Source organism: Plecotus auritus, assembly GCF_963455305.1.
Source record: "Plecotus auritus genome assembly, chromosome: 6".
In the NCBI taxonomy this organism is placed as follows: domain Eukaryota; kingdom Metazoa; phylum Chordata; class Mammalia; order Chiroptera; family Vespertilionidae; genus Plecotus; species Plecotus auritus.
In genome coordinates, this window is record NC_137773.1 from 177,667,380 (window position 1) to 177,798,374 (window position 130,995).

General features: G+C 60.1%; 12 protein-coding genes across 37 annotated transcripts in view; 8 read left to right on the top strand and 4 right to left on the bottom strand.

Moving 5' to 3' along the window:
* Positions 1-562, top strand: part of CCDC71 (coiled-coil domain containing 71) — a 3,429-nt gene extending 2,867 nt beyond the window's left edge. The window contains exon 2 of one of the 2 annotated variants that reach the window (XM_080673547.1): positions 1-562. This exon is cut by the window's left edge and continues 1,103 nt beyond it. In XM_080673547.1, the coding sequence (XP_080529673.1) occupies positions 1-317 (317 nt within the window). In that variant the 3' untranslated portion in view covers positions 318-562. The other variant, XM_080673548.1, reaches the window with a different exon arrangement.
* A 1,097-nt stretch (positions 563-1,659) lies between these two features.
* Positions 1,660-16,437, top strand: LOC308251891 (laminin subunit beta-2-like; the record flags this gene model as incomplete). Its single annotated transcript, XM_080675550.1, is given in 37 exon segments — positions 1,660-1,813; positions 2,272-2,358; positions 2,432-2,505; positions 2,605-2,754; positions 2,856-2,919; positions 4,362-4,424; positions 4,427-4,560; positions 4,646-4,766; positions 4,847-5,035; positions 5,123-5,302; positions 5,402-5,508; positions 6,996-7,075; positions 7,160-7,197; positions 7,200-7,315; positions 7,550-7,682; positions 7,718-8,004; positions 8,086-8,207; positions 8,472-8,586; positions 9,087-9,141; positions 9,144-9,167; positions 9,170-9,205; positions 9,208-9,280; positions 9,355-9,735; positions 9,807-10,160; positions 10,263-10,647; positions 11,351-11,447; positions 12,113-12,476; positions 12,660-12,715; positions 12,718-12,822; positions 12,947-13,006; positions 13,009-13,201; positions 13,307-13,751; positions 14,646-14,895; positions 14,927-15,096; positions 15,289-15,462; positions 15,465-15,807; positions 16,037-16,437. Coding segments are annotated over 37 exon segments (5,913 nt in total). The 3' UTR covers positions 16,171-16,437.
* Positions 16,438-17,368: 931 nt separating this feature from the next.
* On the top strand, positions 17,369-28,936 carry LOC308250797 (laminin subunit beta-2). Of its 2 annotated transcripts, none has more exons than XM_080673504.1 (33): positions 17,369-17,444; positions 17,521-17,606; positions 17,723-17,895; positions 17,978-18,113; positions 18,194-18,267; positions 18,648-18,836; positions 18,919-18,982; positions 19,209-19,411; positions 19,563-19,683; positions 19,946-20,134; positions 20,319-20,498; positions 20,618-20,730; positions 20,956-21,035; positions 21,115-21,247; positions 21,398-21,556; positions 21,627-21,754; positions 23,781-23,901; positions 24,082-24,274; positions 24,352-24,495; positions 24,653-24,884; positions 24,976-25,139; positions 25,215-25,439; positions 25,523-25,740; positions 25,835-25,931; positions 26,020-26,392; positions 26,486-26,670; positions 26,741-26,982; positions 27,060-27,408; positions 27,730-27,937; positions 28,015-28,156; positions 28,237-28,413; positions 28,506-28,665; positions 28,746-28,936. In XM_080673504.1, the coding sequence occupies exons 2-33, from the start codon at positions 17,522-17,524 to the stop codon at positions 28,880-28,882; spliced, it is 5,394 nt and encodes a 1,797-aa protein (XP_080529630.1). In that variant the 5' UTR covers positions 17,369-17,444; position 17,521; the 3' UTR covers positions 28,883-28,936. The 2 variants fall into 2 exon arrangements, with proteins under 2 accessions (XP_080529630.1, XP_080529631.1); XM_080673505.1 differs by having other exon boundaries at positions 21,401-21,556.
* Positions 28,937-29,126: 190 nt separating this feature from the next.
* On the top strand, positions 29,127-40,494 carry USP19 (ubiquitin specific peptidase 19). Of its 16 annotated transcripts, none has more exons than XM_080673517.1 (27): positions 29,127-29,283; positions 30,566-30,828; positions 31,116-31,154; positions 31,485-31,613; positions 32,011-32,144; positions 32,220-32,522; positions 32,643-32,865; positions 32,990-33,146; positions 33,226-33,297; positions 33,410-33,525; positions 33,630-33,844; positions 33,923-34,118; positions 34,190-34,323; positions 34,431-34,589; positions 34,665-34,775; positions 35,187-35,297; positions 35,374-35,475; positions 36,249-36,389; positions 36,506-36,624; positions 36,718-36,855; positions 36,939-37,255; positions 37,338-37,448; positions 37,522-37,738; positions 37,824-37,976; positions 38,073-38,233; positions 38,309-38,487; positions 39,390-40,494. In XM_080673517.1, the coding sequence occupies exons 2-27, from the start codon at positions 30,702-30,704 to the stop codon at positions 39,615-39,617; spliced, it is 4,092 nt and encodes a 1,363-aa protein (XP_080529643.1). In that variant the 5' UTR covers positions 29,127-29,283; positions 30,566-30,701; the 3' UTR covers positions 39,618-40,494. The 16 variants fall into 16 exon arrangements, with proteins under 16 accessions (XP_080529643.1, XP_080529645.1, XP_080529646.1 ...); XM_080673519.1 differs by having other exon boundaries at positions 32,643-32,859; XM_080673520.1 differs by having other exon boundaries at positions 32,223-32,522; positions 32,643-32,859.
* A 2,952-nt stretch (positions 40,495-43,446) lies between these two features.
* Positions 43,447-50,198, top strand: QARS1 (glutaminyl-tRNA synthetase 1). Its single transcript, XM_080673527.1, has 24 exons — positions 43,447-43,582; positions 43,703-43,850; positions 44,156-44,265; positions 44,398-44,473; positions 44,905-44,969; positions 45,497-45,550; positions 45,682-45,742; positions 46,056-46,127; positions 46,232-46,317; positions 46,491-46,577; positions 46,941-47,040; positions 47,155-47,233; positions 47,307-47,415; positions 47,507-47,637; positions 47,775-47,867; positions 47,967-48,104; positions 48,187-48,274; positions 48,366-48,509; positions 48,721-48,825; positions 48,987-49,079; positions 49,189-49,316; positions 49,406-49,472; positions 49,558-49,683; positions 50,066-50,198. Exons 1-24 carry the CDS (start codon positions 43,466-43,468, stop codon positions 50,114-50,116), a joined length of 2,328 nt encoding a protein of 775 aa, XP_080529653.1. The 5' UTR covers positions 43,447-43,465; the 3' UTR covers positions 50,117-50,198.
* A 1,081-nt stretch (positions 50,199-51,279) lies between these two features.
* On the top strand, positions 51,280-87,848 carry QRICH1 (glutamine rich 1). 2 transcript variants are annotated; one of them, XM_080673525.1, is made up of 10 exons: positions 51,280-51,447; positions 63,302-63,631; positions 66,860-67,894; positions 74,801-74,978; positions 75,540-75,694; positions 77,589-77,703; positions 84,600-84,708; positions 85,026-85,177; positions 85,364-85,454; positions 86,991-87,848. In XM_080673525.1, the coding sequence occupies exons 2-10, from the start codon at positions 63,323-63,325 to the stop codon at positions 87,181-87,183; spliced, it is 2,337 nt and encodes a 778-aa protein (XP_080529651.1). In that variant the 5' UTR covers positions 51,280-51,447; positions 63,302-63,322; the 3' UTR covers positions 87,184-87,848. The 2 variants fall into 2 exon arrangements, with proteins under 2 accessions (XP_080529651.1, XP_080529652.1); XM_080673526.1 differs by lacking the exon at positions 51,280-51,447 and adding an exon at positions 51,764-52,894.
* A 265-nt stretch (positions 87,849-88,113) lies between these two features.
* On the top strand, positions 88,114-93,225 carry IMPDH2 (inosine monophosphate dehydrogenase 2). 2 transcript variants are annotated; one of them, XM_080673540.1, is made up of 15 exons: positions 88,114-88,316; positions 88,735-88,783; positions 88,990-89,091; positions 89,203-89,277; positions 89,596-89,802; positions 90,532-90,619; positions 90,692-90,891; positions 90,970-91,060; positions 91,148-91,243; positions 91,473-91,544; positions 92,178-92,321; positions 92,401-92,545; positions 92,630-92,773; positions 92,848-92,931; positions 93,015-93,225. In XM_080673540.1, the coding sequence occupies exons 1-15, from the start codon at positions 88,219-88,221 to the stop codon at positions 93,034-93,036; spliced, it is 1,617 nt and encodes a 538-aa protein (XP_080529666.1). In that variant the 5' UTR covers positions 88,114-88,218; the 3' UTR covers positions 93,037-93,225. The 2 variants fall into 2 exon arrangements, with proteins under 2 accessions (XP_080529666.1, XP_080529667.1); XM_080673541.1 differs by lacking the exon at positions 91,473-91,544.
* Positions 93,226-93,555: 330 nt separating this feature from the next.
* On the bottom strand, positions 93,556-97,194 carry NDUFAF3 (NADH:ubiquinone oxidoreductase complex assembly factor 3). Of its 3 annotated transcripts, XM_080673560.1 has the most exons (6): positions 96,144-97,194; positions 94,603-95,320; positions 94,318-94,510; positions 94,097-94,163; positions 93,898-94,020; positions 93,556-93,815 (listed from the first exon to the last, which is right to left on the bottom strand). In XM_080673560.1, the coding sequence occupies exons 2-6, from the start codon at positions 94,677-94,679 to the stop codon at positions 93,682-93,684; spliced, it is 594 nt and encodes a 197-aa protein (XP_080529686.1). In that variant the 5' UTR covers positions 94,680-95,320; positions 96,144-97,194; the 3' UTR covers positions 93,556-93,681. The 3 variants fall into 3 exon arrangements, with proteins under 3 accessions (XP_080529686.1, XP_080529685.1, XP_080529687.1); XM_080673559.1 differs by lacking the exon at positions 96,144-97,194 and having other exon boundaries at positions 94,603-95,894; XM_080673561.1 differs by lacking the exon at positions 96,144-97,194 and having other exon boundaries at positions 93,898-93,998; positions 94,603-95,892.
* DALRD3 (DALR anticodon binding domain containing 3) lies at positions 97,126-100,234 on the top strand (the record flags this gene model as incomplete). 5 transcript variants are annotated; one of them, XM_080673537.1, is made up of 12 exons in its annotated part: positions 97,126-97,533; positions 97,611-97,906; positions 98,030-98,286; positions 98,363-98,442; positions 98,520-98,648; positions 98,953-99,023; positions 99,106-99,167; positions 99,257-99,339; positions 99,417-99,596; positions 99,669-99,788; positions 99,873-99,941; positions 100,013-100,233. In XM_080673537.1, the coding sequence occupies exons 1-12, from the start codon at positions 97,369-97,371 to the stop codon at positions 100,130-100,132; spliced, it is 1,632 nt and encodes a 543-aa protein (XP_080529663.1). In that variant the 5' UTR covers positions 97,126-97,368. The 5 variants fall into 5 exon arrangements, with proteins under 5 accessions (XP_080529663.1, XP_080529659.1, XP_080529660.1 ...); XM_080673536.1 differs by having other exon boundaries at positions 97,274-97,533; positions 99,873-99,926; positions 100,013-100,234; XM_080673534.1 differs by having other exon boundaries at positions 97,272-97,533; positions 99,417-99,788; positions 100,013-100,152.
* Positions 99,799-106,659, bottom strand: WDR6 (WD repeat domain 6). Its single transcript, XM_080673522.1, has 6 exons — positions 106,412-106,659; positions 101,559-104,035; positions 101,403-101,486; positions 101,201-101,317; positions 100,986-101,104; positions 99,799-100,889 (listed from the first exon to the last, which is right to left on the bottom strand). Exons 1-6 carry the CDS (start codon positions 106,514-106,516, stop codon positions 100,429-100,431), a joined length of 3,363 nt encoding a protein of 1,120 aa, XP_080529648.1. The 5' UTR covers positions 106,517-106,659; the 3' UTR covers positions 99,799-100,428.
* Positions 106,660-106,811: 152 nt separating this feature from the next.
* P4HTM (prolyl 4-hydroxylase, transmembrane) lies at positions 106,812-118,958 on the bottom strand. The gene is made up of 9 exons (XM_080673543.1): positions 118,240-118,958; positions 118,051-118,132; positions 111,785-111,975; positions 111,051-111,147; positions 109,507-109,669; positions 108,386-108,571; positions 107,847-107,937; positions 107,548-107,671; positions 106,812-107,234 (listed from the first exon to the last, which is right to left on the bottom strand). The coding sequence occupies exons 1-9, from the start codon at positions 118,564-118,566 to the stop codon at positions 107,014-107,016; spliced, it is 1,482 nt and encodes a 493-aa protein (XP_080529669.1). The 5' UTR covers positions 118,567-118,958; the 3' UTR covers positions 106,812-107,013.
* A 3,983-nt stretch (positions 118,959-122,941) lies between these two features.
* The window catches only part of ARIH2 (ariadne RBR E3 ubiquitin protein ligase 2), a 50,368-nt gene continuing 42,314 nt past the window's right edge, over positions 122,942-130,995 (bottom strand). The window contains 8 exon segments of the mRNA XM_080673542.1: positions 122,942-123,425; positions 123,618-123,701; positions 125,463-125,531; positions 126,120-126,263; positions 126,838-126,989; positions 128,653-128,674; positions 128,761-128,811; positions 129,758-129,875. Coding sequence (XP_080529668.1) covers positions 123,354-123,425; positions 123,618-123,701; positions 125,463-125,531; positions 126,120-126,263; positions 126,838-126,989; positions 128,653-128,674; positions 128,761-128,811; positions 129,758-129,875 — 712 coding nt within the window. The 3' untranslated portion in view covers positions 122,942-123,353.

Below are 130,995 nucleotides of genomic sequence, written 5' to 3' on the forward strand. Positions count from 1 at the left end.
GGGGCCGGCTGAAAGGCTCCGTTCAGGCCAGGGCTGCAAGGAAAGGCCGGAAGAGCAGCCCTGGGCCTAGGGGGCAGAAGCGGAAAAGGACTGAGGAGGCAAAAGACCTCCTTCCCCAGAAGAGGACGCGGCTGGGGGCCCGGTGCCCTAAGGCACGCCTGCGTCTTGGGACATCCAAGCTACTGAAGTTCCAGGCCATCAAGGTGGACCGGCGGTCCTCGGACGACGAAGTGCGGCAGCAGGCCCAGCGCGCCCTCTGTGTGAACCTGTCCCCTGTGATCCGGCTCCAGCCCTTGCTGCCATACCCGGTGCCCTGACCCTCACCCAGCAGTGTTCGGGGGACTGAGTCCAGCTGTCCGTGTGGTCAGGGGCACAGTGTGCAATGCCTGTGGACGCCACAACCTTGAGGACTCGGGGTGCCTCTCCAGGGCCCTGGCAGCCACCAGCCTTCCAGCCAGGAGGGTGGGGGGCCAGGGGGGGGGCAGTGCACTGTGACTTGCTGCTCTTCAGGTTGTATGTCCACGTTCCATCTATCACGTTTTATACCTTTCCACCTCCCGGTCTCCCCGCCTGCCGTCCATGTCTGCGTGTGGCTGCGGGAGGCAGCTTGAGCTCCCAGGGAAAGAAGCCAGGAGGGTCCTGGGAGCCGAGGGCGGGTCGTCTCTGTGAGGGATGGGCCACCGGGGGAAGGTAGCGCCCAGGGCCTGCCCTCTGGTGCGGGGCAGCTCCTCAGGGCAGGGGCAGGGGCAGGGGCAGAGCCACTCAGGTGGTTGGTTACCCAGATTGGACCCCGTGCAGGAGGGAAACGGGGAGCTGGGGGAACCAGGCACCTTGCCAGTGTTCAGGCCGGGGAAGGGGCTTTGTGGTCCTGCCCCCAGGGTGGTGCGGGCCGCCTGGCTTTGGCTTCCGGCCTGCTTTGGCCGAAACGTCGGGCTTTGCCTGGGTTCTTTGGCCCCAAATGGCTGGCGTGCCTCTGCCTCTCCTGCCCTTGCTCCTTCAGAAGAGCGGCTAGCCTTCATTTCCCGGGTTAGCAAGGACTTGGGGTTGAGTTAGAGGTCCGAGCTCCGGTTGTAGGGCCACAGGCCGCCCTCCCTGATCAAGCCGTTTTCGCCTCGAGTCTGTGGTGCATCCCCATCTGCCCCATGAGCAGTGCTTTCTGCGTTCCCACGCTCTGTCCGTTCCCGAGTCCAGCCTCAGGCCTCCACCGGCTGGACGTTCAGATATTATCAGCCCTTTCTGCTTTGGAGTGGGGGCTGGGCTTTGCCCTGAACAAAACTAGCTCCCTGCCCATCTGCCAGTCTTGCTGGCTGCCCAGCCTGAAGGCAGTGGCTGGGGCAGGCAGGGGGAGGGGCAGGCAGGGGGAGGCATTCCCCAGAGGCTCCGGAGACAGCCTTTCAGGGCTGGGGCTGGGAGCCTCATTTGAATGAGAATCGGGCCCTTTCTGTCTGGGTTAGCCTGAGCCCTGGCTGCGTGCTGGACCTGCCGCAGCTCTGCGTGCTCCCGTGCCCCTCCCCACCTTGCATCCTTCCCCTGAGCACCGACTTCCCTCGTTTCCCTGGCTCTGGGGACCCCTTGCTCCCCGCTGCATGGTGGCCCCACAGCCCTGCGCGCCGCTTGCCTTTGGTGGCCCTGCTTTCACCCACCATGTGAGTATGGGGAATGGCCCAGGGCCCACCCAGCTCCTCAAGGGGGGCCAGCGTGGGGCCCACTCTCATCCTCCCTCTCAGGCCTCATTCCAGCGCCCACCGCCCAGGCCCCCGAGCTGGGCTAGGCCCCCTCCTTTCAGTGCTGCTGCTGCTGCTGCCACCCCTGGGTGAGAAGTCTTCAGGCCGCCCGGTGGGGTGGGGTTGGAGGGGGTGCCCCTAGGATCCCCATTCAGACCCTACCCCCTGCCAGTCCAGGCTCCCAGAACAATTGCCCAGGACGTGCCAGACGCACTTACCCCACCTGGCAGCCCGAGCGGCAGCTGCTGCCCGCCCACTGGCGGCCTGATAGTGGGTGGCGGCCAGGGCCTTGGCAGCTCATCCACCTGTGGACGCCGTGGCCCCGAGCGCTACTGCCTTGTCAGTCTCCCCCGGCGGGGGGCGGGGAGGCCTCTGCACCAGGTACCTCAGTCTTCCTGGGAGGCTCGGCCTGGGGGAGTCAGGTCACCGGGCTGGAGGGAGAGGGGGAGCTGTGAAGCTTTGGAGTGGGGGCACTGCCATGCACCTCTTCCCTCCCTCCTTCGACACCCCCAGGACTCTGAACATTGCTTCTTTTGCGACTCCTGAGACCGGGACCGGGGTGGCCATGGCATTGAGAATGTGATATCCCGGAGTGGTCGCCATGGCAACCAGACCTGGTGGCAAGCTGAGAGTGGTGAGGGTGCTGGTGTGCCTGGGTGGGGCTCTGGGGTCAAGGTCTGGTCACTCTGACCAGCCTGTGGTTGCAGGTGTTGAGAATGTCACCATCCAGCTAGACCTAGAGAGCGCATTCTACTTCACCCACCTCATCATGACCTTCAAGGTGACCCTGCCCCGGCCTGAAGGCTGGCCGTGTGCCTCCTGTCCTGACGGCCACCCGTGGTGCTTGCCCCTGGTAACCTAGGACCCCTCCTGTCCCCAGACATTCCGCCCAGCAGCGCTGACCCTCGAGCGTTCGGTGGACCATGGCCGCTCCTGGCGTGTGTACCGGTACTTTGCCCACAACTGCTCAGGCCTCTTCCCTGACGTCGCTCGGGCCCGGCCACAGTGCCAGCGATCTGTGTGTGACCAGGTTACTCAGAACATTGAGCCCTCCACCGAGGGCAGGGCCAGGCCCAGAGGCGGGCGGGGGGGGATTGTGGAGCCAGCGGCTCAGGCTTGCTTCTTCCTCAGGTAATTTCCAAAGTTCTGGACCCAGCTCTTCCGGTGGAGAGCCCACACAAGGCCGAGAGGCAGGGTAATTCTCAGCCAGTCCTGAGGCAGGCAGGAAGTGGGGGTGTGGACAGGGGGAGGGGAGGTCCCGCCTGGGGGCGAGGCAGGTTGGTGGCGGGCCAGCTCAGTACCCCAGCATCATGCTCCAGCTGCCCCTTCACCGTCCTCTGTCGTGGTCCCTGTTGTGGCCTCCATTCCTGCCCTCACTGCTCGCCACGTGCCCACTGCATAGGGGCCAGCATGGGTGGCTGTTTCATCTCTGCCCCATCACTGGACTTGTGGGGCCCATGTGGTCCCTGTTACTGCTCTCCCCACCAGCCCCCATGGCTCTGCTCCTGTCACTACCTCCCAACTCCCCTGTGAACCCCATCCCTGCTCCGAGCATGGCCCCGGTCACTGCCTGCCCCTCTGAGCCATCATTCTGGCCTTGGTAGGTGCCCTACATCGCGCAGCTGCCTCTGGGTGCCTCCGGGCTTCTCTGGGGGGGACCTTGTAAAGCAGGAGGCCTGTTAAAGAGCAAGAGAGCCTGGCCGGCGTGGCTCAGTGGTTGGGGGTCAACCTAGGAACCAGGAGATCATGGTTCGATTACCGGTCAGAGCACAGGCCCGGGTTGCGGACTCGATCCCCAGTGTGGGGCTACAAGAGGCAGCCGATCAATGATTCTCTCTCATCATTGATGTTTCTCTCTCTCCCTCTCCCTTCCTCTCTGAAATCAGTAAAAATATATTTAAAAAAACAAACGAGAGACACATAATTCAACAGGGTGGCCCAGAGCCAGGCCAGGCAGTAACACAGCAGGAGGATAAACCCCAAATTAGCTTTTTCTCCACACTCGCACCCACCTTGACGGTGATGGCCAGCTACTCCCCTGAACCCCCACACTGGGTCCCGGAGCAGCCGGTGCCCGCTCTTTGATCAGGAGGAAAGGGAAACCTGGCGAAGGAGAGACAGGAGGTGGCCTTGGCCAGGTAACTGACTTCAGCTATGGAGCAGGAGGGACCTCGGACCACGCCTGTGCATTTAACAAGGGCCCTGCTGCGTGGCGGGCGGCTTCTGGGCAGTGATGGGGCAGAGACACAAACCTACCCATGCCAGCCCCTATGCAGTGGGCACAGCGTGGGGAACAGTCATGGGACAGGATGGGGCCGTAAGTGGGGAGCAGAATAAAAGAGCGACAGCTGGTAAGCAGACTAATGCCTTGCAGGGTTTGGGTGACTGGTGGGGAAGCAGGTTCCAATGTCCAGGACTCTGAACATCTAGAGATGTGGGACGGGGTGTCGGGGAAGTGGGGATGTAGAGGGCTCCGGAGACGGGACTGCCACATGAGGTCACCCTGACATGTACCCAGAGGAGCAGGGGTGCTGGAGGAGGTGGCTGCGAGGACGGAGAGGGGAGACACCCCGTCCCCCTCCCTCCCAGCCGGGGAGGAAGGACCAGCGCGCCTGAGGCCTCCATCTGTGTCTCCAGAGCTCTTGCACGTGACTAACCTCCGTGTGAACTTCTCCAAACGGCACACCCTGGGTGACAGGCCCCCGGGGGCCTCAGGGGACACCCCTTCTACTACTATGCCCTGTATGAGCTCGTGGCCGGAGGCAGCTGCCTGTGCCACGGCCATGCCTCTGAGTGCAGGCCTGCACCTGGGGCCCCCGCCCGCGCGGAAGACAGGGTGAGCACGAGGGCGGGGCATCCTGTGGCTGGGGGTGGGCAAGCGGGGACACGGGGCCGACTCAGCTTGCCCTCCTTCCTGCCAGGTGCATGGCCTTTGTGTCAGCCGCCATCACACAGCTGGTACCCACTGTGAGCGCTGCCAGGACCTGTTCCAGGCCCTCCCATGGCATGTTGCAGAGCCTGGCCACCCCCACGCCTGCCGGGGTAGGTGCCATACCCGACTGCCTGGCCTTCCTGGCCACGGGGCAGCCCACTCCATACCCACCTTTCTCGTTCTCCCCCAGAATGCGAGTGCCATGGGCATGCCCGCAGCTGCCACTTTGACATGGCCCTGTACCTGGCATCTGGCAATGTGAGTGGCGGCGTGTGTGACGCGTGTCAACACAACACAGCTGGTACCCACTTCGCGCTCTGCCAGCCCTTCTTCCACCGAGACCCCCGGGCAGACCCCCGCTCCCTTCACTCCTGCAAACGTGAGCCCTCGGCCCAGCCCGACCCCAGCAACCCTTCTACTCCAGGGGGTCTGCCCCCCTAACTGTCCTCACTGACTCCTGACCCAGCCTGCGACTGTGACCCTGTGGGTGCCCTGGAAGGCGGCTTGTGTGACGCCCACACCGATGAGACCCGTGGCCTTCTCTCTGGGCAGTGTCACTGCAAAGCCAACGTCTGGGGCCGGTGCTATGACTCCTGCCGGCCCAGGCACTATGGCCTGAACCTTCCCCTGTCAGAGGGCTGCCAGCGTGAGTGACCCTAAGCATGGCTCCACCCCCACATCCCCCTGGCTCTGCCCCATCACTGCCCTAATCACACATGCACCACCTCCCCTGCCTGTGCCTCAGCCTGCAGGTGCGACCCCAGGGGCCCTGGAGCGCAGGCCTGCGATCCCTCCAGCTGGGGCTGCCGCTGCAAGCGCTTTGTCTCGGGGCGGGACTGCAGCCGTTGGCTGGTGAGTCTCGGCCAATCTGATTTGCTCTTGGGCACTGAGCTTCTAGAAGCTGGCAAGCACGAGGCTATCCTCAGGGTGACTGCCCTGAGCCTTGCACATGGCGGTGCCCTCCCGACCTGGTCACAGGGTCAGCGCCGCCTTGGCGAGCTGAGACCGCGGAGCCCCCGGGCAGGGGCCGGGAAACAGGAGGAAACACGATGGAGTGAGTTACAAGTCGTGTCCCTGGGGCGAAAGGTGTTTCACAGCTAACATGTCTGAAGGAAGAGAGTCCCGTCCCCTCCGGGCCTTCCCTCGAATTGGCAAATGCTTTAACTTTTAACCCTGGCTGTGTCCTCGTCGTTCTTTCTTTTTAAAAAATATATTTTTTATTGATTTCAGAGAGGAAGGGAGGGAGAGAGAGAGAAAGAGAAACATCAACTATGAGAGAATCATTGATCGGCTCCCTCCTGTACACCCCACACTGGTGATCGAGCCCACAACCCGGGCATGTGCCCTGACTGGGAATCGAACCGTGACCTCCTGGTTCATAGGTCGACGTTCAACCACTGAGCCACGCCAGCTAGGCTCTCATCTTTGTTCTTACCCCGCTCCAACAAGCCATGCCGGAGCCCACCGGCATCACTGCTTCCCCTCTCAGCCATGGGCAGGACTCAGCCTCCTTTCTCTGGCAACAGGCAGTTCTGTTCATGACCTTCCTAAACCTAAGGCTAACCCTAACCCTAACCCTAATGCTAACCCTAACCCTAATGCTAACCCTAACCCTAACCCTAAGGCCAACCCTAACCCTAAGGCTAACCCTAACCCTAACCCTAATGCTAACCCTAACCCTAACACTAACCCTAAGGCCAACCCTAACCCTAATGCTAACCCTAACCCTAAGGCTAACCCTAACCCTAAGGCTAACCCTAACACTAAGGCTAACCCTAACCCTAACCCTAATGCTAACCCTAACCCTAACACTAACCCTAAGGCCAACCCTAACCCTAATGCTAACCCTAACCCTAATGCTAACGCTAACCCTAAGGCTAACCCTAACCCTCACCCTAACCCTAACCCTAACCCTAACCCTCACCCTAACCCTAACCCTCACCCTAATCCTAACCCTAAGGCTAACCCTAACCCTAACCCTAAGGCTAACCCTAACCCTAACCCTAAGGCCAACCCTAACCCTAACCCTAATGCTTACCCTAACACTAACCCTAACCCTAAAGCTAACCCTAACCCTAACCCTCACCCTAACCCTAACCCTAAGGCTAACCCTAACCCTAACCCTAACGCTAACCCTAACCCTAATGCTAATGCTAACCTTAAGGCTAACCCTAACCCTAACCCTAATGCTAACCCTAACACTAACCCTAATGCTAACCCTAACCCTAACCCTAACGCTAATGCTAACTCAGGCTAACCCTAAGGCTCACCTTTACGCTAACCCTAACCCTATCCAGCTCTTCCTGTCTTTCGTCCACCACCCCCCCTCTCTCTTACAGCCCAAGTTGTGGGGTCTGAGCAGTGACTCTCTAGGCTGCAGGCCCTGTGACTATGACTTTGGGGGTACCTACAGCAACAGGTACAAGGCCGAGCCTAGGAGTGGGGGTCAGGTGGCAAGAACTGGGTGTGGATTCTGTCCCCTCCCCGCCCCGCACACACTCAGGTGTTCTGCCCGGGAGGGCCTCTGCCTGTGCCGTCCCCACTCCGCGGCCACCGCTGCCAGGAACCCCAGTCTGGGTACTTCTGCGCTGCCCTCGACCAGGCCATCGCCGAAGCTGAGCTTGGCCAGGGCCTCCAGCCAGCTGACCCTCGGCTGCCTGTGAGTGTCCAGGGGGCGGGACAGGAGGGGGTCCAGGCTCAGACCTTGGGGTTCGGGGTGGGGGGTACCCAGAGAGAGCTGGTTGGAGGAAGAGGCGGGCAAGGCTGGGAAGGTGAGGAAGTAGGGGTGTCAGCATGTCGGAGGCTTGGAGTCTTTGGAGCCCATATTCCCAGGACAGGGTGGCAGAGGACAGGGCCGGAATGCTGGAGGATCTGGTCCCCCACTTGCCCCCAGGGATCCCCCAGGCCTGCTCTTCCCCACTGTGCACCAGCCTCTGGGGCCTCCCCGGGTTGGCTTCCGTCCCAACTGCGGAGACAGCGTGACCCGCGGTGCGCCCTGCAGCCTGCCGGGCGAGCCCGCTCCAGCCGCCAGCTGCCCAGAGGGAGGAGTCTGCGGAGCGGGGTAAAGCCCCCAGGCCTCGGGGTCTCCTGGGGAAGGGGCCCGAGCCCGGGTTTGGGTCTCTGGGGTCTTGGGGGAAGGAAACCCAAGTCCTGAGGGTTCTAGGTCCTGGGGGGCCTGGGCCTGGGAGTCTGTGTGTCCTCCCCAGGCCCTCGCACCTGGGAGCTGGCCCTCCACTGTGGCCCGGCTCAGGCTTCACACGCGTGGTCGACGGGGCCGGCCCCTCTCTGCGGGCTCCCGCCGTGCCTCGTGCCCTGGACTATGCCATTGTCCTGCGCCATGAGGTCCAGGTCGGTGGCAGGGTGGTGGGTGGTGCTGCGTGGTGGGTAGGGGCAGTTCTGTGACTGCTGACCGCTGACCCCTGACCCTAGGCACCTGAAGACTGGCAGGCGTTAGTCAGGGTCCGCGCCCAATCTCTGCCCAGCAGCACTCGCTGTGCCCACCCGCTGCGCCCAGAGCAGCTGTTCCAGGCCGCCTTGACCCGTGCACACAGGTAGGCGGGACCGGGGACTCCCCACAACAACCCCTATTGTGCTGCCAACACATTTGAAATAAGCACCCAGACAAAGTGGAAAATTCCAGTGTCATGCCCATGTCATCACATCCTAGAGCCATAGAAACAGGGACTGATTGAGGTTAAAACAGAGCGGCAGGTAGGAAGCTGGTCTTTCCCTTGGTCCCAGGATGCAATGTGGGCTACAATCACTGCACAGTGGAAATGGGGTGCCCACCCTTACTCTCTCCCCTGCCCGCAGAGCTGTGGTTCTAGACCTTTCTGCTTTGAGCCGGGCACACGCTACTCCGTGACCCTGCGGCTGTGGCGGACCAAAGGGGCGCGAAGGCCTGAGGGGGGCTTCATCCTTCTGGATTCGGTGAGATCCTGGGGGCCCCACCCACATCTGGGGAAAAACCCAAGCTGTGCAGACAATGAGGGACAGGAGGCGCGGAGGCCTGGGGTTGTGCCTGACTGAGCCAGGTGGAGGGTGGAGGAGGGGGCCGGCCGGAAAGCCACATTCTGAGGATCGAAGGTGAGAACAGGCCAAGGCTGACCTTGCGGGACCGTGTTGCCAGGAGAGGGAGGGGCTTAACCTTTCTCCCGAGAGAGTGGGGGCCGTGGAAGGGACTCAGCCGAGAAGAGCTGGGGAGAAGGGCTGGTGGGGGAGGCTGCTGCCATGATTCTGAGTGAGAGGCGGTGTTGCTCGGACTAGGCTGGGCCATCGGGAGGGAGACATGGACCCAGAGAGAAACGGGAAGGGGCGGGAGGGCCGTGAGGGCCAGTGCGGGCGGGGGAGTGGGTAGTAGACATTAGTGACGGCTGGGCTCCTGGTCCCCTGCCTGCCACCTCCTCCCCCACCCTCCACCCTCCTCCCAGATTGTGCTCCTGCCCCGGGTGAGGGAGCCGCCTGGGCTGCGACTGGTGGACCCGGGGCCGCAGGGCGCCTGCAGGAGCTCCACACACCGGCTGCCTGGAGGCCGCGAGGACGGCCGCTCCAGCTCCACGCCTGCCGCCTGCGCCCGCCTCGCGTGCAGCATCTCGGCCCTGCTCCGCGGGGGCGGCCTCCGTGAGTGTGCCCCAGAGGGGCTGCGGGCAGGGTGTCAGGCACCCTGAGCGTCACCTGACCTGCCCTTTCTCCTGCCAGCATGTGCGTGCCACCCCCAGGGCTCGCTGAGTGCCGTGTGTGCCTGGAACGGACGGCGTGGGCCCCGGCGGCTGCAGAGGGGAGCCTCAGGGCGGGCGCAGGCTGGGCACGGCGCCTCCTGCACGGCTCGATGGCCCTGTCATTCCCAGAGTGCGGCTGCCACTCCGAGGGCGCCGCCAGCGCCGCCTGTGACCCGATGGGCGGGCAGTGCCCCTGCCGGGCCGGCCTGGCTGGTCGCCGCTGTGACCGCTGCCTCCAGGGCCGCTGGGGCTTCCCACGCTGCCAGCCCTGTGCCTGCGATGGGCACGCTGAGGCGTGCCACCCGCTTACTGGTGCCTGCCAGGCCTGCCTCGGAGCCACGGCAGGCTGGCACTGCGAGAGGTGAGTGCTGCCCGGGAAGCGTGGGGGGGGGGGTGAGTGGAGCAGCCGGCCATCCATGTGCTGCTGCCCCGGTGCTTGGACGGCTGCTACGGAGACCCCACCCTGGGCTCAGGCCAGCGGTGCCAGCCCTGCCTCTGTCCCGGCGCCCCGGCTCTGGTTCTATCACGGACGTCCTGCCACGTGGCCAGCACGAGCGGGCGTGTCCTGGGCCTCTGCCGGCCTGGCTGTGCAGGTGAGGCGCGGGCGGTGGCAAACCCGGGCCTGCTCACTTGTTCAGCATCCCCTGAGGCCCCGCGGCTGACCCTGAATGCCACCTGCAGGCTAAGCTGCAGGCCGGGCCCTCTCCCGGGGCTCCCGCAGGGCCGGGCGGGCCCATGGGAGGAATTACAGGCACGGAACTTGGAAGCCAGGAGATGGGCCTGGATGTAGCCACTGTGTCTTCTGTGCTCCCGCTACTCCTTGGGCTTTCTGGGAATGAGGGACCCGAAGTGCCCAAGGGACAGGAAGACACCCGAGTGACCCACCCGCCCCGCCCTCTCCAGGGCCCGCTGTGCCCGCTGCCGGCCTGGCTTCCACGGCAGTGCCCTGCGCCCCGGGGGCCGGCGTGAGTGTGCGGTGGGGTGGGCGAGGCGGCCCAAGGCGGGTGGGTGGGTTCTTTCCTCCGTCCCTGTCAAGCCCGCCCTCTCCCCAGGCTGCAGCTGTGACCCCCGGGGCACCGTCCCCGCGAGGTGCCCCTCTGGGGCCGAGGCCTGCTTCTGCGACCAGGTCAGCGGGCAGTGCCCCTGCCGCCCCCACACGCTGGGGCGGGACTGTAGCCGCTGTGCCCCCCTCTTCTGGAACCTGGGGGGGCCTCGGGGCTGCGAGCCCTGCAGCTGCCATGCCTGGCACACGCTGCAGCCGGTGTGCCACCCGGTGAGTGAGCCTGCGCGCAGCCTGTGGCCGTGCCGGCGTGTGTGTGTGTGTGCGTGTGTGTGTGTGTGTGTGTGCCCGGCGTGTTCCCGTGGCCCCCAGCCCGGTAGTGCTGCCAGCCGCTGTGTGCGTCTGTGACAGTCACCACGAGCGGGTGGCCGGGCGGGAGAGCCGCCGTGAGCTCCTGTGCCCGACCCCGTGGGCAGCCGTGCGTTGGCGAGTCACCGTGCGGGTCCTGGCCCGCGGAATGAGCAGGGCGGGAGCAGGGGCGGGCTGGGGAGGAGGCCAGGGCCCAGGATTGAGGCTGCGGCGGAGCAGGTGGGGGAGTGCCTTTCCGGAGGAGTGTCCGCCGCTGATGAGGCCTCAGGTGTGTCCTGAGTCCTCGGGAAGGCGGTGGGGGACAGTGTGGACAGCGGGGTGTTCGACTCAGGACACGGACAGCAAGGGGCACAGGCCTGGAGTCGAGAACTCCGAGGGTCCGTGGGAGGCGAGGCTGGCCGTGTGGGAGGGAGGGCTGGCCAAGGGCTCAGGCCCGAGGAAGCAGGAAGGGAGGTGCCCTGGGTCAAGGCGGGGGGGCTGCCTACACAGGAGCAGGGCTGGTGGGGGAGATGGAGCCGGGAGAGTGGACACCAGACAGCGCCTCCGAGCGCCCTGTCCCCCCTCCCAGGAGGCCCTGCTTCCTGTTGACCAGCCACTCTCCCCTCAGGTCACGGGTCAGTGCCCCTGCCGGCCAGGATTTGGGGGCCGCAAGTGCTTCCGGTGTGAGGATGGGTCCTGGGGTGACCCCGAGCGGGAGTGCAGAGGTGAGGGACGAGGCTGCCCTGCAGGAGCCACTCGGTGTGGAGTAGCAGGGCACGGGGGTTTTCCTGGGGAGACCACGTATGCTCAGTGCTGGTCCCCAAAACTTCAGGAAGTACTTGTGAAGGCAGCTAGGGAAAGTGTTGGCAAGACCTTGTGGGGTGCCCGGCCGGCGTGGCTGGGGGCTGAGCGTTGACCTAGGAACCAGGAGGTCACGGCTCGATTCCCGGTCAGGGCACAGGCCTGGGTTGCGGCTCCATCCCCAGTGCGGGGCGTGCCGGAGGCAGCCGGTCCAGGATTCTCTCTCCTCAGGGATGTTTCTCTCTCCCTCTCCTTCCTCTCTGTAATCAATACAAATCTATTTTAAAAAACTAGGCGGGTTCACCTACAGGAAGGACACATTGGGGGGCTCTTTCCTGACCTGCCTGCCAGTTCTTGACCCCAGGTGACCCCTGCCTGGCTGCAGAGTGCCCGCCTCCCTGTCCTGTTTTCCTGCCCAAAGGCTGCCACGCAGCGGCTCCGGCCGGGCAGCGGGCAGGGCCGTGGAGTCTGCGCAGTGGCTCGCGAGCACCTCACCTCCTCCCAGGGCTGCGCTCTCCCGCGGCTGCTCCTGGAGCTGGGGCCAGTGGAGTGCTGCCCGCTCCCTGCCTGACCCTGTCTCCCCCCACAGCCTGTGCCTGCGCCCCACAGGGCTCCCTCTCGCCCAGCTGCGACCCCCACACAGGTGCCTGCCACTGCAGAGAGGGCATCGCCGGGCCGAGCTGCCAGGCACGTGCCCGTGGCTCCCGAGGTGCCTCCCCACACTGCTCGCCCTGCCCTCCCTGTTTCACCTCCTGGGACCAGCGCCTGGCTCTGCTCCGCCTGCGGCTGGAGGCTGTGGCCCGGGAGGCGGCTGCCCTACGCCAGGGGACGCCTGGCTGGGGTGCTAGGGGCCCGGGCGGACCCCAGCAGGCCCTGGAGGGGATACTCCATCAGGCACAGATGCTCCTGGAATCCCCTTTACCCACGGCAGGGGCCCTGCGGCAGCTGACAGAGTGCAGCTGGACTCAGGCAAGGGGTCGGGGTCAGCAGGGGAGAGGTCTCCGGCGAGGTTCCCGGGGTCAGGTTCTGAGGGCCACAGGCTGGCCTGTGGGAGCCCTGGGTGGGAGTGGGGGGGTTCCCGAGTGAGGGTCATGGGGAGGACCTCGTCAGCTATGCTGATGCTCTGTCCCCCGCAGGACAGAAATGACTGCACTGGCCCAGACACTGTGGGCCCCGGGACAGGCTGTGGCCAGAGTGAGCCACGGCTGAGGAGGCAGTGTGAGCGGCTGGAAGAATTGTCCCGGGAGCTAGACCGTGTCAAGGGCTTGGCCCGGCCTAAGAGGGCCCCAGGAGTCCAAGGTGAGGCCAGCTGGGCAGGCGTGTGGGCAGCAGGTGGGCAGGGGCGGGGCTGGGGCAGGAGGGACCAGATGCCCTTGCCTATGTAGCACTAAGCCGCCCTCTGTCCCCCTCCCATCTTCTGCAGAGGCTGAGGCCCAGGCCCCCTCAGCTGCCCTGCTTTCCCAGGAGGCCGTGCGTGGGGCCCAGTCGTGGCCTCCCTTGGAGGACCAGGCAGCCTCCTGGGACAGGCCCGAGCGGCCCGGCGGTGGACAGAGCGGCTTCTGCGGGGGACAGGCCGGCCTGGAGGCACAGCTGTGTGGGAGCTGAAACTGAAGGGGCTGGTCGACAAGGTCCAGCGGCTGCGCCCACAGCTTCTGAGACTCCTGGTCATAGCTGAGTGGTGGGTGGAGACGGGGCCACTGGGGTTTTGCCAAGGCCAGGCCCCTGGGAGAGGGCCAGCGGGGGGTCTGAGATGAGCATTCTGGATCTCCTGTCTCATTGGCAGGAATGCAGGGGCCCGGGCCCCGGGCTGGCCTGTGCCCTGTGCCCTGTGCCCTGCGACGCGCCCCCGTGCCCTGGGACTCTGCCCGCTGCCGGCTGGGCTCTGGTCATCCCCGCAACACCGCCTCCAGCCTGCACCGAGCAGTCTCAGCCTTGGAGCAGCTACAGGGGCCCTGGAGGGGGCGGGGGCACAGCCTGGCCATCGAGTTACAGGAGACACATTTCACCTCCGACCCACCCCTCCCAGCTGCAGCACATCCAGGCCACAGCAGGCTCCACGGAGTCGAGGCCCGGGAGACGAGGCGTCGAGCAAGGGGTGCCAGGGCTGGGGCCACCCTGGCCCCTGTGCGAGCGACTGTGCATGCGATCCCGCGTTTCCTCCTGGGCACCTGTCTGCTTGTGCGGCTTCCCAGCTGAGGGCGAGGCAGGGGGCATTCAGGTCACTGCTGTGATACTCCTTCCAGAACGAGGACTACCCAGGAGGGCTGAGGCTGACGGGTCGGGTGGAGCAGGGGTGTGAGGGGGGCAGGGTTGTGAGGGGCAGGGGTGAGGGGGGCAGGGGTGTGAGGGAGGCAGGGGTGTGAGGGGCAGGGGTGAGGGGGACAGGGGTGTGAGGGGGGCAGGGGTGTGAGGGGCAGGGGTGAGGGGGGCAGGGGTGTGAGGGAGGCAGGGGTGTGAGGGAGGCAGGGGTGAGGGGGCAGGGGTGAGGGGGGCAAGGGTGTGAGGGAGGCAGGGATGAGGGGGCAGGGTTGTGAGGGGGCAGGAGTGTGAGGGGGGCAGGGATGTGAGGGGGCAGGGGTGAGGTGGGCAGGGGTGAGGGGTCAGGGATGTGAGGTGGGCAGGGGTGAGGTGGACAGGGGTGAGGGGTCAGGGGTGTGAGGGGCAGGGGTGAGGTGGGCAGGGGTGAGTGGGCAGGGGGTGCTGATGGCTGGCTGTGGGTCTGGGGAGCTGATGGAGTGCTTGTCCGTGTCCATGGTGTGAGTGACCCCACCACCGCGGATGGCAGTCTACCTACCATTTATTTATTATTTTAATTTTTTATTTTTATTTTTTATTGATTTCAGAGAGAAAGGGAGAGGAGGAGAGAGATGGCAACATCAATGATGAGAGAGAATTGTTGATTGGCTGCCCCCGGACGCCCCGCACTGGGGATGGAGCCCCGAACCCAGGCATGTGCCCTGACCTCCTGATTCATAGGTCGACGCTCAGCCCCTGAGCCACGCCGCTGGGCTACCTGCCATTTAACAACTGATTCACCAAATTCCTGCCAACGTCACACTTGCCTGTTGCAAGCCTCCAGCATACCGTGCAGTCATGTCAGAGGCAGAGTCCATGGATGTTAGGGTGAGGGTCCGTGGGGTCAGGGATCAGAGTCCACAACCAACATCCCCACACCGACCCCCACAGACGAAGGTGCGGATGCTGCGAGCGTGGAGCCGGCGGCACGGCGAGGGCTGGCGGTGCCCCGCCCCCAGGATGGGGCAGCGGGCATCGCCTTCCTGCTGGCTCAGGTCCAGAGGGCCCTCCCTGCACCGGGCGCCGGAGGCCAGGAGCTGCCCAAGGCTGACCGGCTCCTCCACCAGGCACAGCAGACCAGCTGAAGGGCCAGGAGCTGGAGGTGGAGGCCAGAGGGGGGCAGGGCTGTCCCTGATCACCTGCCCCTTTCAGGGGAGGTACAGCCAGGGCCCAGGCCGAGTGCTGCACGGTCAGGGGGTGCTGGCCGAGGCGGGAGCTCACACCAGGGCTGCAGAGCGAGGGCTGCGGGTGGCCAGACAGACGCTTGGAGGCCTGGAGGCCAGTGCACAGGGGTGATACCCCACCGTACCCCGCTGCACCTCTTGTTCAGGGGCCACTGGTCCCACTGTCCCCCTGAGGTCCTTAACCCGCATGATACCATAAAGCTCCCAAACACCCTGACCGTGGGAACACCCCACTGAGTTGCTGCCCTGCTGTGACCTCCCTGTGATCCCCTGACCTTTGCCCCAGGTGGCAGGGCGCCTGGCCCCGATGACACTGGCAGCGGATGTGACCCCGGCCCTGGGGCTTCTGTCCAGTGCAGCTGTGGCTCTCAGGACCCGAGTGGCCCTGTGCCAGCGGCAGGCCCAGGAGGCAGAAGAGCGGGCAGCGCATGCCCTGGGCTTGGCTGGGGGCCTGGGCAAGGTGAGAGGGGAGCAGTGGACATTGGGGTGTCAGGGCCCCCCCGGCACAGTGTGAAGTGGGTTTGGGCTGGGACTGGGCTATGCTGGGCTGAGGTAGGGTCTCCACTCTACAACTCCCCGCGCCCTGGGGATGGGGCGCCTGCGTTTGGGTCCAGGTGGGGTGGGGTTTCCGGTCCGGTCCTGCTCCAGGAGCTGCAGGTGGCCCGGGCAGGTGTGGTGGAGTTGCAGGAGGGCACGCACAGCCTGATGGCCACAGTGCGGGACGCAGGGGAGAGGGTGCAGCGGACACGAGCTGAGGCCCAAGAGCTGCTGAAGTGGGTGCAGGACCGCTGGAGCCGCCTGGAGGGTGCGTGTCTGGGCCATGGCGGGTGGGGCCAGGGCCGAGTCAGGGTTAGATGGTGTCCAGGTCGGATTCATCTAGTGATGAGGGCTGGGTCAAAGTTCAGAACAGGAGGTCAAATGTAGATTAGGGTTAGAACTTATTAGGGATGGGGCCAGGAGCCAGGGTCATGGCAGAGATGGGCAGAGTTGGAGATTAGGGCCAGAGGTCACTGGCTCAGAGGACTCGTCCCCAGGGCTGGAGCGCCGCCTGGTGCAGAATGAGCAGACCCTGGGTAGGAAGGTGGCCACGCTGTGGGCCCTGGAGCAGCGGGCAGCAGCGCTGCTGGAGCACCTGCAGCTGCGGGCCACCGCCTACGCCACCTGCTGACTGGCCTCTGTGGGCGCCAAGAAGAGGGGCTCTGGGCCTGCCTGGGTGACTCAGGACCCAGGCCTCTCCTGACCTTAAGGGACTGCAGGCACCACTGGGTGACCCTCATGTGATCCCCTGATGTCCTCCAGCGGCCCTCTGCCCGGGAGAAAGCTGAGAGATCATGTGAAATCCCCGAGGCCATCGAGGTCCCTGACCCTGACAGATCCGCGTTCCCGAGGGATGGAAAATTCGCAGTCACCTTAGTATCCCAGCTCCCAGGTTGACTCGGGGGCCTGCAGGGAGATAGGAGACCCCTGCTCCAGACTGACTGGCCTCCTTGGAAAGCCTGGGGGTCCCCCCGGAGCACCCCAGCTTTCTTTCCTGGGTCCCCAGCTCTGGGTGTTCTCCCCGGCCCCCGCACCCTCCCCCCATCTGGCCCCTCAGAGCCACCCAGTGAGCTGAGGTCCCAGCCCTGGTCCCTGGAGCCTGGGTGGGGCAGCTCGCAGCGCATTCCAGCCGGAATTCAGCGCTCCCGGCAAGCTGGAAGGTCCGGAGCGGATACACGGCCGTAAGATCTGGATCCGCTCACTGCTTCTCCGGTTGGTCTGTTGTGGCCACCCAGCACCCATTCCCATGCCCGAACGGAGACTGTGCTTCCCGTGCCGACCTGCTTTAGTGACTGGGGGAGCCGGAGGCCCTGGCACCGTGCCTCGGGCAGCAGGCGGCCTCTGTCCCCATCCCCGTCCCTCCGGCCAGTGTCCTGAAGCTGCCCACCTTCCTGAATAGGGGGCTGGACGCCCCCGCACGTGCCCTCCCGCTCTCTACTGATGCTGGAGCCCTGGATCTGAAGGCCTAGGTGCTGTTGACGTCCACCTAGGTGACCATGACCCTGAGGACAAAGACCAGGTTCCAGGGGCCGTCTGAAGTCTCACAGACCAGACTCCTAGCCTTGGCTCACACCGTGGCCCTCATTCAGTGCACCCCCCGACCACGGTGGCCTGAAGCCCCCAGCCCCCCACTTCCCCCTTGCTCTGCCGAGGTTTGGGTATCAGGACTCAATAAAAATTTGCAGCTGAGCTGACCCTGGTCTGGTTTCTAGAATGAGGGTCTTTTTCAGAGGGGGGTGGGCAGGAACCTCTGCATGGGGTTGTGATCCTGCCCGAGATCCACTCCATGCTTTCCTTCCTGCCACGGTTCCCAACTTTGCTCAAAGTCGCCAGACTCCCAGCCAAGTGGAGGGACCTCCGGACCTGACCGAGTGGAGACTCAGCCTCGGACCCTCACGGACAGGGGTCAGCACGGGACCTCGGGGGAGGGTGCGGGCAGGCACGGCCCCAGACCTCTCATACCTACTCCCCTGCCCTCCAGGATGGAGTGGGCCGCAGGGAACCGGGGGAGGGACCCGCGGGGACAGCCGGGGCCCTGGGAGCTCGGCGTGGGCCTGCTGCTGAGCGGTGAGAAGGCCCGGTGAAGGCTGGGGGTTTGGGGATGGGATGGCGGGGCTGGGGGGAGCCAGCCCTGGGGCCACCGCCTGGGCAGCACCGTGCAACAGGCTGACCCCTGTTCCCAGTGCTGGCCACCTCCCTGGCCCAGGCCCCCGTTCCAGACATGCCAGGCTGCTCTCGGGGTAGCTGCTACCCTGCCACGGGGGACCTGCTGGTGGGCCGAGAGGACAGGCTGACGGCCTCCTCCACCTGCGGCTTGCAGGGCCCCCAACCCTACTGCATCGTCAGTCACCTGCAGGTGCTGCTGGGCGCGGGCTGGGGGCCGAGTCCCACGGGGCTGGCACCGGTGCGACCCTGACCCTGACCCTGACCCAACGCAGGATGAGAAGAAGTGCTTCCTGTGTGACTCGCGGCACCCCTACTCCGCTAGGGAGAACCCAAGCAGCCACCGCATCCAGAACGTGGTGACCAGCTTTGCACCACAGCGCCGGGCCGCCTGGTGGCAGTCAGAGAATGGTGAGGCCACGGCCGGGGCACGGGGTGAGCAGGGCCGCCCACCAGTGGCCCTGGCCCCTGACCTCCGCCTCCGGCCCCAGGTGTCCCTGCGGTCACCATCCAGCTGGACTTGGAGGCTGAGTTCCATTTCACGCACCTCATCATGACCTTCAAGGTGCCGGCATGCCTGGGAGCCTGCTTGAACCCCTGCTTGGCTCGCCGTCGCCCCTGAGCAGAGCCCCCGCCCTCAGCCCCCCTGAGCTCAGATGCTGAGCTCCGGCTGCGTGGGTGGCTCCTTCCCCCCACACCTCCCACTGCCTTCTGCCTCCACGCTGCCCCGACCCCAGGCTGGGCCCGGCGCTGCATCCCTGGGCCCCACGACCCCTGGGCCGACCCCCGAAAGGTGGTTACCCGCCCTGGTCATGGCTTGGCTCCCTCTGGTCTTCCCCCCCTGTCTGTGGGCCGCTTGAGGGCAGGGCCCAGTCGGGCAGAGCTCTAGATGGGCCTGGGCTGGACCCGGGTCCTGGGGCCCGCTGATCAGCCATACCCCCCCAGACGTTCCGCCCGGCCGCCATGCTGGTGGAGCGCTCAGCAGACTTCGGACGCACCTGGCACGTGTACCGGTATTTCTCCTATGACTGTGCGGCCGACTTCCCGGGAGTCCCGCTGGCCCCCCCACGGCGCTGGGATGACGTCGTCTGTGAGTCACGCTACTCAGAGATCGAGCCGTCCACCGAAGGCGAGGTGCGGCCGGATCCGGGCTGGGGCTGGAGGGGGGCGGGCCTGAGGGCAGGTCAGCCTCCCTGATGACTCCGCGCCCCTCCAGGTCATCTACAGAGTGCTGGACCCTGCCATCCCCGTCCCAGACCCTTACAGCCCGTGGATCCAGAGTGAGTGCTCCACCCGGAGGCTGGCACAGCCCGCTCTGGCTGGGGACGGTGTGGGGCCTCGGTGGCTATTTTGGGTGCTTCCTAGGGCAGGTGCCAAGTCAGATTTAGCTCAGAGAACAGCCCACGGGAGGTCTCCCCAGGTGACCTTGTCTGCCGCCGCTGCCCCGGGGGATCTGGGGCAGGGAAAGCCTGCCTGGCCAGCTGGCCCCGCGCTTCCCCCACTCAGACCTGCTGAAGATCACCAACCTGCGGGTGAACCTGACCCGGCTGCACACGCTGGGCGACAACCTGCTGGATCCCCGGCGCGAGATCCGGGAGAAGTACTACTACGCCCTCTACGAGCTGGTTGTGCGCGGCAACTGCTTCTGCTACGGACACGCCTCGCAGTGCGCGCCCGCCCCAGGGGCACAGGCCCACACGGAGGGCATGGTGAGGAGCGGGGGCATGGTGAGGAACGGGGGGCATGGTGAGGAGCGGGGGCATGGTGAGGAGCGGGGGCATGGTGAGGAGCATGCTGGCGGGGGGCGGGGCAGGGGCAGCGCGGCTGGACGGTGCTGACCGCGGCCCGGCCCCCTCCTAGGTCCATGGCGCCTGCACCTGCAAACACAATACGCGCGGCCTCAACTGTGAGCAGTGTCAGGACTTCCATCATGACCTGCCCTGGCGCCCGGCCGAGGACGGCCACAGCCACGCCTGCAAGAGTGAGTGGGGGCCTGGCTGCGTGCCTGTCGGCTCTAACCCAGAGCTCATGGGCCCGAGGGTACCCAGCCTTGAGGCCCCGAGGACTCCCTCGCCCTCCTGACTGTCTGCTCTGGGCGGGGACCCCCGTGTGGGGCTGAGGCCTTTGAGCCCCTCAGCCCCCTGGCCTTGGGAGGGACCCGAGGTGGCACTAGGGCCTCTTATACCCCTCACACGTGGGACACGGTCCCTCAAGAGGCCTGCCCTCTCCTCCCCTCCCCCAAGAGTGTGAGTGCCATGGGCACACCCACAGCTGCCACTTTGACATGGCCGTGTACCTGGCATCTGGCAACGTGAGTGGAGGCGTGTGCGACGGATGTCAGCATAACACCGCTGGGCACCACTGTGAGCTCTGCCGACCCTTCTTCTACCGAGACCCCGCCAAGGACCTGCGGGACCCGGCCGCGTGTCGCCGTGAGGCGGGGCCTGTGCGGGGGAGGCCGCTGTGCGGGGGGGAGCTGGGGAGCTGGACTGCTGTCAGGTGGCAGGGATGGGGGCACAGGTGAAGCCAGACTGGGGATCGGGGGCGGGGGAGGTGCAAGGTGAAGGGTGCTGGGCCCGTGTGGAGAGGCTGACCTTGCCCCCCTCTTGCCCTCAGCCTGTGATTGTGACCCCATGGGCTCCCGAGACGGTGGGCGCTGTGATCCCCACGACGACCCCACACTAGGGCTGGTCTCGGGCCAGTGTCGCTGCAAAGACCACGTGGTGGGCCCCCGCTGCCAGCAGTGCCGTGACGGCTACTTCGGGCTCAGTGCCAGCGACCCCATGGGCTGCCAGCGTACGTGCTTCCTGCCCTACTCACGCTGACCTCAACCCTTGACCTCTTACTCTGGACCCCCCTGAACACAAAGTGCTCCCCAGCTCCCCAGAGTGCTGACGGGCCTCCTTCCCCTGCAGGGTGTCAGTGTGATGCCCGGGGCACAGTGCCTGGGAGCACCCCATGTGACCCCAAGAGTGGAACCTGTTTCTGCAAGCGTCTCGTGACTGGACACGGCTGCACCCGCTGCCTGGTGCGACTGGAGGAGGCTGGGGGCCGGGGCTCAGCACTTAGCCTCAGAGCAGGGGCGAAGGGGTGGTGTCCGTGCCCACTGGGGGGTGCTGAGCGCTTACGGTCCCGTCCTGGCTAAGAGGCAGGTCTGGGAGGCGAGGGTCAGGGCTGAGAGCCATCATTGGAATCTGGGGGGGGGGGGGGCGAGGGTGTCTGTTTGTGGCCCCAGCAACCTCCTCTCCCGCAGCCTGGCCACTGGGGCCTGAGCCACGACACGCTCGGCTGCCGGCCCTGTGACTGCGACGTGGGCGGCGCCTCGGACCCTCAGTGAGTGCTGGTTACGGGGCTCCGGGGAGGGGCGGGGGGGGGGGCGGGAGGGAGGGCCTCTCATGGCGGTGCTCCGCAGGTGCAACGAGGCCACGGGTCAGTGCCACTGCCGCCCCCACATGGTGGGGCGCCGTTGTGACCAGGTGCAACCTGGCTACTTCCGGCCCTTCCTGGACCACATGACGTGGGAGGCTGAGGACACGCGAGGCCAGGTAGGGGCAGTGGTGGGGGCAGGACACGAGAGGCAGGGGACGCTGGTCCTTGAGTGGGCTGGGTGTCGGGCCTCGGGCAGGGCCTCGGCTCGAGACGGGGGCTTGGCGCCGGGCTGTGCAGAAGCGGCGAGCCCACAGCCGCGTCTCCAGCAGGTGGCTGTGGTGGAGCGCCTGGCCGGCCCCGGGGGAGCCCCCTCCTGGACGGGCCTGGGCTTCGCGAGGCTGCGGGCGGGCCAGGCGCTGGACTTCCTCGTGACCTCGGTGCCCAGAGCCATGGACTACGACCTGCTGCTGCGCATGGAGCCCCAGGTGAGACCCCTGGCACCGCCCGGAGCTGCCCCCGGGGTGGGAGCGCCTCCTTCACTGTCCTGTCCCCCAGGTCCCCGAGCAGTGGGCGGAGCTAGAGGTGACCGTGCAGCGCCCGGGGCCCGTGTCTGCCCGCAGCCCCTGTGGGCATGTGTTACCCAAGGACGACCGCATCTCAGGGACGCTGCAGCCGGACGCCAGGTGAGGGCCGGATGGCAGGCCCCGCGGATGGCAGCCCCTGGGGGCTGGAGGCCGGCCCACGCCCCCTGCAGGGCCCCCCCTCACTGCCCTTCACTTGCCCCTCGTCCGCGTGCTGCTCCAGGGCGCTGTGTGCTGGGCGCTGCCGGGCACGGCCCTGGCCAGAGGAAGGAAGTGGGCAGAACAAAGGCAGCTCTCCCGGGGCAGGCTCCCAGGTCCAGAGGCGGACAGGACCGCAGGGAAGCCGTGCACCCTGGGCGACGCCCCGGAAGGAGGCCACTGAGCACCAGCGGCTGCGCCTGAGCTGGTTGCCGTCTCGTTACAATTTGTTGGTTTTTTGTTTGTCTGTTTGTTTTTTATGTTTTTTATTGATTTCAGAGAGGAGGAGAGGGAGAGAGAGAGAGAAACATCCGTGATGAGAGAGAGTCATCAACCAGCTGCCTCCTGCACGCCCCCTACTGGGGATCGAGCCCACAACCCGGGCACGTGCCCTGGACCGGAATCGAACCCGGGACCCTTCGGTCTGCAGGCTGACACTAGGGCTGTCTGATTACATTTTGGATAGTGTTTGTTTCACATCTACTCTTCCTCACTTCTTTTTAGACATTTATCACGTACATATTCAAACAGACACCGAAGCAGAGAGAATGGCATAATGAACCTGGCTGAGCCCCCTGTAGGCATGTGGCCAGCCGTGACTGGTGCTGCACAAAGACCCCCTGGGCTGAGTGGAGAAGAGACGTGGGGGCCACGGTGAACGCTGGAGGCCGCTGGGCGGTGGGGTTGGCTGAGTGGCAGGGGTTGGGCAGAGGCCAGAAGAGCAAGCTCCGGAGGGTCCGAGCAGCAGAGCAGAGGGTTACCGTGTGGGGGCGGGTTGGACGGGGAGGTGACTGCGCTTTGGGCGTGGGGATGGGGGGATGGTTGTTTACTGAGGCGCAGACCTGGGAGGAGAGTTCTGAGATCTCCGGCCCCGGCAGCAGCCAGGAGTGGTTGGGGCTCGGTTTCTGGAGGGACAGGAAGGGCTGAGGTAGGAGATGTACATTTGGGACATGTCACTAAAGAGATGGGTTCAGAGCCACCAGCGTGGCTCACTGATTGAGCATCGACCTAGGAACCAGGAGGTCAGGGTTCGATTCCCAGTCAGGGCACAGGCCCAGGTTGCGGGCTCCATCCCCAGTGTGGGGCGTGCAGGAGGCAGCCCGCTGATGATTCTCTCTCATCATGGATGTTTTTCTCTCCCTCTCCCTTCCTCTCTGAAATCAATAAAAAAAATTTTTTTTAAGAGAAAAAAAAAAAAAAAAGAGATGGGATGAACCTACCAGAGGAAGGCAGGAAGCCCGGAGCCAGGCTCTGGGGGACCCTCGTGTGAGGCAGCAGCAAGGAGCCGGGGAGGAGGGGGAGCAGGAGGGAGGCAGGTGCCGGAGCAGAGGCGAGGAGGGCATCTCGGGGAGGAAGGTGCGCTGACCTCATTGCTGCTGAACCAGAGCAGATAAGACGCAGCAGCGGCTGCGGGCTTGGCTACGCGGAGGTCGTTGGTGGCCTTGCCACAGGCCTGGGGAAGGCCTGTTGGGACAGAAACGCCACTGGAGTGGGCGGCTAGAGCGTGGAGGCAGGACCGCGGTAAATTTCAGGAATGTGTGGGCAGGGGAGCAAAGACAAGCTCAGCTGGGGACACTGGGGTGCGGGGGCGCTGCAGGGGCATGGCGGGCCCGGGCCGTTTGCAGCTGGATGGGCTGACCCAGGAGAGAGGCGCGAGGGGAAGTGATGCCGTCTTGGTGAAGAAGAGCAGAGGTTGGTGGCGGAGGTCAAGGTCAGAGCCAGAGGGTTGCGAGGGTGCGTGGAGGGCTTCTAGCGAGACGGCTCTGCGCAGGCGTGTGACCCCAGCGAGGGAGATACGCAGGGTCCTCCGTGGGCCTGCCCAGCTGTGTGCTGGCCTGGCAGTGGTTGGCTGCTCTGTATGTGGGGGGCGGCCCAGGAGAGTGGGTGCGGGACGCTGGGTGACTCCCATGCGTGACCTCCGCGCCCCCAGGTCCACCGTGCTGCCCAGGCCTGTCTGCCTGGAGCCCGGCGTCTCCTACAAGCTGCAGCTGAAGCTGCTGAGGACAGGGGGGCGTGCCCCGCCCGAGGCCCCCAGCCTGCTCATCGACTCGGTGAGCAGTCCCCTCCCCACCAACCAAGACGGCCAGGCCCCTGGGAGGGACCCAGAGTGGTGGCTGGATGGGAGGAGCCGGGCAGAAGAGGCGGCCAGTGCCGTGCCACCTCAGTGATCGGCAGGGGGTACCCTTACGGCCCTGGGTCCCAACCTCGCCCGGCCCTGCCCGCCTCCGCAGCTGGTGCTGCTGCCTCGGGTCCTGGTGCTGGAGATGTTCAGTGGGGGTGACGCGGCGGCCCTGGAGCGCCGGGCCACCTTCGAGCGCTACCGCTGCCACGAGGAGGGCCTGGTGCCCAGCAAGACCCCCCCCTCTGAGGCCTGCGCCCCGCTCCTCCTCAGCCTGTCTGCCCTGCTCTACAACGGCGCCCTGCGTGAGTGTCTGTGTGTGGGGGGGGGCGCAGCACAGGTGGGGGCCCCTCTGACTCGGCCCTGCACCCCCTCCCCACAGCCTGCCAGTGCGACCCCCAGGGCTCGCTGAGTTCTGAGTGCGACCCTCACGGGGGCCAGTGCCGGTGCAAGCCGGCCGTGGTGGGCCGCCGCTGCGACCGCTGTGCCCCTGGCTACTACGGCTTCGGCCCCGCCGGCTGTCAAGGTACCTCCCTGCCCCTTCCCACGACCCTCAGCTCAGCCCCGTCGCTGGCTCTCCCGCTTCCCTCCTCCCACTCTGCACGGCCCCCAGCTCTCAGCCCTGGGCCGCCCCAAGTCCTCCGCATCCCCTGACGGTCCCGCCCGCCCCGCCTTGCCCGCAGCCTGCCAGTGCAGCCCCGAGGGGTCGCTCAGCGGCCTGTGCGAAGGCGCCAGCGGGCAGTGCCCCTGCCGAGCCGGGGCCTTCGGGCTTCGCTGCGACCGCTGCCAGCACGGCCAGTGGGGCTTCCCTAGCTGCCGGCCGTGCGTGTGCAACGGGCACGCAGACGAGTGCGACACCCACACGGGCGCGTGCCTGGGCTGCCGGGACCACACGGGGGGCGAGCACTGCGAAAGGTGAGCGGGCGGAGCGGTTCCGGGCGGGCGGCAGGCTGCGCAGGGGCAGGGACGATGCAGCTCCTCCTGCCCCTCCTGCCCCTCCACGCAGGTGCCTCGCGGGCTTCCACGGGGACCCTCGGCTGCCACCCGGGGGCCAGTGCCGGCCCTGCCCCTGCCCTGACGCCCCCGGGAGCCAGCGGCACTTCGCGACTTCGTGCCATCGGGATGGGCACTCCCAGCAGATCGTGTGCCACTGCAGGGCGGGCTACACGGGTGAGTGGGTGCGGAGCGGGCACGGGCTGGTGAGGCCGCTGGGCAGGGCACTCACGCCTCCCCTCATGTGGGCAGGGCTGCGGTGCGACGCTTGTGCCCCCGGGCACTTTGGGGACCCATCCAGGCCAGGCGGCAGGTGCCAGCCTTGTGAGTGCAGCGGGAACATTGACCCCACGGACCCCGATGCCTGTGACCCCCACACGGGGCAATGCCTGCGCTGCCTACACCACACGGAGGGCCCACGCTGTGCCCACTGCAAGCCCGGCTTCCATGGGCAGGCCGCCCAGCAGAGCTGTCGCCGTGAGTGGGGGATGGGCGGGCATGGCCGGGGTGGGGCCCGCGGCTCCGGCTCCCCTGACGACTGTCCATCTTGGCTGGCACAGGCTGCATCTGCAACCCGCTGGGCACAGACCCCCAGCAGTGCCCGTCCACGGACCGGTGCAGCTGTGACCCAAGCAGTGGGCAGTGCCCTTGCCTCCCCAATGTCCAGGGCGCGAGCTGTGACCGCTGTGCCCCCAACTTCTGGAATCTTACCAGTGGCCGTGGCTGCCAACCCTGCGCCTGCCACCCCAGTCGAGCCACAGGCCCCACCTGCAATGAGGTACGGGGCCTCCTGGGGACCCCGGAGGGTGGGACCAATGTCCGCCTCAGGTCCCAGGGCTCAGGCTCCGACCTCTGCCCTGCCCCCACTCTAGTTCACAGGCCAGTGCCACTGCCGAGCCGGCTTCGGTGGGCGAACCTGTTCTGAGTGCCAGGAGCTTCACTGGGGAGACCCTGGGTTGCAGTGCCGCGGTGAGGGGGCCAGCGGGTCCGGGTGGGTGGGGGCCGCCCGGGAAGCCCGCCGGCACCCGGTAACCCTGTGGTCCGGCCTCTCCTGCAGCCTGCGATTGCGACCCTCGTGGGATAGACACGCCTCAGTGCCATCGCTCCACAGGCCACTGCAGCTGCCGCCCAGGGGTCTCTGGCGTGCGCTGTGACCAGTGCGCCCGGGGCTTCTCGGGGGTCTTTCCTGCCTGCCACCCCTGCCATGCATGCTTTGGGGACTGGGACCGCGTGGTGCAGGACCTGGCTGCCCGTACCCGGCGCCTGGAGCAGAGGGCGAAGGAGCTGCAGCAGACGGGGGTGCTGGGCGCCTTTGAGAGCAGCTTCCGGCACATCCAGGAGAAGCTGGGCGCCGTGCGGGGCATCGTGCTCGCCCGCAACACCTCGGCCGCCTCCACTGCGCGGCTCCTGGAGGCCACGGAGGAGCTGCGGTGCGGATGGGCCCAGATACGTGGGGGGAGGGGCAGCGGCCCAGGGGACCGGGGCCGAAGCCTCTACCGACCCCTCCTTCGCCTCTGGCACAGGCGTCAAATCGGGGAGGCCACCGAGCACCTGACCCAGCTGGAGACACAGCTGACAGACGTGCAGGACGAGAACTTCAACGCCAACCACGCGCTAAGCAGTCTGGAGCGAGACGGTCTGGCACTTAACCTCACGCTGCGGCAGCTCGCCCAACACCTGGACCTGCTGAAGCACTCCAACTTCCTGGGTGAGTTGTGGGCCGGCGGCGCGGGGGCCAGGGCTGGTCTTCGGCTGACTCCTGCCTCTGCCCAACGTAGGTGCCTACGACAGCATCCGCCGTGCCCACAGCCTGTCCGCAGAGGCGGGACGTCGTGCCAACACATCGGCCCTGGCAGTGCCCAGCCCCGTGAGCCACTCTGCAGGCACCCGGAACCGGACGGAGGTGCTGATGGGTGCCCAGAGGGAGCACTTCCACCGCAAGCACATGGCCAACCAGCAGGCGCTGGGGGAGCTCTCTGCCCGCGCCCACGGCCTGAGCCTAACGGGCATAAACGAGCTGGTGAGGCGCCCGTGTGAGGTGGGGCGCGTGGGGGGGGCTGCGCCGGCCAGAGGCCCTGACTGTGCTGTGCCTGGCAGGTGTGCGGGGCTCCAGGCGACGCTCCCTGTGCTACGAGCCCCTGTGGGGGTGCCGGCTGTCGGGACGAGGACGGGCAGCCCCGCTGTGGGGGCCTCAGCTGCAACGGGGCAGTGGCCATGGCGGACCTGGCGCTGGGTCGGGCCCGGCACACGCAGACAGAGCTGCAGCGGGCACTGGCGGAAGGAGGTGGCATCCTCGGCCAGGTGGCAGAGACCCGTCGGCAGGCAGGCGAGGCCCAGCAGCGGGCCCAGGCGGCCCTGGACAAGGCCAACGCCTCCAGGGGGCAGGTGGAGCAGGCCAACCGGGAGCTGCGGGAGCTCATCCAGAGCGTCAAGGACTTCCTGAGCCGTGAGCCTCCCACGCGGCCAGGCCACGTGGTCGTCTCCCCGTGTCTGTGTTTATACCCGTGTCCCTGGGTTCATCCTTGGGTCGGGACCTGTACTGGTCCTGTGTTCCTGATCCTGTGTCTGGCCCCTGAGCCCTCGCCCTTTGTGGCCCTCAAGTCCATGACCCCGAGTCTGTGCCCACATACAGCGCCTGTCCTTGTGGTCACATCCTTATGCCCATTAGCAAACCCATAGCCCTCGTGCAGTCCCGCGTCCATGCCCCAGCACTGTGTCCCCATACCCCTGCTGGGAAGGTGTCCCTAAGTCCCTGACTGTCCCACAGAGGAGGGGGCCGACCCTGACAGCATCGAGATGGTGGCCACCCGGGTGCTGGAGCTCTCCATCCCAGCGTCACCTGAGCAGATCCAGCACCTGGCTGGCGAGATCGCTGAGCGGGTCCGGAGCCTGGCCGACGTGGACACGATCCTGGAGCGCACTGTGGGAGATGTGCATCGCGCAGAGCGACTGCTGCAGGATGCGCAGCGGGCACGGTCTGACCCCGACCTTGACCCTCATCCTTGGCACCTGGTCCTGATCCTTGCAGGCCCTGATGCCCTCTCTTCCGCAGGAGCCGGGCTGAAGGTGAGAAGCAGAAGGCAGAGACAGTACAGGCGGCACTGGAGGAGGCCCAGCGGGCACAGGGTGCCGCTCAGGGGGCGATCCAGGGGGCAGTGGTTGATACGCAAGACACGGAACAGACCCTGCACCAGGTGTGGTCTCTGGGGCATCCGAGGGGCAAGGTGATGGACACGCCTCTGAGACCTGGTTAACCCTAGCCCCCCCACGGCAGGTGCAGGAGAGGATGGCGGGAGCAGAGCAGGCGCTGAGCTCTGCAGGGCAACGGGCTCAGCAACTGAATGGCCTCCTGGAGGCTCTGAAATTGAAACGAGCAGGGAACAGCCTGGCAGCCTCCAGGGCCGAAGAAACAGCAAGCAGTGCCCAGGGTCGTGCCAGGGAGGCTGAGCAGGTAGGCTGAGGCAGAGCCCGCGAGGGGGGAGGGTAGAGGCTGGGTCTCCACTGGGCCACCACCCTGCCCCTCCCTGCCCTCCACATCCCCAGCTGCTGCAGGGCCCACTGGGCGACCAATACCAGACAGTGAAGGCCCTGGCTGAGCGCAAGGCCGAGGGAGTGCTGGCTGCGCAGATGCGCGCAGAGCAGCTGCGGGATGAGGCTCGCGGCTTGTTGCAAGCGGCTCAGGACAAGCTGCAGCGGCTGCAGGGTGAGGACCGGGGGCGGGCACCAGAGACGGGGGTGGGGGGCGCGTGGGAGTGGGCCGTGGCTGAGGCCTGCCTCTCTCAGAGCTGGAGGGCACCTACGAGGAGAACGAGCGCGCGCTGGAGGGCAAAGCGGCCCAGCTGGACGGGCTGGAGGCCAGGATGCGCAGCGTGCTTCAGGACATCAACCTGCAGGTCCAGATCTACAACACCTGCCAGTGACCCCGCCAGACAGTTCCCAGCCTGGCCAGGCCCCAATAAACCGTGTGAACCCCCACTGCGTGGTCTGGACTGATTTGGGGAGGGCGGGGCCTCTGGGCGGGACCTCGGGGCTGCCACCAGCGGGGCGGGGCGGGCCGGGGCGGGGGCACCGGCGCCCCGCCCCCTCCGGGCCGCCAGGAGCTGCCCCGCGTGCCCGCGCCGCCGGAAGTGCGTCACGGGCTCCGCGCTCGGCCACCGGGGGCCACAACTCGAAGTAGAAACAAAACCAGCAGCCGAGGCGGTGGCGGGGGAGCCGGGGCGGGGGAGGAGCGCGCCGGAACCGGAACCGAGTTGACGCCGGAACCGGAACCGAGAGCGGGTTGCCAGGGCCCGAGGAGGGCTGGCGGCGGCGGCCTCGCTCGGTGAGTGGTCCGGGCCGCTCCCCGCTGGTCTGGCCGGAGCGGGGAGGGCGCGACGGGGCCCCGGGCGGCCTGGTCAAGGTCACGGGTCGCGCCAGCCCCGCCCTCGCGCCCGGGCGCGCCGGGCCCACGGACGCCGGGGCAGTTACGCTGCGCCCGCGGCGGCCTCCTGCCTCCGAAAGGGCTGGGGCGAGCGAGGGCGACTTCCTGGAGGAGGCGGCGGGCGCAGGTTCGGGCTGGCGCCGGGCAGCAGCCCTGCATGGCCCTCCGAGGCCGGCGCGGGAGGGACGCGACCTTCGGCTGCGGCCGGGGCGCAGAGGCGGAGGGCGCCCGCCCGGCCCTGGACCTGTGGTCACGGAAGGCCCGGCCGCCCAGTCTCACATCTGACCCACCGAGTGAGGTCGCCCCCACGTGCGCCGGGGCCAGCTGCTCCCTGTCCGGCGGCTGCTCAGCCCCGGTTGGGGCAGCCAGGGGCCTGCATGCATGGCTCATGCGCACCCCTCTCTCCCAGTCTTGAGAACTTTATTTATTGTGGATGGACCCGTGGGAAAACTGGGTAGACGGTCTCTGGCTCAGCTGCTGAGGGATGGACCTGAGGCCGGCGGGGCGGGGATGATCTGTTTCCGTCTCCCCTGCGTGCGCCCTGCGTGCCCCGGCCGTTTGCTGCTGACATCTGGATGCCCTTCTCACCCCTGTGGCAGCCCCCCTGCTTGGGAGAGCGGAACCTCTCCTGGGGTGTCGGGGAGAAACCCCAGCAGTGCCGCAGCGGTGCAGAGGAGGGCGGGAGCTGGCGCAGGTGGGGCGTCTTCGCCCGGCCCTTGCCTGGGCAGTGGCAGCACCTGGGCTGGGTCTAGTTTCAGCCACGGAGCCGGCGATCCTGCTGCTTGGTTGCCTCTCTGTCCTGCCTCCCTCCTCCACCTCCTCCTTCCCGGTGGTGACTAAGCAGCCAGTGAGAAGGAAGGAAAAGCCAGGCCTGGGGCTGGGGCCTCGGCTCCTCTCCAGGTTGGTAGAGGGCGCCTGGTCCCAGGCCGTGGCTGCCTGGACCTGGCGGCTCCTCAGAGAGGCTCCGGCCCCCGGTCTGGGTAGCGGGCCCCCCGGGGCTCAGCCAGAAGTGGTGGCTGCCGCTCGCGTTCTTTATTCCCCCTTCAGAACCGCCTGGGAGTGTCCGGGGCCATGCCAGGTGGTGGGATTGCTCTGTAGGGTTAGGGATATCCCAGGTCGCCAAGCCCTGGCTGTCACCAAGGAGCAAACTGTTGGGCCTTGGTAACCGGTCCCTTCTCATTAGGTTGTCACTTCCTTGCTGGCGAATTTGGCCACAAATAGTTGCCAAGATAGCTGGGCCGGGAAGAAAGCGCCGTAGCCCTGACCCAGACGCCGTCGCCGACCCCGGGGCACTCTGGCTGTCGACCAAGCGTCTCAAGATGTCTGGTGGGGCCAGTGCCATGGGCCCAAGGAGAGGGCCCCCCGGGCTGGAGGAGGCCACCAGCAAGAAGCAGCAGAAGGACCGAGCCAACCTGGAGAGCAAGGATGGAGACCCTCGGAGAGGAGGTAACGGCACCCCGACGCCCGAGGTGCCTCCCTTCCTGTTGAGCATGCACGGGGCGGGGGGGGGGGGGGGGGGCGGGGACGCGGCTTTACTGCCCTTCTGTCCTGCTCTGATGCTGAGAGGAGGACTCAGGATGAGCTGGAGTCTGGGTACTGGGCTGAGACCCTAAAAACGGTGCTGGGTGGGGTGGCGGGGCCTTGGGGCTGCCTTCTCCTCCTCAGTTTTTTTTTCTTTAATTTTTTCTTTGTTTATGTTTTCCTCCTCCCTTTCCTCTTTCCCTTGTCGTCAGGGTCCGTGTCCACTCCTCAAGAGGAGCAGGCCAAAGAGGGTGAGTCGCCAGCTGCCCGGGTGCAGAGCGCTAGGGGAAGGGCGGGTGCAGCCCTCACCTGCAGACCCTCACAGACTTTTGTTTTGTCTCTTTTTAAAATATGTTTTTACTCATTTTAGAGCGAGGAAAGGAGAGAGAGAGAGAGATAGGGAACAGCAGTGATGAGAGTCACCCATAGGCTGCCTCCTGCACGCCCCCTGCTGGGGATCGAGCCACAGTGCAGGCATGTGCCCTGACCAGAATGAAACCGGGACCTCCTGGCGGGAGGGGTTGACGCTCAACCCCTGAGCCTGCCGGCGGGGCCTCCGTCTGACTGGCCTCTCCCTGCAGAGGTGCTGCTCGACTGGAAGCAGAATGCAGATGAGGTGACGGTCAAGCTGCGTGTGGGAGCCGGCCCCCTGCGGCTGGAGGAGGTGGACGCTGCTTTCACAGACACGGACTGCGTGGTGCGCTTTCCAGGTGTGTCTGCGGGCCTGAGCCCGCCGTGTGTGTGTGTGTGTGTGTGATCCCTGTGTGTGTGTGTGATCCCTGTGTGTGTGTGTGTGATCCCTGTGTGTGTGTGTGTGATCCCTGTGTGTGTGTGTGATCCCTGTGTGTGTGTGTGATCCCTGTGTGTGTGTGTGTGATCCCTGTGTGTGTGTGTGATCCCTGTGTGTGTGTGTGTGTGTGATCCCTGTGTGTGTGTGTGTGTGTGATCCCTGTGTGTGTGTGTGATCCCTGTGTGTGTGTGTGTGTGTGTGTGTGATCCCTGTGTGTGTGTGTGTGTGTGTGTGTGTGTGTGTGATCCCTGTGTGTGTGTGGTGTGTGTGTGTGTGATCCCTGACGCCCCGCTCGGCTCACCGCCCGCTCTCTGCAGGTGGTCAGCAGTGGCGCGGTGTTTTCTATGCCGAGATCGAAAGTTCTCGCGCCAAAGTGCAGACTCGGAAAGGTGGCCTCCTCCAGCTGGCGCTGCCCAAGAAGGTGCCTCTGCTCTCCTGGCCTTCTCTCCTGGTGAGTCCAGGGCGGGGTGGGGCGGGGCGGGGGCACCCGGGTGTGGGCAGGGCCTGACTGCTGGATCTTTGACAGAAGAAACCTCTAGGGATGCGGGAGTCGGTGCCAGGGCTGCGGTGCCAGGAGAACGGGCAGGAGTCCTCTCCCATTGCCCTGGAGCCAGCCCCTGAGCCCCGCCGGGCAAAGCAGGAGGCCCGGAACCAGAAGCGGGCCCAGGGCCGTGGTGAGGTGGGGGCGGGGGCTGGCCCCGGGGCCCAGGCAGGGCCCAGTGCCAAGAGGGCTGTGCATCTCCGAAGAGGGCCGGAGGGGGAAGGATGCAGAGAAGGCCCTGGGCCCCAGGGCGAGGCGCCCCCCTTCCTGGCTGAGGCAGCCACCCAGGTGAGCGTGGAGCGCTGTGTGGGAGTTGGGCGGTGGGGAAGGGTGTGGACCGCGGTGGAGAGGAGGGGGCACCTGCCTGCTTGGCCCAGGGCTGATCTTGCCCACAAACGCCATGCACAGGCGGAGGCTGAGGAGCAGCTCCGGGTCCCACCGCTGGAGCCCCAGCCCTGCCTCCTGGGCTCGGAGGAGAAGCCAGCGCTTCCGGCAGGAGAGAAGGCAGCGTCCCCCAGGAGTGACCCAGTCTCTCCAGCCCTGACCCGGAGCAGAGCCCCCGAGAAAGGTGACCATTCCAAAGAGGAGATGGCAGTGGCAGCAGGCGCTGCATCCTTGGTGGATGGTAAAGGTGGGGCTGGCGGACGGGGGGGCAGGCAGAGCCCTAGGGGGGCTGCAAGGTTGGCGGGCAGGAAGGGAGTCGAATAGTGACGGGTGGGGCCGGTCGCGGGCGCTGAGCCGTGGTCTCGACGTAGAGCCGGAGCCCATGGTGAGCCTGGCGTTTGTCAAGAACGACTCGTACGAGAAGGGGCCTGACGCGGTGGTGGTGCACGTGTACGTGAAGGAGATCCGCAGGGAGGCCTCGCGGGTGCTTTTCCGCGAGCAGGACTTCACGCTCGTCTTCCAGACCAGGTGGGTGGGCGGCCGTGGGCAGACCCGGGCCTCAGGCGGGGCTGTGTCTCACCCTTTCCTCCCGCGCCGGCCTCTGCAGGGACGGGAACTTCCTGAGGCTGCACCCGGGCTGCGGGCCCCACACCGTCTTCCGTTGGCAGGTGAAGCTCAGGTGGGTGGTGCCCGGCCCGGCCCTGTGCCATCCCCCCCTGGGCTCTGTCTCCCCGGCCCCTCGAACCAGGCAGCGGCCCCGGCCCCGGCCCTGAGCTCAGCCTCTCCCGCAGGAACCTGATTGCGCCCGAGCAGTGCACCTTCTGCTTCACGGCCTCTCGCATCGACATCTGCCTCCGGAAGCGGCAGAGTCAGCGCTGGGGGGGCCTGGAGGCCCCAGCTGCACGAGGTCTGCACACGAGCTCCCTTCATTGCCCGGCCCCCACGACGGCACCCCGCCCTGCCACGTGCTGCTAACCACCAGCTCTCTCCTTCCCCCTTTTTAAGGTGCAGTGGGTGGTGCAAAGGTTGCCGTGCCGACAGGCCCAACCCCTCTGGACTCGGCGCCCCCAGGAGGTGCTCCGCACCCCCTGACAGGCCAGGAGGAAGCCCGGGCTGTGGAGAAGGAGAAGCCCAAGGCTCGAGCTGAGGACACGGGGCAGGATGGCGTGGCAGCCCGCACCCCCATGGAGCACGGAGCCCCCAAGCCGGAGCCACACTTGGCCTCAGTGAGATCCTGGGTGGGAGGGCGAGGAGGGCGCTGGGAGCCTCTAGGGCTGCCCTCACGCCCCGCTTTGCTCCCTCAGCCCAAGCCCACGTGCATGGTGCCGCCCATGCCCCACAGCCCCGTGAGCGGGGACAGCGTGGAGGAGGAGGAGGAGGAGGAGAAGAAGGTGTGCCTGCCGGGCTTCACCGGGCTGGTCAACCTGGGCAACACGTGTTTCATGAACAGCGTCATCCAGTCCCTGTCCAACACCCGCGAGCTGCGGGACTTCTTCCACGGTGAGGGCAGCCGGCTGCGCGCGGCCCGCCCCCCGCCCCCGCCCCTGCTCACACTGTCGCTGCTTCCCTAGACCGCTCCTTCGAGGCCGAGATCAACTACAACAACCCGCTGGGGACCGGGGGGCGCCTCGCCATCGGCTTCGCCGTGCTGCTCCGGGCGCTGTGGAAGGGCACCCACCATGCCTTCCAGCCTTCCAAGTTGAAGGTGATCTGTGGCCACGGCCTCCCTTGGCAGGGGAGGGTGGGGAGGCCAGCCAGCTGGGGGCACGGCCGGTGCCGGGGCTCCGTGCTCAGCCCTCACCCTGCTTCCAGGCCATTGTCGCCAGCAAGGCCAGCCAGTTCACAGGCTACGCCCAGCACGACGCCCAGGAGTTCATGGCTTTCCTGCTGGACGGGCTGCACGAGGACCTGAACCGCATTCAGAACAAGCCCTACACGGAGACCGTGGACTCGGACGGGCGGCCCGATGAGGTCAGGGGGGGAGCAGGGGGCACGGCCCGGGCACCGCCCCGTCCCCGGGGCTCGGCCTCACCCCTCTGCCCTCAGGTGGTGGCTGAGGAGGCGTGGCAGAGGCACAAGATGAGGAACGACTCCTTCATCGTGGACCTGTTTCAGGGCCAGTACAAGTCGAAGCTGGTGTGCCCCGTGTGTGCCAAGGTGCGTGGTGCCCTCCTGAGGGGCCCTCGCCGGGCCTCGCTAGTCCGGTCAAGCTGTCAGAGGCCGTGCGGCCTAGGCGCTGCAGGCACGGTTTGGACAGGGGAGGCGTGGGCTGCGGTGTGGGCTGCAGGGGCTGGCAGGGGCGGCTTCCTGGCTGAAGTAAAGTGATGTTTGGGCTCCAAGACCGCCGCGAGGAGGGCAGGGGTGTGATGGCCTGAAGGGCACGTGGGGAGCAAGGGAGGGGCCCGCTGATGAAGTGACCAGGCTGGGCAGGGCCTCGAGTGCCAGGAGGGGCTGTTGTCTCCCGGTGGCCCCCCTGGTCGGTCCAGTGCTTGGGATTTGCTGGCTGTGCGGCCCTGAGGGCCGCCTCCCCTCCCTGTGGGCCACCCAGTGCCACCTGTGTCTCCCCAGGTCTCCATCACCTTTGACCCCTTCCTCTATCTGCCGGTGCCCTTGCCCCAGAAGCAGAAGGTCCTCCCCGTCTTCTTCTTTGCCCGGGAGCCGCACAGCAAGCCCATCAAGGTGAGGCATAGGCTCCTGCTTCGGCGCCGCCCTGGGCCCCGGCCAGCGACCCACGGACTCTGCTCTGTCCCCGCAGTTCCTGGTGAGCGTCAGCAAGGAGAACGCGAGCGCGAGCGAAGTGCTGGACGCCCTCGCACAGCGGGTCCACGTGCAGCCCGAGAACCTGCGTCTGACCGAGGCATGTCCGTCCTTCAGGCTCTGAGCATGTGGACACGTGTGTGCTCACAGCACGCAGACCCTGGACAGCCAGTGGCCTCGGGACACAGACCTGTGAATGTGTGTGTCACGTGGCTGCCTGGGAGCAGGTGGTGGCACTGGTTGAGGCTGCTTGGAAGAAGGCATTCAGGCTGCACCACGAGGCGCCCGGGCCCCAGCCGTCGGCGGGGTTACCCCCTGTCGGTAGTGGCCCAGCAGCTTCTCCCTTTGCAGACGAGGAGCTGGGCTGCAGATGTTACCCCAGATCCGTGCTGGTGCTCCCCGCAGCGCCTGGGCCTCCAGCCTGGGGGCGCCCTTGTTCTCTCTTTGAATGTAGGGCCCCCGTGACAACCACGTTGCAGCCCCCCAGGGCCCCGCTAGCGAAGAGCCGGGTAGAGCCGTGGTGTGGAGTGCAGGGGGCTGACGCCGGCCCCAGGCCTGGTCTCGCAGGCCCTCGGAAGCACAGGCTCCCTTTTTATTTCACACCTGCAACCGAGCACGTGCCCTGGACAGGGACGGAACCCGAGATCCTTCCGTCCGAGGGCCGATGCTCTATCCACTGAGCCACACCGGCCAGGGCACCAGGCCCCTTGCTGCATGGCACTGAGGCTGGCGCCAGCAGAGGCCCATGCTGCTTTTGGGCCACCTGCCTCCTCCCCCTCCCCCGCAGATCTAGGGTCAGGGCCCAGCCTCCTCCCTGTGTCGGGCGGGGCTGGGGGAGGCCCGTCCTCACCAGGACTGTGTTCCCTGGCTCAGGTGATGAAGAGCCGTTTCCACCGCATGTTCCTGCCCTCCCACTCACTGGACACCGTGTCCCCCTCAGACCTGCTCCTGTGCTTCGAGCTCTTGTCCCCAGAGTTGGCTAAGGAGCAGGTGGTGGTGCTGGAGGTGCAGCAGGTGAGCGGAGGCCAGGCCGCCGGCACAGGGCCCTGGGGTGGGCGGCGGCGGGGGCGGGGGGGGGGGGCGGCGTTCCTGCCTGGCCTGGCCTTGCTGAGCCGGATGACCCACCCCAGCGCCCCCAGGTGCCCAGCATCCCCATCTCCAAGTGCGCGGCCTGCCAGCGGAAGCAGCAGCCCGAGGACGAGAAGCTGAAACGCTGCACCCGGTGCTACCGCGTGGGCTACTGCAACCAGTGAGGACTGGCCGCCCCGCCCTGCCCCAGCCCCCCGCCCCCCATCCTACCGGCCCTGGGGCTAAGGCCCTCTCCCCCTCCCCTCCCCTCCAGGCTCTGCCAGAAAACCCACTGGCCTGACCACAAGGGCCTCTGCCGCCCTGAGAACATTGGCTACCCCTTCCTGGTCAGCGTGCCTGCCTCCCGCCTCACCTACGCCCGTCTCGCTCAGCTGCTGGAGGGCTATGCCCGGTGAGCGCCCGGTGGCAGAACGGGGGCGGGGAGAGGTGCGGATGGCCGGTCAGGGTTCCTATGCGCCTTGCTGCCTGTTGCAGGTACTCCGTGAGTGTCTTCCAGCCGCCCTTCCAGCCGCCCTTCCAGCCCGGCCGCATGGCCTTGGAGCCCCCTGGCTGCTCCGCGCTGCACTGCACTAGCTCTCCGGAGGCCGGGGACAGCGAGAGGGACTCCATGCCGCCGCCTGAGCTCCAGATGGTGACTCCCGTGGCGGAGGGGGACATGGTGCCCCAGGCGTGGGCAGCCCCCGATCGGGGACCGGTGCCCAGCACCAGTGGCATTTCTTCTGAGATGCTGGCCGGCGGGCCCGTTGAAGGCGGCTCCTTGCCTGCCGGTGAGAAGGTGCCCCGGCCCGAAGGTACGTGTGGGGGAGAGGCTCTGCAGCCGGGGCGGGAGGGGCCGGGGGGCGTGCTCGGCCTCTGACTGTCGCGCTCTCACAGCTGCTGTGCCCGGGTACCAACACCCAAGTGAAGCCACGAACCCCCACACGTCCCAGTTCTTGATCTACAAAATCGACGCGTCCAACCGAGAGCAGCGGCTGGAGGATAAAGGTGCCTGAGACGGGGGAGCGGGGAGGGGCTGCTGGCCGCCCTCCTAGCTGACCCCGCCCGCCCGCCTGCCCAGGAGACACCCCGCTGGAGCTGGAGGAGGACTGCAGCCTGGCGCTCGTCTGGCGGAACAACGATCGGCAGCAGGAGTTCGTGTTGGTGGCCTCCAAGGAGCTGGAATGCGCCGAGGATCCCGGCTCTGCTGGCGAGGCCGCCCGCGCCGGCCACTTCACCCTGGACCAGTGCCTCACCCTCTTCACTCGGCCCGAAGTGCTGGCCCCGGAGGAGGCTTGGTGTGCGCGGGCACAGGCCAGGGGCGGGGGGGCGGGGAGTGGTTGGAGGCCTGCGCTCTGACCTCACCCGCCCCGTGCCCGCCAGGTACTGTCCGCAGTGCAAGCAGCACCGCGAGGCCTCCAAGCAGCTGCTGCTGTGGCGCCTGCCCAACGTGCTCATCGTGCAGCTCAAACGCTTCTCCTTCCGCAGCTTCATCTGGCGCGACAAGATCAACGACCTGGTGGAGTTCCCTGTCCGGTGCGCCAAGGGCCCTCCCTGGTGACCGAGGCAGGGCTGGGCCACGGTGGGCGCCAGGCGCCTGAGGCCTCTCTCTCCTCTCCGCTTGGACCGCAGGAACCTGGACCTGAGCAAGTTCTGCATCGGCCAGAAGGAGGAGCAGCTGCCCAGCTACGACCTGTACGCCGTCATCAACCACTACGGAGGCATGATCGGCGGCCACTACACCGCCTGCGCGCGCCTGCCCAACGACCGCAGCAGCCAGCGCAGCGACGTGGGTGAGGGCCCGCGGCCAGCAGGACGGGCGGGGGCGGGGGGGGCAGTTCGCTCACACTCTCCCCGCCTTGCCGCAGGCTGGCGCCTGTTTGATGACAGCACGGTGACAACCGTGGACGAGAGCCAGGTCGTGACGCGTTACGCCTACGTCCTCTTCTACCGCCGGCGGAACTCTCCTGTGGAGAGACCCCCCCGGGCAGGCCACGCCGAGCGCCACCCAGACCTCGGCGCTGCAGCTGAGGCTGCTGCCAGCCAGGTGAGGCCTGGGGAGACTCGCAAGCTAGTGGGGCCTGAGTCACAGGTGGGAGCGGCCGGGGCCCAGCTTCCTCTCCTCCAGCCCAGGCCCCTGCAGCCTCGGGACTGGTGAGCGGAAGGTGGGTTCCCTCACAGGAAGCCTCAGCCAGAGGGTCCCCGTGGTGCAGGGACAGGCGCACACACCAAGCGGCCGCTGGCATGCACATAGGCACCACGTGGCACAGGCCAGCGTCTGCTCAACCTCCCTGGGCGCGGTGCCATGAACTGACTGAACCTGCTGGCCTCCCAGCCTCCCCCTGCACCCCTCCCACATGCAGCCCCTCCCCCTCGCTGTGATTGCCCGTGTACTGGGGACACGGCCGAGCCTGGCCAACCCTGGCCGGGGCTGTCGCCCGCTCCGAGGTGAGCGTCTCTCTCTGCTGAGCCTTCGGGGTCTTCTGTCTCTTACGTCCCTGGGTGCCCAGGGCCTGGCTGTGGGCACAGCCACATCTCTCCTGTGCTGGCCTCCTCCTCGCTGCCCTCTCCTGCCCTGAGCCTTCTCCGCTCGCACTCGGAGAAGCCCTCGAAGACGGCAGTCAGGCTCTGGATGTGGGAGGAGCCGGAGGTCTCTGGGCGGCGGGTCTGTCCTCCACGAGCCAGGGCCCTCTGGGCGGCCGGCCCAGCCCCGGCTGCCACGCAGGTGGCACGTTGAGTGGAAATCTTCTCGAGGCCGAAACGCTGCCGGGAGTCGCCCTCGCGCCCGGTCTAGACAACCTGCACGTGGCCCCGCGGCCCCCGCCCGCTCGCCTTCCTGCTGCCTAACCTGGACGTTGGGTTCAGCACCAGTCTCCTCGGGTGGGAGTGTCGTGGCCAGGGGCCTCGGGGACACTGGGTCACCCCCACCTCCCTTTCCGCACACTGTAGGCTTCCCGGATTTGGCAGGAGCTGGAGGCCGCGGAGGAGCCGGTGCCCGAGGGGCCTGCGCCCCGGGGTTCCTGGGGGCCCCAGGACTGGGTGGGCCCCCCGCCATGCGGCCCCCCCACCCCAGATGAGGGCTGCCTCCGGTACTTTGTTCTGGGCACCGTGGCCGCCTTGGTGGCCCTCGTGCTCAACGTGTTCTATCCTCTGGTGTCCCAGAGTCACTGGAGATGAGCTGGCCTCAGGCAGCTGCTGTGAGCCAGCCGCCCGCCCGCCCACCCACCGGGCACGCCTGCCTCGGGGACCAGCTCTGGGCTCGGGCCTCAGTGTGTGTGTCTGAGGGAGAAGGTCTGTGGTTCCTGCAGGGGCAGAGCAAACGAGGGTGGGTGTCCATCCAGCTGTCCGTCGTCCTGCTGCTCTGGCCTGGGCCTGGGCCTGGCCCTGCCCAGCAGCTTCCTGTACTGAAAGCGTTAATAAAGCGAGACTGTCCAGGCCTGATCTCGTCTCTGTGTCACTGCGCTGCTGTCCGCGCCTGCCCTGGGGCCCTCCCTTGGGTGCCGGAGCTCTGACCAGCACCCCAGGGACGCCAGGCAGCACACCGGGCAGCCCCCAACCCTGTCCTCATATTCTGTTGCAGGGACTGGGCTCTGGCCAGGCCCCCGAGGTGGCCCCCACGCGGACAGCCCCTGAACGCTTCGCCCCCCCTGTGGACCGCCCAGCCCCCACCTACAGCAACATGGAGGAGGTGGATTAGCAGGTCCCTGGCTGGGGGGGCGGTTGGGGACCCTCCATGGAAGGCCAGCTCTTCGCTGCTTCTCCTTCTCTAACCCAGAGGACACTGGCTTCACCAGGGGGAAGTGGAGGGTGACAGAGGTGGGAACCTCACAGGTTGGAACCTCTTGTCGGCACGAACCCCAAACCAGTGAGCTGGGCTGTCCAGCCCCCCTCAGTACTGCGGGATTTGAGTCTCAGTTGTACCTTCAGTTCTTTCTGATTCGCATTATAAACATCATAATTTTATTCTAAAATTGTAATTTTTTTTTTGCATTTTGGAAGTGATTGCTGCTGTTTAAATATATTTTAAAAATAAATGCTAAATAAGCAGACCTAGTGACTGATGTGCCCGGTGCTGCGGCCCCTCCCTTCCCCCCGTTTGGGGTGTGTGTGTGTCCTTGTGTTGAAGAGCCTGGAAGCGCTCTGGTCTGGAGAGAGGGCGGGTGGGCCCCCAGCCCCCGGGCCCCCCCCAGCCTCGGGCCCTGTGCGTCATGGAGCCCCTGTGCCATCCGTTCTCTGGGGCTGCCTGCTGCCCTTCAATCCCACTGGTCCTGGTTCGCGCATGGAGGCGGCTGTGGTTGGCATCCCGTCAGCGCCTCACACCAGGGGGGAGGACCCCGTGAGGCTCCAGCAGCTGACAGGTCGGGGGACTTGGAGAACCGGGGTGCTGGCGGGGGGGGGGTCTTCCTCCTCCTTTCCCATTCTCAGGCCTTTGCTAGTTTGAGTACCAACCAGATCACTCAAGGGAGAACACAGCAGGGACAGCCCGTGGGGAAGGAGACCTTGCTCCAAAAGGTCGGAGAAAGGGTCAAAGGCAGTTTCGGCGGGCTTCCGGGAGCGGGAGAGGGAGAGGGAGGCCATTTCTTCTCTGAGTCCCTGAGACCTTGGCTCCTGGCACATGCCCCAGGCTGTTCACCCGCAGTAGGTCTGCAGACTGGTCCCAGCCGCAGCCTTGGTGACGGTACACACAGAGCAAGGGCAAATCCTGTGAGGAGCCTCTTGGCCTCTCTTTGGGGTTAAGGCTGCCCCCTCCTCGCTCCCATTCCTGGGGGCATGGTGGGCATCTCCAGCCGGAGGGGGTGGGGAGCAAGGTACTCGTGAGGCCGGTGCTCATAAACGCCAGGCAAAGGCAGGCGGGCAGAGGGGCACGGGTCCTGGCAGTCCTGTTAGTCACCCCCACCCGCATGCCCACAAGAAGCTCATCGGCTGGAGTTTGAGGGCGATGTTGAGCAGGAGCAGCGCCCCGAGAAGGCCAGCCTGTGACCAGTGTTGGCTTTTTCCTGTGGGGACGACACCAGAGCCCTGTGGGGTTGATGGCCTTAGAGAGGGACCTGGAGGGCTGGGTGAGACCGTGCAGAGGGTAGAATGGCCAGGCTGGGGCTGGTGCTGGCATACTGCTGGAGGGCCTGCTAGGGAGGGATGGTGTGCAGCCCCGTGCCTGTCCACCAGTGGGCCACATGTGCTGGATGCACCGATCAAGGGGTGCTGTCTGCCCCGGACCACAGCCCTGCTGATGCCAAGCCTGCCACAGACCCTCTGGGCGTCAGCAGACGGCTGCTGTGGCCTCTACTGCCTTGATGCTCGTGGTCGGCCTGCACCGAAGGGACCTGTCCGTAGCCTGGCTGCCGGCCCCTGCCTCTTTCCAGGACGCAGTGGGCCTTACTGGCTGCTGCCTGGCTTGTCTCCTTAATCACCTTTCGGTGGATTTTCCTGGACGTCGTTCCAGGGGCCCACGCCAGCAGGCCAGCCCCCCCCACCCCAGGCTGGGCCCATACACCTTCATGTTCTGCTCTGTGCAAGTCATAGGGCTCCAGAGGGCTGGCTGGCGTGCATTGCCACTTTGGCATTCTTGGTAGCGCTACTGCCTCATCGTGTGACATGGAGTCACAGGCTCCACAGGGCAGCTACCCGAGGGCAGGGCGGGTGCAGGCCCTCACCCCATTGAGGGGGTGTCACCAGGCCCACGGGGTTAAGGATGGTGCTGTAGTGAACCCTGCAGTGGTGCAGCACAGAGGGGAGGGGGACTCACTGCTCATCACCGGCACCTCGGTCGGGGCCTAAGCAGCTGCAGCTGTGAGCTCAGCACAGGGCTGGTGTGGCTGTGACTGCTTCTTGGTGCCCATCGGTGGCACCACTGCGCTGTGGTATCCCCTGCTCACGGCGGGCTCTTGGCCTCGGCTGGGCACCAGGCTGGGGTGAAGGGACCATGGGGAGGTGGGGAGCCCCAACACACAGACTGGACTGGATCCTGATGCAGTGCGTGGCCCCGGCAGAGCCTGGCATTTGGTCATCATGTGGGACCCAGATGCAGACCCAGAAACGGACCTGTCATTACTGGGATTTGGCCACAAAGCTGAACACAGAATACGGATACAGACTGTGGCCAGGATCCTGCCCAGGCCTTGAAGGTCCAGGAGTATTAGCATCACCAAGGCCTCCAAACACCTGAATTCCAGTTTTGTTTCTTGAGGTTCCAGCTTCAGTGATGGAGATATCCTCACCATCCCACCCCAGCAGCTCCAGTTCCTCCAAGGAAACAGAAGCTTGGGGAGACCCCCCCCCTCCCCCCCGGCCCAATGGCCATCTTCATGAAGACCCTGTATCTTCTGTCCCGCAGAACCCCAACTTCCATGACATATCCTGTCAAACGCCCGCAGGTGGATGTCAAGGTCTAATTCGCTTGGGATTCTCACGGCATTTGCATGTGTGAGCGTGGAACGGTCAGTGTGCCAAGAGATTTTAAACTAAACCATCGCAGGACTTCTGCGAGGTCCCTCCTGGCCGGGGGTGTCCAGGTAAGCGCCCCAAAAGCGCCAGTCCTCATGGGGCCGCTGGATCAGCCACTCAGCACGGGCTCTGCCCTGGAGCCTTAACCGGACTTCCAGGGCTTTGTTTTGCTCAATGATTTCCGTGACGACGCCAAAGCCGAGTTCAAGAAACGCGACAGCGACTCACAGCGGCTCCCGAGAACGGATTGGGACGGTCCCCAGGTTTCCAGGGCGGAAGGGAAAAGCCCCCCAGGTTTCCAGGGCGGAAGGGAAAAGCCGAGGCAAAGGGCCATGCCCCCCTCCGCCGCCAGCCCCTTCCCACAACCCGTAGCGCCGGGACGAAACGCAGCGCCCGGAAGGGCCGGTTGGGGCGCACCCGGCCTTTTAAATGGCGCCGGCCACCTCGGAGAGCCCCGCCCCCTCTCGCCCAGGAAGGACGTCATTGGCTCGCCCGGCGGCTGCGCTCTCCTATTGGCCAGCGGGCTAACGTCAACATGCGGATTGGCCCCGGCGTTTCCTTTCCCTTTCCGGATTCCTGCCATGGCGACTGCGGACTCCGTGTCGCTGTTCACCGGCCTCGGCCTGAGCGAGCACAAGGCCCGCGAGACGCTCAAGAACGCGGCCCTGAGCGCGCAGCTGCGCGAGGCGGCGACCCAGGTGCGAGCCCCCCGCCTCGGCCGGGTGCCGGGTGCCTCCCGCGGCGCTGGGGGGTCCGATCCCCGTCTATCCACGCGCCTCGCGAATGCGCGTCTCAGTGGGCTTCCCTCCCGACCGCAGGCACAGCAGACTCTGGGCTCCGCCATCGACAAGGCGACCGGGACCCTGCTCTATGGTTTGGCCTCCCGACTCAGGGATCCCCGGCGCCTCTCTTTCCTCGTGAGCTACGTGGCCAACAAGAAGATCCACACCGAGCCCCAGCTGAGCGGTGAGACCCCGCCTTCCTGCCCTGCCACCGCCAGTCCCAGGCCGAGACCCCTTTCTGCAGAGCCCCCCCTGTCTCTCTCTAGATGCCTAGTTCCGCACTCCTGTGCGAGTCTGGGGACCTGTGAAGGTCTGGGGGAGAGCCTCTCTCACACCAGGCTGCTTTCCCGCGGCCCCAGGGCTGCGGTGGGGGTGGTGTAGGGCTTAGCCGCCCGGAAGTACAAGCTGTCACTGGGATTTCTGGGACGCGGGCCCTCCTTACCGCTTGGAGCTGAGATGCCACCGCCCATTGCCCTCCTCCTTCGTCAGCTGCCCTTGAGTATGTGCGAAGTCACCCGCTGGACCCCATCGACACCGTGGACTTCGAGCGGGAATGTGGCGTGGGCATCGTGGTGACGCCCGAGCAGATTGAGGCGGCTGTGAGTCCTTCCCCAGACATCCCCGCCTGCTCCCCAGGAAGGAGTGGCTCCGCTTCTCCACTGAGGAAGACCCAGGGCGAGGGGTGGTTCTGAAGGACACGGTCCTGAACCTTACCGCTTGGCTTCCTGCAGGTGGAGGTCACTGTAAATCGCCACCGGCCCCAGCTCCTGGAGGAGCGTTACCATTTCAACATGGGCCTGCTGATGGGTGCGCGGGCCTGGGAGGGGGCTGTTGTTCTCTCCAGTCATGCCTTCTCTTCTGGGAGTGATGAGAGGGAGGTGGTGGAGGGGTAGGAGTCCCTTAAAAAGGGTCTGGCCCTAGCCGGTGTGGCTCAGTGGATAGAGCGTCAGCCTGCGGACGGAAGGATCCCAGGTTCGATTCCGACCAAGGGCACACGCCCCGGGTTGCGGGCTCGATCCCCAGGAGGGGGTGTGCAGGAGGCAGCCGATCCATGATTCTCTCTCATCATGGATGTTTCTGTCTCTCCTTCTCCCTTCCTCGCTGAAATCAATAAAGAAATATACTTAAAAAAAAGGGGGGGGGTCTGGCTGGGCGTGGGCTCTGGACCCCTTCCTGGGAAAGAGGGTGGGAAGTGCCTGCCTTTGCCTTCCTGCAGCTCCTTGTGCCCACGTTTCTAGGAGAGGCTCGGGCTGCGCTCAAGTGGGCCGATGGCAAAATGATCAAGCATGAAGTGGACATGCAGGTGGGCGCCTCCCTGAGCTGAAGCAGGCAGAGACCTGCCACGCACAGGGTACAGTCCCCCGAGGGGTACACAGAGCCAGGGGGGAGACTGTCCCTGTTCTGCTGATGATAGGGGAGCCTGGTGTGGAGGAGGCAGTGAGAGGCGTGGGCCGAGTCACTACCCTGAACCTCCATTTCCTCGCCTTGTAAGTAGGGGAGCTCTCACCTCATTTGAAGTCGAGATCTTCATTTAGGGTGCTGGCGTAGAGGGACAAGAGGGTGCTGGCTGACATAGGGCGCTTATCTTGATGCTGGGCCCATAGCTTCTCCCTAAATGGCAGTTTTTGTCACCTGAAACCAGTGTGGACTCCCAGGAGGCAGAGAGCGTGGGAGGCCAGAGGACTCTGAGGAGCAGAGGTGGGGTGGGCCAGGTGGGTTTTCCAAAGTGGTTCCGGTGGACAGGCCAGGAAGTGCTAGGTGTGCGGGTGCTGTCAGTCAGGCTCCTGGAAAGGAGACTCCTGTCCAGGCCTAACTGTGGTCTCTGCTCAGGTCCTCCACCTTCTGGGTCCCAAGAGGGAGACTGATCTGGAGAAAAAGCCAAAGGTAGCGGAGCATGGTCCCGGGTCCCTGGGGTTGAGGTGGTGGAGGGTGAGACTTCAGGCCGGGAAAGGGAGTGGCTGACCCCAGTGACCCCAAGTCACCACCCGAGAGAGCCCTGACCCTGCTTTTCTCAGGTGGCCAAGGCTCGGCTGGAAGAAACAGACCGGAGGGCAGCCAAGGACGCGGTGGAGAATGGTGAGGGGCGGGGCCGCCTCCGCATTCAGCTCCCTGCCTTCAGGGCTGTCACCTCACAGGCTTTGGCCCCTCAGGCATGTCCCGCACACCTTGCTTCTGCTGGAAGACTGAGTCCTGGAGTTCCCTTTGTTCCCTTCACCCAGAGACGGGCCTCGGGAGGCCGGAGAAGCCTGGCTCTGGCTCTGGCTCTGGGCTAGGGGAGGAGGGGCCTGTAGGGTCTGTTCTGGTTGCAGGATGTGAGTTATACTGACAGTGCCGCCTGTGCTGGACATGGTAGCTGTGTCCAGAGGGCGAGTTTTCCTTATTTCCGCAGGTGAGGTTGCGGGCCAGACCCTGTCTCTGATGGAGCAGCTCCGCGGGGAGGCGCTGAAGTTCCACAAACCTGGTGGGCAGGCAGGCAGGCAGAGCTGAGGGGGCTGGTCTCGGCTGGGCCGGGCGTGGGAGCCGGGGCCTGCAGCCTGGGCCTCAGGCTCGTTCTGGTCCTGGCAGGCGAGAACTACAAGACGCCGGGCTATGTGGTCACCGCACACACCATGGACCTCCTGAAACAGCACCTGGACATCACTGGCGGGCAGGTGCGTCGTGTGGCCAGGCGGGCCCGTGCCGTCCGCATTGGCCCGTGGACTTGGGCTGCCTCCCTGTTGCCCGTCCCATCGATCCCCAGCGCCTCCCCGAGAAGGGGCGCCTGTTCCTCAGGGTCGCCTGCGAGCGCCCTGGCCTAGCCCCCTGCTCCCATTCCTCACCCCAGGTGCGCACCCGGTTCCCGCCGGAACCCAACGGCATCCTGCACATTGGACATGCCAAAGCCATCAATTTCAACTTCGGCTACGCCAAGGTGAGTGTGCCTGGGACCTGGTGGGCAGGGCGCCACCTGCTGCTCCCATGGCGACCGCAGAGGCGTCGGCCTTCCCTGCCTGCTGCCATGTGCCCCGGGCGCTAGAGGCCACGGAGGGACCGCGTGTGCCAGACGCCGAGGAGCCCCCGGCTCCTGGGAAAGCTCTGCGGGGGGCAGTGAGTCTGGACGTGGGGAATCCCCAGGGCAGCCCCTCTCAGACCGAGTTGGTGTGAGGTGCCGCGTTTAGGGGGTTGAGAGACGGGAAGGCGAGGGAAACACAGCCGTCTCCAGTTCCGACGCGGGAGGACGCGCTGCGCTGCGGGAGCGGGAGGTGTGGCGCTCACAGCACGGCGCCTCTCCTAGGCCAACAACGGCATCTGCTTTCTGCGCTTTGACGACACCAACCCCGAGAAGGAGGAAGCCAAGTTCTTCACCGCCATCTGCGACATGGTGGCCTGGCTGGGTACGGGCCACGCGGGGCCTGGAGAGAGCGGGTGGTCAGTGGGCCTCTGCGTGGCCGTGACCTGCCCCTGGGTATCCCTGGCTGGCCGCTCACACCGTGTGTCCTTGTGCCCAGGTTACACACCTTACAAGGTGACCTACGCCTCTGACTATTTCGACCAGCTGTACGCCTGGGCTGTGGAGCTCATCCACAGGTAAGGCTGGCCCCCGGGAGCCGGCGGGCTGACCGGACACCGCCACGAGGGCCACTCACACCCTTCCCCACAGGGGCCAGGCCTACGTGTGCCACCAGCGGGGAGAGGAGCTCAAAGGCCACAACCCTCCTCCCTCGCCCTGGAGAGACCGTCCCATAGAGGAGTCACTGCTGCTCTTCGAGGTGGGCTCCGGGGAGGCGGGTCTGGGTGGGCCGGGACGTCAAGGACGAGACCGCCGTGCGGAGAGGTGGCCTGAGCCCTCGCTCCCCTCAGGCAATGCGCAAGGGCAAGTTTGCGGAGGGCGAGGCCACTCTGCGGATGAAGCTGGTGATGGAGGATGGCAAGATGGACCCTGTGGCCTATCGGGTCAAGTATACGCCACACCACCGCACGGGGGACACCTGGTGGGTAGGAGCGTGGGGCAGGCGGAGGGGCTCGGGGCGGGCAGAGGGGGCTGGGTGGGGTGTCCGTGGGGTGTGTGTGTGTGTGTGTGTGTGTGTGTGTGTGTGTGTCGGCAGCATAGGACTACCTATGCCCGCAGGTGCATCTACCCCACCTATGACTACACACACTGCCTCTGTGACTCCATCGAGCACATCACCCACTCGCTCTGCACCAAGGAATTCCAGGCCCGGTGAGGGGGCTGGGCCGTGGGACGGGTGGGAGCCCGGGACGCCAGCGGCCCTCCCTGTGGTCTCCTTGGTCCGAGGCCCTGACTGTGCCCTCTGCCCAGACGCTCCTCCTACTTCTGGCTGTGCAACGCGCTGGACGTCTATTGCCCCGTGCAGTGGGAGTACGGCCGCCTCAACCTGCACTACGCCGTGGTCTCCAAGAGGAAGATCCTCCAGCTCGTGGCTAATGGTGCCGTAAGGTCGGTGCGCGCGTTTAGCTCTTCAGGGCCTGGTGGTCCCGAGCCACGTGCCGCCCGAGTTCTCACAGGCTCCTCGCCACAGGGACTGGGACGACCCGCGGCTCTTCACGCTCACAGCCCTGCGTCGGCGGGGCTTCCCTCCCGAGGCGATCAACAACTTCTGTGCTCGGGTACGGCCGGGGGGCCGGGGGGCCGGGGGCAGGGGGCCGAGCACAGCGCTCTGTGGTTGTGGCTGCGACCGACGCTGCCCTTTCTTCTCAGGTGGGGGTGACGGTGGCACAGACCACAATGGAGCCACATCTGCTAGAAGCCTGCGTGCGTGATGTATTGAATGACACAGCCCCACGGGCCATGGCTGTGCTGGAGCCATTACAGGTCATCATCACCAACTTTCCTGCTGCCAAGGTAGGGGTGTGTCCGTGTGGGGTGTGTGTGTGTCCGTGTGGGGTGTGTGTGTGTCCGTGTGGGGTGTGTGTCCGTGTGGGGTGTGTGTGTGTCCGTGTGGGGTGTGTCCGTGTGGGGGGTGTGTGTCTGTGTGGGGGGTGTATGTCCGTGTGGGGTGTGTGTGTCCGTGTGTCCAGCACCCAGTGCCTCAGACACCCATCTCTTGCTATAGTCTTTGGACATCCAGGTGCCCAACTTCCCAGCTGAGGAGACCAAGGGCTTCCACCAGGTCCCCTTTGGATCCATCGTCTTCATCGAGAGGACTGACTTCAAGGAGGTGCCTAGGAGGGTGGCGGGTCCTGTTCGCTGCTGAGCCCAGTCCTGACGTCCATCGCCTCCCTGCTTCAGATGAGCCCCGCTGCCCAGCACTGGGTGGGAGAAGCCCCTGTACCTTTCCGCGCGTTGCAGCCTTGTGGCCACCCCACTTCCTGCCCCTAGGAACCGGAGCCCGGCTACAAGCGCCTGGCGCGGGGCCAGCCCGTGGGCCTGAGGCATACCGGCTACGTCATCGAGCTGCAGCGAGTCATCAAGGTGAGAGCCCACGGCAGCCTTCCCACCACTGCCTGCCGGTGGGGGTCTGGGTGCAGCCTGCAGACCTGGTCCCCAGTCTGACTGCAGGCCTCTCCCCCTCGACTGGAAGGGCCCCCGTGGCTGTGTGGAAAGCCTGGAGGTGACCTGCAGGAAGGCAGATGCTGGGGAAAAGCCCAAGGCCTTTATTCACTGGGTGTCACAGCCTCTGACGTGCGAGATTCGCCTCTACGAGCGACTGTGAGTGAGCAGCGGGGTGGGGCAAAGAGAAGACGGACATTGCCTGCTGTGGCTGCCCCGCCGGAGCCTAACCTTCACTCTGGCTGCAGATTTCAGCACAAGAACCCCGAGGATCCTGCTGAGGTGCCTGGTGGATTCCTAAGTGACCTGAACCCGGTAGGCTGGCGGGATCGGGGGTGGGGGGGTTGGGAGGGTGGTAGGCCTCCCTGACTGGACGGCCACCTGAGTTTCCTGCCCGCAGGCTTCGCTGCACGTGGTGGAGGCAGCGTTAGTGGATTGTTCTGTGGCCCTGGCGAAGCCCTTCGACAAGTTCCAGTTCGAGCGCCTTGGCTACTTCTCTGTGGATCCAGACAGCCACGAGGGCCAGGTGACTGACTTACCGCCACCAGAGTGGTGGCTTCCATCCACTGCCAAGCACTTGGCCTACATCCCCTTATTGATCCTCACCACCTGAACTGGGGTTCATGTTCTACTGATGGGGAAACAGGTTCAGAGGTTAAGTCCATGCACAAAATTTTGTATGGATCCTGCCTTTCTTACTCCTGAAGGGGTTATTATAACCCTTATAATAACCGGCATAGGGGTTATTATAACTCTTATAAATGGAGGCCCAGAGCCATCGAGTCCCTTACCCAAAGTCATCAAGTTACTGAGCACCCGACGCTTCTGACCCTCAGCACCGCTGGGTGAATGAGGTGTGGGGTGTCTGTGGTTGGTTTGGTGATCATTCTTCCCCCTCTGCCCTCCAGCTTGTCTTCAACCGGACCGTCACCCTGAAGGAGGACCCAGGAAAGGTGTGAGCCGGAAGCCTGTCGACTTACCTCATCCTTCTGGAAGCTGGGGGTACCTAGACTCCATGTCAATAAAGAACAGCTGAATCTCCCCGGGGAGTCTGTGTTACCTGTTTGCCCTCCCAGCACCTGCGGGCCTTAGAGACACGCTGGGGTGGGGGTGGGGGGATGGTATACTGCACACAGCCATTGGTGCGCAGGGGCCTGATTTGACCTGTCCTCTGCATCCAGTCGGAGGGAATGGCGGTGGCCCTGGTGTGCAGCTCCTGTTAGTTGTCCCGTGCCAGAGGGTTCTGCAGTGTTTTTGCCTGCATGCCTGCCTAGGGAGATGAAGAGCGGCCAGGCTGCCTGCCCAGCGATCAGCAAATGATGGAGTGCCTACTATGTGCCAGGCACAGTGAGAAGAGGGAAACAGAAGGACCAGGCACTGTGCGGGGGAGGTCTCCCTGTGCCCGGAGGTTCCTGGCCCAGCCTGGGCTGAGACTACTTCCAGGAAGTGACTCTTGGGTGGAACCCTAAGGACAGGGCGTTTGCCAGTGCAGGAGGCACAGTGCAGAGGTCTTTTAAAGGGAGGTGTGGCGCTGATTGCCCTCTAGGGCAGCATGGGCTGCTGAGGAGCCCGCGTGCGCCTGCAGCTTTAACACCCTCCACATTTTCCCTGTATACAAACACCGGCTACCAGAGGCCCACTTTAAGGTGGACTGGACCGCGGGAGGCTGAATCACAAAAGCAGAGTATGGTGGGGGGAAGGAGGGTCCCAGGAGCTAGGGGTATTTAGAGGACAGTATCCAGGGGGCGTCCCACGTGGGACGCGGCTGGAACGCCAGGCCTAGGTCAGCAGCTGTGGGGGCCACCTTAACCGAGGCCGGCCCCGCGTGGGGTTGCTCCGCTACCGAAGGAGGCCCGGGCCGGTGGCAGAAGGTGGGCATGGAGAGCAAGCTTGGAGCCCCCATCCTGCCTAGGCTCCGGGGCGAGGCCGATCTCCGGGTCTGGCTCCGCCCCGCATGAAGGGGCGTTTGGGGGCGGGGCGCTCCGCCCTATACCCCTCGTTTTGCCGCTACCGCAGCCCAAGGCCGGGCCTACCTCCTCACCAGAAGCGTTCCCTTTAAGTCAGGCCAGGAGGCAGCCTCAACTCTCGCGGGACCCAACGCTCAGAATATCGCGAGAGGAGCATTCGGCACCCATTGGCTGTGAGGGTTGAATGTAAGATGGCGCCCAGGGAGCTGTGAGGGGAAAATCCTGTCGGTCTTGGAGCGGCGACGGCAGAACCGGACCCCCGAGCGGTGCGGCGGGGCCGGCGGGTAGAGCGGCGGCAGCGGCGGCGGCGGCGACGTCGCCGGGTGAGGGCTCCAGTGGGGGAAGGGATGAGGCGAGGCTGCGGGCCTGAGACAGCGGGCCCACCCCACACAACGGCAGGCAGGCGGGCGGGCGGGGGCGGGTGGGCCGCTGCCACTGGGCCCTGGAGACCTTGGGGCGGCTCCGGAGCGGAGAATGTCCCTGGGTTCGCGCGCCTTCGCCCCTTGGGTGGGGGAGGAGTGGGTCGGGGATCGGGTGGGCGCGGCGCGCGAACGCGCGCTGGTGCTCGCGCGCGGCTGGGCCTGTTTATACGCGCGGGGGCGCGCGCGCTGTGCGGCCCTCCTGGTGCGCGTGGCCGCCGACGTGCGCGTTCTCGGCCCGGATAGCTCGGTTCCTAGAGCCGCGGCCCGTGGGCTGGAGCGGCTTTCCGGGGCGCGCACTCGCCCGCGAACCCGGGCTTCGGGGCGCGCGCGCTCTGCTGTTGGGTGGCGGCGCCTCCGCGAGGGCGCGCGGGACACCCCTGCTGCGCGGAGAGGTGGCGGGCGGGCGGGAGGCCGGTTGTGCGAGGAAGGTTGCGGGTTGGGCCCTTCCTGCTCGGGTGACGTCCCCGTGCCGCTCGGGGGAAACCAGCCGGCTTTGCGGTCTGGCTAGCGGCCCCGCGAGGCGGGCGAGATGGCTGGTTCTGGAAGAAGGCGGTGCCCCGAGTGCCCCGTGCGGGGTGGGTGCCGGGGAGAGAGCTGCCCAGCGTCCGAAACCTAGTCCTGTCGGGCTGCGAGGCTGCGGGCCCCCTCGAGCTGCTTCCCTCCGCTCTGCTGCTTTGTGCAGCGGACGGAAGGCTCCTCCTGGGAGGCCCTCCTCCGGCGGTACCTGCTTTCCTGTCATCACCGAGTAATTCTTCCACGAGCGCAATGCATACACGTCACCTCTGTGCGCTCCGGAAGGGGAGCCTCTCGTGCGGACAAAGTGAAACTGCCCGGGCCCCGTGATGCCACTTCTGAAACCCTTAACGGCAGCCTTCTGCGTGGATGGGAGGGGCTTGTGCTCTGTTAGGCCACAGCGTTGTCCGGCAGAAAATGGAACCACCTGAGAAGCAGTGCTTTCCCTTCTTGTAGTTCAAAAATCCCTCAAACCTGCCCGTGTATCCCCGCGGGAGCCACTTGTGATACAGATTTCAGCCCTTTTCCGCCCCCCACCCCCACCCCCAAACCTGTGTTCTGGTAGCAGGGGAGGCAGAGCATCCTCTAGTTTCTGTTTTACGGTTTTGTTTCGTTAAGTTGAAGGGAAAAGAAGCTAAGAGGAAGGGAGATGAGCAGTGAAATTGGATAGCGGTGGCGGTAGTTCTTTCTCATGTACCGCGTTATCTTAAGAACGAAGTTAAAACTTAGAAAGAGGCTGAGGATGGAAGGAACTTCTTTGTTCTATCTTCTTCAGAACGTTACAAGTCTTAAGAGCTCAAGACAAGCAGCAGAAATACATGCAACATGGTGGCCGGTGAGTTAAAATCGTTCATGTGCCGGGAACACGTGTGCGGTTTTCCCCGGTAACGCTGACACCTTACCCATCCTGCCCACCGCGCTGGGTGCTGTCTGCCAGGACTTACTGGGCCCTGGGAAACGAAGATGGGGGAGAACTGCATCTTTGAATCCAGTCAGTCTGATGCTTTCCTCCTCTTACAATGTAAGTCAGTGCGAGCTGTAAATTTGAATCACTCCAAAGAGGTCACCAAAGTCTGCGGCTCCGGGGGCTGTCCTCCCCGCCGGGTGCCAGCTTCAGAGGCTGGGATTTCTTCCTTCCAGCGGGCATGCCATCTCCAGTCAGTGTGCGCTGTCCCATGTGCTGTGCTTCCTGCGGGTCTACTTTTTATTTATTTATTTATTTATTTTTTAAATTATCTTTTTTTTTTTTTTAAACATATTTCTTTATTGATTTCAGAGAGGAAGGAAGAGGGGGAGATAGAAACATCAATGATGAGAGAGAATCATTGATAGGCTGCCTCCAGCACGCCCCCAACTGGGGATCGAGCCCGCAACCCAGGCATGTGCCCTTGGCCAGAATCGAACCTGGGACCCTTCAGTCCAGAGGCCGACGCTCTATCCACTGAGCCAAACTGGCCAGGGCGCGGGTCTACTTTTTAAATGGTCACCCTTACTCTGCAGTGGCTTTTACTACTCCGCGCAGATGGGGGTGTGCCTGGACACACCTTTTCTTTTCTCTTTGTATTTAGTTGTCGCACATTCTGTTCCAAATGTCTTAAGTCCTCTCCAGCCTTCACTTAAAGCAGTGGTTCTCCACCTTCCTAACGCCGCGACCCTTTAATAAATACAGTTCCTCATGTGGTGGTGACCCCCAACCATAACATTATTTTCGTTGCTACTTCATAACTGTAATTTTGCTACTGTTATGAATCGTAATGTAAATATCTGTGTTTTCCCATGGTCTAAGGCGACCCTGCTAGCAGTTCTCAACCTGTGGGTCGCCTAAGACCATCGGAAAACACAGATATTTACATTACGATTCATAACAGTAGCAAAATTACAGTTATGAAGTAGCAACGAAAATAATGTTATGGTGGGTCACCACCACATGAGGAACTGTATTTATTAAAGGGTCGCGGCATTAGGAAGGTGGAGAACCACTGACTTAAAGGTTTCATTTATTTTTTTCCTAAGTGGCATACTGGAATTTCTGATTTCTGGCTGTGATTTCTGATTGTGGTTGCATGAAGACACGATAGGTGAATCCTCTTACTTTGCTGAAAGAATTGTCCTTAGATTTCACGTTTAGGCAAGGGCAAACTGTAGATAGAGCTGGTGGGCTGTGTCAGAAAGCTCTTTTTCCTTTCTGGAAATCTGTGAAATACCTTTCTATAAACTCAGAGCATCTGTATACAGTTTAGTGAAAAAGTATGAAGCGAACCATTGTCTAACTACTACCTCCTTAAGAAGTAGAGTGCCGGCACTCCTGATCCGAACCTTTCCCGTGGCCTTTCTCATCCAGCTTCTCCATCCCTGGAGACAATTGCTTTTCTGACGTATGTGATAATCATGGTCTTTGCTTTCCTTTTAATTCTACCACCCTGTATTCCTCAACGAACATAGTTTTATTTGCTTTTAAATTTTATATGGATGGAGTCATGCTGTATTTCATGTCTTCCTTCCTTTGGTATTGTGTTTGTGACATTCACTCATGTTGTTTGCAGCTGTAGTTCATTACTTACCATTTAACTGTTGGTAGACATCTCGATTCCTCCCAGTTTGGGAGTCTTGTTAATACTGAGTCCTAGAGGCCCACGGACAGAATTGTGGGTCCTGTGGGATGGATATTTTCAGCTTCACTAGATACTGCAAATGGTTGTACCGATTTACAGTCCGTCAGTTAAGTTCCTGGTTGGAAGTGTGTTGTCCAAATATAGAACCAGAGTGAAAATGGAGCTATATCAGGAACTCCTCGTAAAGGCGTGGGGTAGATGAATAGCTCAGTGGGGAGTCAGGAAAAGGCCTTCTGTTTGAGGGACCCGAGAAAGGACGATTCCGGGGAGTACTTAGGTCCTCCCTTAGTATCTAAGTAGAAAAAAGAAAGAAATTCGCACACAGACCAATAGAAATGTAATCGATTGCTGCTTCGGAGTAACCTTTGTCCTTGGTACCATCTTGTGTTCTAGTGATAAAGTAATAAAATAATGATAACGTTCATATATGAGGGCCTGCTGTGTCAGGCGCTATGCTAAGCTCTGATAGAAGGAAGGACGGGAAATACTAGTGATCAAGGTGTGCATACAAAAACAAATTTCTTGGGTCTTTTGTTGGGGGGCTGGTTGTCTGTTTATTGTTTTGCAAAGCAGCTATTCTTTTTTTTTTTTTTAAAATATATTTTATTGATTTTTTACAGAGAGGAAGAGAGAGGGATAGAAAGTTAGAAACATCGATGAGAGAGACATCGATCAGCTGCCTCCTGCACGCCCCCTACTGGGGATGTGCCCGCAACCCAGGTACATGCCCTTGACCGGAATCGAACCTGGGACCCTGCAGTCCGCAGGCCGACGCTCTATCCACTGAGCCAAACCGGTTTCGGCTAAAGCAGCTATTCTTAAAGTATTCAGAAGCAAATGCTTGTCTACAGACTCCCCCCACTCCATTGAGCCCCAGAGTGGCAAAATTTTTTTATTTTTTAATTTTTTTAAATGTTTATCCTCACTCTGAGGGTATGTGTATTGACTTGAGAGAAACACCTTTGTAAGATTGTTGTCTCCCATACACGTGCCCCTACAAAGGATTGAACCCGAAACCTAGCCATGTGCCCTGACCGGAAGCGAACCCACAACCTTTTGGTGTATGGGACCACGCTCCAGCCAACTAAGCCACTCAGCCAGAGCTTTTTGTAAGTATTTTAATTACTATTTACCGCCCCTCACCAAGTCCTTGACTTGGAGCTAATGAAGAATCTTGTTTCTTTGGGGTTATAGAGAGTAGATTCATTGAGTTTATTCATTTCTCTTCCTCTATTTCAAGACTCAGCCTTGTGTCTTGTGAGCAGCATCTGGAAGGATTTAACAATCTTTGTTATTATGCAAGCATCTAGTGCTTGATGGGTTTATCTTTGAGTTTGAGATTTTGAGGGGAGAAAATCATACTATAATGAACCAGAATTGTTTGTGTATCTGTTATTGTTATTGCTATATAACTACTTTGCAAAAAAAATTTACTTTCTGTTTATTTGTTTAATACATATTACGGAAAATACAGGAGAGTACTAAACAAGAAGAAATTTAAGTCCTCTGTGATTCCACCACTCCGGCAAAACTGTTAAAGTTTAGATGCATTTTTGCCAGCTCTTTTTCTTATGTATATAATTAAAGGATACTGGAATCCTATATAACAAAGGGCTAATATGCAAATCGTTCAAACTGCAGAACGACCAGTTGCTATGATGCGCACAGACCACCAGGGGGCAGAAGCTCAATGCAGGAGCTGCCCCTGGTGGTCAGTGCACTCCCACAGGGTGAGTGCTGCTCAGCCAGAAGCTGAGTCCATGGCTGGCGAGTGCAGGGGCAGTGGCTAAGGATGTCTGGCTGCCAGGAGCGGGCCTAAGCCGTCAGTCAGACATCCCCTGAGGGCTTCTGGACTGTGAGAGGGCACAGGCCGGGCTGAGGGACCCCCCCCCCCGCCCCCGCCAGTGCATGAATTTTATGTACCGGGCCTCTAGTAAATAAGTACAATCGTGTTTGCTCCCTTTTCACACATAGCTTGTTTATGTGTCAACTTTGTGTTGGGAGTGGAGAGGGTCAGCAAGAATCTTCCAGGTACCAACATGCTTTTTTTGAAGCTACTGTGCTATAGAAAGATCTATGGAATCACAGCTTATAAGCCAGACTTTCTTTACATCTTAAGTCAGCGGGCAAAGGAATTTCAATCTTTCAATAAATGATAAAGGGACAAGTTGTTTGATGTTGGGAAAAACATTAGGAATGTACCTTACATAATGCAAAATAAATTCTAAATGGATCAGAGCATATAAATGATACACTGTAAATTTTAAAAATTGTAGATGGAAAAATGACCTGATCTTATGGTAGGGAGGACTATTTCTGAACATCAAAGCAAAGGAAGAAACCATCACCACTGTTAAGAATTTGTTTAATTTTTCTGTGTTTTTCTTTTACTGACTAGTGTGAAAATTTCAATTTCTAAAGCTTTTTCCCCTACACAGCTCTTTTGTGTCAGGTCAGATGCTGGCTTTGGGCGCTTTCATTATTGGGATGTGTTAGTCTGGTGGTATTGCCGAGTGAGCAGGTTAAAAGGACAAGCAATGAAGCCTGTGTGTTTCGGTCTGTATAAATGGACAGTTTGAAATGTTCTTTGAAGTTGGCCTTTTACATTAAAATTTTTAAGTTTTCCATTGAATACATCGTTTGTACATATTTTTAGCTTGCTCTGATTCCGTGGTCTTCACATGATTTTGTGGACTTGGGTAGTGTCTGTGTAGCGTCAGTGAAGACCCTCGGGTGCTCAGTGAAAGAAGCGTTTGGAAGCAGTGGCTTCTGCTTGAGGCCCCACCAGCAGTAGGCTCTGTGCGTGGAGCACTGCGTGTGTTTTATTTCCATGTTTTAAATAAACTTATTTCCCAGAACAATGATTTTACATGCTTTCGTTTTATACTGGCACGCTTCAATGCAACCTTGTCATTAACAAGTTCTAAAACAAGATTGATTTGTTTTATCTTTTTGTTTCTTTTTCTTTATTGATTAAGGTATTACATATGTGTCCTTATCCCCCCATGGCCGCCGCCCCACTCATGCCCTCACCCCCCTGGTGTCTGTGTCCATTGGTTATTCTTTTTTTTTTTTTTTTTTTTAAATATATTTTATTGATTTTTTACAGAGAGGAAGGAAGAGGGATAGATAGTCAGAAACATCAATGAGAGAGAAACATCGATCAGCTGCCTCTTGCACACCTCCTACTGGGGATGTGCCCGCAACCAAGGTACATGCCCTTGACCGGTATTGAACCTGGGACCTTTCAGTCCGCAGGCCGACGCTCTATCCACTGAGCCAAACCGGTTTTGGCCATTGGTTATTCTTATATGCTTGCATACAAGTCCTTTGGTTGATCTCTCCCCCTTACCCCCACCCTCCCCTACCTTCCCTCTGAGGTTTGACAGTCTGATCGATGCTTCTCTGTCTCTGGATCTGTTTTCGTTCATCAGTTTATGTCGTTCATTATATTCCATAAATGAGTGAGATCATGTGATATTTATCTTTCTCTGACTGACTTATTTCGCTTAGCATAATGCTCTCCAGGTCCATCCATGCTGTTGCAAATGGTAAGAGTTCCTTTTTTACAGCAGCGTAGTATTCCATTGTGTAGTTATACCTGCATATGGTTTTATACTTTTGGCTCTAAACAACTTAAAACACATGGCTAGCTACTAACAAAAATGTGTTTTTATCATTGACTATTTCAAATATTTTCACAAGTATAGAGAAGATTATAATGAACATGTGTGTATGAATCTTTATGAACATTTTCTTAAGTTTTATAGATTTTTTCCCCTTTTTTGATGAAAGCTTAAAGAATAAACTTTGAGACTTCATAGCAGATACCTTTTTCCAAGCTTTTTTCCATTCTTTTTGAGAGATGACTACCCATCTTATTTGCCATTCTGCTCAGGGAATAAATTTATATTTAGAGTTTCTTTTTTTTTTTTTTTTTTTAAATATATATTTTATTGATTCTTTACAGAGAGGAAGGGAGAGGGACAGAGAGTTAGAAACATCGATGAGAGAGAAACATCGATCAGCTGCCTCTTGCACACCTCCTACTGGGGATGTGCCCGCAACCAAGGTACATGCCCTTGACCGGAATCGAACCTGGAACCTTCCAGTCCGCAGGCCGACGCTCTATCCACTGAGCCAAACCGGTTAGGGCTAGAGTTTCTTGTAGTGACATTATTGAAGGTTGCATTCTGGATATACTGACAGGATTTGTTTGGAGTAGAATAGTTTTTATCATCTTTGAAACCTTGACTTAGAAAAAAATTCTGAGTTTGATTTGGTACGAAATGCTGTGTTCTAAAAAAACTAAAAGATCGATTAAACAGAAATTATACTCACTTAGCTAAATGTTTGTCAAAAATAGAGGGCATGGGCCCTAACCGGGTTGGCTCAGTGGATAGAGCGTTGGCCTGCGGACTGAAGGGTCCCGGGTTCGATTCCGGTCAAGGGCATGTACCTTGGTTGTGGGCACATCCCCAGTGAGGAGTGTGCAGGAGGCAGCTGATCGATGTTTCTCTCTCATCGATGTTTCTAACTCTCTATCCCTCTCCCTTCCTCTCTGTAAAAAATCAATAAAATATATATTAAAAAAAATAGAGGGCATGGAACTTTAATTTCTTTATGTTACACTAGAGGCCCGGTGCATGAAAATTCATGAAGTGGAGGAGGGGGGTCCCTCAGCCCGGCCTGTCCCCTCTCACAGTCCGGGAGCCCTCAGGGGCGGGAGGCGACCTGGCAATCGGGAAGGCGACGTCCCATCACATCTTTGCTGCTGCCACTGCCGACAGCGCAAGCCTCGGCCGGCCCTGGGAGGCTGAGGGGACTGAGTGCCGCCATCTTTGAGAGTGTGGCAGTTAATTAGCATATTCCCTCCTTATGGGCTGTGGGTGCCTCCATCTTTGAGGGTGCGGCAGTCAATTAGCATATTCCCTCTATTAGATAGGATAGTGGGAAGTCTAGAGATACTCTAAATTAATGAGTCCACAAATAGAGGTTTAAAGTTATCACAGTGATTGTGATAAAAATAAAATGGGATTGGCAGAAGTTGGTGAGAGGAAGATGATTTAAATGCCCGAAACGCACCATTCCTAAAGGACAGATCAGTGTTCATTTACAATTGGAAGATCAGGAGTCCCTGGTGGGTAGCTCATTGGTTAGAGTGTTGTCCAGATATGGCAAGGCTACAGGTTCAGTCCCCTGTCAGGACACACACAAGACTCAGCCAATGGCCCTGGCCAGGTGGCTCAGTTGGTTAGAGCATTGCCCTGTGCACCAAAAGGTTGTGTGTTCCATTCCCGGTCAGGACAGTTGCTTAGGTTGTGGGTTCGATCCCTGGTCCAGGCGAGGACAGGAGACAACCAATCAGTGTTTCTCTTTTTCTTTTTACCTCCCTCCCTCGCTCCTTCCCTGCCTTCCTCTTTCTTTAAAAAAACATATCTTTGGGTGAGGATTTTTAAAAGAAGAATCAACCAATGAATGAATAAAGAAGTGGAACAAATTGAGGTTTCTCTCCCCCCCCCCCCTCTAAAATAAAAAAATAAAATTGGTAGATCAAGAACCAGAGGTCAAAGTATTCTTAGTGATTTCTTCATTTTATATCTTCATATAGTATTTGAACATTTTCTCTTAGAAAATGGATGTATTACTTTTACCTACCCCCCCCCCCCAAAGGAAAACACAGAAAACCAAAGTGGAAGATACACTGAGAACTGAAGAGAGCTTGTTTCTAGGAAGAAAGCTGGTGCGTTTCTCCTTTATGCTTCCTATCAGACCTGGGATGAGTCTGCAAGTACTGAAACTTGAAAGGGGAAAGGAAACACGGTCACTAGGAAGGCCAGGGCCTGCCTTCACCAAGCAGTGTTTGTGTGCAGGCTTCCTAGGTCCACAGACTCAGTTTGCAGCGTTCCTTTGTACTTGCTGTCTGCTCATACTTACCTGCTCTCAGATTGAGGCAGAGTTTTTGCTGCGTGATTCCTTATAATTTATTTTTATTGCTTTGACATAGAGCTGTGTTTCCTGCACAGGCAATCTTCAGAATTCAGGCAGTCTCTCAGTATTTTACAGGAATGCAACTGATTGATGAAGGAAATAAATTTTTTTTTAAATATATTTTATTGATTTTTTACAGAGAGGAAGAGAGAGGGATAGAGAGTTAGAAACATCGATGAGAGAGAGACATCGATCAGCTGCCTCCTGCACACCCCCTACTGGGGATGTGCCCGCAACCCAGGTACATGCCCTTGACCGGAATCGAACCCGGGACCCTTGAGTCCGCAGGCCGACGCTCTATCCACTGAGCCAAACCGGTTTCGGCTGAAGGAAATAAATTTGAGGAAATACAAATTTCAGTTGACCTCTGCTGTTGTTTTATAACGGAGGTAAAAAAAAACACACAACACACCAAAAACCTGAAACACGCACCGCATGGTAGAGAACCAGTTCCCTGGTGCTGATACCTCTCCCCTGTCCCCTTTGGAGCAGGGGAGGGCATGTCATTAGGTATTAGGATGACATATTGTGAACTTCGTAATGCCGCGCAGTTGGTATTAGGAGAGGTGCCTCCTTAAGGGAATTGCAGTTGTGATGTTCGTACAAAGGGAAGCTTTGACGCGCTGTGCCCATGTGAGCTTGTGGGCCACCTGCACTGGAGTAGCCTGTCCTGACTGTAACGGAAGGGTGGGTGCTCGGCCTTGATCTTCTTACTCGTGTGGACAGCACTGACAGCTTTGTGTTGAAGTCACGGAGGAGATAACCACGCCCCTGCCGTGGAGGAGGAAGAGCTGGGCAAGGGGTGGAGAAAGAGGTGGAAAGGGGACTGATGATTGAACTTGAGAAGGCAAGGCCAGCAGCAGCCTCGCCTTGCACGTCCGTGGCCTGCGCTCCACCGTGCTTGCGGTTTCCTAGGGGCCTTGGTTTAGAAGGATGAGGTCTGTGCTGTCTTCTCTCTGTGGGGACACACGTTTACAATGCATTACGTACGTCATCGCGGAAGATTCATGGCTGGGGCTATTCCGTTTGAAGCCCCTGAGTATAATCTGTGCGGTACTTGCAGCACTCCACAGAAATACTGCCAGTGTCCATCAGTCAATAGCAGTAAGGCCTATTTTTTCTTTGGTCTCACTCTGGCTGTGGGTTTTTCCCAAAGTATATACTAACTATTTACTAGGGAAAAGCATAACATTTATGGTTGTAAGTTATAGATATTATGGAGCAAAGAGTCATAATGCTTCTTGTTCCACATTGAATTCCAAATGCAACAAAGCACCTACCATGTGTCAGCCATTCAGAGAGGACCAGGACACAGTTTTGTCTGCCAGCTGAAAGGTGATACAGACACCTTACATCTGTAACATAAGCAAAACCGTGGGCAGTGGAAGATTGATGGCTCAAGAAACACATCATTTTTCCGGACATTTGAGATTGACTGAGAGTCCTTTAGGCGGAAAGGGTCACTTGGCTGTGTTGCTCTCACATCCTGCGGCTGCTGCAGCGGGTCTGGAGGGGGTGCCGACCAGCAGCGGCTGGTGTGAAAGCAGCAGCAGCAGCGGCAGGGCAGCGCGCCCGTCCGTCCGTCATAGGTTAATGGTTGTCCTTCAGGAACTGGGCGATCTCCCCGCTGCAGGGTACCTCTCAGGGTAAACACCCTGGTGGAAACTTGTAGAATTGATTTCTGAATTGTGGTGGTGACCTAGTTATTGAAAACGTCCTTCATTTCCCTCCTCCGCTTATTTTAATAATTAATACTTATGTCGCCCCCTCTGTGTCAGATACTTTCCTAAGTGCTTTACATATATTTAATCCTCATGTCAATTTTGTGAGGTAAATACTATTTTATCCCCATTTTATAGACAAGAAAACTAAGGTCAACTGTCTTGTCCGGGATTACACAGCTAAGGAGAAAGTGAGGTAGGATTTGAACCTCGGTAGTCTGGCTCCAAGATCCATGCTCGTATTCAGTAAGCTGTGTCACAAAAGAATGAGCAGTATGTGGCAACATGGAATTTGGGGTGCTCCTGGTGAGAGGTGGAGAGGTCAAGAACACATCCCCTATCTCTTGGGCCTCGCCGTGGCGAGGTGGCGTGCTGTCCCTTCACTGCAGCACACAGTTGGCAGTGGAAATAGGATAGGTCGGCAGGGGCCCTGTTCCAGCTCCCCTGGCGGTCCTCTCGGTGGTGGACACAGAGCAGTTTTGCATGTGACTTCCTGTCCAGTGCTTGGCTCTGCAGGAAGGATGGGATTGGCCGAGTGCTGGGCAGAGTGTGTTTTCAGCCTGTTCCATCCGGTACGTGACGCCTGCTTTTGGTTTTTTGTCTTCAGTGTGATAGTTTGACTAAGAAATGTTTATGGAGCCCTAACTGGTTTGGCTCAGTGGATAGAGCGTCGGCCTGCGGACTGGAGGGTCCCAGGTTCGATTCCGGTCAAGGGCATGTACCTTGGTTGCGGGCACATCCCCAGTGGGAGGTGTGCAGGAGGCAGCTGGTCGAAGTTTCTCTCTCATCGATGTTTCTAGCTTTCTATCCCTCTCCCTTCCTCTCTGCAAAAATATCAATAAAATATATTTAAAAATAAATAAATAAATAAAAATAATAGCATAATTTTGACTTGTGGCCATTTATTTTTATAACTAGGAACCCTGAGGCCTCTGCAATATGAATAATTCTCTGGAGAACACCATCTCCTTTGAAGAGTACATCCGCGTGAAGGCGCGGTCTGTCCCGCAGCACAGGATGAAGGAGTTTCTGGACTCACTAGCCTCCAAGGGGCCAGAAGCCCTTCAGGAGTTCCAGCAAACAACTACCACGACCATGGTGTACCAGCAGGGCGGGAACTGCATCTACACCGACAGCACCGAAGTGGCCGGGTCTTTGCTCGAACTTGCCTGTCCAGTCACCACCAGTGTTCAGCCACAAACCCAGCAAGAACAGCAGATCCAGGTTCAACAGTCACAGCAAGTGCAGGTAAAGGGCCGTGTTGAGGTGCATCCTCCTTCCTGGGCTGTATGTGCCCTCTTCGTTGTGTGCAGTGAGAGGATCACATCCATACACAGTCTCGGGTTATTTTCACCGAGAGGAGTACTCCTTCAAGCATTCTCTTTAGTACAAAGTTTCATAGTTCATGCAGACTGAAAATATTTGCAACCACTGTCAGTGACCACGGATGCTTGCCGTTTGCTTGGGCGAACTGAAGAGTCTAGAAATCAGGTCTTCTGGGACTGATGGGATGTGACACTGACGTGACTGAAGTTCCCTTCTGTCCCATCTCCCTGAGCAGATCAGGAACTCGGGAGGGTTAGCTGGGCTCATTACTAAAAGCATGACATTGAGAGCTTATTTACAATGGAAAAGCTGGTGCATTCTGGTGATCTTCATCTAGGTGTAGGTTCCATGACTCAGGGCACCTGCGGATTTCCAGGTCTGCATTTGCTATTTATAGCCTCAAGAATTAATAATGCTGATGCATAACGAGCTTTCTGAACGAGAAGCTAGTAGTTTGCTGGGATGGTAACAGTTTTCTTCTTCAGCGTTCTTTATGTGAAACTAAATCTCTAGTTACAAATGCTGCTTTCTTGCTACTGAATTGTGGTTGCATTTCATTTTGCCCGTGATGCTTTTTTCCCGCCAACAAAATAGAAAAGGGAGTGGAAGAGGCAGGAGTGTGGTGAGGTATGTTCTGGTGAAATAGAAGGTGGCCCCTTGGCCACTTGGGCTGCAAGTGGATATATAATATGTGCAAGAGTAGTTTTTTCCTCTATTTAAAATTAAAAATTCCCACCAATAGTGGTGTATGAGGGTTCCAATTTTTTTTACATCCCCACCAACACTTGCTATTTGTCTTCTTTTATTTTTTTGTAGCCATCCTCGTGGATTTGAAGTGGTATCTCGTGATTGTGATTTGCATTTCCCTGATAGCTAACAGTGTTGAACAACTTCTAATGTGCTTATTAGCCATTTGCATGTCTCCTTTGGATAAATGTCTATTCAGATGCGCTCCCATGTTTTATGTATATATGAGGAAGAGGCCCAACTTCATTCCTTTAATATGGATAGCCAGTTGTTCTAGCACCATCTTTGGTTCTCTTCTGTGCCGTCTCCTTCTGCTATTAGATATACTCCCACGTCTGCCTTTTTGTTTTCTTCTTTCCTGATTTCTAGCTGTGTTTAAAGTAATTTAGATATGTGTGTCTGATGGGAAAAAAATCTTTCCTTTTTTTTTTTTTTTGAAATTTTATAAGTTTATTTGAGCCAAACTGATGACATACATGCCATAAAGCAAGATCTCAAATGCTCCCAAATCTTTCCTGTTTATATATTTTTATTGATTTCAGAGAGGGAGAGGGAGATAAAACATCAGTGATGAGAGAGAATCATTGATCGGCTGCCTCCTGCATGCCCCCTACTGGGGATTGAGCCCGCAACCCAGGCATGTGCCCTTGACCTGAATCGAACCCAGGATCCTTCAGTCCGCAGGCAAATCTTTCCTTTTTGTAAATTACACACTATGCATAGCATCTTTTCATGCTGCTGAAGTAACAACAATAAGACGAGTTGCATTATCAGAAATGTGTGATCCAGGATAGAGTAACCTTCCTCAAATTAAATTTTCAGGAATCTTGTGGGGTTTTTAATGGCTTCTCTATTAAGGACAAGCATGTCTTAAATAAGCACTCTAACAGAGCAAACGAATAAACAAACCAAAAACAAATTCATATATACAGAGAGCAGATCGGTGGTGACCAGAGGGGACAGGGCAGAATGGGGAAGGGGTCAGTTGTGTGGTGAGAGATGCTAACTAGGTTTTGGTGTTGATCACTGTAGTGTATACAGGTGTCGAATTACAATGTTACTCACCTGAAACTTATGTCATACATCAATTTTGCCTCTTTTTTTAAAGACACTCCAAGGAATCTTTAAATAGTGCCTGCATTTTATTTTTTATTTTTTTACTTTTAAATACATTTTTATTTATTTCAGAGAGGAAGGGAGAGGGAGAGGGAGATAGAAACATCAGTGATGAGAGAGAATCATTGATCGGCTGCCTCCTGCACGCTCCCCACTGGGGATGTGCCCGCAAGCAAGGTACATGCCCTTGACCGGAATCGAACCTGGGACCTTGAGTCCACAGGCCGATGCTCTATCCACTGAGCCAAACCGGTTAGGGCAGTGCCTGCATTTTAGCAGCAAAGTTGGAGATATTTCCAAAAGACATTTCAAAAGTTTTGTCTCTGCTGTGTTTTCCACTAGTTGTCTGTGGTGGGAGTAGTTTTGATCCTGAGTTGGGAATCGAGTGTCTGTGGAAGGAACATACTTGTCTTTCTGACCTTTTAGATAGTGGTCCCCACACTTTTTATCACTCACCCCATGGATAAACTTTTTTTTTTAACATGCAAGTAAATATATATTTATAAATTATGTACTTGTACTACTATATCAATAAGCAAAACCAAAGGTGGTCACATTTTAATCCTCACCCAAGGATATTTTTCCATTGATTTTTAGAGAGAGAGAGAAACATTGATGTAAGAGAGATTCATTGATTGGTTGCCTCCTGCACACCCCCCGATGGGCTGGAGATAGAGTCTGCAGCCGAGGTCTGTGCCCTTGACTGGAATTGGACCTGGGACCCTTCAGTCCGCCGACGCTCTTATCTACTGAGCCAAACCGGACAGGGTAAAGGGGTCACTTTATTTATTTATTTATTTATTTATTTATTTATTTATTTTAATATCTTTTATTGACTTTTTACAGAGAGGAAGGGAGAGGGAGAGAGAGTTAGAAACGTCGATGAGAGAGAAACACCAATCAGCTGCCTCCTGCAACCAAGGTACATGCCCTTGACCGGAATCGAACCCAGGATCCTTGAGTCCGCAGGCAGACGTTCTATCCATTGAACCAAACCGGCCAGGGCGGGGGTCATATTTTTAAAAATGAGCAGAAGTTCTGATACTTCCTTTGTAGGTCCCAGTTGATAGTCTAGTTGCTCTCACGTGGGTCTATGTTGCTCTGAATGCAGTGTGATGCTGGAGAATTTTGCAAATGGTTTTGGGAGTGGTGGCCTCCTAAGAAGCCTTGATCCGGCAGTCCTTCCTCCTCACATTGGCCAGGGCCCTCCGTCTGACGTCTTTCTTCCCCGCGGGGCTGGGTCTCAGTGTGGCCTCATTTACTCACCGGTCAATCTTGTCGCTGCAGGTACAGGTGCAGGTACAGCAGTCTCCGCAGCAGGTCTCCGCCCAGCAGCTCTCCCCGCAGCTCACCGTTCACCAGCCTCCTGAGCAACCCTTCCAGGTCCAGGTGCAGATCCAAGGCCAAGCACCGCAGCCGGCAGCTCCTTCCATCCAGACCCCAACTTTGCAGAGTCCCAGCCCCTCGCAGCTCCAGGCAGCCCAGATCCAGGTGCAGCACGTGCAGGCAGCACAGCAGATCCAGGCTGCAGAGATCCCGGAGGAGCACATCCCACATCAGCAGATCCAGGCTCAGTTGGTGGCTGGCCAGTCTCTTGCTGGGGGTCAGCAGATCCAAATCCAGACCGTGGGTGCCCTCTCCCCACCACCGTCCCAGCAGGGCTCCCCACGGGAAGGGGAGCGACGGGTTGGCACAGCCAGTGTTCTCCAGCCGGTGAAGAAGCGCAAAGTGGACATGCCCATCACTGTGTCCTATGCCATCTCAGGGCAGCCGGTGGCCACCGTGCTGGCCATTCCACAGGGCCAGCAGCAGAGCTACGTATCTTTGAGGCCAGACTTACTGACAGTGGACAGTGCCCACCTGTACAGTGCCACTGGGACCATTACGAGCCCCACCGGAGAGACCTGGACCATCCCTGTTTACTCTGCCCAGCCCCGGGGCGACCCTCAGCAGCAGAGCATCACCCACATTGCCATTCCCCAGGAGGCCTACAACGCCGTTCACGTCAGTGGCTCGCCCACGGCCCTGGCAGCTGTAAAGCTGGAGGACGACAAGGAGAAGATGGCGGGCACGTCAGTAGTGAAAAACTCCCATGAAGAGGTCGTGCAGACCCTGGCAAACTCTCTCTTTCCAGCACAGTTCATGAATGGCAACATCCACATTCCAGTGGCTGTGCAGGCTGTGGCAGGCACATACCAGAACACAGCTCAGACTGTCCATATATGGGACCCTCAGCAGCAGCCACAGCCACAGACCCCCCAGGAACAGACGCCACCGCCACCACCGCCTCAGCAGCAGCAGCAGCTCCAGGTTACTTGTTCAGTAAGTGAGACTCATCTGTGGGCAGCCTGTGCCCTCAGGACCCACTCCCACCCAAAACCTGCCTGGCAGCCTCCGACCCTTCTGGTTGTTTAGGCCGTGATGTTCGTCTTGAAGTAGTGTAGTGTTTAATATTCTAGGTGGGGGAGTGGGGGCAGAAGCAGCAGGTGAAGCTATGAAACAGGAGTTCTGTCCTGGTACCTGGAGGTAAATGAAATGGTCGGTAACTGCTTTGGGGTTACCTGGAGTGCTTCATTGTTAATATCCCTTTGGAAGAGCAAAGTTCTAAGTAGGGACTAGTGGTACCCTAAGTGGTACCCTCTTCCGAGGAGCTCCTTTCTGTATCACAAAGGAAAGGATCCAGGGCAGGGGTGGGCAAACTTTGTGACTCGAGGGCCACAATGGGTTCTTAAACTGGACCGGAGGGCGGGAACAAAAGCATGGATGGAGTGTTTGTGTGAACTAATATAAATTCAAAGTAAAGGAGAGGAGGGGAGAGCAAGAGAACCCTCCGCTCTTTCGGCTCCGCGGGCCGGATAGAACAGCCGGACGGGCCGGATCCGGCCCGTGGGCCGTAGTTTGCCCACGGCTGATCTAGTGGAACCTTAGTAGTTTAGCACAGACTCTAAACTAGCTCAGTGGAGCGGACGTGTAATTGTTCCTTTTTTCATTGTCATCTGTGGACACAGTGTAGGACACAGAATTAGAAGATCTAAGATACCTCCTGGTTGGCCTATCACCTTTGGGAGCCTTGAACAAGCCATTTATGCAGTGGGATTTCACACAGGTGTTTTTATGGTCCTTAAAAATCCTATATAATAAAAGGCTAATGTGCAAATCGACCAAAGGGCAGAATGACCAGTCACTATGACACCCACTGACCAGCAGGAGGCAGATGCTCAACGCAGGAGCTGCCCCCTGGTGGTCAGTGCACTCCCACAGGGCGTGCCACTCAGCCAGCAGCCAGGCTCACGGCTGACACGCACAGTGGCGGTGGCAGGAGCCTCCCTCCTCCGCTGCAGGGCTAAGGATTTCCTACTGCCAGCTTAGGCCAAGGTGGGCCTAGGCCGTCAGTCAGACACCCCCAAGGGCTCCCGGACTGCAGGAGGGCGCAGGCTGGGCTGAGGGTCCGTCCGTCGTCCCCCCCCCCCCCCCTGCCCCCAGTGAATGAATTTTGTGCACCGGGCCCCTAGTAGTAAAGAAGCCTTAGTTACTTGAATTTTCTTTTATGACAGCTACATTGAAAATTTTTTAAAGCTTTTTATTTTGAAATCATTTAGATTTATATAAAAGTTGCAAAAATATAATTCTGTTGAAATTTTAACTTTACAATTGTTTTGCTCTTTCATCATTTCTAACAGTTAACTTCTCAAGGCTACCCTCTATTAAGACTATCAGTGAACGTCCCAGTCCTTGTCTAGCAGAGCTTTAGAGTGGATCTAGAGCAGCCGTGGGCAAACTACGGCCCGCGGGCCGGATCCGGCTGTTCTATCCGGTTCTCTTGCTCTCCCCTCTGCTCCTTTACTTTGAATTTATATTAGTTCACACAAACACTCCATCCATGCTTTTGTTCTGGCCCTCTGGTCCAGTTTAAGAACCCATTGTGGCCCTCGAGTCAAAAAGTTTGCCCACCCCTGATCTAGAGCCTCTGGTCTTGGGGATCTGCCGAAGACGGTGTGCCTCGCAGGGCAAGGGCTCCTGGGCGGCACGGGAGGGAGCTGACACAAAGCACTGGCGGACCGGGACCATGCTCAGAAACTTGGGCAGTAAATGATTTCGATTAGGCAGAAGCTGGCCAGGCAGCAGTACGTGATCTTGGGTGACTTCGTTAAGGGACCACTAATAACCAGCTGCCAGGCCTGAAGTAGCACAGCACAGGCATTGTTCCAGGTAGCTTACAGTCCGTTGTAGGAGTAAGAACATGTAATTTCTGTTTCTTTGAGTTATATATAAGGCAGCATAATGAAGTGTGACGTTGTGTGCCACACACACAAAGGAAAACTGGGACTTCAGAAATCATTCCAGGTTAAAAAGTCAGCAGCAGCATCTGTGGGGAAGTGGTGCATGTACTGTAGTTTATAGCTTACACTGACAGAGAACGGAGCAGCACTAGTACAGAGTCAGGGAGGGGAAGCAGGGACATGGCCTTGGGCAGCATGAGCGGGGCTGTGGAGAGAAGATAGTACGGGGGCAAAGGCGTTATCGTCACAACGTGAAGAGTTGAACTTGAGGATTTGGGGGGGCAGTTTTCCAGATTCCTAGGAGTGTGATTAGAAGAAGAATCAGCCCGGGTGCTGTGCTCAGTGGTTGATCATCGACCTGTGAACCAGAAGGTCACAGTTCAATTCCCGGTCAGGGCACATGCCCAGGATGTGGGCTCCATCCCCAGTGGGGAGCGTACAGGAGGCAGCCAATCAGTGGTTCTCTCTCATCATTGATGTTTCTCTCTCTCTCCCTCTCCCTTCCTCTCTGAAATCCATAGAAAACATATTTAAAAAATAATAATAGTTGGCACATTCGGGCTCTTCAGCAGATCTTCCCCGGAGTTCCTGTTAGTGGGCCCGTGTTCTTCAGGCCATGTCTCCGCGGGGAAAGGCTGGCGGGGACTTACGTCAGGCATGATTACCAGAAAGAGGAACACTGGAAAGAATACTCTCCGCAGGAAAGAGCGGTGTGTCCACGAACCCGCAAACACTCCCTTGCCGCCTCCTCAGGGTCCGGGCTAAGGAGCAGAGGGACTAAGACAGTCTCTGCCCGTGGGGCACGCACAGCCTGTGGGGAAGGCAGTTGTGCTGTGGAGTGAGCTGGACTCTAAGGAGAGGGTTGTGCTCCTTCACCTGCCACCCCTTTATGAAAACGGTTAGCGCCATGTTTATGGCAAAACCTCCCGCCCTTGACCTCTCATCCACCTCCATCGCTTGCCGTGCTTCTCCGCTCTGCATTACTCCCAGAGTCCTCAAAAGGGTTCTCCGTACCAGCTGACTGCACTTGCCCGTTTTCAACACACAGCAGTGTGCCCTTGTCAGGCAAGGTCAGCAGTGGCCAGGTCAGCAGGCACATCCGTTTTTAATCTTAGCAGCACACAGCGCAGCCTTCCTGAACCTCTGCTGGCCTTCATTTCATACACTCCCGGGTCTCCTAGCCATGGCTCCGGTCCCTTCTCAGGAGCCAGTGCCTGTTCTTTGTCCCAACCGTACGTGTCCATGTTCCTCAGGGAGCAGCACTAGCCCTTCTTTCTCCCTCAGGAGTTCTGTCCTTTGGTATGGTGCTCACATAATCTAGATCGGCGGGGGGGCGGGGGGGGGGGGGAGGGACGTCTGGCCCCGGGGCCATATCATTTGATTGGGCCCTGCCAAGGCAACCACAGACAGAACTTGAAATTCAAGAAATCTAGGAGCTTTTTTCATAACAACGTAATTTTTAAGTTGATAACGTTGTATGGCCCTCGAATGATGTTATAAATGTGTGAATGGCCCTGGGCGGAAAAAGGTCCCCCCCCCCCCCCCCCCCCCCCCCCCCGCTCCAGATGGTGCCGCTGCTAAAGATGTTCACCAGCACTGTCTGCCAGCATTGTTCTTCGGTTACAGACCTTAACTCACTTAACTCTCCCGCCAGCCTTATGAGATACATACCGCGGTCTCCGTTTTACACGTGAAGAAACAGGCAGAGAGCTTCAACAGCAAGGCCACCATTAGTAAGTGGCAGAATTGAGATTGAACCCTGGACAGGCAGGCACTGCAGTCCATTCCCTGTGCTGCATAGACGCACATCTCAGACCATGACTTTCCCGTTAGCTCTCTTCCCACACATCAGCAGTTACTTATTTACTTGGATTTAAGAAGATCTCTCAGCTCTTCATTAGCATCAACTCTGCCACTATGGACAGCTCCCCAGTCCTGGAAAGGGGTAGCATTAGCCAGTCACCCATCTGTGTAAGCCAGAAACCCTGGGATCTGCTTTCCCTTACTCCTCACAGCGAGTTCATCAATAAGCCAATTGGTTCTACCACCAAACTTCTCAGACTCCCTAAGTCATCCCCACTGCCACCGTCTGAGTCTAGGCGACCAACACCTGCTTCCACTTTTGCTCTCATTTCGTTCTCCATAGATCACCATGAATAATTTTTGTTTTTTGTTAATCCTCACCCGGGGATATTTTTCCCATTGATTTTTAGGGGGAGTGGAATAGGGAGGGGGAAGAGAGGGAGACAGACAGACGGACATCAATGTGCCCTATCTGGTTTGGCTCAATGGATAGAGCATCAGCCTGTGGACTGAAGGGTCCAGGTTTGATTCCAGTCGAGGACACATGCCCAGGTTGCAGTTCGATCCCCAGTAGGGAGCATGCAGGAGGCAGCCAGTCAGTGACTCCCTCTCATCATTGATGTTTCTCTCTCTCCCTCTCCCTTCCTCTCTGAAAACAATAAAAATATATTTTTGTAAAAAAAGAAACATCGATGTGAGAGAGACACATCAATTTGTTGCTGCCCACACACACCCCGACCGGGGCTGGGGATCAAGCCTGCAATCCAGGTACGTACCCTTGACTGGGAATCGAACTTGTGACGCTCCGATGTGGAGGCTGGAGTGATCTAACCATTGAGCAACACAGGCCAGAGCTAATTTTTTTTTAATCCTCACTCTAAGGTATGCTCATTGATTTTAGAGAGGGGGAAGGGAGAGGGAGAGAGAAAGGAACATCAATTGGTTGCCTTCCATACATGCCCCAACTGGGGATCAAATCTGCAACCTAGGTATGTGCCCTGACTGGGAATCGAACTCGCAACCTTTTAGTGTATGGGAAGATGCTCCAACCAACTGAGCTATACTGGCCCGGGCAAGAATAACTGTTTTTTTGATGTAAGATTATGTCACTTCCCAGCTTAAAACTATCCAGGGGCTCCATTATCCATAGGAAAAACTCCTCAGCACCACAGTGTACAGGGTCTTCCTTACATCAGTACTTTCCCACCTGGTACTGCCATGCTCCGTGGCAGGCAGAGGGACACGGGTGGGAGCATCTTGGTTGTCAGGGTGCTTGGAAATGTTGCACGTAGTGGGTAGAGGCACGCAAGGAGGAGCCTCGCCAGAAAGCCAGCGGAGAAGCAGTTCCCCACCTCCCTGCCCAGTCAGGCTCCGAGATTTCCCGCTTGAGGAGATGGAGTTGCCACTGAACAAGGGAGGGGGCTCTCAGGAGAGTGGTTGTGGGGGGAGAGGGGGATGAGTTCTCTCGGCAGAGGCTAGTGTAGGGCGCAGGGAGATGCCCAGGTGGAGATGCGTGGTCCCACTGGGGAGATTACGGGGAGGGCTCCTTAGAGTTAGCATCGCTGCGAGCTGCAACGTTAGCAGTCATTTCCTCAAACATGGGAACCTGCCTGCGAATACGGGGAGACTCAGCCAGGAGGACGGCAGCTGAGCTAAGGAGGGTGTCGAGAGTGGAGCTCCGGGGTTGGCAGACATTCCCTGGGCATTATAAGGAGGTAAAGCAGTACCTGGCACTGGCATTGCTTTACCTCCTTAGTAATGTATGTTATCAAAGCTAGTACAGTCGTGTTTATTTGATGATAGCAAGTTTATGTGTCATGGATAAATGATTTTGCTTTTTTTTGTGTTTTTTTTTAAACATATTTTATTGATTTTTTTTTTTACAGAGAGGAAGGGAGAGTGTTAGAGAGTTAGAAACATATTTTTTTTTTTAATATTTTATTGATATTTTACAGAGAGGAAGGGAGAGGGATAGAGAGCTAGAAACATCGATGAGAGAGAAACATCAATGAGCTGCCTCCTGCACACCCCCCACTGGGGATGTGCCCGCAACCACGGTACATGCCCTTGACCGGGATCGAACCTGGGACCCTTTAGTCCGCAGGCCGACGCTCTATCCACTGAGCCACACCGGTCAGTGCTGATTTTGCTTTTGATGCGAATGGTTTGACATTCCTCAGGAGAAGTGCTCGAGGAAGTTTGTTCAGAGTGTGGACAGGTGTGGGAGCCCCAAGAGCCTGTGCGTGGTGTCCGTCCTGCCTGGTGGGGACTGTGGTGCAGGCTCCTGGGTGTTCTCTGCCCGCTTGTCTGCATGGCTTGGCTCTCGGCCCACTGAGGATGGGAGCACTCTTCCTCGGGAGGCAGGGAGCCAGAGCAGTGCCTCCTGCCTTCCGAAGCTGTCCCTGGGGCCAGAGCAGTATCCCTGAGACGGAACACGGGAAAAACGGGACCCTCTGTACCGTTGGAGGAGGCTTACCCGCCGAACTTGCAGGGGCAGGGATAGGGACGTGGCTTGCTTGTTGTACTTCCTTTCTCTGAGTGGTGATTCTTCACCGTGGCTGGGCATCGAAACCACCTGGGGAGATCTGAAAATCCCGATAGCAGCAGGCCCTCAGCTTAGATTAAATCAGAGTCTCTGGGGAGTGAGGCTGGGGCTTGTGAGTCACTGCTCTGGCACCTGGTGCTCAGAGTGCGGCCAGCAGACCAGGTTCCGCACTTGGAAGCTTCTTAGAAATGCAGTCCTGGCCGGTGTGGCTCCGTTGGTTGGAACATCATGCCGTAAACCACAAGGTGACAGGTTCGATTCCCAGTCAGCGCACAGGCCCAGGTTTCGGGTTCGATCCCCAGCGAGGGCACATGCAGGAGGCAACCAGTTGATGTTTCTCTTTCCCTCTCTAAAATCACTAAAAACATGTTGTTGTTTTTAAAAAAAATAAAAGTACAGCCAGGGCGGAGAATCACGGTACTAGGCTTTGCTATCCCTGGGGTAAGGAGTAGAATTTCAGAGATTCTTGAAAATAGGACAGCATGGAGAAGAGAGTTTTTTTAGTGAAAGAACTACAAGTAACATTTTCCTGGCAGTTTGCTGAACAAAGGGCCTGATGCGGAGGAGTATTGACGCATTTTGATGGTTTCTCTCTCGTAGGCTCAAACTGTCCAGGTCGCTGAAGTTGAACCACAGTCCCAGCCACAGCCTTCCCCGGAGCTTCTGCTTCCAAATTCTCTGAAGCCGGAAGAAGGGCTTGAAGTATGGAAAAACTGGGCCCAGACCAAGAACGCCGAGCTGGAGAAGGACGCTCAGAACAGACTGGCGCCCATTGGGCGTGAGTGTTGGAGGGATGGGGTGGGCCCTGGCACTGAAGCAGCAGGAGGGAGGGTGGCAGGAAAGGGGTGCCCTTGGCTCCGGGGACCAGGAAGCTCCGTCTGAAACTGTGCTGAATTCAGGACAAGCAGCAAGCGGGCCTGGGCAGGGTTTGCGGGATTTGTGGAAGACAGGCATTTCTGCATACGTGGATTTCTGGGGTGACCTAGATCTGGGCAGAGCGGTTTCTGGGGGAAGATAGTGACCAGTGGGTGTGTTCAAGGCCTTCTTCCTTGGCATCATGCTTATACACTGCCTAGCATTATTGCGGGGGGGTGGGAGGGGTCTTTCCTTTCATAGCCCTAATAAAAATTTTCAGGAAATGTGAAGTGGAAGGACTGTGGGAAGGAAACCCTTGGTGTAATAGGACATAGAGGTTGCTGCCTTAGTAGGCCAGATGCAAGTGACCATTTCCATGCCAGCACTGATGGGCAGTATTTGCTCTGAGCTGACTTCAGGGATGTGAGCACCAATAAGATGACTGTTGCCTGGACTCCCATCACCTCTGGGGTTTGTGTTGTAGGGCGCCAGCTTCTGCGATTCCAGGAAGATCTCATCTCTTCTGCGGTGGCCGAGCTGAATTACGGGCTCTGTCTGATGACACGGGAAGCTCGGAATGGAGAAGGTGAACCCTATGATCCCGATGTGCTCTACTACATTTTCCTGTGCATCCAGAAGGTAGGAATAGCTTCTCAGGGACATGTCTGAGCTTGTTCCCATCAGCTATTTACTGGATGTTCAAATTAGTAAAAAGACAAGCAGGGAGTTTTAATTGGGACTTTCTCTTTTAACTGTACAATGAGTTTAAGTATGTTCTTCTTTCTCAATTGCAAAAGATCTACATGTTCACTTAAGAAAATAAGCATCATTCCTAACCCTGCCTGACAGCTAGTGAAGCTCCAGTGGAAATGTTTGTATATCGGCTCTCCCTCCAGGGAACGTGCTGGTGCTTTTCCCTCCCCTCCCCGTCCCTCCCAGCCCCAGCTCCCAAGCTCTTCATTTATCTCTAGAACTTGTTTGCTAAGCCCATCTTCTGGGAATTACTTTTTCTACCTCTGTAATTTACCTAATAAATGTTCTCTTACCAAATAAATAAATATACATACACACACACACACATTTATATTATATTATCCTATCTAATAAAGAGGGAATATGCTAATTGACTGCCATGCCCTCAAAGATGGTGGCAAATATGCTAATTGACTGCTAGTCCCCTCAGCCCCGCAGGTGCGCGGCAAGGCCGGGCCCACCCCCAGGGGGGCCTGGCTGCTCCGTGCACCTGCCTCCAGGGCCGCCCAGTCCTCTCAGCTGTCCAGCCATCCAGGGCCAGCCCAAGACACAGGCAAGCCTCGGATGGCGGCTGCCCAGCCTCCCAGGGCTGCCTGAGGCTCAGGTAACCAGGGACGCCTGAGGCTTGTGCTGCCGGCAGTGGCAGCAGCAGAGGTGTGATGGGGCGTCGCCTTCCCCTGATCGCCAGGTTGCCTCCCGCCCCTGAGGGCTCCCGGACTGTGAGAGGGGGCAGGCCGGGCTGAGGGACCCCTCCCCCCTCCAGTGCATAAATTTTCATGCACCAGGCCTCTGGTATTATATTTATTATATTATATTACATTTATATATAGAAACAAATAGCCCAGCTGGTGTTGCTCAGTGGTTGAGAGTTGACCTATGAACCAGGAGGTCATGGTTTGATTCTGGGTCAGGGCCCATGCCCAGGTTGTAGGTAGAAACCCTGTTGGTGGGACAATGGGAGACAGCCAAATGATGATTCTCTCTCATCATTGCTGTTACTATTTCTCTCTCTCCCCCTCTCTCTGAGATCAATTTTTTTAAGGCATATTTTAAAAAACGAAGAAAATTACACACACAAATATTTGGTATATTACCTAAGCGTTTTATTTTATGTATTTATTTTTAATGTTTTTATTGACGTTAGGTTTTCAGGACATTTAAGGCGAAGCATGACGGAAATGTACTGTAGACGGGCGGTTTGGGAGAGCTGAGGGGGGTTCTCAGGGTGGAAATGCTCTTGTGGAAACCCCCAGGGAGGTGGGAAAAGCACGTGCTGGCGGCGCTCGCCCTGCTGCCTGGGCCTCTGGCCTGAGAAAGTCTGCCTCCAAGTTGGCCTTTCTGCCTGGCCGCTCGCTACCAGGTGAATCGCTTTACATGCTTCCTCATGCCGTGTTCTCCCGAGTCCCGGCAAGCAGGCTCAGTCACCTCCGTTTACAGACAAGGAAGCTGAGCCCCCAGCGTTAAGACTCACATGAGTTACTTGACCGCATAGCCAATAGGAGGCTGGCCTCCGAGCCTGCACCATGTTCTTGCTACCGTAAGAGCCTTGCCTGGGAGAAATCGCATGCATAGATCCCGCCCAAGTGTGTGAGAGTTGGTTCACGTGGTCCGACGTGTACTGTGGAAGTGTCGCGTGCTGGACGGTTTGGACCCGGTATGTAGGTTCATTCAGGGGGAAGGGGTAGGCGGAGGCCATAGCACTGGTAAAAGAACGCTTATTTCCCCTGCGAGTCTGACTCAGGAGACTACCAACAGTTTTTGTTGATTGTTTTTCTTTTAGTATCTTTTTGAAAATGGACGGGTTGATGACATTTTCTCAGATCTTTATTACGTTCGATTCACGGAGTGGCTGCATGAAGTTCTGAAGGACGTTCAGCCCCGAGTCACTCCACTTGGTAAGAGTCTTCCTAGCACTTGGATGTCTCTCCCACCAGGGTGTAAGAAGGACCGCTGCTTGTGTGGCCGGCTCTGCACAGCACGTGGGTGAGGGAGGTAAACCCGGGCGCCAGCATCGGCCTCTGTGCTGCTGGCCCTGCTGTGGCGGGCACTGCTCCCCAGGCCAGGGCCAGCCGGTCCCAGGGTGGCAAGAACAGGCCATGTGCAGTGTGGGGTAGTTACTCCTTTTCTCTTCCTGTTAAAATTAGAATCGTTGCAAAAAATAAGAATTATTAACTGTTTTATCTGTAGGTTACTCATGTTACATATGTTTTATGTATACAGTGTGGGGCCAAAGTAGGTTTACACTTGTCTGTATGGAAAATCATTCAATAATTATTAAATAATAATACAAGAAAAGACTGTTTTGAGTACTCAAAACTATAAACCTACTTTTGCTCCACCCTGTATAGAACATAATTTTTCCTTTACCTACAGGTAGCTTCCTGGGTAGTATGTTATATTGGAAAGAACATGAGTTTTGCAGTAAAATGTCTGAGGTTTTTTTGTTTTGTTTTTAAGAAACTTTATTTTATTTTTATTTATTTTTTGTTAATCCTTACCCGAGGATATTTTCCCATTGATTTTTTTAGTGAGAATGGAAGGGAGAGGGAGAAATAGAGAGAGAGGGAAACATCGATGTGAGAGAGACACATGGATTGGTTGCCTCCAGCACAGGCTCGACCAGGGCCAGGAATCAAGCCTGCAACCGAGGGACGTGCCCTTGACTAGAATCGAGTCCAGGACCCTTCAGTCCATGGGCTGATGCTCTACCCACTGAGCCAAACCAGCTCGGGCTAATAAACTTTATTTTTTAGAGCAGTTTTCGGTTTACAGAAAAATTAAGCAGGAGGTACAGAGAATTCCTATATACCCCCCACACAGTGTTTCCCCAATTATTACCTTGTATTAGTGTGGTATACTTGTTAACATTGATGAACCAGTATTGATTCATTATTAATTAAATGCCTGTAGTTTACATTAGGGCTCCCTTCTTGTGTTATACATGTTGTGGGTTTTGACAAATGTGGAATGACATGTGTCTGCAGTTCCCGTACCGTACCGAAGTTTCACGACTTTAAAATCGCTGTTTCACCTAGTTACCCCTCCCTGCCTGCCCTGGAATTTCCGGCAACCAGTGGTCTTTTTACTGTCTCCGTAGTTTTTGCCTTTTTCAGAATGTCATATAGTTGGAATAATTTATTTTGTGGCCTTTTCAGATTTTTTTTTCACTTAGCAATACACATTAATGTCCCAGTGTGTCTTTGTGGCTCGATAGCTCATTTTTTATTGCTGATAATATTCCGTTGTATGGATGTACCACAGTTTGTTTATCCATTCACCTATGGAATAGATTCCAATTTTGGCAATTATGAATAAAGCTGCTATAAACATTTTGTGCAGGTTTTTGTTGAAAGAATAGGCAGGCAGATAAATGAAACAGAACAGAGAGCCCAGAAATAGAGCCACAAAAATATAACCAACTTACCTTTGTCAAAGGAACAAAGAGAGTTCAATGAAGAAAGGATAGTCTTTTCAACAGGCTCTAGAACTGGACATCCACATGCAACAAATCAGTCTAGACCAGTGGTTCTCAACCTTTCTAGTGCCGCGACCCTTTAATACAGTTCCTCATGTTGTGGTGACCCCCAACCATAAAATTATTTTTGTTGCTACTTCATAACTGTAATTTTCCTACTGTTAATGAATTGTAATGTAAATATCTGTGTTTTCCGATGGTCTTAGGCTCTACAGTCGCGACCCACAGGTTGAGAACCACTAGCAGGGTCACCTAAGACCATCGGAAAACACAGATATTTACATTACATTTCATAACAGTAGCAAAATTACAGTTATGAAGTAGCAACGAAAATAATTTTATGTTTGGGGTCACCACCACATGAGGAACTGTATTAAAGGGTCGCGGCATTAGAAAGGTTGAGAACCACTGGTCTAGACATAGATCTTACACCGTTCACAAAACTAACTCCAGATGGATCACAGACCTGAATGTAAAATGCAAAATTATAAAACAACTCCTAGAGATAACATAGAAAATCTAGGTGACCTTGGGTTTGGTGATGACTTTCTATATACAACTAGAGGCCCGGTGCACGGATTCATACACCGGTGGGGTCCCTCAGCCTGGCCTGCGGGGATTGGGCCAAAACTAGCAGTCCGACATCCCCAGAGGGGCCCCAGATTGCGAGAGGGCTCAGGCCAGGCCGAGGGACCCCACTGGTGCACAAATCCATGCACCGGGCCTCTAGTATGCATATAAGATCATTGGTTAATCTCCCCCCGCCCTCCCCCCTTCCCTCTGAGATTCATCAGTCTGTTCCATGTTTCCATGCCTGTGGTTTCCGCTCCTGCGTTGAGCATCTGCCCCCTGGTGGTCGGTCAGCCGGTCACTTAGGCTTTTAATATAGAGAGAAGATACCAGAAGCACTGTGATCCATGAAAGAAAAAAATTGACACATTGAACTTCATTCAAATTAAAAACTTCTGCTTTGTGAAACAGTTAAGAGGATGAAAAAACGAGCCACTAACTGGGAGAAAATCTTTGTAAAATATATATCCAATGAAGGACTGGTATCCAAAATATACAAAGAACTCTTTAACACTCAACAATAAGAAAACAGCCGAAACCGGTTTGGCTCAGTGGATAGAGCGTTGGCCTGCGGACTGAAGGGTCCTGGGTTCGATTCCAGTCAAGGGCATGTACCTTGGTTGCGGGCACATCCCCAGTAGGGGGTGTGCAGGAGGCAGCTGATCGATGTTTTTCTCTCATCGATGTTTCTGGCTCTCTATCCCTCTCCCTTCCTCTCTATAAAATATCAATAAAAATATATTTTTTTAAAAAAATAAAACAAACACCCTGATTAACAAATGGGCAAAAGATCCGCATAGATGCCTCACTAAAGAAGATACACAGGTGGTAGACAAACACATGAAAAGATGCTTATTACATGTCAGCAGGAAATGGCAATTTAAAACAACGAGAAGCCGCTATCCACTGTGAGGAAGGCTGAAACCCACAGGGCAGCACCAGATGCTCGCCAGGGAGCCACAGCAGCCTCACCCACTAAAAAAAAGGAGGCATCTGTACTACTACTTGTAATACTTCAAATAATAAAATAAAATTTAAAATAAAAAAATATATTAAATAAAAAAAGAGCCTCATCCACTGCTGGTGGAAATGCAAAGTGGCACAGCCACTTTAGAAGACAATTTGGCATTTTCATAAAAAAGTAAACATTTTCTGACCTTATGGTCCAGCAGGCATGCTCCTTGGGATTTGCGTTGAAAACAGTCTGGTTAACATCGATCGCCACTCATGGTTTGTTACATGCTTAACCTTAAAAAAATTATTGGTTAAATATTTGAGTGCCTACTGTGTGCCAGGCAGTATTCCAGTTATCCTATATAATAAAAAGCCTAATGTGCTAAGTGTCCAGTCGTCCAGTTGGCCGTTTAACCAATCAAAGCATACTATGCGAATGATATGCTAACGCTGCTCAACCGCTTGCAATGACGTGCACTGACCACCAGGGGGCAGACAGTTGACCGTTCAGCCAATCGCTATGACGTGCACTGACCACCAGGGGGCAGACGCTACAACGAGTAGGTTAGCTTGCTGCTGGAGTCCAGCAGATCGGGACTGAGCTAGACAGGCCAGACACACCCTGGAGCCCTCCCGCGGTCCCTCCCCAGCTGGCCAACCTCCTGTGTTCCTCCCTAGCCCCGATCGTGCACAGTGGGATCCCTCAACCTGGCCTGTGCCTCTCACAATCCAGGACACCTCGGGGGATGTCGAAGAGCCGGTTTCGGCCTGATAGCAGAACAACCAGTCACTATTACACGCACTGACCACCAGGGGGCAGATGCTCAATGCAGGAGCTGCCCCCTGGTGGTCAGGGCGCTCCCACAGGGCATGCCACTCAGCCAGAAGATGAGCTCATGGCTGGCGAGCGCAGCGGCGGTGGTGGAGCCTCTCCTGCCTCTGCGGCAGCGCTATGGGTGTCCGACTGACGGCTTAGGCCACCTCCTGGGGAGCGGGCCTAAGCCGTCAGTCGGACATCCCTCAAAGGCTCCCTGACTGCCAGAGGGCGCAGGCCGGGGAGAGGGATCCCCCCAAGTGCACGTATTTCGTGCACCGGGTCGCTGGTATAGATAATAATATTGTAGTGAACAAAATGGACCTTACAGTCTAACAGTGAGACAGTAAGTCACCAAATTATTTGTGATGAAGTAAGTGCTTTGAAGAACAAAGCACAAGGGAATGGAGGTGTTGGGCCATTAGGAGGGAGGCCTCTCTGTCGTTAGAACAGAGACTGGGTAAGTGGATCAGTGACTCTGCTACATGATTTACAAATTTTTAAGGCAAGTGTAGCTGTGTACAGTTCGCTTTTTAAGACTTTTTATTGTGGAATTTCAAGCACATGTAAAAGTAACCGAGATTAATGACACTCCCATGTACCTACTGTTTATCCATGATAAATCTCATTTCATATATACACTACTTACTCCCCCTCCCATGTTATTTTGAAGTAAGTTCCAGACACTTTATTCATAAATATTTTAATATGTATTATTGACATACCACAGTGCCGTTATCATACCTTTAAAAAAAAAGATAATTCCATAATGTCATCAAAATCTACCTTCTTTGAATTTCTAATGTCATAATTTTGTTTAAGTCAAGGTGTAAAGTCCACACATTGAAATTGCTGGGTATACCTTTCAGTGGTTAGCTTTAATCTTTCATTTCCCCCTTGTTTTTTTTCTTGCAATTTATGGAAGAAATTAGCCTTTTAAATTGTCACACTGTTTACTTTTTGCTGATTACATCCCCATGGTGTAGTTTGACTTACTCTTCTGTTCCCTATATTTACAGTTAATAGGTAGTTGCATAGAAAGACTCCACTGATCAGGTTTTTTTTTGTGTGTGTGTGTTTTTCTTTTTGGCAAGGTTACATCAATAGATGGGTTATTTATTTTCATCAGGTGCCCTTAATGTCTGTATCCATTAATTCATTAGTTGCAAAAGGTGGTATTATAATGTTATTACTTCTTCATTATTAGCTGAAAAACAGAAACTTTTCCTTGCCAACCTTTTGAATTCCTGGCGATGTACGTTGTATAGAAGAGGGAGAGTGAGGGCTTGTTGGTTCTCCTGTGTTTAGCAGTTTTCACAGGAATGACTCGGTTCACCAGCTTCCCTCAGTGATAACCGAGTGACTGTGTGGTTTTTGTTGTTTTTAAGAATCATCATGAACTAATGATTGTAAGCATATTTAATATAACTCAGTCTATTGCAGTTACCTTTTCCCCCAGTCGTTATCTTTACTGATGTGCAAATTGTCCCATCTTTGATCATTTGGAGTCTCTTTAAATTAGCCCTTAAGGCCCTAGCCGGTTTGGCCCAGTGGATAGAGCGTCGGTCTGCGGACTGAGGGGTCCCGGGTTCGATTCCGGTCAAGGGCATGTATGTACCTTGGTTGCGGGCACATCCCCAGTGGTGGGTGTGCAGGAGGCAGCTGATCCATGTTTCTCTCTCATCGATGTTTCTGGCTCTCTGTCCCTCTCCCTTCCTCTCTGTAAAAAAAAATCAACAATATATATATATATATTTTAAAAATAGCCCTTAAGTTCTTTTGGCACAACTGGTTTGCCAGCCTTTTTCAGGCTCATCTTGGACATGTCCTGTCCCGGTGTGGTATCGGTCTGTTCTCCATGGGTCCTGACGTTTTCGGTGGTAAATGGTAGTTCAGTACCAAACCGAGGCCTGGATCTGAGGTGTGTTCATTGCTCCTGGGCTTGTCACTGTTCCTAGGTCTTTAACGTGGGCAGAACCAAAACTAGAAAAGACAAAATCAATCATTTTAATCCTTGGCGTTCAGAATCGGAGCTCTGAGGTTTTTCTGTGGTGGCTCTGTCTCTGTCACCCTTCTCCCACACCGGAAGTTTTCCTGAGGTTCTAAAGAAGCCGTGAAAGCTGGGGAACGTGACACCAGGTGGCACAGTGAACCCCGAGAAAACGGTGCATGCGAGTGTGCCTGGGACCTCTCCTGGGCTGGTCTTCTCTGGGGACGCCTGTCTTCTGCCACCCGCCCTGCTCCAGACGCGTCTCAGAGCAGGGAAGGCGAGCTCATTGTCACAGACCGCAGAATACAAGAGCAGCGGCAGAGCCCTGGAGATGGACATGCCCTGGGCAGGCAGAGGGCCAGCTGTGCGAGAGCGGAGGACAGGGACGTACGGGCAGAACACTCCTTTCCCTGCTTCTGCGACATGGCGCTGGCCCTCAGACATGTGCACACTGACCACGGAACGAACGTGTGAAGGGCTTGGTGATCCAACGCCTGGCTTTGTCCCCGCCCAGCTCTTCCAGGGAAACCTGCCCTGTGGGGGGGGGACACCTGTTCTGAATGGCAGTCTCCCCTCTGCCTAGAGAGCGGATGCGAATGGCTTGCTTTCTGAAGAAGGCTTAGCGTACCTGTGCCCCCTTTCCGGAGAAGTGCGCATACTCCAGAGTTGGGGTCATTTGGGGTGTTTCACTTTCCCTGAGGCCTGTCTCTGTCTCTTGGTGACTTGGGATGAAAGGAAGAAGTAACATCCAGTAAGAGCACGCGTGTAGTGGGCCGTGGTTCTCAGTGTGGTCTCGGGAAATGTTAGAAATGCACATTATCACGTCCCACCCCAGAAATCGGTGTCGGGACCAAACCATTGGTTTTAACAAGCTTCCTGGGTGACTGCCATCCCAGGAAGGCCCTCCGGCTGGCCCTGTGGCCCTGGGTGGTCCTGGTGAGCCGCACCCCGTCCCGCCACCCGGGTAGCCGTCCTCTGTTCCTCCTAGGCTACGTGCTGCCCAGCCACGTGACGGAGGAGATGCTGTGGGAGTGCAAGCAGCTCGGGGCTCACTCCCCTTCCACCCTGCTGACCACCCTCATGTTCTTCAACACCAAGTGAGTGTCCCAGGGCTCCGTCCTTCGCCCCTGCCGGCCGCGGCCCAGGGAAGAGGGTGGGAACTCCAGGCTGGCTGAGTTCTTTTGACACATATTGGAGAGCCTTTGGGCTGCTGAAAGCAGGCAGTCTCGCCAGACCCCACCACCAGTCCCCATGTGGCTTCTCCACGGGACCGTGGGTGTGGGTGTGGGCCTGGGCCTGGGCCTGCCCTGTCCTGGGAGTGGGCACTGGCGCTTGTAAAGCACCGACCGCAGAGGGTAAGTCACGGTCTCCTCCTGGCACCCTTCCCTCTGCCTGGCTCTCACTTGCGGCGCAGGTACTTCCTGTTGAGGACCGTGGACCAGCACATGAAGCTGGCCTTCTCCAAGGTCCTGCGGCAGACCAAGAAGAACCCCTCCAACCCTAAGGACAAAAGCACCAGCATCCGGTACCTGAAGGCCCTTGGGGTGCACCAGACCGGCCAGAAAGGTAGGGGGCAGGGCCTGCGGAAACGGCAAACTCTTAAAGAAGCAGCCACGTCCCAGAAAAGACAGCCTTTTCCGTTCATAGTCACCGCCCCTCCCCACACCCGCTCTCCTTCCTGCATGTCCCAGTTGGGCTGCTGGGCCTGAGCTACAGCAGTCTGATGCCATGTCTGCTTGGTGTGTTTTGTAGTTACAGACGACATGTATGCAGAACAGACGGAAAATCCTGAGAATCCACTGAGATGTCCCATCAAGCTGTACGATTTCTACCTCTTTAAATGGTGAGGGGATTTTATCCTAAGCGGGTGCCTGTGGGGGGGCTGTGTGCAGAGGCCTTCTGCAGTCCCCAGCTGAGAGCAGAAACGCCTCCAGGAAAGTGAGGTGCAGAAGCAGACTTCCTGCTGTTCCCCAAGCATGTGAGGTGCTGAGCGGGGCTGATAGAAGGGGCCCTGCTCCCTGGTGGCCCTTTCCTGGAGACGAGATGAAGGTGGAGGGAGGGGGTAGAGAGGCTCCGCCATCGCACGGTGAGCGTCTTCTGGGGCTTGACCTTTTGTCACTGCCCCATCCATCGGCGGGGGGGGGGGGGGGGGGGGGGGCTCCTTTCCCGGCTTCTCTCTGCTGCACCTGGAGTTCGGCTGTCATGCTCACAGCCTTGCCGGAACGATCTGTCTACATCGAAGGTCTGTGGTACTTGAAACCTTCGGTAGCGTCTTTTGCTCCACGAAGACGGGGATCTCATGTGGCCCGCCAGGCCTTGCACCCACCCCTGCTGACCTCGCACCCAGGCCGCTCTGGCGTTCTAGCTGCGCTGGCTCCTCTCCTCTTACGGTCCTCGTGCTTCCCTTTCTCGAGGCCTCGGCACAGGTGTTCTCCCTGTTGGGCAACCCCCCGCCCCCACCCCACCCCACCCCACCCCACCCCCCCCCTCCCCCCACGTTAGCAGTCAGCTCCTGCCCACCCGTTCTCAAGCAGCTTATCAGGGAAGCATCTCAGACCCTGCCTGTTCCCTCAGGTCAGTGGTCGGCAAACTCATTAGTCCACAGAGCCAAATAGCAACAGCACAACGATGGAAATTTCTTTGGAGAGCCACATTTTTTAAACTTAAACTTCTTCTAACACCACTTCTTCAACATAGACTCGCCCAGGCCGTGGTATTTTGTGGAAGAGCCACACTCAAGGGGCCAAAGAGCTACATGTGGCTCGCGAGCCGCAGTTTGCCGACCACTGCCTCAGGTGTTTCATCTGCCACACTGTTTGTCCTTCTGGGTGTGTCTGTTTCAGTGTGTAACTCCTGTCTGCCTCCCCCTTCCCTGTAAGCTCCAGAAGGGAGGCCCTGTGGGTCTTACCATCCCCCTGCCATCAGCACCTAATGCAGGACTGACACAGTAGCCCTTGGTGTCCAAGTGGACGGATGAGTAACTTGAGAGGGGATGGTGTGTGTGCTACGTACTTGAGAGAGGCACAGCATTGAGGGTGGGGGAGCCCCAGGTTCGGTTCCTCAGTCAGAACAGGACTTGTCAATGGATTGGGTAAAGGAAGCAACTTGAGCCAAGACTTGGAAGACAGACCTCTGGGCGGTAAAGCTTATTCCAAGTCGGACATGATTGGACTCGAGTAGGTGAGCCCGGGCGCCCCAGGCAGCTGTTTTGTCAGCAGGATTAGCTGGCAACTGGGCGGCGCAGCGAGAGGCAGCTGGCCCTGCCACCATCCCTCCCAGAGCTGCTGCCTTCCCAGCTTGTGCAGATGTCTGTCTGGGAGTTTCAGGTGGGAGGGCTGAGACTGTGGTTTTAACCAGCTTTCACTGACGTGTTCTTCAGCCCCCAGAGTGTGAAAGGCCGGAACGACACCTTTTACCTGACGCCTGAGCCAGTGGTGGCCCCCAACAGCCCAATCTGGTACTCGGTTCAGCCAATCAGCAGAGAGCAGATGGGACAGATGCTGACTCGGATCCTGGTGATACGAGAAATTCAGGAGGCCATTGCAGTGGCCAACGCAAGCACCATGCACTGAGCACCCTTAGCCATGGTGCGAGGGAGAGCATCCAGGAAGAAACGGGCGGACTTGCACACTAAAGAAGAGGCCTCCATTTTCTTTCTTTTTTTATTGGTGTAGTTACGAAGCCTTTCCGACTGCTTCTGTTTAAAATGTAAAAGGAAACTCTGCCCCTTGTGCATCTTCATAAACCTGCTGCAGCAGACGCTCAGCCACGGCTCTGGTTCCTGAGAGCCAGGTGTCCTACAACGTTGCTGGCTGCTTTTTCTTTTGTCGGGCCTGGGGAAAGGGCTTGGACTGTTTGGAGAAATGTGGCCCCTTCCCTTCCTCCAGAAAGATGGGATTCATGAGGGGTGGACCCTGCAGGGACTCGCCCCAGCTGGCTTCCACGCTGCCTGCGACTTCGCTGGCCACAGGGGACCGGTCTTTTCTTTTATGCTCAGACATAAACTTAGCATCTTAATGGAAGGAGAATGAGGGGAACTTCAATTATGATTTATTAAAGACAATTTCTATTACACCCTCCTTTATGACAAGTGACATTTTAGATGTTAAAGTAAACTCTACCATGCCCTTTTTTTTTGGCCCAACATTGAGGCCTTAAACCTGAGGCTACTGTGCCTGATGGAATTCTTGTAACATACACTTGTGTATCATATAAAGATACCACTCTGTTTCTCTTACGTGTTCGTAACCTAGTTGTTTATTAAGAATGACAAGCACGCTTTTCCACCCGCTGGTGCACACCGCCTCTTTATTTGGGCGGGGCCTGGCTGCGCCCTGGAAGCCCGCCTCCCGCGCTGGCCGAACGGCGCGGGCTCTGCGGGCGGGGCCTTGGCGCCGCGGCCCAATCGCTGTGCGCTGGTGCGTGCCTGTGCGCATGCGCTGCCCCGCCCGGGGGTGGGGGCGTGCCGGCTCCGCCCGCGCGCTGCGTCTGACGTCAGCGACGCGCAGGGCGCACTGACGACACGCGCGCGTGTATATTGGCGCGGCCCTGACGCCAGCGGCCTCTGCGGCGTGGTTCTCGGAGACTCGCGGCGATCCCCGCTGGTCATGGCCGACTACCTGATTAGCGGGGGCACGTCCTACGTGCCTGACGACGGGCTCACGGCACAGCAGCTGTTCAACTGCGGGGATGGCCTCACCTACAAGTGCGGGCCTAGCGGGCTCACCTGGGCGGGAGGGGGCTGGCGCGCTGCGCTGGGAGGCCGGGTTGGGCTTCCGTGGAGCCGCTGGTGGGGGACAGGTCCCGGAGATCTCCCACCCATCTCGGGCTCACGTTGACAGATGAAGCAGGGTGGGATGGAGGCGGCACTTAGGCGGTGCCTGGGATTTCAGACGGGGAACGCCGTTCTCTGGGCACATGGGGTTGTCAGGGTGCCAGGGGCAGGTGACAGCTAGTGGCAGAGAAGGCCCCGTCGCTGACTCCACCTTGTGCTCTGCCTGGCCTGGGCCACCTGGGCCAGGTCAGTGCCCTCTGCCCAAATGCCTTGCTGGATGATCTGTGGGATTGAGTCTGGCTGCGCTAAGCCTGAGCCTTACTCCCAATTCGCTCCCCGCCCTCCGCAGTGACTTTCTCATCCTCCCTGGATACATCGACTTCACTGCCGACCAGGTGGTGAGTACGCCCGGAACTGGGTCCTTAGCATTACGACTGGGTGTGGTGCTGCTGAACCGCGGGCTGCCTCCCCAGATTGGGCTTGGGGGCGTTCTGTGGAGTGGTTTAGCATGCAGGTCACCCAGGGCTCCTGTTGGGTGGGAGACGTGGCACCACCGTGGGTGGCATGGGCTGTGTTCTCACATTGGCCGGCCTTGTCCCCTCAGGACCTGACCTCTGCTCTGACCAAAAAGATCACTCTGAAAACGCCCCTGGTTTCCTCGCCCATGGACACAGTCACTGAAGCTGGGATGGCCATAGCAATGGCGGTGAGCACCCTGGGGTGCAAGGGCAGGAGCAGGGGCCAGGTCTCTTCCCCAAAGGCATGGTCATGCCTCTTGTATTCTTGTCAGCTTTCCCATCATTTTTTTATTCTACAGCTTACAGGCGGTATCGGCTTCATCCACCACAACTGTACACCTGAATTCCAGGCCAACGAAGTTCGGAAAGTGAAGGTCAGAAGGGCAAGGATCATGGGCAAGAGTCCCTGGGATGGCACTGAGGCGGGGTGGGGGTATTTGGTCCTAACTAAGGACCCTTTTTCCCACCGTGGAGTTGAGTTCCTGAGCATAAGTGCCTGAGGGGGGTCTTAAGGCAACAGAAGAGGGCCAAGTGAACAGCACCTACCACCCCCCGTGTCTCCTATCCCTGGGTGTGAGGTGTCGGCTTGACGGGTCCCGTGGCACTGCCAAGGGGAGAGTTGGCCCAAACTTGTTTTCAGACCAAGAGCCCGATGAAGGTGATTCAGAATTGCCCATTCTCATCCCTTCCAGAAATACGAGCAGGGATTCATCACAGACCCCGTGGTGCTCAGCCCCAAGGACCGAGTGCGGGATGTGTTTGAAGCCAAGGCCCGGCATGGCTTCTGCGGCATCCCCATCACCGACACAGGCCGGATGGGCAGCCGCCTGGTGGGCATCATCTCCTCGCGGGACATCGACTTCCTCAAGGAGGTGGAACACGACCGGTTTCTGGAAGAGGTAGGTGCACTGGCAGAGCCACGGGCTGGCAACCGGGCTGGCGACAAGGAGCCTCTTGGCCTCAGTGGCGGCTCTCCTGGTCTCTACTGTCCCGGAAAGACGAGTGCCTGGCCAAGCTCCTGATCTTCCATAGAGTTCCACCACCCCCTCCCCCTGCACGCACCGGAGGCTCTCGGTCTGGCCCGATGTTTGCCAGCATGCATGCGGTGTTTCCAACCCCAGGGTGGAAGCAGCGCTCAAGGACCAGCTCAGCCTCTGCTCTAATTGTCTTGTCATTGACCTGGTGTGGCCCTTCCTTCTCCTAACAGTGTAACAGGCTACTCCACATACCAGTGTCCTTTTTTAAATATATTTAATTGATTTCAGAGAGGAAGGGAGAGGGAGAGAAAGATAGAAACATCAGTGAGAGCAAATCACTGATCACCTGCCTCTTGAACGCTCCCCACTGGGGATCCAGCCTGTAACCCGGGCATGTGCTCTTAAGTGGAATCAAACCTGGGACCCTTCGGTCGGCAGGCCAACGCTCTATCCACTGAGCCACCGGCCAGGGCCATGGTGTCCTTTCTACTCGGCTCTCACGCTCACCACCGGATTGCTGCAGGCGCTGCTGGGTTCACTTGCGGGGTGGCCTGGGTAGAGAGTGAACGTGGTCCTTGGCGTGAAGGGAGGCCCTGCTGGGAGGTCTGCTCTCCAAGTGGCCCTTCCTCTCCTCGCTCCCCTCCCGTTTAGATCATGACCAAGAGAGAGGACCTGGTGGTGGCCCCTGCGGGCGTCACGTTGAAGGAAGCCAACGAGATCCTGCAGCGCAGCAAGAAGGGTGAGTCCTGGAGGCAGGGAGGCTTCCGCCACCGAACACCCGGGTCCTGACGCCTGTCCTGCTTTGCCTCAGGGAAGCTGCCCATCGTGAATGAAGACGACGAGCTGGTGGCCATCATTGCGCGGACAGACCTGAAGAAGAACCGCGACTACCCCCTGGCCTCCAAGGACACCAAGAAGCAGCTGCTGTGTGGGGCGGCCATCGGCACTCACGAAGACGACAAGTACCGGCTCGACCTGCTGGCCCAGGCCGGCGTGGACGTGGTCGTTCTGGTGAGCTGCCGTCCGGGCAGGTGGGGCGGGCGGGGCTGCCGCCGAGCCCGGCTCACCAGCACGTCCTCCCTGTCCCAGGACTCCTCTCAGGGGAACTCCGTCTTCCAGATGAACATGATCAAGTACATCAAAGAGAAATACCCCAGCCTCCAAGTCATTGGAGGCAACGGTGAGGCCGCTGCGCTGAGGACGTGGGGCGAGGAGGGGAGGAGGCTCCCTGGGGACCCTCACTGAGCCCTTCTGTTCTTCACGGCAGTGGTCACCGCCGCGCAGGCCAAGAACCTCATCGATGCTGGTGTGGACGCCCTGCGCGTGGGCATGGGCAGTGGCTCCATCTGCATCACCCAGGAAGGTAAGAGGCTCAGCCGGACCCTCAGCTGCACAGGGCCTGGAGCCGAGCGCTCTCAGGGGCACGAGTGAGTCCCGAGTAGGCGCAGCCCCGGGCCGGCAGGCCCCTTGGACGGGCGACATGCTGGAAGCAAGACGAGCTCTCGTCTCTCCTCACCGCCGTTCCCCGCCTCGCTGGCCTCCCTGCTCTGCTCTGCGCCCTCTCTAAACTCTGGTCTGTTTGTTTTATTTAGCAGCTCCCAAGATCCCTCCAGACATAAAGTCCCACAGCCCCAAATGCCCTTCTACTGTCACGGGCTGCTATAGTAAGTCCGGCCCGGCCCACTGGCCCGGCCCAGCTGCCCACTGCCCGGCTGCTTGGTTGACTGTAGCTGTAGCTCCGGGGTTTGTGATGCTGACGGGTGGGCAGGGCAGACGGAATGACAGACCATGGTTTTGGGGGCTCCTCTAAACCCAGCCCCTGTTCCCGGGGTGCTGACAGGGTAGGACCTCTCCCCCGTGGGCCCTGCTCTGCCCACAGCTGCAGTCGGGCACAGCTCAGGACCAACTCGAGCACCCTCTTCCTCCCACGCGGCCGCCCCCCGGACCTTGCCTGAGCGGCCCGCCGTGTAGGGAGGGCGGGCCTCGGGTACTAACTGCACAGTGACCCTACCCACCTGATGCCAGCTGGGGGGGCTTTCCCCGCTGCTGACTGCATGCACCTGAGGCTGCCCCGGGCCCTGCACACATGCACGTGCACACGGGTGAGCGATGGCCATCACAGCTGTTCGTCCGGTTTGAGTCAGAGGTGCCGCCGCTCCAGACGTGACTTGTCCTCAGCCAGGCTGCGGTCCTGGTGCAGGTGCAGCTGAAAGCTGGTGGCCGCAGCTGTGGCCACAGGGCCCCTTGCCTGTCCCCACCACCTCCACCCACCCACCCGCTCCTCCATCTTTCCACAGTGCTGGCCTGTGGGCGGCCCCAAGCCACGGCAGTGTACAAGGTGTCGGAATACGCGCGGCGCTTCGGAGTTCCCGTCATCGCTGATGGAGGAATCCAAAATGTGGGCCATATCGCCAAGGCCTTGGCCCTGGGGGCTTCCACAGGTGAGGCCCAGCCCCAGGGAGCCTGGTGGGACTCTGCCCGCGGCCAGGCAGGGCTGCCCAGCACTCGCTCTCTCCCTAGTGATGATGGGCTCCCTCCTGGCCGCTACCACGGAGGCCCCTGGCGAGTACTTCTTCTCCGACGGGATCCGGCTGAAGAAGTACCGTGGCATGGGCTCTCTCGACGCCATGGACAAGCACCTCAGCAGCCAGAACCGCTATTTCAGGTGGGACACGAACATCCGTTACCTTCTGCCAGCCCTGCGCTGTCGGCTTCATCTGTGCTGACCTTGTCTCTTGCCTCACTGCAGTGAAGCTGACAAAATCAAGGTGGCCCAGGGGGTGTCTGGGGCGGTGCAGGACAAAGGGTCCATCCACAAATTTGTCCCCTACCTGATCGCCGGCATCCAACACTCCTGCCAGGACATTGGTGCTAAGAGTTTGACCCAAGTCAGGTAAGCTGGGGAGCGTGCACATGGGCAGAGGCTGAGCCAAGGCCGGCAGCCCACAGCTGCCCCTGCCCTTCCAGAGCCATGATGTACTCCGGGGAGCTCAAGTTTGAGAAGCGAACGTCCTCCGCTCAGGTGGAAGGCGGCGTCCACGGCCTCCATTCGTAAGTGACCAGCCCCTCCCCCCTGTCCTGGGCTGGGGTCCCTGCCTGCCGCCCTCACCTCACAGCTGGTCCTCTGTCTACAGGTATGAGAAGCGGCTTTTCTGAGAAGGGATCCCAGCACAGTTCCTTGGTTTTTCAATAAAAATTTGAAAAAAGTGACGCCTGGTCTTTGAGGTCAGCAGGCAGGTGGGGCTCTGCCGCTGCAAGCATCACACAAGCACCAATCACAGCGCCCTATTTCCGGAGGGAGCCTCAGCCCGGGGGTTGGGGTGGCTCCCGGGACCTGGAGGGGGCCGATTCAAAACGTCCCTCCTGAGCAACCACGGCTCTCGAGGGTCCAGGATTAGAGCTTAGCGTCTGACTAGCTGCTTAGGGGCCAGGTCCATGGGGCTTTGGACCAGCATCCACAGAGCCTTCTGGCCCAAAGCTTGGCCCCATGGGTCCAGGTTGAGACCCTCATGCATGCTGTCTAGATTGTGTCTGTAAAGAGCCTTGTGGTGAGAGATCACTTCTAACGTGCAGGTGAGCAAGCGGACACATCTGTGGTTGGGGGCTGCATGCACTGCCTCCTGGCTTTCGGTGGGCCGTGCAGCCCAGATGGAAGGGCCCCTTGGTTCGTCACAAGGCCCACTGAGCCAGCAACACACCCATGGCACGAGCGGACTGATGTTTATTTCACAGGGAAGCAACCATGCGGCACAGGCTACGGGGATGGGCTCTGCCCGGCAGGTGCCAGGCGCTCTGGGAAGGTCAGGTGGGTCCCTGCTTCACTCTGCATCTTGGGCCAGAGGTGCGAGCACAGTCGCTCCAGTTGGGGGGATCAGAGCAGCTCCTGTCGCTCGGCCTTCGTGACACAGGAAGTTGAAAGTGGCACAAGCATTGGGCTGCAGGGAGAGAGCCAGCATCAGCTGGGCTAGGGCCAGGCCGCGCTGCCCTCCCCGCAGCACCCCCACGTCCCCGACTGACCGTGTCCTGCACCTCCACGGCGAGGCCCCGCTGCCTCATGGCGCGCAGTACCTGCGGCGGCAGCCTCTCGGTGCGGTCCCCGGTGCCCACCACCACGATCTCTAGGGCAGGACGGACACAGGTCTACAGCTAGGCCTGCTAACGGGCCGCGCGGGTGGCTCTGGGGAGCTGAGATCACCCCAGCCCTTCCCTCCAATACCTATTGGGGGCTCCAGCATCCAGAAGAGAGAGAGGCTTTCTTCCGTAATGTCCAGGTGGGAGCCTACCTGTGTAGGGAGGGAACAGGTTACAGACAGCAAACCCACGCAGGTTTCCCCGTAGAACCGCTCCTCACGGGGCCACGGAGAGCCCAGTGTGCAGGGACGGATCCGGGGTGAGCCTGGGCCCGGCTGGGGCGTCCTGGCGGCGGGGAGCGCTCACGTTCCACTGCAGCACGGAGTGCGGGAGCAGCGCGCAGGGCCCGAACACGCGGTTCCCGTTGACCACGAAGCCGCGGCTGCTGTAGCTGTCGATGTAGGCGGCGTGCGGGGCCTCGCGCTGCAGCAGGGAGATGTGCGTCCGCTGGTGCAGCTCGTCGTCCGCCGGCGTGAGTTTGTGCCCGCGCCGCGGGGCCCTGCGGGGGACACGGTCAGGTCTCGGGCGCGAGAGTGAGGAGCCGCAGGACTGGCTTCTCGGGGGGGACGGGGGGACAGGACGCGGACTCACCGCAGCAGTTCCGCGGGCGACGGGCGAAGCGCGGGCCTTGTTCGGCACAGGCCGCGAAGCACGAACGCGGCCGCCATGGGGAACCGGCAAGCGGGGTCAGCGAGGGCGCGGCGGAGCCCAGCCCCGCGCGGCCACAGCGCCCCCTGCGGCCGGAGGGCGCCGCGCAGTTCGGCCGGCCCCGCGCGGGGGGGCTAGGGAGCCGCCTGGCCTCCTGTCCCAGGAGGCGGTGCCCGCGTCCGCACCTGCCGCCGCCGCCGCGCCCCGGGCCCCGCAGGCAGCCCCGGGGGCGCTGAACCCCTGGGGGCGGGACCAGCCTCGGGGCACCACCTGGGTCCCAGCCGCAGCCCGGCGTCCGGCTCAGCCATCCGCGGGGCCCCCGGGCCGGGCGGGGCGCACCTGGCCCAGCCGCGCACCTGGCCGGGGCGTGGCGCCGGCCTCCGGGCCCCTAATCCCGGCTTCGGGGCGTCAGGTTTCGAGGGCGGCGGGAGGCTCGGGTTTCCCCGCTGCCCTGGGAATCACGCCCCTTTCCAACCGTCACCCGCGCGACCGTTGGCGTCGCCACCGCGCATCGCGCGGGGCGTGGCCTCGCGTGGATTGGCTCTTCGGGAGCGCGAGGGGGCGTGGCCGGGCGGTTTCTTCTTAAAGTGGCTCGGGTCTGCGGCCGGCGCGAGCGGAAGGGGACGTCGCGGTCGGGTAGTAGTGGCTGTTCTGGCGGGACCTGCCGGGCCGAACCGGACCAGACGTTGCACGAGGCGGCGGCTGGCGCGGCTTCGCCCTCGCTCGCTCCTTCCGCGTCCCGGGAGCTGCCCGCCCCCGGCCGGAGCCGGACCCCAGGGCCTCGGGCGCCCTCGCGGGTCCGGGCATCTCCGCGCTTAGTGCCGTGGCCTCGGGGGAATGTTGCCGCGTCTGCTCTCCGCGGGGCCGGGCGGGCGGCAGGCTCGGTACCGACGAGACTGTCTCAGTCGATTCCTGGGGGTCTTGTCGCCGTCGTGGGCCATTGAGGCCCCTCGAGCTCGAGCTGGTAGCGTCCCCGGACAAAGGGCCCGAGTGCGGGGGTGTCCCCACGGCCGGCGCGCGGCTTGCTTCCTCCCCGGCCCCGCGGGAGCGCTTCCTTCCTGGCTGGTCCTGCAGCCGCCCCGACACTGTCACCTCGCCGGTGCCTCTGGCTCCCTGGCACCAACAGCCACATGCAACCCGGCTGCATGGAACCTCCCCGCGGGTGTAATCCGGTTCGGGACTCGGTCCCCGGGGAGGCCCCCACGGCCCCTCCTATTGTTTGGGGGCCAGGTGAGCAGCTCATTCCCACTAGATTGGGTTTCACCGCCTACTCCTAGGTGTGCCTCCTGGGACTGGAAATAGGGGGGGGCTCTATCCTGGCCCCAGGGCACCCCCCCTCCCATGGCTGGACAGCGGGCAACGGAATCCCAAAAGCAGCTGTTGTCTCCAGAGCATTCCAGCTGCGCTTGGATTTCGTTCCCTGCTCTCCTGCCTGAGCAGCGTCCTGGTCCAGAAGGGGTGGGCGATCCCGACCCCAGACATACCTCACTGGGTTGCACCTTTCCTCAGGTGCGCCCTCAGGCCGGAGTAACGGGTAGATGTCGGGGAGCCCGGGGGAGCCTTGGTGAAGGCGAGAGAGCAGGCCCAGGGCCCCCGGACAGGGCTGCCAAGACGGTGAGTCCCCCTGGGCCGCCCCAGCCCGCAGCTCGCTCAAGAGAGCCCTTCACTTCCTGGGGACAAACCTCTCCCTGGACCGAGAGGAGCTGAGGTCCCCGGCTGGGTGCCCAGCGCCAGCCCTGGTGACAGCTGCCCCGGAGGCACGCGCTGCCGCGTGGAATGACACGACCACTCCCGCTGAGCGGGCGCCCAGGAAGCCAGCGGGGCTGTCGTGTCCGCCCAGTGCTCTTTCGGCACCTCCGGGGGGCGGGGTGCGGAGGGGCTGAAGCCCGCGCCGCGAGGGACGGGTTCGGCCAGGCTTCCCCCGCCCCTGGGCCCCTCCCGAGATCGGGCACTCGCTGCTGCGGGGCAGAGAGCGCGGTTGTGCGGCGCCCCGTGCCGCGTCGGTTTCAGTTTCAAGAAAGAGGCAAAGGGGGCGAGTTACTCTGAAGCGGGAACTTGCGGTGCCGTCACGGAGGAGAAGGCTTCCTCTGGGCAGGGCGCAGGGTGCTCCGCTGAGTCCGGCGGGGAGCGGAGGCCCCGGCAGAGGCCGCCGGGTTAAAGGAAACGCTTTCAAACCGGGCAGCCCGGACACCAGCCCGGGGGCTAACTCCTCAGGCCTCCCGCGGAGGAATGGGTCATCCCACCAGCGGGCGTTCATCGGGAATGAAGGACCCGGCCCCGAAGGAGGAAATGCCTGCCAACAGCCCCAAACGGCAGCACCCAATTCCTTTCGAAATGAGGGTTAAGTAGGTCGTGAAGGTGGCGGTGTAAGCGGCCCTGCTCCAGAGACGGCTCGTTTGGAACTAGTGTTCGTGAGCAAAGTGAGGGGCGTGAGGCTCAGGGCGGAGAGCCCCCCAGTCACGGTCCTCCTCCTGCCGCTGGGGCGGGGGATGGCGACAGAGTCCCAGGCCCAGGGGAACCCCGAGATGTCGGACCAGGACTGAGCAGGACAGGCGGGCCACGGCGGTGCCGTCCGTCGAGAGCGGCCGCCACGGTTCCCCTCCGGTGCACCTGCCCACTCGGGGCCGGATCCCCGCCCCGTCAGTCGCTCTCCCGGAAGCTCGGCCTCCAACACTTTGCTTCCGGTTCCGCTCGCGCCTTCCGGTCCCTATGGCGACAGGGCGCCTCGGGTTGGAGGAGACTCTGGGGGCCCTCAACGCGGCCCTGGGCCCGGGCGGCCCCGTGTGGTTCAAGGAGACGCGCGCCCGCCACCTGCGCACCCGCGACTTCCTGGCGCCCAGGCGGGCGCTGCAGGCGCGCTTCGGAGACGGGCAGGTGCGCGCTGCGCGCTGGCCGGCGGGGACGGGCGGCGGGGAGCGCTGCTCCCCGCTCACCGGCCTGTTGCCCCGCAGGTGCCCGAGCGCGTGGTCCGTGATGTGGTCGACCTGCAGGGCCCCGGCGTGGCCCCGGTGCTGCGCTGCGAGCCGACCCCCGCGGGGCTGGCGCTCCGGCTGCAGCGCGCGGCCGTCTTCGAGCGGGTGCTCGGGGCCGGGGCCGCCTACGCCTCGCCCGCCCGGCCCGCGGCCGGGGGCCCGCGCGTCCTCCTGCACTGCCCTGCGCTGCGCGCCGTCCCCCGCGCGCTCCGCCTGAGCCAGCTGCGGGCCGTGCTCGTGGCCGACCACCTGGCGCGGATTTTGCGCGCTCACGGGTGAGCGGGTGCGCGCGGGGCCGGAGGGGAGAGGGCGCGCCCGTGGGCACGGGCGGCTGCGGGTGGGAAGCAGGGCGAACCCGGCCAGGCGCTCGGGCTGAAGCGGCTGCCCTCGCTTTGCAGGGTCAGCGTGCGCCTGGTGCCCGCCGTGCGGGACCCGCACTTGTCCGCCTTCCTGCAGCAGCTGCGGGTGGACTGGCCCGCTGCCTCGGAGCGAGCCTCAGTCGAAGCCCTGAGGAGCCGCGCCCTCGCGGAGGTCACCTCGGCCGGTGACCCGGGAGCTCTACCTGCCGGCGTCCTGGGCAGTGTGTGCCTGAAGGAGCTGGTGGGGGGACGGGGACGCGCAGCTGGCTATGACCCCAACCTGGACCACTGCCTGGGTAGGACCTGGAGCCCGGCGGGGCGGGAGAAGAGGGGGGCGGTGGCCCCGGCTAGCCCGTGCCTGTCTCCGTGCAGTGACCGAAGACCTGCTCTCCCTGCTGGCGGAACTGCAGGCGGCCGCGCGGCACCGGCCTGAGGACGGCTCCCCGGGCCTGGTCAGTAGCTGAGCCCCGCCTGTGGGCCTCGGCGGAGGCGGAGACCCGTGTCCCGGTAGTGACTGTCCTCCCCGCAGGCTCCCGCCCCCGGGGCCGGCGCGGACAGCTGCGTGGCGGTGCACGTGGTGAGCCCAGAGGAGGAGTCCCAGCAACAACAGCTGGACCTGCTTTGGTGGAAGCTGGACGAGCAGGCGCCCCTCAGACAGGTGGGGTGGGGATGGGGCTCAGAGGGCCTCGAAAGTCCTTGAAGGGGCCTGCGAGCTCACGGGCTCAGAAGGGGACACGACTTGGGGGAGACACTAGGCGTGGTGAATGGGGACGTGCAGCAGGTGCAGTCCTGGGAGGAGGCGGGTCTGGAGAACAGGGGGGAACAGGTGTCCCGAGGGGCTGGGCCGAGGGAGGCACTGAGCCTGATGGGAAAAGGCGGGGAGCCCGCAGCAGGATCCGTTCGGTGAGGGTTTGCTGCTGGAGTGTGGCCAGCTGGCGGAGCCCCTGCTGTCTTCCTGACAGGAGCACCTGGTGTGTGGCCCAGTGAGAGCAGCCGGTGCGCCCAGCACCCTGACGGCGCCCGAGTACTACGAGTGAGTGAGCGAGCGGGAGGCCGCGGGGACACTGAAGTGGGGGCTCCGCCCCGGCCCTCCTCTCACTCTTTTCGAAATGCAGGCTCCGGCTCGCACAGGTGTGCACGGCCTCAGCTCTGAAGCACAGCAGGGACCTGGCTCAAGGTGAGCCGGGGAGGCTCCAGCTGCCTGCACCGCCCCTGGCTCCTGCCTGCGCTGCCCCCGGCTCCTGACTGCCGCCCTCTGCCCCGCAGACCCAGCCTGGACAGAAACCTTCAGGGTTCTCTCTGCGGCGACCATCAAGTTTGAGATGCTCAGCAAGGCCCCGCAGAGGCAGGTGAGCCGGTGCCCGACAGGACCGGGCAGGGGTCAGGCTTGGTGGCCGCCGTCCCTCTGCAGCTGTGCCTTCCTCAGCTCCTCCTGGACCTGGCCGACAGCATTTCCACCAAGGGCACCAAGAGTGGCACCTTTGTCATGTATAACTGTGCCCGCCTCGCCACACTCTTTGAGGGTTACCAGCGCGGCGTGGAACAAGGTCTGTACCCCACTCTCCCACCTGTGAGCAGCCTGGATTTCTCTCTGCTCCGGGAAGAGGTGAGTGCCCCTCCCGGTAATGGCTCCCTGGGGTGGCCTGGACTCGCCATCCCAGCAGCCTTCTTCCCACAGGGTGAGTGGCTGCTGCTCTTCAACGGCGTCCTCCCCTTCCCAGACCTCCTGAGCCGGACCGCAGCCCTGGACGGGGCGCGCCCAGCCCCGGGGCTCCAGGTCACTGCCCGCACGGAGACGGTGAGGCAGACACCAGCAGACACACTTTATTTGGGTCTGGGCACAAGGGCACAGGCAGGCCAGTGACTCCGTCTCCGTCTCCAGGTGTGCAAGTTCCTGGTGCAGCTCAGCATGGACTTCAGCTCTTACTACAACCGAGTACACATCCTGGGGGTAAGGGCACAGCGGGGGTGTGGGCGGTGCGGGGAGGCAGCCAAGGAGACCAGCAGGCCCGCTCTCTCTAGGAGCCGCGCCCACACCTGTTTGGCCAGATGTTCGCCCGGCTGCAGCTCCTGCGGGCTGTGCAGCAAGTGCTCCACACGGGCCTGGCCACGCTGGGCCTCCCTCCACTGAGCTGCATCTAAGGCCACAGCGGTCCGGCGCCTGGCAGTGCGCACCGGGTCACCTGAGAAACCCCGTTGGTTAGAGATGCAGAGACTAATAAACCGCTACAAAGCTGTTCTGTGCGCGGCGTGGGGCACGTTTTTGGTCTGCCTGGGCAGCACTCAGCGCCCCTCCTGCGCCTTCTCTGAAGTCGGGAGCCCATGGCTGCACCCCCCTCACCCCCCCCCCCCGCCCCCTCCAGGCACGCTGGGCCGGGGCACAGACCGCACTCTGCTCCCTGCCTGTGAGCAGGCCCCACCCCCAAGCGCCAGGCACCTCAGTCGTACCAGTTGTAAACCTCGAGTCCCTGGCCCCCGAGAGCACAGCGGTGACCAAACTCGGGGCTCACAGGCCAGCAGTCCATGTCGGCCACGTCTGGCACGTGGTACACTGTGCTGTTGATGAAGGTGGGTTCGCCATGCCCCAGGCGCCAGAAGGTCAGCCGCTGATCAATGGAGGCGGAGACCATGAGGCTGGGGCTCAGGATGTGGAGGCCTGTCACGTGAGCAGCATGTGCACAGGGGACCGAGTGCTCCTCCAGCACGTGCAGCTGGGGCGCCAGCTCGGCACCCGCCCCAGCCTCGTCCCGCTCTGGCAACTCCACAGCAAGCACGAAGACGTGGAGGGAGCCATCCTCGCTGCCACTCGCCACAAGGTGGCCCTCGCATGTGGGCAAGGTGTGCAGGCTGTTGACACCACAGCTGTGAGCCTGGACAGTCAGGCAGGGGGGGCCCAGCCCTGGAGGAGGAAGAGGTTGTCAGAGCCCCGCCTGCCACACGGTGAAGGCAAAGGGGGAGGTGGGGAGGGACCGCCAGCGGCACGCCAGCTACTCACGGTAGGGCAGCCCAGGGTCCGCTGGAGGCTCCAGGGCAGCGGAGCCGGGGTCCAGCACCGTGGTGAGGTCCCAGAAGGCCAGGCTGCCATCGGTGGCCGCACTGCACAAGAGCAGTCTCCTGGGAGGCGGGGAAAGGCGGCTGGGTCAGTCCGGGTGACAAAAAGCAACAAGGGTGCCCAGGGCCCCAGGCAGAGCCACCACGCAGCCCTCTCACCGCCGCTGGCTGGGCGCCTGGTGTGTGAAGGCGTGGACCTTGAGGACACAGCGCTGGTGGTGGAAGGTTTCCGCCAGGAGCTGCAGCCGCTGCCCCGAGTCCTGCAAATGAAAGAGCCTGGGGCGGGGGAGGGGCCAGCTCACAACCCATCTGCGCAGGCCTTCATCCTACCTCCCCGCCCTACCTGAGCCCAGGCTCTTACCTCACTGCTCCGTCACTGCAGGCTGCAGCCACAAGGGGGCCGAGGTCGGGCGGGTCAAGCTCACACACTGCTAGGCACATGTACCTGCGGAAGTAACGGCTGTCAAGCAGAGCCCTGGCTGCCGCACCCCACGCCCTGCCAGGCAGCACACATCACCTGGTCTCTGGGTCCACCTTGACCATCCTGTGCCGACTGCGCTGACAGTCCCAGTCCTCATCCAGCCGGTGAGATGAGAGGTGCATAACATGGCAGGCGAGGCGGCTCGGGGCGCTGGGGTCCAGGGTGACCATGATGTTGAAGCAGTGCATCTCAGCCCGGCCCCCCGCAGACACCACACGGGCAGTCAGGCCCGGTCGGGGATCCTGAGGGCCAGCTGGGGTGCTAACGCCCCACACGGCCACGGCACGCACCGAGGAGATGTGGTTACAGACGGCCGTCAGCGCGTGGGCGGAGCCCGTGGCCGTGGGGAGCGCCAGGACACAGATGGTGGTGTCCTCGCTGCACGTGATCACGATGTCAATCAGGCTGGGCCCCTCGCTGCCCGGCTCCAGGTCCTCAGGCTGCATGAAGCTGGGCAGCTCGAATTCAGGCCCCAGCGTGATGGTGCCCACACGCTTGACACACGTGATCTCACGGCCATGCAGGCTCTCCCGGAGAAGCACGTGTGGCCGGGTGCAGCCCCCGAGAGCCCGGTACAGCAGGACGTCGCCGTCCTTGAGGTAGGCGAAGGCCATGGCTGCCTCGGTGTCCGAGAAGGCCCAGGAGCGGTGGCCGCCGCCGCAGCGGACCACGTGCAGCTTCTCGTGCGACCGGGGGCTCCACACCACAAACTCGTTGGCGTGGAAGCCCAGGATGACCGTGTTCCCGTCAGCCATCACGCGCAGCCCGGCCACCCAGTTCATGCCTCGGCAGCACTTCCGCCGCAGGACCGGCTGCAGCTGGCCGCCTCGCACGAGGAGCTGGTAGTAGGCGCCATCGCGCCCTGTGCTGTACACGTAGCCGCCGTGGCAGGTGACCGAGGTCACACCCTGCTTCCCATGCAGGGACCGGAGGGTGGATACGGGGCCCCACTCAGTGGAGGCGGGCTCCCCCTCGCCACTGTCACCACCCCCTCCAAGTTCTCCGGCACCAGCCTCAGCCTGGCCTCCAAGCCCAAGATCCTGGAGCAGAGCCGGCCTGGCAGGGAAGAGCAGCACGGAGCCACGCCGGTCCCCACACACCAGGAAGTCGCCCGGCGGCAGGAAGGCACTGCACGTGTGCCACCGCTGCTTGCTGGGAGGCAGCCGGTACCGGCAACGTTCCTGGACGAAGATGGCCTTGCCAGAGGGGGCGGCTGTGACCTCCAGGCAGGCCACCACGCCGCCGGGGCCCGATGCCAGCAACAGCAGCTCCTCGTAGCCGCGCAGGGCCCAGCTCACGCTGTGCACCTTGCCTTGGAACAGGGTCAGGTCCACGGCCGCCGCTGGAGTGTTGATGGGGACAACCTTGACGTGACCCTCCCCGTTGGCCATGGCGCACAGGCCGAAGCCCTCCGGCCCGGGGGCTGCCTCTAGGAGGCAGTAGGACTGGAAGCGCTTGTCCTCCAGCACTTGCTCCCAGCACTTGACCTCGAGGTCATAGAGGTACAGGACGCCCGAATCAGTCACTGCCAGTACTCGCCACGAGCCAGCCAGTGTCACAGCTTTGAGGGCACCTGGCCTGCTAGGGTCCTTGAAGGAGAGAGCCGAGACCCCGGAACCTGGGTGCCCACGCCCTACCAGGTGCCACAGCCGGATGCCTGAGTCGTCACCCCCCGTGATCACCCAGGCTTGCCTCTCGTGGGCAGCGAGGGCCCGGATCCCACGGCCCTGGTGGCCGCGAAATGCCTGCAGGATCTCCCCTTCGTGGCTCCACACCAGACAGACACAGTCCTCTCCTGCACTGACCAGGTAATTCTCCAGCAGCTTGACCTGCCACACACGGGCGCTGTGCCCAAAGCAGTGCCCAATGTTCTGCACCCGACCCCCAGGCACCCGCAGGTCGCCCACCTTCCAGATGCGCACACTTCGGTCTTCTGAAGCGGTGGCCAGCAAGCCCTTGCTCTCCAGGTACGACATGCTGAAGACGGCACCCACGTGCCCACTGACCCGCCGGTCAGGCGCCACGGGCTTCCTGTCCACCAAGGCGGCCGCTGGGTACCAGACCAGGAGCTGGTTGGAAAGAGCGCCCGCCACGACGGCCAGCTCCTTCCAGGTGTCCCCGACCAGACAGGCCGAGGAGAGGGTGCACCTGTCTGTGCACGGAACGTCCTGCAGGAGGCAGCCTATGACGGGGTCGTATAACACCACTGAGTTGTGGCCCAGGGCCAAGGCCATGTTCCCCTCGAGCCAGCGTGCATCCCAGATCCAGTCCGACATGTTCCACAGCCCAGAGCGCCAGAGCTCCCGGAAGCGGCCCTGTCCCCAGCTGATTTTCACAACTCGGAGACCCTTGCTCCCGAACACGGCTACCATGGCCTCCACGTCAAGGTCTCCTTTGGGTTCTGGTCGCACCCGGAACCCATGGATAAGATAGTGGCCAAGCAGGTTCTGCACTCGCTTCATCATCCGCAGGTGCCCCGCAAAATCCAGGCTGTACACCAGCATATCCGGCCCCTCACCTGGACAGGAGCAAAGAGCCACATCAGGACGCCTCCCCTAATGCTGAGGAGCCACAGGAAGACACGGGGCAGGGGACTCTCCACCTGGGGCCTGTGAATGTGCTGGACCACCCTGCAGGCTCACCCACAGATTCCTCACTCGGCCTCCTCCTCACCCCACCCGACTTCTCTTGCTTCAGACAGGAACCTCTCAGCTTTAGCCCCCACACCCTTAGCCTCACCTACCTGTCCACGAATTCTCCCCCATGCACCCAACCGGGGCGAGGCTTCCCACTAAGACAACCTCTTCACCTGGGGCCACAGCGCATCCCTGACTTCCAGGAGCTTCTTCCCTGCACTGGGGGGGGGGGGGGGGGGGGGGCGGGGCAGCCCACACTTTGGCAGGAGGGCTCCTGTGGCCCTCAGTGGCCTCCTGGCTGCCCTGCAGACACCTCCCACACGGCTGGCTCCTCTACCACCCTCTGCCCGACCCCCACCCCCAACCAGGAAGCCCACAGCTCACTCTTCCCAACTGTCCACATCTCTGTCTCCAAGCGTGTGGAGTTCATTGCCTCGAGTTTGCAAACCCCACCATGGTCCTTGGTCCAGAACATCACCTCTTACTCTGAAATGACCGGACCAGTCTCTCATGCCATTCCTAGTCTGCACTCAATCTTTACACATTCAATCAACATTTGCTGGGCATCCTATATAATAAAAGGCTAACATGCAAATTTCCCCCTTAACTGGGAGTTCTACCAGTTCGACCAGGGGGCAGAGCCAGCTGGCCAACAGCCCACGGCCCCTCCTCCCGGCTGGCCAGGCCCCAAGCCATGCACGAATTCGTGCACTGGGCCTCTAGTCGATTATAAACCAGACAACGGACTGAGTGCTGGAGTAGTGGAAAGACAGGCCCAGGCCTTGCTCTGTGGCAGTGGGCACACACCTCGGGGGGCAACGTGATTTTTAAGGGGGGCAATTCGAGAATGAGTTATTAACTGAATTTTTGGCATTTCTTATGGTTCTAAGGGCCTCATATACAGTATATAAATGTATATTGTGACATGTATGCATTTCAGTTCTCATGTCTTGAAACTTTGCTATTTTTCCGTATCACTTCATATTATCATTTTTTTAACTATTTCTTAGTGATTTCTTCCTCAGTCCTTTTATTTTCCTCTCGTGGATGCCATGGTCTTTGGAAGCTTGTTTAGACCAAGCTAATGGCCTTTTAGGCTTCCTCCTGTGAGTAGGAGTTCACTTTTTGAATAATGAGAATTCTATGTGGGGTGGGGGGCGTCAGGATTTTAGAGATGCTCAGGGGGGCGGGGCCCAAACGAGGTTGGGAACCACTGCTCTGTGAATTAAGCACTCAACAGCAGCAAACAAGTAACCCTGCCGTTGAATTTGGTGCTGCTTTAGGACCTTACAGTGGGTGAGTCCGTCCCAGTGGTTCCCCACGGGGGGAGGGGCACCCCCTCAGGCCTGGCCACGTCGGGGGCGTTTTTGATGGTCCCACTGCGTGGCCCCGAGGAGCGGAGGCCAGGGATGCTGCTCGGCACCGACAATGCAGGCGGCCGCTCACAACCAATTATCTGACCCAACACGTCCACAGTGAAGACTCCGAGACCCCAGACAGCGGAGCGTCAGGGAGGCCACCTCGAGGCGAGCGCGCCCCATTCCGGCAGCGGAATCCAAGGGAAGGCGGGTGGCGCGGGGCGGAGAGAAGCAGCCTGGGAGGGCTCTGCCCGTCCGGGTCTCGGTCCCCGGCCTCTGCTGGCCTGTTTCCCAGCCCAGCCCGGCCCGCGGAGGAGCGTGGACACCGATTCCCTGGACCCACCCATCTCGGGAGGGGCTCGCCTCCGCCTCCGGCACGGACCCGCTCAGAAAGGTCTCCCCGGGTCTCCCAAGACCCCGTCCAGCTCAGAGGGCTCTGCAGCCCCACCTTCCAGGGAGGCGCCTCCCGCCCTCCAAGCCACACCCCGCCCCTGGGCCCGCCCTCCTCCAGGGCTCACCCGCACCCCCCAATAGAGGGGCCTCATCCCAACCACCAGCCGTCTCCACGGGAGGAGCAAGCCCCCACCCAGCTCCTCCTAGGGGCCGCGCACGCTCCTCCTCCCCCGCCTCCGACACGGCGGGCTCCCCGCACCTCCCGCGGCCCCAGCCCCTCCACGTTAGCGCAGGTTAGGAAGGGCCTCGGCAGCCACATCGGCTTTTTGTCTTCTGGGCCGCTCCGGCCGGGCCACAGTCCCGCATCTCCGGGCTCCGCCCACCCCGGGCGCCCCCCGCCGCCCGGCTCTCTCCCCGGGCATCCTTCCCCCGGGCACCCCTTTGTTCCCTACACCGCCCGGGAGCGCGCGGCTTCTCCGCTAACTCGCGCCTCAAATGGAACCTCACCGGCCAGCAGCCGCTCCCCCACGCACTCCAGCCCCGTGACCGGGAGCAGCATGAGCTCGGAGGTGGCCCGCGGCCAAACGTAGTCCTCGGGAGCGTCCATGCCCGCCGGTCAGCAGCTGCGGCCGCCGCGACAGAGAGGGAGCGGAGCTCTCGCGAGACCAGCCTTCCCCGGGCGCCGCGCTGCCGAACTCTGGCGCCCTTAGCAACAGGTCGTCGGGCAGGTTCGCCAGCGGCCTCCGTCCAATGGCGACCCTTCGCCCACGCAACCCAGCTCAGGATTGGCCGGGCCGTCTCGCCCCGCCCCGTCACGTGACGCTGCCATCAGCCCGCCCCCGCCGCCTCCCGCGCCCCCTGCCCGTGCATCCTCCCGCCGACCGAGCTCCTCGGCCCGCGGCTCGCAGCCGGTTGGTTTTATTTGACGGGCGGCAGGGTCTGTACAATAAATAACGCGGTGGAGTGCGGTGCCCTGATCGCGCTGGAGGCGGGGGTGGGGCAAGACGTCGGCCAGACCTTTGGCTTGAAGCTGGACGGGGAACTGCAGGGCCCCCAACCGTGGGAGCCGGGCGACCTGCGGCGGGGCCGAGCCTGACCCTTCGCTCAGAGCTCCACGCGCGCGTCGCGGTAGGCCCGGTCCAGGGCCCACTCGGGCTGCGCGTCGGCGCCCCCTTCGCGGGCCAGGCGCGCCATCTCCTGCTGGAACAGCGCCTGCCGCGCTCGGCTGGGGTCCACATTGATCCAGTTGTTGGCGATCCACTTAGTGCCACGAGTGACCAGGCAGCCCCCGTGCAGCGAGTATTCGTCCACGTCGCCCACCCAACCTAGGAGAGGGGGGTGGTGTGAGCCAGGGAGGGGGCCAGGGGGAACGAGGCTGGACTGACCTGGGCTTGGCCTGGGACACAGCCCAAGGACAGACACAGCCAGGCGGGCCCAGCTGCGCACACCTCCAGTGGCAAACATCTGGCCCCACGCCACCTTGGGGGCTCAGCGCCTCTCACCAGCTATTGCTTTGTCAACGCCACTGGCCCTCCCTCTGAACCCAGCCTTCTTGCCGAGCCTGGGGGCGGCAGCTGGGGCTGGTACAGGCCAGCTTCCCTCAGGAAGCACCCCCCTGGCCCCGCCCAAGGCCCTCACCTTGCCCGTCAGGCAGATAGTTGTACCAGAAGACTGCTGTGCCCTGTTGGGGTTTGACACGGAGATTGCCCTTGTCACAGTGCCTCCGAGTGTCACGGAGGTCCACGTCACCCTGAATCAGACTCTGTGGGCAGGAGGATGGCGAGGTCTTCAGCTGCCCCCGCCGACTGGCCAGGGGCCAAGGCCAGGGGCCTGAGGGAAACCAGATGTGCCCAGGGGACCACTGGGGCTCTCCTCCCAGGTCTGGAGGGCAGTCCGTGTGCCCCACGCCCTGCCACCCGGCCCCACGGTGGGCTTACCATCTCGTCGTAGGTTCTGTTGTCTGCGACAGGGAAGACCGTCTCTCCCCCGCCGGTGACGTTGTTCAAGTAGAACAGCACGGTCATGTAGCTGTAAGGAGGGGCACTGAGCAATGCCCCCCGCCCCCCCCCCCCGTGGGCAGGGCAAGCTGTCCAGGTTCCCGAGGGCCAGAGGGGCAGGTCAGGACCGTTCTTCCCACAAACCTAGTCTCTTTCTGTGTCTCACAAAGTTTTGGTGGCCAAGATCCCAGGCACTCTTAAATCACAGGGGCCCCGACCAAGGCCAGCTGGGGAGGCAGGACCAGCACCCAGGGAGCGGCAGGAAGAGCTGGGGTTCTAGCCTTTCCCCCCGCCTTGCCTCACAGCCCTGGGGACAACTTTCAGTGTCTGGGGGTAACCTCAGTCTGGCCACTGAGACAAGATAGCCACCCCTTTCCTGACATGCGGTAGAACCCGGGGGACAGAGGCAGGCGTATCCTTGACGGGGATGGCCCAGGGCGTAGGTCTGGTCTGGCGGCCCCCCGGGGGGAGGTACTTGCCGGCAGGAGGTCTCGAAGGGCACAGACTCGTTGACGACCAGCTTGGTGTGGGAGCAGATGGTCTCTGGGTACACGGGCCCACTGTCCACGTGGGCATGGTAGTGGCCACCCTCTCCGTACCGCACGACCTGCATGGGCTCGCTCAGCTCCACCACCTCGGCGGGCAGGCGGGTGAGGCGCAGCACCCTGGGGGGCAGCCGGCATTCAGCGGGGCAGCCTCAGGCAAGGTGGCACCCTGACGCCACAGCACGGCCCCTGCACACCTCCCCTGGGAGCCCCTTCAGCCACCCCGGCCCGGCCCTATAGGAGCAGGAAGAGGTTATCATGATGCCAGAGACACCCACTGGGTGGGAAAGATGAGATTTCTACTGAACTAGGTGGGGACACTCCCCCAGGAGGAAGGTTATCTAAAACCCCTGCAGGGGCCCTGGCTGGTGTGGCTCAGTGGATAGAGCGTCGGCCCGCGGACTGAAGGGTCCCAGGTTCGAATTCAGTCAAGGGCACATGCCCAGGTTGCGGGCTCAGTCCCCAGTAGGGGGTGTGCAGGAGGCAGCGGATCAATGATTCTCATCATTTTCTATCTCTTCTCCCTTTCTCTCTCTCAAATCAATTAAAAAATATATATATATATTTTTTAATATATTTTATTTATTTTTTACAGAGAGGAAGGAAGAGGGATAGATAGTCAGAAACATCGATGAGAGAGAAACATCGATCAGCTGCCTCCTGCACACCCCCCACTGGGGATGTGCCCGCAACCAAGTTACATGCCCCTGACCAGAATCGAACCTGGGACCTTTCAGTCCGCAGGCCAACGCTCTATCCACTGAGCCAAACCGGTTTTGGCTAAAAAAATATTTTTTAAAGTAAAAACATAAACCCCCTGCAGAGCATCCTGTGCACAGAGGTGATAGGTCATTTCTCTAATCAGCAGAAAGCAAATATTCAATCTATTTCTAATCCCAAATGTAGTGTGCTCACAGTAAGGGCTCATTTGCCTTTGCTAATTGCCGGTCTTTCGATGGGTCCCCATCCGGGTCTAACAAGTGGAACTTAATCCCGAGTTGGCTTCTCAGTTCTATCCCCTCCTCCCGGCCCCGGGGGACAGCTGGGGCGCTCACCTCTGGCGGATGGCCCGCATGACGTGGTGGGCGCCCTCCCCCTGGTAGAGCCACGTGTGGTGGCTGTTCCGCACCAGCTCGCTGGCCTCCGCCTTGTGTCTCCTCATGTACTTGTGGAAATCCCGAAGGTCCATGTCGGAGAACTCCTGCAGGCTCAGCACTCCTGCACGGGGCACCCACCCGCAGCGCCCACTGAGCGAGCGCGTGGGGGAGGCCGCACCTTCCTCCCGAGCCTGGAGGCCATGGGCACTGGTCCCCCACCCTGGACTCCTGGGTCAGATGACTGTCACAGGGAGACCTAGACAAGTTCCTTTCCTCCGTGTAGGCCCTGATTGGGCCCCAGAAGGAAGGGGCTCCCCTCCCCCATGAGACTGGCCAGAGCAGGGTCTCCAAAGGAAGTGTGAACTCGGCCAGGGCCTCAGGGCACGGCCGCCCTTGGCCCTCCCGCCGGCTCTGCAGAGTGTGGCTGCTGTCCAGGGCCTTCGGGGGCAGCAGAGGTTTCTTTACGACCTCGGGTCCCATCCTGCGTGGGACATACCGGGTGGGTCCTGTCCCCGGGCCAGAGCGCTCTCCCCAGTGAGGACACTCTGCCGAGGGGCTCCACCTGGACCCAGTGAGGACACTCTGCCGAGGGGCTCCACCCTCGGGGTCCTGGACCAGTAGCCACTGTCTTTGCTCCCTATTAGCCTGTGTGACCCAAAGGGGACACTTCCCACCCTTGGGCCGAGGTTCCTCCCAGAATGGGGGCACTCAGGGCCGGGAGCCTGGCACCGCGACCTGCTCTGGCCGCGGGTCCCGGGGGTTCTTCGCTCAGGGCTCACCAGCCACAGGGCACTCTTCCAAGTCCTACTCGACGGCTGCATCTTCCGAACTTGGGCATGAGAGTGATGGTTACACTTCAGAAACCTCCGGAGGGTTATTGCCAAAGTGTGTGTGTGGGGGGGGGGGGGGCGGCAGGGGACAGGGGGGCACGTGTCTGACAGCTCCCCGCCCACACCTGCCCTCGCAGTTAGAACGGCTCCAGGGGGCAAGAGGGAGGCAAGGGAGACCTTGGGCAGAGCCTGCTGGCTGGAGAGGCAGACGGAGCGGGTGAACAGCTAAGCTCAAGCTGGCATCACTGTCCCTTCGCTCTCGCTCCTCCTCCTCTGCCCTCTGCCAGCCAGCAGCGCCCCCTCCTGTACCCCAGACTCTGACGGACGAGGTTGAAAGGGTCTCCAAGAACTGCCCTCTACCAGCCGTGGGCAAACTACGGCCCGTGGGCTGGATCCGGCCCGTTCGGCTGTTCTATCCGGCCCGCAGAGCCGAAAGAGCGGAGGGTTCTCTTGCTCTCCCCTCCGCTCCTTTACTTTGAATTTATATTAGTTCACACAAACACTCCATCCATGCTTTTGTTCCGGCCCTCCGGTCCAGTTTAAGAACCCATTGTGGCCCTCGAGTCAAAAAGTTTGCCCACCCCTGCTCTAGACGGTCACCAAGGGGACGGGAGCCTCTGGCTGCTCTAGAGGCTGGGCACAGGGACAGGGCTGTGGGCGGCCTGAGCTCACCATCTCCATCAGGGTCGGCCTTGATGGCAGAGTACATCTCCTGAATGCTCTCGGGAGTCATCCACCGCCCGTTCCCCAGGCGAGTCTGGGCCAGGACCTGAAGCACAAGATGGTCCCCGTGAGGTGGCCCCAGCGACGGAGAGCCCCAGCGCAGTCAGCCAACCAGCTGTCGCTGTGGGGCTGAGGGTTCGGGGGGGAGGACATGGGTGAGGACACAGGACAAGCCTCGGGCCCCTGGGCTGATGACAATAGGTAGAGAGGTCCAGTGGCATCTGGGAGGCCGGGAAGGTAGGCAAGAGCCCGGAGGGCCACGGGCATCCCGTTAGGAAGGGACCCCACACCTCGCCAGGTCCTCTCTCAGAAGCTGGGCGGGGGGCGTGCAGGGAGGCAGACCCTGGCCACCTCGGCGCTGCCGCTCCACGCACCACGAGCTCCGTGGGCTCCCGACATGGCAGCCAGGAATGCAGACCACGGGCAGGACACCGGGGACTGTGGCCACGCGTGCATCACCGCCAGGTGGTCCTCCTCCTTCTGGGGTTCCCGGGCAGCAAGGACCTCTCCAGGGAAGGAGGGGCCCCTGGGCCTGGGCATGCTCACCTGAGGGAGCATCTGCTGGGGGCCAGGGCTGAGCAGGACAGGTACCCTGGCCACAGAAACCATTCTGCAGCACCCACCCCCCCTCCCCACCCCTCCCCGCCCCACCCCCTCCCTTCCCGCGCTGCTCCGGGCCCAACCTCGCCGAGCTGCAGGCGGCCGTCACGGTTCTGGTCCAGCAGCCGGAAGAGGTCCAGCTGGCTCAGCTGCATCATGCCCATGGCCTCCTCGTACTCCTCGGTGGGCAGGATCTGGCTGCGCTGCAGCCCCTTCATCTGCGCCAGGTGGACGATGAGCCGACACTCCTCATCGCGCAGGAAGCCCGGGACTTCTGCCGGGAGAGGAGGAGGGTGAGGCCAGGACCCGGCCAGGGCCCCAGAGCTGGGGACCTTCCTCTCTAGGGGTCCCCACACGCCCTGGGGAGCTCCAGGTCAGAACATCTCACCCCCCTTTGCATCCGCTTCGGTCGCCCTGCAAGGAGGGCAGCGTGTGGGAGGTGGGGCCTCTCTCTCTGATGCTGAGAGCACGTTTTCCAGGGGGTCCCTGGGAGGCGAGCTGGAGCTGAGCTGGGCCCGGGCTAACTGCCCTCGGAGGGAACCAAAGGCCAGAGGGTGAACCTGAAGGGCAGAGGGTGGCCTCCACCTCTGACTTGGTATATGTATTCTTTATTTTATTATTCTCAGTTGATTTCAGGGAGAGGCAGGGAGAGGGGGAGAGAGTTAGAAACTTCCACTGATGAGCCTGGCCAGCGTGGCTCAGTGGTTGAGCATCGACCTAGGAACCAGGAGGTCACGGTTCCATTCCCAGTCAGGGCACAGGCCCGGGTTGCGGGCTCGATCCCTAGTGTGGGGCGTGCAGGAGGCAGCCGATCCATGATTCTTCCTCACTCATCATTGATGCTTCTCTCTCTCTCTCCCTCTTTTTCTCTGAAATCAATAAATATATATATTTTTATTTTTTAAATTGATTTTTACAGAGAGGAAGGGAGAGGGATAGAGAGTTAGAAACATCGATGAGAGAGAAACATCCATCAGCTGCCTCCTGCACACCTCCCACTGGGGATGTGCCCGCAACCAAGGTACATGCCCTTGACCGGAATCGAACCTGGGACCTTTCAGTCCGCAGGCCGACACTCTATCCACTGAGCCAAACCGGTTAGGGCTTATATATATTTTTAAAAAGTCAAATGACGAGAGGGAATCGTTGATCGGCTGCTTTCTGCACGCCCCCTACGTGGGCATGTGCCCTACCAGGCATCGAATGGTGACCTCTCGATTCATGGGTCGGCGTTCAACCCGACGCTCTATCCACTGAGCCAAACCGGTTTTGGCAAGGATATTTTTCCATTGACTTTTAGAGAGAGGGAGAAAGGAGGGAAGGAGAGGGAAACGTTGATGGGAGAGACATCCATGAGGGGCCAGGAACTGAACCTGCAACCCAGTTGCGTGCCCCTGGCTGGGCATCGTCCTGTCCCAGGCACACCCTCAAGGCCTTAGTCTGCACGCTTACCCTAAGCAGCCAGGCCCATTCAACGCCCGCCCTCACCACAAGCAGAGACATCACCCTGATGGAGTCAGAAGGGCCCAGGCCAGGCTGTCACACTCCAGCATCCACGTTCACAACCACGTTCAGCTCCCATGGGTCGGTGACTCGTGTGTGTGAGGACACCGGGGACAGGACCAAGACCCCTACACACCCCGGCAAACCCAGGAAGGGTGAGCACCACCCACAGGGACAATGACTTAGAGCTAACGGCTAATGAACGAGTCGCCTCCTGACAGCGTGAAAAATACAGCAACGGGAAAAGCCAAAAGCAAGCAGAGGCCCAGCTTCCCCGTTTATCAGGCGCTGTGACCGCAGGCCCCAAGGAGCCGCCACCAGCGGACAACCTCATGCAGAGGCCCAGGCCAGCGCATGGGAGTTGGGCGGCGGTTGGCTGAGGGGGGGCGGGGGGCGGGGAGAAGAGGCCCGTAAAGCCCTCCACCTCAGCCCCTTACGGCCAAGGCAGAGAAAGGGGTGGCCGGAGGGCTGTGGCTCCTGGTGGCACTGTGGGGTGACAGTGGGATGGGGGCTCCCTGGGGCCCCTCGCGATGCATGCCCATCCCCCACGCCACGGCGCTGCGCCAGGACACTGGCTACTAGGGGATGCGGCTGTCCAACCTGCTGGACCACGACAGGGGCCGAGGCCATGAGCGGTCAGCCAACGCTGCCGGCCGCAGTGCCACCTGATGCCCGCCTCTTCCTCTCTCCCTCCCCTCCCTCCCCGCCCCCAGGTGCCTCCACAGGTCGGACGGGCTCCCAGGTGAGGGGCTCCTCAGCCAGGGCCTGTGCTGGCAGCTCCTCGCTAACCATTGTGGGCGCCCATCAGTGCCTGGTGCTGACGGGGGAGCAGGGTTCCTGGGGGGAGGGGGGAGCAGGTGTCCGTGGACCACCCACGGTGAGCGCCCTTGGTCTGGACCCACAAATCATCAAGGGCTCCTCAAGGTCCCGGTAAAGCCACGGGGCAGGCGCTTCAGGCTGGGGGTGGAGACGGAGCAGGCGCCCTGGGGGCCTTCCGCCCAGAGAAGCAGGGCTGGTCCTTCGCAGCCTGACCCCTGGAGCCCCCTGTCCCTCTGCGGAGCAAGGGCCCCTCCGGTGGTCCCGGGCAGCAGCACTACTGGGGGCCCCGCAGCTGCGCCAGGTCCTCCTGGGCTAGAAACCCGGCGTCCGCAGGCCTTTCGGCGCGAGAGGGAGGGCCCTGTCTCCCCTCCCAGGAGCTGGAGGAGGAGGGGCGCTGGAGGGGGAAGCAGCCTGGGTCCCGGGAGGAGGGGCGGGGAGTAGAAGACAAAAGAGCTGGGTGAGGGGATGCAGGGAAAGGGCAGAGATTCCAGAGAGCAGAAAAGCCAGGGTGTTGCTAGGTGACCAGGTGTCGTTGCCCAGCAACCGTGGAGGTAGTGGCCTCGCCTCACTCACCCTGCCAGCGGTGCAGGGAACCCGGGCCTGAGCGCCCCCACCCCTCCCCGCAGGGTCATCTGCTCCGGCCGCCCCTGGGCCGCCAGGGTGCTGGGGAGGCCGCTCTGAGCGAGCAGGCGGGTGCCGGGCTGGCTGGGTGCCCAGGAAACCCTCCCCCGGCCCCTCAGGACGCAGCCAAAGCCCATCAGGCCTCCGGCGCATGCAGCTCATCTTGAGGGGCCGAGGCGCAAGTGACACAAATAAACACAGAAGGCGGTTTCCGAAGCTGCCAGTGCTGAGGGCGCGGGAAGGTGGTCCCACCACTTAGGTGCCCGCGAACCCGTAAGACCCGCCCGAGGGCAGGAGAGATCCCCCAGGAGGGGGTGCGCCAGCGGAGGGAACAGCACATGCGAAGGCCCCCAGGCAGCACGATCTCGGTGTCCGAGCATCAGCTGGGAGCAAGCCAGGGGGCGGCAGGAGAGGAGGTCTGAGCGGGGAGAGGGCCTGGGGGGCCAATGAGACTCAGAGGTGAAATGAGGAATCTTGGGGACTTGCAGGAAGGGAGTGACGCGGCTAAACCTGCCCATGAGAAGTGAGCTCCTGGAAGGAAACCATGTTCCCAGCGACATGACAACTCCCAGCTGCAGTCTCTCCCTTGTGAACCCAGCAGACTCGGGGGGGGGGGCGGGTGGTGGTGTCCAGATCCGTGGGGAACACCAGTCAGGCAGGTGTGCGCCAGGAACTTGGGACCTTTTTTAAAAATGTTATTTTTATTGATGTCAGAAAGGAAGGGAGAGGGAGAGAAACATCCATGATGAGAACCATTGATCGGCGGCCTCCTGCTCGCCCCCTACTGGGGATGGAGCCTAAAACCCAGGCGTGTGCCCTTGAATGGGACCTGGGACCTTTCAGTCCACAGGCCGATGCTCTACCCACTGAGCTAACCTGGCTGGGGCTTGGGACGGGACCTTTTGTGGCTCAGGTCCCACTTGTCTAGTGACAAGGGTGGGAAACAGGAAATGTTCCCCCAAGGGAGGTTGCATGGGGTCCTCCCTGTGAAGCAATGGGGTGGCGTCCCCTGGAGACGGAGGTGCCCTGGTAGAACCCAGTCCCCCTAGCCCAGCTTATGTTCTGAACCTGGCATCTTGGGCCCTCAGGCTGGCGGGTCACAGGAGCCAAGAGCAGCAGGGCGAAGCCCACGGCGGGCCCCTCCCCTCGGGCCTCCCAGCCTCTGTGGGGTGACACCGGCCGATGGACTGCTCCTTCTTGGGGTGGGCCTCCTTCTGTGGACTCATCCAGGACCACAGCTCTCAGGATCGGCCCCTCCTTGGGCAGCCCCGCCCTGGGTCTTCCCTCACAACTGGACATCCCCTCCCGTAGTCACTGCACCCGTCTTCAGTCGGCCGGCCTCAAGTCACCCAGCCCCAGGGCTTTCTGGGTAACGCCTGGGACATCTTCCACCAAGAGACTCAAGGGTAAGGGCGAGTCTGGGGAAATGAGCACCGGCAGGAAGCTCTCCTAGTCGTGCCCTTTGTGATCCAGGAGGCCGTTCACCTTCGGTCACATCGCCCCTGCTCCCTGCGACCGACTCTTGGGACCTCGGCTCCAGGTTCCTCGCTCTGCGTAGGAGGACTTGGATGCAACAAGCTGCATGCTCGGGGCTCAGGGTTAGGAATTAAGTCCTCAGGTTTCAGCTAACCTAACCGGCGTCCGAGGGAGTACAGACGGGCCCCAGGATGCCGGGGGTGGGGGGGGGCGTAAAGCAGCCTCGAGGTAATGGGGGAGCGTTCCTCGGCCTGGCTCACCCTGACCCGACAGCCACCTGGCTTGACCCCTCAGCTCCTACAGGTCTCTGCTCAAATACCGCTTTCAGGGAGGCCCACCTGTCCACCCATGAGGTCCCAGCCCCACTTGGAATCCTGCCTTACCTGTCTGTGATCTCCTGTCACCTTCTGACACACGTATGTTTATTTATTTACTAGAGGCCCAGCGCATGAAAATCGTGCACTGGCGGGGGCGGGGTGGGGGGTGGGGGGAGGTCCCTCAGCCCAGCCTGCGCCCTCTCGCAGTCCGGGACCCCTCACTCCTTATCGCCTGCCTGCTCACTGCTCCTTACGGCTCTGCTTGCTGCTCCTTAGTGCTTCGGAGGAGGAGGCGGGAGAGGATCCCGCCCTGGCCGCTGTGCCAGCCAGGCTTCTGGCTGAGCAGCGCTCCCCCCGAGGGAGCGCACTGACCACCAAGGAGCAGCTCCTGCATTGAGCGTCTGCCCCCTGGTGGTCAGTATCATAGCGACTGGTCCTTCTGCCGGTGGTTCTGCTGTTCAGTCAATCTGCATGTCAGGGTTTTATGTGGGATTAGCTCACTGTCTGTCTCATTCGAACGTCAGCTCCAGGTGTTTTTGCCTGTTTCCTGTTTTGTTCGGTGCTGTGTTTCCAGCACCTGAAACAGTGCTTGGCACAGACTTTAACACCGAGAAACAGTCATACTGTAACAGCAACCACCGCCTTGCACAAGACTGACATCAATCCCGTTTCCCCTCAAACAGCATGCAGGGGTGGGGTCATCCTCCCGGTCCAGGCATCATCCCTCACCGGCCCTCTGCTCAGGGGCGATGGCAGGAGCTCAGATGTTCTGCTTTGGTCCCCAGACCCCTCCGTAAACCTCCCTACCCACTCCCTCCGGCAGAGGCCTGCTCCTGAGCGGGTCTCCGAGGCTGGGCCAGGGCATGGGTCTGGGCCCCCCTTTGCTGCCTGGGGGTCTCGGAGGGCTGTCAGTCTTCCCGCCAGCACACGGGCTCGGGCAGCACCCCGCCTGGTTCTGGTCCCCGCTTCGCCAGCAGCTGCAGCTCTGCGCCTCATTTCTCACCCTCCACCCTGAGAAGGGGTGTCTGCACCCACCTCACGGACAGGCTGTGAGAACTGAAAGGATCACGCGGAGCCCAGCCCCACAAGAGCGCAGAAAGGGAACTAGATGCTGGCTCCAAGGGAGGCCGCCTCGCGCGGCTGTGCCTGCGGCCCGAGAAGCTGAGCGCTGCGAGCAGAGGCGGGGCTCCGCGGGGCGGTGTGGGTCACCCCTTTATCCACAGCTGGACGGCCCGTTTCCCATCAGACCACAGGGCCCCAGGTCAGCTGGGCCGCTGACCAGTCCCTCCCCCGCCCCCACTACAGAATGTGACAACTGACGGACGGAGATAGGGGGTGTCTGCAGGCGGTTTAGCCTCCGGGTCACATTGCCCGTCCTGTGAGGAGAGGAGCATCAGCCGCAGAGAACAGGGGTCAGGGAGGCCAGTGCGGAAAGTTACCCCCATGACGGAGGTGGGGGCGGGCGCTGCTCTTTGGGAAACCAAGAGCTGGGGAAAAAAGGGGGGGGCCTGGAAACAGCCATTTTCAAAACAAAGTCACGTGGCCAACATGAGCCTCTAGGCGGCCGCCCACTGTCAGCCCCTGGCCCTTCCCGGGGCGCCCCGCGTACTCACCGAAGAGCAGCGGCTTGAGGCTGAGGGTCCGGATGAAGTGGTCCCGGTCGGCCACCAGCTGGACCTTCTGCTCGTGCCCCACCTACGGGAAGGGCACCGCGGGCAGCTCGGGCGCCAGGCCGAAGGGGAAAGCGCCCCGGCCCCGGCAAGAGGGGGCAGGCAGGGGCCGCGCGGGGAGCAGGGCCTCACCTTGATGCCCTCGAGCCGGGCGAGGGGAGCCGGGGTAGGCGCGGGCTGCGGGCCGGGGGCGCGGCGCGGGGGCGCGGGGCGGCCTCCCCCGTCGCCGTCGCTGTAGTGGACGAAGAGCAGCAGCGCCAGCACGTTGCCCAGGTACAGGTGCACGAGCACCATCAGCACCAGGAAGTAGGCGCGCGAGCAGATGCCGCGGGGCTTGCACAGCGGCCGCACCGGCGCGTCCTCGCCGTCGCCCGGCCTGGCCGCGGCCCCCGCCGGCTCGCGCTCCGCCGGCGCCCACTGCGGACTCCCGGCCTCAGGCCTCAGGCCCGCCGCCGCCATGGCGCCCAGGTCGCGCGCGCGCCCAGGGGAGGGGCCGCGGGGATGCCCGCGCCGCGCCGTTGCCCGGACAACCGCCGAGCCCGCGCGCGCCGCGGTCGCTAGGAGACGGCGCCTGGGGATGCTGCGCCCGCCAGGCCCAAGCCGCCCGCGCTGGCCCGCGCCTTTGCGCCCTGGCCCCCGGCCCACATCGGAGTGCCTTCCCGAGCTGCGTTAGCGCAGGGAGGGGTGCACGCCCTCCAGTTAATGCGAACCGGAGCAGCCGCGGTCACGGGGGAGTTTGTTTCCTGGTTAAGACGCACTTCCCTCCTCCCGGAGAAGTAGGGTCTGCATGTTCTCGCTCCCGGGAGTGCGGTGGCTGCGAGGAGGAGGCCGTGCCAAAGCGTGACTCAGTGCTGCGCCAGTGTGCGGGCGCCGGGAGGCAGGTGACTGCGCACGTGATGGAATAGGACCCATCGCTTTTGGCGCCGACGCTCGCCAGGGTAGGAGGTCAAGGTCGCCTGGGTGGGGGGGGGGGGGGCGGGTAGGAGGACGCCTTGGAGGTCCGCTCTGTGGTCGGCCTGGACCTCCCGGGAGGCCTGCAGGAGTCAGGCCTCAGGAGGAAGTTGCCAGATGTGCAGGGTCGCATAGACCCAGGGGGGGGGGGGGGGGAGACCCGGCCAGGGTTGGTCAGAGGGCCTCCTGGAGGAGGCCTGCACCAGGAAGGTCAGATCCCAAAGGTAACCCCAGGATGCAGCAGGTGCTCAGGCGCACGGGACCTCTCCTGCCTCCAAGCCGGCTCGTGGAGGGCGAGGAAAGGACTGGTCCATCGTTGAGACACCAGCGCCTGAGGACACTGCCACATCTGGAGGCGGAAGGACGCCGGTGGCCAGGCGCCTGTCTGGGCGTCTTTAAGCTACCAGCTCTTCAGGGCTGGGTTATCCTGCGGCGGAGGTCACGTGCCCAGGTAACACCAGTGAGGAAGTCCCACTGGTGGTTCCCCCTTCCCTCCACTTCTTCCCCCAAAAGTAGACTCTGCATTTCCTGGTCCTCACGGCTTTACCAAGGATGCCATGGGTTTCCGGATCCATGAATGAGGATTGAGACCACTTCCTCTTCAGCCTTTTGCTTTGTTAATCCTCACCGAGGATATTTTCTCCAATGATTTTTAGAGAGAGTGGAAGGAGGGGGACAGAGAGAAAACATCCATGTGAGAGAGACATGGATTGGTTGCTCCCCACACGAGCCCTGTCGGGGGCCAGGGATCGAGCCTGGAATTGAACCCAGGACACTTTATCTGCAGGCCAACACTAACCACTGAGCAAAACCGTTAGGGCTCTTCTTTAGCCTTTTAAAATCTTTAATTAGCCCTGCTGGTGGGGCTCAGCTATGAACCAGGAGGTCAAGGTTTGATTCCCCAGTCATCTCTCAATCCCCAGTGTGGGGGTGTGCAGGAGGCAGCCGATCGATGATTCTCTTATCATTGATGTTTCTGTCTCTCTTGCCCTCTCCCTTCCTCTCTGAATTCAGTAAAACATGTATTTTAAAAAAATAAAGCCTATAATTAGATCACCAGGAAATCCTCAGTTCCCTAAACCCCTTTTCCAAACTCCATGCCCCTACATTTCTGACCCTGTCCAGGCCATGCACAGCTCCTCTGCTGGCTCATCCCCAGACAGCAGGAAGCAAGCCGCTGGGGGGAGGAGGGGTGCTGCTTCACCCCATTTCTGCTCCATCTGTTGGCTGTGGGAATTTCACAATCAGGTCATAAACTACAATTTCTTGGCCTTTGAAAACCTACCACCCTTTTGATGTCCAAATCTCCCCTCGGGGTGGCAGGCAGTCCCACATCAGTCACTGACGTCACCTCTGGACGCTGTGTTCTGTTACAAAAGGCGTCTTCCCCGTTTCTAACATGACCGTGCTCTTCCCTCGAGGTGAGCTGTGGAACGTGGGCTGCAGCGAGGACTGACCGCACGTGTGCTCAGTGCGCGTCAGTGTGACTGGCTCGTGGGGACAGGATTGGCTTAACAAGCCCAGGTCCACACCGGACCCTCAGTGCTCCCAGCGGAGCCGGCCACGGGCAATGCCGATTGCAGGAACCCCTGGGCCGCGTGGAAAAGTCCCGCCCCTAGACTTCTATCTTTTTTTTTTTTTTAAGCGGAAAGGAACCATTTTTTTAAATCTATTTTTATTGATTTCAGAGAGGAAGGGCGAGGAAGAGATAGAAACATCAATGATGAGAATCACTGATCGGCTGCCTCCTGCACGCCCCCTACTGGGGATCAAGCCTGCAACCGGGCATGTGCCCTGACTGGGAATCGAACCCAGGACCCTTCAGTCTGCAGGCCGACGCTCTACCCACTGAGCCAAATGGGCTAGGGCTTCTCTTTTTAAGATGGCTGAGGATGTGGTGCCAGGCCATGGTACTCTGCCTCAGAAAAAACATTCAGCGGTGACCACTCCCCCCGTGTCCCCATGGTTCTGGAGGCACCTGAGGCTCCAGGGGGAGCAACCGTGGAGTCAGACTGAGTGTCCAGGGCCCCTCTGGCCTGGACTGCCCCGTGCACGCGGCCCACAGCTCTGCAGCCTTTGCGATCACTCCACACACCTCGTTTCTCTCTCGAGTCCTATCTTCATAACCCAGGACCAGTCTAACCCAACCCCGCCCCGCCATATTCCCCAGGCCTAAGCTCCACGTCCGTTCTGGAGGGACCCAGGAGTCTTCTGATTAAGGGCTCAGGGCCTCAGCAGGGGCTGTGGGACGAGCCAGGGATCCGTTTTTGGGGGGTTGGCCTGTACGGGATGGAAAGAGCTCAGCTATCCCACCGCCCTCCATAGTGTCCTCTCCCCGGAGAGAAAGGCGGTCAGGCCACGGGCCTTCGCAGGCCTGGCGGGGGCTGAGCAGAAGGCCTTTGTGCTGACCCTACCCCGGGTGTCGCCTCAGGAGGCTCCGTGAGGGTCCTTTGAAGAAAGAATTACACGTTTTTATCATCAGAAACTTTCCATTTATTTTGAATAAACTACTCAACTTGGAGCAGATGACATTACCTCAAGTTTTTCTTTGAAGAAAACAAAGATATACGGCAAATTCATGAGAACACAGTGCCTTCTCTATTCCCGAGGACAGCCCGGGCAAAGGGCCGCTCCCGTAGCTGACGCAGGTCGGGCACCCGTGGCTGTGCGGTCCGAACACCCGGGCCGGGGCCCGACAGGTGAGAGCTGCGGCCGGGCCGGGCCACGCCGGCGCCGGACGGGAGGGAAGCAGGACGCCGGGACCATCCCCGCACCAGCTGCCAGCGCAGCGTTCACCCCCCGGGGCCCACACAGGCTCTCCTGGTTCAAGGAGCCCGTCCAGTCCTGGGCTCATGGGCTACACTGCTACCTGTTCTCCCTCCGACCCAGTGTCCGCCCCCGCCCCCCGCTGCAGAGAACAGGAGCAGACAAAGCCAAGCGGAGAGGAAGGGACCCCGCACCCAGCTGTGTACCCGTGATGCCGTGAGCTGAGCTGTGCTGCCTTCAAGAGCAGTTCCATTCACAGCCACGGTGCCCGGGGACCGCCGAGGTGACAGTGTGAGTGTCTAAGGGTTCCCAGCACAGCCTTTACACATCGCCAAGCAGCGCTCCCGGGAGCCAAGGAGGCTGAGCACAGACGCTCTGGCAGCCACCGAGTGCAGGCATCACAGCCACGGGGACCCCGAGGCCAGACTGAACTTTCCAGGGGCCCACGGGACCGGGTTCAGGACGCCACGCGAACCACCTGCTCCTCCGGGCTCAGCTGTGCACACCCAGCCTGCCCCCTGGCCAGCCCCTCCTCAGGAGCAGACTGAGGGCTCTCCTGATCTGAGGCTCCCGGCCCAAGCTGCCGGACCCACCAGCGAACACGAAAACCGCTTGTGCAAACTGGCACGACTGGTGCCCCCGCCAGGGCCACGCTGCCTCTGACCGAGGTTCGCCAGAGGGTGCAGGACGGCCGGAAGGCTGCGTGAGCACGTGGTCAGTCACCCCATCGAAGACTGCCACAGGAGAAGGGACCAAACCCTTCAAGAGCCACACCAGGTAAGCCTCACCTTCAAGAATCAGGATGAGCCCACAGACACGCAGGGCCACCCACGTCGACCCGACACCCGTGGCAAGCCCTGATCTGCACGGCCCGCGCACTGCTGGGCCGAGGCTGGGGCACCCGCCCCAAGGCCTGCAGGAGCGGGCGGGAGGCAGTGACTCCCTGTGCCAGACCCGTTGCACAGGCAAACGCAAGTCCCCACCTGCCACCCATGCTCCTCCCCTGGGACCCCAAACACCAAGCGAACCGGGAAGCAGAGGCCCGCTGGGCCCCCGGTGCACCTTCAGGAGGGTAGGCAGGAGCAAGCTGCGTTCTAAGCACAACAGCTAGAGGGCGAACACTCCAATGCCAGTTTATTTTTTAAAGGTTCTGTGTAATTCTATGGTTGGCTTCCTTTTTTTGTGGGGTTTTTTTCTTTTTTTGGTACAATTGCCCAACCTTTAAAAATTACATAAGTTGTAATGAGCTAATACTATTAATAGTCATTCAAAAAACGTTCCCTCCCTCCCAACAACCATCCAGGGGGAATTTCAAATCCTGAAGAGGCCAGTTCCACAGGGCCTCTCCCGCAGGAGGAACAAAAAGCAAGATGAAACCGAACAGAAATGGACTGAGGTGGACGGCCGGGGCCTCCCAGGAGTGGTCGGTCTGGCTGCTGCCCGGGCTGGGAAAGGCAGACTCAGCGTGCAGAACAGTGGCCGGGAGACCTCAGCCACCGCTTCCTCACTCCAGCTCGCCCGAGTCCAGCCTAGGTGTCGTGGAAATCCTTCAGCAGGGTCCGCCTCCGCTGCTCTGCTATGTGCATCTGGTTCTCCAAGTCCTGCGCCAGGGAAGCAGAATCTATGCTTGCATGGCCCAGCCGTGAGCGGCCACGGCCACGGCCACGGCCACCAGGACGGGCTCCGGGAGTCAGAGCACAGCCGTCCCCACCCTTCTCAGCAGCAGCTTCCAGCCACAAGCAACCCTGCCACCCTCCCTGCAATGGCAGCTCCAAGAAGACAGCAGCACCTACCCCCCTGTCATAGCTGTCCGCGCGCTCCACTTTCCACGACAGGTTTTCGATCTCGGCCTCCAGTTGTGCCTGCTGGTATTCAAACTGTATGGGCAGAGCAGGAGGGTCAAAAGGAGAGGGGCAGGGCCTGCAGATGGGGGGGGGGGGAGGGGGGCGGGGGGCGCAGATGCAGCACCTCAGGCTCGCATGAGCAGCAGACAACCCTGAAGCTGTCCTCAAGAGGGCAGTGCTAGGCCCTGTACCAGGAGCCAGAACCCAATTAAATGGCTACCTAGCCCTGGCCAGTGTGGCTCAGCGGATAGAGCATCAGCCTGCAGACTGAAGGGTCCCAGATTCGATTCCGGTCAAGGGCACATGCCTGGGTGTGGGCTCGATTCCCAATGGGGGGCATGCATGAGGCAGCCGATCAGTGATTCTCATCATTGATATTTCTATCTCTCCCACTCCCTTCCTCTCCGAAATCAATAAAAAAATATATATATATTTTTAAAAAAGGCTACCTAAGAGTACAAATGGCAAGAGCACCCCCCCCACCACCACCACAAAGAACAAGCAAGAATTTAAGCCACTGAAGACAATGCTCCCAGCACTGAGGGAAACAAATGCTTTACTCATCGATGAATGGCTATTCACAGACATTGTAGTCCCTGAATACTGCTTTTCTTAGCCCTTCTGCAAATCAACTTTTTAAAAAAAATACATTTTTTTATTGATTTCAGAGAGGAAGGGAGAGGGATAGAGAGAGAGAGAAACATCAATGATGAGAGAGAATCACTGATCACAGCCTCCTGCACGCTCCCTACTGGGGATCGAGCCCACAACCCAGGCATGTGCCCTTGACCAGAATCAAACCTGGGACCCTTCAGTCCTCAGGCCGACACTCTATCCACTGAGCCCCACCAGCTAGGGCTGCAAATCAACTCTTAAAATAGTTGAGCCAGTTGCCTTAATTGTACATCCAAGCTTTATGCACAAAGATGTTCCTCAATGTCTTATTTATAACAGTGAAAAACAGAAACAATGCCCCAAATGATGGAATACCCATATAATGGAAACATTTATGCAACTATTTTTTTTTTCATTTATGCAACTATTAAAAAATGGTATAAACCAGGCCTGGCTGGTGTGGCTCAGTGGTTGAGCATTGACCTATAAACCAGGTGGTCACGGTTCGGTTCCTGGTCAGGGCACATGCCTGGGTTGTGGGCTCCATCCCGTGTGGGGCGTGTGGGAGGCAGCCGATCCATGATTCTCTCTCATCATGGATGTTTCTGTGTCTGTCTCTCTCTCCCTCTCCCTTCTTCTCTGAAATCAATAAAAAATATATATTTTTAAAAGTGGTATTAACCAGCCTGGTAAATAATGACAGCTGCAACAATAAGCCGCTGTGACGGCAGTAAGATGCTCCGTAGAAATGATATTAATTTTAAAAGGCAGAAAACACTACCGATGGTCATCTCCTTCTGGTGGGATCACAGGTGCTATGAATGCCCTGCTCGTCCACGGCAGGACAACAGTGTGAATTCCTTCACAACGACTCGGGGAGCAGCAAGTTCACAGCTACGACAAAGACCCAGAAAGCCGTGCGGCTGAGCTCCTCCCACAGCAGGGCCCGGGCCTCTCAAATGGCCCAGACCTCCCGGCCAGTCTCCCTGCGCACTGGGGGCACTCAGGGGCTATTATTACACAAAATGCCAGCTTTTTGGAGATGAACCTTATTCTGGAGATGCCTAGAAGAGAAATACAATCTGAAGACGGACAGTTTTGTTTTGATTTTGGCCTCCAAATAACCAGGGCACCTCTGGCGCCAGGAGGGCAGAGTGGAGAGGGGCCGCTTCGCCTTACCAGCTTCTTCCTGGGTCCAGACTCCATGTAGTACGCATACGGGTACGTGTACTGCAGGGTGTAGCGACACTGCAACGGGGAGAAGGGAAGGGGCCTGTGTCTGTGATCCCAGCCCACACGCACCTCAGTGGCTTTTGCAATTCTCTCCCACCATGCCAGTTAGCCTGGCTCCGCGGGCACGGGCCTGAGAGAAATGTGACCGAGCCAAATAAAGGATGAAGTGGGGACAACATGGAAAAAAGGAAACAAAAGTGGCCACAGAACACCCCCAGTTCCTCTTCCAAACTGGGATTTATTTACCAGCAGCTGCCTCAATGGCTCTTCCCTCTTGAGTCGGACATCAGAGTCCACACATCTATCTCAATAACTGTCCAAAGACAAGCTCTTATTTTCCTCTGAGTGATGCATGATGGGACAAAAGAAGAAAAGGGCTCTAGTCTCCCCGCAGCTCCTTCCTGCAGGCAGAGCAGTGGTTCTCTTTGTGGAGAGGCCTGGTCCTCAGTGGGCACAGCCAGGGGGACTGTCCACCCGCGAGCAGAAGTACGCAAGCCTGCACAGGGTGCTAACGCCCCAGCCCCCTCGGTGTCTCCCACTCTGAGGTCGGGGTCTAACAGGGCAGGCACTGGACGGGGGTCAGAAGAGCGGGGTGGTACAGACCTTGGCCAAGAGCTTGGCAGCGTTCTGTAGGTATTGCCAGTCGATCCACGTCCCCAGGTTGTTCATGACCCGCTCCTGGATCTTCTCGTGAATCCGCTGGTATGTCTGTGCCTCCAGCTGCAAGCTCTTGTTGTGGTTTTCCCACTGCAGGTACAGAGGAAGGAGGAAGCTGCAGGAGCCCTGGGGGGCACGGAGGTCCGCACAGGGGCCCAGGAGAGACACCTGGGCTGGGAGGGCCCGGCCACAGCCTCGTCTAACTTACGGGGACTGTGTGACCGTGAGGGCAACGAGGGCGAGTGTCCAGAGCAACGCCTGCCTGCCGGACCACGCTACTACCCCTTTGGGCAGCAGGGCTCCAGCCCCGAGGACTAACGGCGCTCACCGGTCTACGTGCGCAGAAACCGAACGTCCACGCTCTGTGGGCTGACGGTCTCCCTGGGAGGAAGTGCCCTCAAAACCTGACGACTTAGATGGCACTGATGGTCCCTTCCTGTCCTTCCATCCAGCCCTCACACCACGTCGGCACCACGGCCTTCCTTGTCAGCCACGCCGCCCCGTGGAGCCCGAAAGCCCTCACACCTATGGAGGCGTCACCCAGGGCCACGCAGGAGCCCACCCCTGACCTCTGTGTGCCCGTGGCTCTGGGACCAGCCACTGGGATGCCACCCCGCAGGCCGGCTGCAGAAGCCCCTCCGGAGCAGCGGGGGAGAGCGCCTACCCTCTCAAAGTAGAACAAGTACTTCTTGAGGGCCTCCCTGGCCTGGGCCTGCTGGCTCTGGTTGACGATGTCGGGGTTCTCCTTGTACCGGCTGCACTCGTAGTACTCGCTGCCGTGGGTCTTCCAATCCCCTAGGCACATCCAGCAGAAGTCTGCACAGAGAGAGAGAGGTTCACACCCCGGACAAGCCCCCAGTCCTCCGAAGGCAAAGCAGTGGGGACAGACAGATTGCGCTGGGGGGAGGGGGTGTCACCTGATCAGAACTTCCCAAGGATGCCTCCTTCCCGGAGGAAGAAGGCCCTCCTGTCTCCCCGAATCCCAGTCCCTGTAGCTGCCCGTGCCGATCTAAACGACAGTCCGTGAGCACATCAGCTCTGTGCCTGTTTAACCCAATGCAGGCAGATGTAACTGTACAAGGGCCCAGTCTGATGAAGTACAGCACAGAGGACACAGTCAGTAACAGCTACGTATGGAGCCAGGCTGTAGTGAAAATATTCCTGTCCAGTATGTAACTGTTTAACCACTACGCGGCACCCCTGAAACGAACCCCAATAATACTGAACGTGGACTGTAACTGGAAAGTAAGGTTTTTAAAGCAGAGAGGAAACACCGCTGGCCTGCTGTGTCCGTGCCACTGTGAGAAACAGAAACGGCAGGAACTTGTCCAGTGGAGGCTCATTCACACGCACACACCTGCTCTTCCCTCTCTCCTAGGAAGACTCTGTACACGAAGCTGGGAATAGGGCATCTTCCCTTCCTTCTTGTTTAAAAAGCACATTTCCATAAACCCTACAGCTACTCAGCAGTCACACTCAGCATTATGGCTCTGCTTCGGCAGGGGAAGCAAAGAGGAAAACCAAACATCCCTTACGGACGCTACACACCCCACCATGACCGCGGTCTAGGAGAGGGCCCGCGCCGGCCGCTGGAGGCCCAGTACAGGCGTGTGCTTGTCTCTGCCGGAGACCCGACAGTGGGAAGCCCTGCTTCCCAGGGTTCACGCCCAGGAGTTGGCTGACTTCCCTAAAGGTGCGCCTGTCAAGTTCAGGCAAGCTGAAGTCAAACCGGAGACCAGAAGGATCCCCTCCCTCCCCTTGGTCGTCTTCACTGGACCGTGGCAATGCTGCTCTCCTCCATCAGCCAGGCTGCGCCTGCTGCTGGTCTAAACCCTGTCTACGCTGCAGAGTCACTGCTCCCTTCTAAGACGCTGCCGTGTCCACCTGATTACAGTGAGCTCCCGGGAAAACACAGGAACAGCACCCGGCGGGCCCTTACGAAGAGAAGAGAAACTCAGCCTCTCGGCAGCTGTGCACACAGTTCCTACTTGAAGGACTTTTCCTTCTTTACCTGATCTGGCAGGAAGGAGAGCGAAACCCACAGGTTCTACGTAAGCGGCCCCTGACAGACGGGGGAGGCCCGAAAGGCCAAATCAAAGCCCCTCCGGGAACGTGATGCAGCCTCAAGGGAAATGGTGACGTCACCGCCTCCAGTAAGACCACCGTAAGGCAGCACAGACAAGCCCCATGCTACTCACCTGCCTTGGCAAAAAGAGAAAGAACAAGGCAAAATCTTCTTGGATGACTGAGGGTTCGTGAGGGCCTAAGAGTCCCTCCCAACTTGACTTCTGACTACATGTGGCAGCGGATGGCAGTGGGGTTACGGGTCCAAAAAGCAGCACGTAAACGTCGTGACGTGAGGGACGCAGGCTGCCCTGTGTCTGTCACACACTACACCAGTGCTCCCTAAACAAGCAGCGGAGCCCGTGCACGGGAAACGGACCGTGCCCGGGGCCTGAACTCCACGCCTGGGACTCACCGTGTTTGCACTTGGAGCATTGCTGTCGAGGGAAACAGAAGAGAACATGTTAAAGGCCCGCTGACCACGGCTGCGGCACACATGCAAAGGGCACGGGCTTCCGCTCACCATGTGGTTGCAGCCTCCGTTCTTCTCAATGCAGATGTTGCACTTGGGACACTGAGGAGACAGAAGGGCGCCGTTAGGCTCAGCACCGCCCGGCGGGGGCTAAGACAATCACACAAAGCTCCTGGCACCTGGCCCAGTGACTCATCGTGCGAGCACTGCTGGGGAGCACCGCACTTAAAGGTGCCGTCGCGGAGGCTGGAACAGCAATCCAAGGAAACGAGGTCAGCACGTTCGGCTCACACGCTCCACGCACCGGCGGAGCCCCACTAAGCCTGCCGCCACCCTTCCCTGCCAGGGCCACTCGCCACAGCAGCAGCGGAGTCAGCAGAAAGCCTGCGCTGGAGGGGAGTGCGCTAGAGCGGGCCCAGTCCGGGGCAGCTGGCCCGTTCTCCTGCTTCTGGAGAGGGAGGGGAAGGGAACAGCCTCCGAAGCCGCTCGCTCTCATCTGAGAGGTGACAGCACCCTCGGACACACTGCAGAAACCGGGCGGGTGCTGTGCCGCCAAGCAGCCTGTTTAATGATGTCCTGGCCACAGCCTGGCTGGAGCGCATTAACTTAGCGCGTGACGGGCACAGGGTGGCGCGTGGGTGCCGAGTCCCCGGGGCTCCAGGGGCTGTGGCCATGCTTTCCCCAGGGAAGCTGCAGAACAAGCACTGGCACCCCCGGGCTGGCAGCAGAGTCTGGTATTTATTAGGTGTGGCTCTCTGTACACGGTAAGTCCACATTTACTGTTACAAACTTATAAACCAGGGAATTACTGCTATTACACTATCAAGCACCTCCCTCCCGGGGATATGGAAGCCCGGGAGGCATTCAAGAAAGACCTCGTTTTTTCCTAACTAGTTCCTTAACTTTCCCAGGCGTCTCAGCACTGGACTAAAGTCAACGCACCCAGCAACGCACACTATGATAAACCGCTGCTGCCTCTGCCGAGCCTGGACAAGGCCCTGGCGGCACCAGGAGGGCAGAGCCAGGACAGAGAAGACACGCTCCTTACGTCTTTAGTGTGAGCGCTAATGTAGTTGGCCGTCTCCGAGTCGTCTGCACACTTCGTGAGCCATTTCCGGATTGTGGCGCAGTCTGTGGGGGCGTGATACATCTGACGACACTTGAAACTTAAAACCAGAAAAGAAAAACACTCAAATAATCATTAGGTCAGGTTTTTAGTGTTCCTCTGTCCAAGCCAACAGATCCTGAGGAACAGCTTCTCAGGGGAAAAGTCACCTATCAGACCTTTACCGACTCGAGGTTACACCGAGACACTGTGTACACTTCCCTGCAGTCTCAGCCCTTCCCAGACACACTTCCAATGAACCCAAAGGAAAGGTTCTGCTCTCAGTACCTTGGGTGGTGCCAACCCTTCCCACACGGATGTCAAGTTCAGAATTCAGCCTCTCCGCAGGCCCGGCGGGGTGCTCTGAGGCCGCCCCACGGCGCAGACACAAAGCAGGACGAGACCCTTCTGGGAGCTGTGGCTCACCTTCCAGCCACACGGGCACACAGGAGGCCCAAATGCCAGAGCTTGCCAGGCGGCAGCGGCAGGACACCCCGACAGTGCAGGAAACTCAACCAGAGCACACGCTCCCCAGGCTCGGCCCCCAGGACCTGCCTGTCCCTCTGGCCCAGCCCCCACAGCGTGAGGACAGGACAGGCGCACAGGCCGACGGCCTCACACCTGCCTCAGGAGAGCTCATCAAGCAGGACACAGAGGCCGAGAGCTGCTACCTCAGGGGCTCTCACCGCTGGCGAGCCACAGACTCCCTCGACGTCTTAAAGGCAGGCCCACGTGCACACGCCACGTTTCCCACGCAGTGTCCCCGAAGCCCCGCCCTCCATGAGGCTCCCAGGGAGGTGCGATCAGGGGCACAGATCTGACCTAAGTGATGACTCTTGCCAACACCCTGCACCTCAATTTCCTCACCCAACAAGGATAACAACAGCGCCGACCACACACTGCTGGGAAAACGAAGGCCCGCGATCAGGACAGTGCCTTAAACCTGCAGCACATTTTGCTATCCCCATCGTATTTACTGAATGGAGTAAACCCAAGCAGACGTAAACCATGTTTACGGATTACAGGGTGAATTACACAGAAAGATTAAAACGCTGAATCTGTAAACAGGAATATGTCAATTATCTGTGCAGGCAGAGGAGTAAGATCTCTGGGTCACCAGTCGTAAGCAGCATAAACCATAGCCCATCCTCCACGCATCTGCCGCGTCCTAGTCTGCAGGC

Excerpts from the sequence above, each read along its gene's own strand:
- QARS1 (XM_080673527.1), top strand. The coding sequence starts at position 43,466 with ATGGCGACTGCGGACTCCGTGTCGCTGTTCACCGGCCTCGGCCTGAGC. Across the intron at positions 47,638-47,774 it reads CACCGCACGGGGGACACCTG|GTGCATCTACCCCACCTATG; the intron begins GTGGGTAGGAGC and ends CTATGCCCGCAG. Across the intron at positions 48,510-48,720 it reads CCAACTTTCCTGCTGCCAAG|TCTTTGGACATCCAGGTGCC; the intron begins GTAGGGGTGTGT and ends CTCTTGCTATAG.
- QRICH1 (XM_080673525.1), top strand. The coding sequence starts at position 63,323 with ATGAATAATTCTCTGGAGAACACCATCTCCTTTGAAGAGTACATCCGC. Across the intron at positions 63,632-66,859 it reads AACAGTCACAGCAAGTGCAG|GTACAGGTGCAGGTACAGCA; the intron begins GTAAAGGGCCGT and ends TTGTCGCTGCAG. Across the intron at positions 77,704-84,599 it reads GCCCCGAGTCACTCCACTTG|GCTACGTGCTGCCCAGCCAC; the intron begins GTAAGAGTCTTC and ends TGTTCCTCCTAG.
- USP19 (XM_080673506.1), top strand. The coding sequence starts at position 30,702 with ATGTCTGGTGGGGCCAGTGCCATGGGCCCAAGGAGAGGGCCCCCCGGG. Across the intron at positions 34,119-34,189 it reads GCTGCGGGACTTCTTCCACG|ACCGCTCCTTCGAGGCCGAG; the intron begins GTGAGGGCAGCC and ends CTGCTTCCCTAG. Across the intron at positions 38,234-38,308 it reads CAGCCAGCGCAGCGACGTGG|GCTGGCGCCTGTTTGATGAC; the intron begins GTGAGGGCCCGC and ends GCCTTGCCGCAG.
- P4HTM (XM_080673543.1), bottom strand. The coding sequence starts at position 118,566 with ATGGCGGCGGCGGGCCTGAGGCCTGAGGCCGGGAGTCCGCAGTGGGCG. Across the intron at positions 109,670-111,050 it reads GGCCGACCCTGATGGAGATG|GAGTGCTGAGCCTGCAGGAG; the intron begins GTGAGCTCAGGC and ends TGCCCCGTGCAG. Across the intron at positions 108,572-109,506 it reads ATGCGGGCCATCCGCCAGAG|GGTGCTGCGCCTCACCCGCC; the intron begins GTGAGCGCCCCA and ends GCTGCCCCCCAG.
- NDUFAF3 (XM_080673560.1), bottom strand. The coding sequence starts at position 94,679 with ATGGCGGCCGCGTTCGTGCTTCGCGGCCTGTGCCGAACAAGGCCCGCG. Across the intron at positions 94,164-94,317 it reads ACTCCGTGCTGCAGTGGAAC|GTAGGCTCCCACCTGGACAT; the intron begins GTGAGCGCTCCC and ends CTCCCTACACAG. Across the intron at positions 93,816-93,897 it reads CCGTGGAGGTGCAGGACACG|CCCAATGCTTGTGCCACTTT; the intron begins GTCAGTCGGGGA and ends CTCTCCCTGCAG.
- IMPDH2 (XM_080673540.1), top strand. The coding sequence starts at position 88,219 with ATGGCCGACTACCTGATTAGCGGGGGCACGTCCTACGTGCCTGACGAC. Across the intron at positions 88,317-88,734 it reads GGGGATGGCCTCACCTACAA|TGACTTTCTCATCCTCCCTG; the intron begins GTGCGGGCCTAG and ends CGCCCTCCGCAG. Across the intron at positions 92,932-93,014 it reads GGCGTCCACGGCCTCCATTC|GTATGAGAAGCGGCTTTTCT; the intron begins GTAAGTGACCAG and ends CTCTGTCTACAG.
- LOC308250797 (XM_080673504.1), top strand. The coding sequence starts at position 17,522 with ATGGAGTGGGCCGCAGGGAACCGGGGGAGGGACCCGCGGGGACAGCCG. Across the intron at positions 23,902-24,081 it reads CCAGCCTGCTCATCGACTCG|CTGGTGCTGCTGCCTCGGGT; the intron begins GTGAGCAGTCCC and ends CCGCCTCCGCAG. Across the intron at positions 28,157-28,236 it reads CGGAACAGACCCTGCACCAG|GTGCAGGAGAGGATGGCGGG; the intron begins GTGTGGTCTCTG and ends CCCCCACGGCAG.
- WDR6 (XM_080673522.1), bottom strand. The coding sequence starts at position 106,516 with ATGGACGCTCCCGAGGACTACGTTTGGCCGCGGGCCACCTCCGAGCTC. Across the intron at positions 101,318-101,402 it reads TGCAGTGACGGAGCAGTGAG|GCTCTTTCATTTGCAGGACT; the intron begins GTAAGAGCCTGG and ends CCCCCGCCCCAG. Across the intron at positions 101,105-101,200 it reads CAGGCGCCCAGCCAGCGGCG|GAGACTGCTCTTGTGCAGTG; the intron begins GTGAGAGGGCTG and ends CCCGCCTCCCAG.